This window comes from Oncorhynchus gorbuscha, linkage group LG08 (genome assembly GCF_021184085.1).
Source record: "Oncorhynchus gorbuscha isolate QuinsamMale2020 ecotype Even-year linkage group LG08, OgorEven_v1.0, whole genome shotgun sequence".
Lineage (NCBI taxonomy): Eukaryota > Metazoa > Chordata > Actinopteri > Salmoniformes > Salmonidae > Oncorhynchus > Oncorhynchus gorbuscha.
The window spans coordinates 48,423,451-48,546,697 of record NC_060180.1 but is presented as its reverse complement, the minus strand read 5'-3'; the positions used below and the strand labels follow the sequence as shown (position 1 = coordinate 48,546,697).

The following is a 123,247-nucleotide window of genomic DNA, read 5'->3' as shown; positions in this document are numbered from 1 at the left end:
CCTCCGCTCAGGCTTTTGTCCAACGTTGTGAGCGCACCTGGAGGAGGGTCAGGTCTGCACTTTGCCGTTATAGGGCGCAGACTGTGAGAGCCGCCAATAAACGTAGGATTAAGAGTCCTAGGTATTGTCGCGGTCAGAGAGTGTGGCTTTCCACTCGTAACCTTCCCCTTACGACAGCTTCTCGCAAGTTGACTCCGCGGTTCATTGGTCCGTTCCGTATTTCTCAGGTCGTTAATCCTGTCGCAGTGCGACTTCTTCTTCCGCGACATCTTCGTCGCGTCCACCCAGTCTTCCATGTCTCCTGTGTCAAGCCTTTTCTTCGCGCCCCCGTTCGTCTCCCCCCCCCGTCCTTTTCGAGGGCGCACCTATTTACAGGGTACGGAAGATCATGGACATGCGTTCTCGGGGACGTGGTCACCAGTACTTAGTGGATTGGGAGGGGTACGGTCCTGAGGAGAGGAGTTGGGTTCCATCTCGGGACGTGCTGGACCGTTCGTTGATCGATGATTTCCTCCGTTGCCGCCAGGGTTCCTCCTCGAGTGCGCCAGGAGGCGCTCGGTGAGTGGGGGGGGTACTGTCATGTTTTGTCATAGATTGTCATGTCTTGTCTCTGTGCTTTCTTTTCTATTCGTTTCCCCCTGCTGGTCTTATTAGGTTCTTTCCCTCTCTCTATCTCTCTCCCTCTCTCTCTCTCTCTCTCTATCGTTCCGTTCCTGCTCCCAGCTGTTCCTCATTCTCCTAACTACCTCGTTTACTCTTTCACACCTGTCCCCTATTTTGCCCTCTGATTAGAGTCCCTATTTCTCCCTCTGTTTCCACTTCTGTCCTTGTCGGATCCTTGTTTGCTGTACTGTGTCCTTGTTCCGTCCTGTCGTGTTTTTGCCTTCTTCAGATGCTGCGTGTGAGCAGGTGTCTCTATCAGCTACGGCCTGCGCCAACCCGAAGCGACCTGCAGTCTGTGGTCGCATCTCCTGTTGTTCCCCTCTACTGACTAGAGGAGTTCAGTTATTCCTGTTTGGACATTACCAGTGAAAGAATTCAGGATTAATCGTTTTTTGTTAAGACTGGAATAAACTCTGTTTCTGTTAAGTCGCTTTTGGGTCCTCATTCACCTGCATAACAATTATATCACGAAGCTGCCAGTTGAGGACTTGTGAGGCGTCTGTTTCTCAAACTAGACACTCAAATGTACTTGTCGTCTTGCTCAGTTGTGCACCGGGGCCTCCCACAGTTTGCGCTGTTCTGTGAAGTGAGTAATACACAGCGTTGTACGAGATTTTCAGTTTCTTGGCAATTTCTCGTATGGAATAATCTTAATTTCTCAGAACAAGAATAAACTGACGAGTTTCAGAAGAAAGGTTTTTGATTCTGGCCATTTTGAGCCTGTAATCGAACCTACTGCTGATGCTCCAGATTCTCAACTAGTCTAAAGGCGGCTAGTCTAAAGCATAACAGTTTTCAGCTGTGCTAACATAATTGCAAAAGGGTTTTCTAATGATCAATTAGCCTTTTAAAATTATAAACTTGGATTAGCTAATACAACATGCCATTGGAACACAGGAGTGATGGTTGCTGATAATTGGCCTCCGTACACCTATGTAGATATTCCATTAAAATATCGTCCAGTTCCAGCTTCAATAGTCATTTACAACATTAACCATGTCTACACTGTATTTCTGATCAATTTGATGTTATTTTAATGGACAAAAAATGTGCTTTAATTTAAAAAACAAGGACATTTCTAAGTGACCCCAAACTTTTGAACGGTAGTGTATATTTACTGAACAAAATTATTAACACATGTGTTGGTCCCAGAAGTTCCCAGAATTTTTCCATAAGCACAAAAAGCTTATTTCTCTCAAATGTTTTCATTCATTAAAGTCATGAGTAACCAACACGCTGCATTTCGGTCCGACTCTTTCTTCAACAGACAAACGCCGTTACAGAATCACCCACCACTCACGGACCGAGCAGTGTGTAAACTGGCAGGAGCGAAAGGAGGACGTTATGGACGGCAGAGGCATGGAGTATACGACGTGGGAAGAAATCGACAGGTGGGCGGCCGACCCAGAGAGAGTGCAGGCGCCCCGCCTGGGATTCGCTTCAGCAGTGCGAAGAGGGCTACAGGCGAATGGAGTCAAAAAGGAAAACACGGCAACGCAGAGCGAAAACCGAAAGTAACCCCAAATTATTTATTGGGGGAGGGCGCAGAGAGAGAGTGGCTGAGTCAGGGTTCAGACCTGAGCCAACTCTCCCTGTTAATCGTGAAGAGCAGTTGCAGTGGGAGAGGCTGCACCACTTGGAGAATTGGACATGGGAGGAGGAATTAGACGGTAAAGGACCCTGGGCTCAGCCTGGAGAATATCGCCGTCCCAAGGAAGAAATAGAAGCGGCTAAAGCGGAGAGGCGCTGGTATGATGAGGCAGCAAGGTGACGCGGTTGAAAGCCTGAAAAGCACCCCAAAAAATTATTGGGGGGTGGCTAGAAGGGAGTATGGTTATGCCAGGTAGGAGACCTGCGCAAACTCCCTGTGCTCACCTTTGGGCTAGAGAGACCTGGCAGGCACCGTGTTATGCTATGGAGCGCACTGTGTTTCCAGTGCGGGTGCATAGCCAAGTGCGGCACATATCAGCCCTTCCTATTGGCCAGGCTAGAGTGGGCATCGAGCCAGGTAAGCTTGGGCAGGCTCGGTGCTCAAGTGCTCCAGTGCGCCTGCACGGTCCGGTCTATCCAGAGCCACCTCCACACACCAGTCCTCCGGTAGCAGCTCCCCGCACCAGACTTCCTGTGCGTGTCCTCGATCCAGTACCACCAGTTCCAGCACCAGGCCTCCAGTGCGCCTTGCCTGTTCAGCTCAGCCAGCGTTTTTCTCCTCTCCTGCGCTGTCGGAGTCTCCCGCCTGTTTAGCGCAGCCAGAGCCTTTCTCCTCTCCTGCGCTGCCGCAGTCTCCCGTCTGCCCAGCGCCGCCAGTGCTCCCAGTCTGCCCAGCACCGCCAGTGCTCCCAGTCTGCCCAGCGCCGCCAGTGCTCCCAGTCTGCCCAGCGCCGCCAGTCTGCCCAGCGCCGCCAGTGCTCCCAGTCTGCCCAGCGCCGCCAGTGCTCCCAAGTCTGCCCAGCGCCGCCAGTGCCGCCAGTCAGCCCAGCGCCGCCAAACAACCAGTCTCTTCCAGATCTGCCAGACAACCAGTCTCTTCCAGATCTGCCAGACAACCAGTCTCTTACAGATCTGCCAGACAACCAGTCTCTTCCAGATCTGCCAGACAACCAGTCTATTCCAGATCTGCCCGACAACCAGTCTCTTCCAGATCTGCCCGACAACCAGTCTCTTCCAGATCTGCCCGACAACCAGTCTCTTTCAGATCTGCCAGACAACCAGTCTCTTCCAGATCTGCCAGACAACCAGAATCTTCCAGATCTGCTTGTCAACCTGAATCTTCCAGTTCCGCCAGCCAGCCAGGATTTACCGGAGCCTACTACCTGCCTGAGCTTCCTCTCAGTACTGGGCTTCCTCTCAGTACTGGGCTTCCTCTCAGTACTGGGCTCCCCCTCAGTCCTGGGCAGCCCCTCAGTTCCGGGCTGCCCCTCTGTCCCGAGCTGCCCCTCTGTCTCGAGATGCCCCTCTCTCCCGAGCTGCTCCTCAGTTATGTGGGGATCTGGGTGAGGACTATTAGGCCATGGTCGGCGGAGAGGGTGGATTATCCCAGGACGCGAAGGGGAGGAACAAGGACATTAATGGAGTGGGGTCCACGTCCCGAGCCGGAACCGCCACAATTGACAGACGCCCACCCGGACCCTCCCTATGCTTTTGAGGTGCGTCCGGGAATCCGCACCTTAGGGGGGGGGGGTTCTGTCACGCCTTGGTCATTGTATTTTGTGTTTTTGTTATATGTTTGGGTAGGCCAGGGTGTGACATGGGTTTATATGTTGTTTTCGTATTGGGGTTTGTATTATTTGGGATCGCGGCTGGTGTTGTTAGGCTTGGCTGCCTGAGGCGATTCTCAATCAGAGTCAGGTGCTTATCGTTGTCTCTGATTGGGAACCGTATTTAGGGAGCCATAGTTTCGCTTTGTATTTCGTGGGTGATTGTTCCTGTCTCTGTGTTGTAGTCACCAGATAGGTTGCAATTAGTTTCATGTTCCGTTCTGTTGTTTTTTGTATTTAGTATCAGTTATTTCATGTACTGCGTTTTCTTTCATTAAAGTCATGAGTAACCAACACGCTGCATTTCGGTCCGACTCTCTTTCTTCAACAGACGAACGCCGTTACAATTTCACTACCATAAGCCACCTCCAACATTGTTTTAGAGAATCTCGTGGTGCCCCAGATCCTAATGAGTTAACTGTTACATTATTAATTTAATCAGGTATCAATTTAACATAGTTAGTTAATTAGATAAATAACAGTCTTCAGATTAATGTTAAAGTCAAGATAGCAGAGCAGCACTTCATCAAGGACATACAGTACCTCTCCCCATCTTAGCAACCAATGCATCAATATGTTTGACCACTTCAGTTTCAATCTATGTTACACTAAGCAGTTTAGTCTCCTCAACTTTGACGTTGAGTCATCAGTGTACATAGACACACAGGCTTTACTCAAGGCTAAAGGTAGGTCATTAGTAAAAATAGAAAACAATAAAGGACCAAGAAAGCTGCCTTGATGTATACCACACTGGTTTACGTTAGAGAGGCTCCCATTAAAGAAAAACCATATGTGTTATGTTAGATAGGTATCTCTGAATCCACCATATGGCAGATGATGTCAAGCCTCTGACCATTGGTCTAGTCTACCTCAGATATGGAGACAAGCAGCCACATATTGTATGTGCAATTGAGGACACTTCTATTGCAATTGAGGACACTTTTATTAATATATACAGCTATTATACACACATAAACCAAACAACTATTTTGCATTCCAGGACAATTCTCCATGTTTTTTGGTTAACTGAGTTTCACAGAATCATTACCCTTTTTCAGGCAAATAAAACAAATACAAATACCTTAAATTAACATTCCAGAGATACCCTATTCCATCCTTCAAGCATGTTGTGAGCAGAAAGGGATATTGTCTCTTACAATCCTACAGAAAATATGATAGAAATGTACTGTACATTATTAGTAAACCATTCTAAATAATGGGTGAAAACAGGTGCGGAAAACATCCTTCTACATCTGTCGTCTGTAATGGTTCATACGGTATTGACATAAAGAATGAAGAAGATATACAGTTGCAGTGAGTTCTTTGACACATACCGATGATGTTGTAAGCTAATGTAGAAAGAAGAGAATGTGGACGGCTACATTGATGAACAACAGAACACTCCAAGTGCATGATTGCTTCTGTGCCAGTTATTGATTCTGGAAGATGACAAGGAATGAATCCGTCAAATGGTAGAATATTGTAACAACTGAAGAGAAACAGGTACAGTACGTTGACAAGATGAAAGTTGGTCCAAGACAGGCAAATGGTCTGCTGGTTTTCCTAGTGACTTAATAAAGGTTCATTGATGAATTGAAGCCATGTTCTGGGTGTAATTCGAGTCATTTGGTTCTCTAGAGTCCAGTTCATAGCAAAGCACTGTCTTTTTAAATCACACTGGATATTTAGGCATTCCTTTCTGAAAAACAGTTGATCACATTTCATAACACTGTTGGCGGCTTTCAATTGTCCTGCAAGTCGGTAAAAAAATGTAAATAAATCATACAGATTCCCAACAGAAGAGTGTGCCATTCACTTTCTGTTTGTATACAGTGGATAACTGTCCTATTGATCATTGTTTTATTCCTTTGACATTTTACAACAGGAATTACATAGTTTACGTATGAATAGATAATTACTAAAGAGGTGTGTTCCCTTTGTAGACAGTAAATGGATAAGAAATCTAATGGTGGAGGGCGCAGGAGGTAAAAACCTCTCTACTACATTTCAAAACACATTGCTTTGATCAATTATTGTTTGTGTGTATTTTTTGTTAACAGACATGACATTTTATTTACTTAATGATAAGTCAACAGTTAACGTTCTCTATGGCCATTTAACCTACTCAGACAATCAAGTGGTATTGGTGGCAATACAATTTTATGACAAAAATCACAAAGATATTGTTTCTCCTTATATATTTGCACATATTCACACACCCCACATACACTGTTAAGAGAAACACAAAATCAATGTCAGAGAAACACCTTCAGAAATGACAATACCTATTGACAGACAACGTAATTATATCCTTTCAATTTATTTAATCTCTTTTCTGTACATCCAAGGCTAATTGAGGTTTATTATTAGTCACTTTCTTTTGTTAAGTCAGAATATAAATAAACCACAGTCAAATATTTGCGGGTAGATATTTATTGTACATTGTCTTGTGTGACTTTAAAAGGGATTCTACTTGCAGGAAGTGAAAAAATGGATGTTCTTAATTTTTTTCCTCCCCTCACATTTGATCAAACATACTGCAATCACACAGGTATGCAGTATTAATGCAAGAGAGCGACAAATGTCCCTCTTTCTTTTATATTGTAGTACATCTTATACACTAGCACCTTCCTCACCTCTCATCCACCACCACTTCCTCCTCCTCCTAGCAGCGGCCGTCCTCCTCTGTGTCGCTGAGTGGCTCACAGCCTGCAACAGAGACGGTCTGAGCCAGGCGTTTCCGGAAGTGTCCATTGGGGATCTGCCAGCCGCTCCTGGAGCCCCGTCGGGCCGAGCTGAAGCTAGAGCTGGAGCTGGAGCTGACCGTGTTAGCGCGTCCCAGGCTAGTGGCCACCGCCGCCTCGAAGGTCAGTGTCTCCATGAACCTGGAGGGGTCCGGACTGTGCTCGTCCTCCTGCAGGGTGAGATAGGGCTCCGACGGGTAGCGACGCAGAGGGGAGCCCTGCTGGTGGTGGTGGCGACGACCCCTTGGCCCGGTCTGTCCCTCTCCACCTGCCTTTCTGGAGGCCTCCCCCCACCTCTGGGTCTCTGGGCTGCCCCTGTCGTCATCATCGTCCCCGGAGGGAGGGTGCGTGCGACACACCAGAGGGGAGTAGGAGATGTGGGGATGGGAGCGAGTTGGGGTTTGGGACAGGGGGCGGCGACTAGGGGTACTAGATTCAGAGGTGGGGATGGGGCTGTCGGAGCTGTTACCCTGGACACAGGAGTCAAAACACATTTAATACAGACATCTGATTGCCTTTTTTAAAAGTGTCTATTGTGTATCCAATGTGGGTATGTGTTTGGGGTCTACTTCGTGTCAACCAGAGTTTACACCAGTGGTGTATGGCCCTTTAATGTTTGCCCTTGGTAAGGCATCCAGTGTGTGTGTGTGTGTGTGTGTGTGTGTGTGTGTGTGTGTGTGTGTGTGTGTGTGTGTGTGTGTGTGTGTGTGTGTGTGTGTGTGTGTGTGTGTGTGTGTGTGTGTGTGTGTGTGTGTGTGTGTGTGTGTGTCCTACCTGTTTGTCCAGGGGGTGTGTGTGCTCTCGGCTAGGGGAGCATGAGGGCTGTAGACTCCTCTCCTCAGAGTTACAGCGGGATGTGTCTGGGGAGAGGAGGTGGCGGCGCTCTTTAGACCTCCCGCGCTCCTTCTCTGTGTCCAACTGCCTCTTTCTTTCTGACCGGGAGACTGGAGGAGGAAGACCATGGAAAGGAGCACAGAGAGGTAAAGCAAGATAAGAAAATATATATATATATATTTTGTAACACTGTAGATCATTAAAAAGTATGTTGACAGGTAGATCATTGACGCACTTAGGATAAAAGAAAAGGAAAAGCGGCACTTGAAAATAGGATAAAGACATAAGAAAAGAAAGGGAAAATACGGGGAAGAGAACTTGACATGTAAACACATATAAACACATGTAAACAATAACCACACAGTAACATCCCTCATCATGCCAGTGGGAGAGATAACAGGAGAGGTCACACGAGTGGACATTGGAGAGCGGAGACTGACCGGCAGCCTTGTAGCTCTTGTGGCGTGGTCTGTACAGTCTATCAGGACTCTTCTTCTCCTCCTGCCACAGGCCATTCACCCTCTGGTCAGCCACAGTGGACGAGGACCGCTTAATGGAGCCACTGGCCATCTCCGTCTGCACGCACACAGAGGGAGACACAACTAAATACCCGCATGTACCATAAAATAGGTTTTTGTTCTTTTCAAAGAAATCCATCCATCTGTCAATCCATGCAGCATTCTCTGTTTTTATCCATCTCCATGCTCAATATTCCAGGAAATTAACAGGTCAACTAGGATGCTTGAACCTCTTCATTTTACTCTTCAGCTCATTGTTTAGCAGAAGACAGAGACAAAACATACCAGTAACCCAGGATCAATCAAACACCATTCTGAAATGCTAGCATTCCTTTGAAACATCCATGTTGATTATCCCTCTCCAGAAACCCAGCAGCAAACAGAAGATACATAAACCCATTTTTCTCTCCAAACGGAACAACCAGTGTAGTCTGGTCCTCGTCCTCTGTCAAACAAACATGCATGTCACACTCTGGGGCCCCCTTGCTGCCCGAGGCCCTTCTGGCCCCTGGAGGAGTCAGTGTGGTCAGAGGGCTGTACCTGTGGCTCTACAGCCAGACGGGGCATAGAGGAGGCCCGTACACACAGCCCCTTGCCAAACGGGAGCTGCAGTGAGTCAGGAATCAACCCACTGAACTCCCCAAGACTCACCTATATGAGACCAGAGACAGAGAGAGGGGCGAGGGGAGAGATAGAGTACAGTACAGATCAGGCTGGTCAATTTAATACCGGTACTAACTGCCTTTTGGGGTTCCAGCCAAGGAGGGTTTCGGCCAATGTTACATCGTAATAATTTGCGAGTGCCTTTCTGCAATTGGGAGAGAACTTAAGCCATTCCATCATCACCAACTAATCAGAAGCCATTCCAGCCAAAGAGCCACAGATTAACAACCAATGACAACAAGGAGACTGACCCCAGAAGGATTGGGCAAAACATGAGTAGGAGAAAGAGTAAGAGGGCGTAAGGAGACGGCGACATAAGCACATCGCTACGACAATAAATGAGAAGAGAGAGGACAGAACAAGTATCGGGCTGTTCTTACACATACACTCATGCAAATTCAGATCTGGATGCACCAAACATACTGAGCCAGACAAGTTCACCTGCTTTAAAGCCAGTCATGTTACTCCCCAGTGAAAATATACATAGAAGAAGGCAAACACTAACAGATTCCTATAGGGCAAAAAGTACACTGCAGACCAGTTCAACCAAACAGCATAGAAACAGTACAGTGAGCACTGAGAATGACAACGTCTCTTTTCAAACCTCCACATTTACATTTAAGTCATTTAGCAGACGCTCTTATCCAGAGCGACTTACAAATTGGTGCATTCACCTTATGACATCCAGTAGAACAGTCACTTTACAGTAGTGCATCTAAATCTTAAAGGGGGGGGGGTGAGAAGGATTACTTATCCTATCCTAGGTATTCCTTAAAGAGGTGGGGTTTCAGGTGTCTCCGGAAGGTGGTGATTGACTCCGCTGTCCTGGCGTCGTGAGGGAGTTTGTTCCACCATTGGGGGGCCAGAGCAGCGAACAGTTTAGACTGGGCTGAGCGGGGACTGTACTTCCTCAGTGGTAGGGAGGCGAGCAGGCCAGAGGTGGATGAACGCAGTGCCCTTGTTTGGGTGTAGGGCCTGATCAGAGCCTGGAGGTACTGAGGTGCCGTTCCCCTCACAGCTCCGTAGGCAAGCACCATGGTCTTGTAGCGGATGCGAGCTTCAACTGGAAGCCAGTGGAGAGAGCGGAGGAGCGGGGTGACGTGAGAGAACTTGGGAAGGTTGAACACCAGACGGGCTGCGGCGTTCTGGATGAGTTGTAGGGGTTTAATGGCACAGGCAGGGAGCCCAGCCAACAGCGAGTTGCAGTAATCCAGACGGGAGATGACAAGTGCCTGGATTAGGACCTGCGCCGCTTCCTGTGTGAGGCAGGGTCGTACTCTGCGGATGTTGTAGAGCATGAACCTACAGGAACGGGCCACCGCCTTGATGTTAGTTGAGAACGACAGGGTGTTGTCCAGGATCACGCCAAGGTTCTTAGCGCTCTGGGAGGAGGACACAATGGAGTTGTCAACCGTGATGGCGAGATCATGGAACGGGCAGTCCTTCCCCGGGAGGAAGAGCAGCTCCGTCTTGCCGAGGTTCAGCTTGAGGTGGTGATCCGTCATCCACACTGATATGTCTGCCAGACATGCAGAGATGCGATTCGCCACCTGGTCATCAGAAGGGGGAAAGGAGAAGATTAATTGTGTGTCGTCTGCATAGCAATGATAGGAGAGACCATGTGAGGTTATGACAGAGCCAAGTGACTTGGTGTATAGCGAGAATAGGAGAGGGCCTAGAACAGAGCCCTGGGGGACACCAGTGGTGAGAGCGCGTGGTGAGGAGACAGATTCTCGCCACGCCACCTGGTAGGAGCGACCTGTCAGGTAGGACGCAATTCAAGCGTGGGCCGCGCCGGAGATGCCCAACTCGTAGAGGGTGGAGAGGAGGATCTGATGGTTCACAGTATCGAAGGCAGCCGATAGGTCTAGAAGGATGAGAGCAGAGGAGAGAGAGTTAGCTTTAGCAGTGCGGAGCGCCTCCGTGATACAGAGAAGAGCAGTCTCATTTGAATGACTAGTCTTGAAACCTGACTGATTTGGATCAAGAAGGTTATTCAGAGAGAGATAGCGGGAGAGCTGGCCAAGGACGGCACGTTCAAGAGTTTTGGAGAGAAAAGAAAGAAGGGATACTGGTCTGTAGTTGTTGACATCGGAGGGATCGAGTGTAGGTTTTTTCAGAAGGGGTGCAACTCTCGCTCTCTTGAAGACGGAAGGGACGTAGCCAGCGGTCAGGGATGAGTTGATGAGCGAGGTGAGGTAAGGGAGAAGGTCTCCGGAAATGGTCTGGAGAAGAGAGGAGGGGATAGGGTCAAGCGGGCAGGTTGTTGGGCGGCCGGCTGTCACAAGACGCGAGATTTCATCTGGAGAGAGAGGGGAGAAAGAGGTCAGAGCACAGGGTAGGGCAGTGTGAGCAGAACCAGCGGTGCCGTTTGACTTAGCAAACGAGGATCGGATGTCGTCGACCTTCTTTTCAAAATGGTTGACGAAGTCATCTGCAGAGAGGGAGGAGGGGGGGGAGGAGGATTCAGGAGGGAGGAGAAGGTGGCAAAGAGCTTCCTAGGGTTAGAGGCAGATGCTTGGAATTTAGAGTGGTAGAAAGTGGCTTTAGCAGCAGAGACAGAGGAGGAAAATGTAGAGAGGAGGGATTGAAAGGATGCCAGGTCCGCAGGGAGGCGAGTTTTCCTCCATTTCCGCTCGGCTGCCCGGAGCCCTGTTCTGTGAGCTCGCAATGAGTCATCGAGCCACGGGGCGGGAGGGGAGGACCGAGCCGGCCTGGAGGATAGGGGACATAGAGAGTCAAACTTGGCAAGGACAGAAACACCTTGAAACATCAATGCCGTGCTCTGCAATGCACTACTAGTATCTTCATTCAACCATTACTAGGGATAGTTGTTTTTTTCTAAATGTTTTTCTTTAACCGGTATTTCCAGCATTATCCACTAGGTTTGCTGCAGGTAGAAAATCCTAAGAAATATTTTTCATTGACACAAGTTGTCTCCAATCAATCAATCAATATCTGGTTGCTGTGAGTGTTTGGTGTGGGGGATCGCCTAAGCCAGGGGAGGCGTAGTTCTTCGAATCTTAATTAAAAGCATGTTATTTGGCATGAAATACTATTTGAAGATCAGATATTCTACACCTCAATTTGCTCAAGCTGATCCTCTCCAACAGACTCAGAAGTGTAGCTAAAAATTGGTAAATTAGGTGCTGTTTAAGGGGCGAGTCAACTAAACCAACCATGGAAGTGTGTTGTAGCAAATTCGTGGGGTAGCCCCGACTAGGACTCGAACCCAGGTCCAGCAACTGTCAAGCCAACACCTTACCCAGAATTATGAATTTCTTGACGTTTTTACAAGGAAAAGTACTTTTATTCATGGTTATTTCTATTGTGTTTAACATGTACTTTTGAACAAATTAAAATTAAAATTTAATATGGCCAGTGTCGGAAATTACATTTGAAGTCGGAAGTTTATATACACTTAGATTGGAGTCATTAAAACTTGTTTTTCAACCACTCCACAAATTTCTTGTGAACAAATGATAGTTTTAGCAAGTCGGTTAGGACATCTACTTTGTGCATGCCACAAGTAATTTTTCCAACAATTGTTTACAGACAGATTATTTCACTTATAATTGTAACTGTATCACAATTCCAGTGGGTCAGAAGTTTACATATATTAAGTTGGCTGTGCCTTTAAACAGCTCGGAAAATTCCAGAAAATTCTGTCATGGCTTTAGAAGCCTCTGATAGGCTAATTGACATCATTTGAGTCAATCGGAGGTGTACCTGTGGATGTATTTCAAGGCCTATCTTCAAACTCAGTGCCTCTTTGCTTGACATCATGAAAAAATCAAAAGAAATCAGCCAAGACCGCAGAAAAAAATTGTAGACCTCCGCAAGTCTGGTTCATCCTTCAGAGACATTTCCAAATGCCTGAAGGTACCACACCATGGGACCATGCAGCCGTCATACCACTCAGGAAGGAGATGCGTTCTGTCTCCTAGAGATGAACGCACTTTGGTGCGAAAAGTGCAAATCAATCCCAGAACAACAGCAAATGACCTTGTGAAGATGCTGGAGGAAACAGGTACAAAAGTATCTATATCCACAGTAAAAACGAGTCCTATATCGACAAAAAGGGGAAGGCTTGCAAACCGAAGAGCACCATCCCAATCATGAAGCACAGGGGCTGGCACCATCATGTTGTGGGGGAGCTTTGCTGCAGGAGGGCCTGGTGCACGTCACAAAATAGATGCCATCACGAGGTAGGAAAATTATGTGGATATATTGAAGCAACATCTCAAGACATCAGTCAGGAAGTTAAAGCTTGGTCGCAAATGAGTCTTCCAAATGGACCATGTGTAACGCCGGGAGAGTGATGGGTGTGGAGTCAGACGCAGAGAGCAGAAGGTAGACGGGAGAGTGATGGGTGTGGAGTCAGACGCAGAGAGCAGAAGGTAGACGGGAGAGTGATGGGTGTGGAGTCAGACGCAGAGAGCAGAAGGTAGACGGGAGAGTGATGGGTGTGGAGTCAGACGCAGAGAGCAGAAGGTAGACGGGAGAGTGATGGGTGTGGAGTCAGACGCAGAGAGCAGAAGGTAGACGGGAGAGTGATGGGTGTGGAGTCAGACGCAGAGAGCAGAAGGTAGACGGGAGAGTGATGGGTGTGGAGTCAGACGCAGAGAGCAGAAGGAAGACGGGAGAGTGATGGGTGTGGAGTCAGACGCAGAGAGCAGAAGGTAGACGGGAGAGTGATGGGTGTGGAGTCAGACGCAGAGAGCAGAAGGAAGACGGGAGAGTGATGGGGGTGGAGTCAGACGCAGAGAGCAGAAGGTAGACGGGAGAGTGATGGGTGTGGAGTCAGACGCAGAGAGCAGAAGGTAGACGGGAGAGTGATGGGTGTGGAGTCAGACGCAGAGAGCAGAAGGTAGACGGGAAAAAACGCTTCAATGTCCTCAAGCACAGTAACAGGTACAAACATGGGTGAAGCCCAAAACACAGGCGCAACAAACCCAAAACCACTGTTACCAAAATACCAGACTGAAAACCCAAAAGTACACAAACACCACTCACGTAAAATAACCACAAGCCCGCACAAACACCAGCGGGCTAAACTAACTTAAATAACACCCATGCCAAAACCCCTTCAAGGAACAGGTGAAAACAATCAGACAAAAACAAACAAAAGGAAAAAGGGATCGTGGCAGCTAGTAGACCGGCGACGACGACCTCCGAGCGCCACCCGGACAGGAAGGGCAGCCACCTTCGGTGGTATTCGTGACACAATGACCACAAGCATACTTCCAAAGTTGTGGCAAATTGGCTAAAGGACAACAAAGTCAAGGTATTGGAGTGGCCATCACAAAGCCCTGACTTCAATCCAATAGAAAATTAGTGGGCAGAACTGAAAAAGCGGGTGCGAGCAAGGAGGCCTACAAACCTGACTCAGTTACAACAGCTCTGTCAGGAGGAATGGGCCAAAATTCACCCAACTTATTGTGGGAAGCATGTGGAAGGCTACCTGAAACGTTTCACCTAAGTAAACCAAATTAAAGGCAATGCTGCCAAATATGAATTGAGTGTATGTAAACTTCTGACCCACTGGGAATGTGATGAAAGAAATAAAAGCTGAAATAAATCATTCTCTCTCCTATTATTCTGACATTTCACATTCTTCAAATAAAGTGGTGATCCTAACTGACCTAAGACAGGGAATTTTTACTAGGATTCAATGTCAGGAATTGTGAAAAACTGAGTTTTAATGTTTTTGGCTAAGATGTATGTAAACTTTTGACTTCAACTGTATAGCAGAAACTTGTCTAAATTACAGGTGAACATAGCAGTGAAAGTAGCAAGTAGTAAATGAATTATAAACTCAATTATTATTGAATTTTTCCAGTTATTGGATAGGATGTTTATATGAGTCAACTCAAAAACAGAATACTTGAGTATCCTGAATAATAATGAGGTATTGGTGTGCGTGTAAATGTGGTCATTGACTCTCCCCTTAAATTGCCTCTGGGGCTGCGTTTAAGCAGCCCACTATTTTTAGAGCAGTGACTCCATACCTCACTCAAGTTGATCCTCTCCAATGGACTCGGAAGTTGTAGCTAAAGATGGCTCAATTAGGCTACATTTACACAGGCAGCCCAATTATGATATTTTTTCACTAATTGGTCTTTGGACCAATCAGATCAGCTCTGAAAAAGATCTGATGTTGTTGGTTAAAAAAAAGATCAGAATTGTGCTGCCTGTATAAACATAGCCTAATTGACCAACTTTTTGCTACAACTGCCAAGTCCATTGAGGAGGATCGGCTTGAGCAAAGTGAGGTGTAGAATCACTGATCAACAAATAGCATTCTCTGCAAGATAATAGGGGGAAAAACACAGGAACCAACTAAAACAACTGGCCCTAACCCTTTCTACTAGATGTGTCATTGATTCATTGTTGTATATGTTTGGGTTGATAATGAGCTTTACCACAGGAGGTTAGGTTTTCATTGTGCAGTATTTCATATTCTGGCCATAGCTACTATATCATTGTGATTTTCCTTTTTCCTTTTGGCTCCTAGCTAAGGTCCTTATAGAGCTATCATTGTACGCTTACTAAATTATATAAAGGCTTCTTTGTTGGTGTACTATGTGTTGGTGTCTGTGCTAGTTTAGTGTGATATACAGTACTCCTGTGATAAGTTTCTACAGTACGTAGTCCTTGGTACTTCTCCTTACCCTGGAGTGTTGACTGCTGGTGTCCTGGTCAGAGGTCATGGGCTGCATGGCGAACAGGTCCTGGGAGAGAGGACTCAACGCCACCAGGCCTCCTCTGGTCCTACAGATGGAGGCAAGCCCCACAGGAAATACTGTCAAATACTTACTAAAGGCACAACGCACGCACGCACGCACGCACGCACGCACGCACGCACGCACGCACGCACACACACACACACACACACACACACACACACACACACACACACACACACACACACACACACACACACACACGCACACACACACGCACACACACGCACACACACAGCGTGGATTGACTCACAGGGCAGAGCCGGCACTGAGGGACATGCAGGGCAGGGGATGGGCATTGTACAGAATGTCTTCAGAGAGAGTCGAGGCATCCAGCCTCTTGAACGGCATCAGGCTGGCCTTCTGTAGAGGAGACCACACCAAGCAATGTATCACTGCAAGCACTGGGTTGTGTCAACAGATCAGATGTCATGATAATCTTATACAAAAAAGAAGTGAGTTTTATACAGTGTATAGGATGTTAATATAGTGTGTACATCTGACCTGTGCTTCCAGCTGTGCTCTCAGCTTCTTGGCTTTGTTCTGTTTGAAGTAGTCCATGATCATCATGGAGGCATATATCTTACCTACTGTCATGTCGGAATCTGTAAGACACAATCATAGTTAGATTGCTAGTCATTGAGTGACTGACTGCCTCCCAGCTCTACCTCTCCAAATCTCTCTAACGTGGGTCTGACCTTTGTTGATGGGCACCAGTACATCCAGGGTCTTCTGGGGAAGGTACGGCCATATCACACTGATCTCCTTCTGTAGCTCAGTGTCCAGAGCTACTCGGTCCTCCCCACCTGGAGCACAATAAAATAGATATTTATTCATCCATTATACACAGGCAGTGGAAATGGTTGATTTTGCTACATTTCCTGATTCAACTACTCAACCAATCATCAAGCCATTTCTAAGTTGAATCAGGTGTGTTACCAGTAATGGGCTGGACCAAAAGCCTGCATCCCTAGGATGTGTGGATCTCCAGGCTTAAGATGGAAGACCACGTCTAAACTGGATAAATGCATGCAGATGCAGTGATGCATGGTGGTTTCAAACTCAACTCATTCCCTGACCTCGTGCGATCTTGATCTCCAGAGCGGTGCGGATGAGAGACATCAAGGTGGACGTGAAGTGGACTGACATGTCCTCATCCACTGGCATGTTCATCAACACCAGCCTCTGTGGAGAGAGAGAGAGGGAGGGAGAGGGAGAGTAAACAACAGTAAAACAACAAATTAAAAAGAAGAAAATAAGTGTTTCTCCCATACCTTGTAGGCCATACCTCTGGGGCATTTCTTCCCCAGACCAAGGGGTGGAGACATATGGGTCAACATCTCATACATGGCAGTGTAGTGTATACGCCCACTACGGAAGAAACAGAGAAGATGAGGAAGGAGAGAGAGTGAGTTGTGGAAAAAAGGAATTGGTAGAGTCATTCATTACGAGTTTCTGTAAATTTGAAACAGAACAAGTTGGCAAATCTTGCACAGGAATAAATGCAGTTTAGGCCTATTTAGTCTGTAGTGAATCAATACACTGCCCTCTGCTGGGCAAAGTTGAGACATGGTGGGTTTCTTATCTCTCACCATGCTGCGCGGTCGTACTCTCCCCAGACACGGACAAACTCATCCAGGTGATGAGGCCCCAGGATGGAAGAGTCTCTGGTCAGGTACTCAAAGTTATCCATGATCACAGCCACAAACAGATTCAGCATCTACACAGTCATACAAGAGGAGAGGACGTGTGAAGGGCGGCATGTGTGTATGTACAAATACATCAGTATGTGCTATACTGATGTGCACGTGTGCATGCATACATACAATAAAAATAACTGCTTTTAAGTATGAGAATGAAAAAGATGGACAGAGAGTGGTGACAGAGTGGAGAGAAAGTGTATTTGTGTAGCACAATCAAAATGTACTTTGTGTATCAGTAAGATGGACAGAAAGAGAGAGAGAGAGAGAGAGAGAGAGAGAGAGAGAGAGAGAGAGAGAACTGACAAATAGTGGAGGTAAGGAGAAAAAGTGTATTTCTGGAGTGTCCTCACCAGGAAGGAGCTGAAGAAGATGAAGGAGACAAAGTAGCAGTAGGCAAAGTCAGTACCACAGCCTCCCTCATGATCAGGGGACATGGTCATGGGTGCCATGGAGGAGTCTGGCTCACACTCCTGCCCACCCAGACACGATAGCATGATCTCCTGCCATGACTCCCCGGTCGCACTCCTGTCAATCAATGAGTTAATCAATGAGTCAATGAATTAAGCAAGCAAGCAAGCAAGCAATTATTTGATTAACCAGTTAGTCTATTAATATATATTAATTCGTCATCAGGCAGCATAATCATCTACTTATAGTTTAGAATATCTCAGTTCAGCTTCCGAGTCCTTGTCAATGCGCCCACCTGAAGAGAAGCATGAGCGCACCGGAGAAGGTCTTGAAGTTATTGTGCTGGTTTATGTGGTTTTCGTCGTTCAGTTTGATGTTTCCAAACACCTTGTGTGAATCAGGTGAGAAAAAAACATGATACTACTTCCCTTTGAGCATGGTTCCCCAACTGGCAGCCCCCCATGTTTTCTGAGCAAGAAATAAATACATGCATTTTTTTTTGGGGGGGGGGGGGGGGGGACATAAAAGACTGTAAAAACACTAACAAATCAGCACCAAACTGATTTTAATTTTGTAATTCTGTTCCAAAGTATTCCCACGTATAATAGAGAGATATAAGGGATGGTATACAAATGTAAACATGGTTTGAAAAGATCAAGGGCGCCACTTTGTTTTTAGAAGTGAGGGGTACTGCTCAGAGGCGTTTGTATTGTCCTAAAGCACACCGTTGCCTCGTTTTGAATCACATTCCAATGATAAAACTTGGGGGGGGACAAAAATGCCATTTCAGAACGTGTGGGGGATATGTCACCAGTGAAAGTTGCGCCCCTGGAAGCAATTATGTTTTAGTCAAATATTATATCTGTTTTGGCTTCTTGGTAACTATTGGTGTATGTTCCAGCTCCCTGATCATCCACTGCTGAATCTAGTTGATGATCCATGCCTTTGAGGCTGACGTTACCATTGTAAAGCATATAAGCGTTTGGATGCTTTACCTGCATCCCAATGATGGCATAGATGAAGAACAGCATTGCGATGAGCAGACACACATAAGGAAGGGCCTAGAGAGAAGAAGAGATACAAAGAGATAAATTATTATTTGGTTTTCCCAATAGCATACACTCTGGCAGCCTACTGCAGGTCAGTGGTCACCAACCAGACTGGTCGATCTTCAAGGCATTCCTAGTCTGGCCAACCGGATAGCTCAAATCACCATGCCTACCTACAGCTTCCACGACCCTGCACACAGCAAAGTTTGATACTAGCCTATGTGAGGTTTCATAACTTTTAAAACCATGACCGGAGAGAGACTGTCAAATACAGCAAAGAGCTGCTGTTTTTATGAGCGAGTTCATGTATACGTTTTATCCAGCACTGTCAACACTTTTTTATTCAACACTATTACAAAACATAAAACCGGCTTCTCTCTACTTCCACTCGGGCTGCAGCTGCAATGAATGAGTAGCCAAGTGTATCGCTAACGTTGCACTTTTATTATTAGCAGCAGCTCATCGTGTCTATTTTAAAATCGAGGAGTATTTCACTTTCTCTGGTCATAGGAACAACATCTGTCATAGGAACTCACTTCTGTCGTCATGAAATGCTTTAAGAGACTAGCCAAGGATCATATCACCTCAGTTCAATTTGCTTACCGCCCTAATAGATCCACAGACGATGAAATCGCCATCACTGCACACTGGCGTATCCCATCTGGACAAGAGGAATACCAATGTAAGAATGCTGTTCATTGACTATAGCTCAGCAATCAAAGCCATAGTACCTTCCAAGCTCATCATTAAGCTCGAGTCCCTGGGTCTGAACCCCCCCCCAGGTGGTGAAGGTAGGAAACAACACCTCCACTCCTCTGATCGTCAACACGGGCCCCACAAGGGTGCGTGCTCAGCCCCCTCCTGTTCAACCATGACTGCGTGGTCAAGCACGCCTCCAACTCAATCATCAAGTTTGCAAACGACACAACAGTAGTAGTCTTAATTACCAACAACGACGAGACAGCCTACAGGGAGGAGGTGAGGGCTCTGGGAGTGTGGTGCCAGGAAAATAACATCTCACTCAATGTCAACAAAACAAAAGAGATGATTGTGGACTTCTGGAAACAGCAGAGGGAGCACCCCCATATCCACATTGAAGGGACCGCAAAAGAGAAGATGCAAAGCTTCCAGTTCCTCTGCATACAGATCACTAACAAACTGAAATGGTCCACCCGCACAGACAGTGTGGTGAAGAAGGTGCAACAGCGCCTCTTCAACCTCAGGAGGCTGAAGAAATCTGGCAACTAAAACCCTCACAAACTTTTACAGATGCACAATTGAGAGCATCCTGTCGGGCTGTATCACCGCCTGGTACGGCAACTGCACCACCCGCAACCGCAGGGTTCTCCAGAGGGTGGTGCGGTCTGCCCAACACATCACCGGGGGCAAACTACCTTCCCTCCAGTACACCTACGGCACCTGATGTCACAGGAAGGCCAAAAAGTTCATCAAGGACAACAACAACCCGAGCCAATACCTGTTCACCCTGCTATTATCCAGAAGGTATGGTCAGTACAGGTGCATCAAAGCTAGGACCGAGAGACTGAAATACAATTCTACCTCAAGGCCATCAAACTGTTAAATAGCCATCACTAGCACATTAGAGGCTGCTACCTATATAAATAGACTTGAAATAAATCACTGGCCACTTTAATAAATGGAACACTTGTTGTAGAAAAGGCCCATGGAGTTGGTGGAATAATCCTTTAATTCATGGCCACTTGCTCAGCTGGGCCAGGGGACTTAATTAGGTCAGGTGGAATGTACGACAGATCTCAACTCATTAAAAGGAGGAAATCGCCATCGCCCGACCTCGCTGCTTTCTCTTCCTTAACTCTAAGTCTAATTCAGACATTCTGTGCGTCCGTGAATCCACGTAAGTCCACCGACTCTCGACCTTTCATCTGAACTATCTGTTGCGATCGGGAGAGCGGGCCATCAGTTATTATTTATAGTTATTACCGCGGAACGCGGCTTGGAGCGCACGCTTCAAACCTATTGCGTAATGTAAATAGACAATAATCACAGCCCTACAGATCATCACAGGCCAATTATGCCATCGATATCTGGTTAATATGTAATGAAATTACATGTACATATAAAATGTTGTGGAAATTCAGTACTGAGAGAGACTTGGTCTTGGTAATTTCTTCAAACAATCATCTTTATTTAATATCGATTAATTATTGCAATAATCAGACCGTCAGCCCACCAGTCTTGACTGACTGTTAGGCTGAGAGTCTAGCCTTTACAGACGATGCACAGTTTTTATATAGCTGATACCAAGATTGCTTAGTCAGTCACTTCTAACCTTCCCATAAGACACCTTGGTTATCTACACAGGATGGTCTTTTACTTAGTTTCCCAGATGCATGAAGATGAGACTGAGGCATTGTGCTTAACTCTTCCAGGCTCTATCCATCTCGAGTCACACACACCACATCTTGTCTATAGAATGCTAGCTTTTAGGTTTTTATCACCAACACAAATCAATTGTGAGCTTTAAGCTATCTCTAGTAGAACCTCATGTCCTCACCACCCAGACTGGCTGCAGGGTGCTAGAGTGGAGACCATAAAACACAGCATTAGCAGGACAGAAATACCTCACTGTTCGTTAAGTAAGTAATTGTTACATAGCCAACAAATAAGGTGAATACATCATTTTTCCCTCACAGAAGTCAAACTTGAAATGTGAAATATGAAACGTCATTATTGTTTGCTGAACTGATCAATTCTGATATCAAACTGATGGAGATTATAGATTGAATAACCAATTTAATTATTTGTATTATTATTCTCCTGATTATGATGAATAGTTATGAGCCTAAATGACTCAATGATGATTCCTATTGACTTCTTATTGAACTGAATTGCTGAATTACATAAATACGTTAATAATGAAAAGGATTGTTAGGATTTGACCTTTGTGATTATGAATTTCATACATGTTATTTTGTTTCCTTTGTTATGCAGCACAGACAGACTACCCAGTAAATATAACACTTTATGGTTAAAGGAATTCTTGCCTCAGTCTCATCCATTCCGTGACCACCTGTTCACCTTCATTGTCAGTCATCCTACGTGTCCAGCTTCCCACACAGATTCCAATAATCTTTCACTAGTCATTTTAATATTGTTTACATATCTTACATTACTCATCTCATATGTATATACTGTATTATATACTATTCTACTGTATCTTAGTCTACGCCACTCTGACATTGCTCGTTAATATATTTATATATTCTTAATTCCATTCCTTTACTTAGATTTGTGTGTATTGGTATATGTTGTGAAATTGTTAGATATTACTTGTTAGATAATACTGCACTGTCGGAGCTAGAAACACAAGCATTTCCCTACACCCACAATAACATCTGCTAGATATGTGTATGTGACCAATAAAATTCGATTTGAACTGGAGTTTCACCATCAGGTGGAAGACTGGCCCTCTCTCTGGTCAGTCTCACCGGAGGACAGGAAGAAGAGAGCAGAGATGGTGAGAGGCAGACCCTCTGCTGCTGTCTCCCTCCCACTGAGACTAATGCCATGTTAAAATAAACTGGGGACTTGGAAATCTCCGACTTCCGATTTCAGTGCGTTCAAGACAACTGTGAACTCGGTGAAAAAGATCCGACTGGGGAAAATCGCTTTGAATGGTCCTCCAACTCGGAAACTGTGGCATCTTTTTAGAGCGCAGACTTTCTGACCGGAAGTTCACTGACGTCATGATTTGACCTTGTTTTTTCCGAGTTCCCAGTTGTCTTGAAAGCACCATGACCATCAGATGCAGGTACCAGTCCAGTAAAAAAAAAGTCAATTATTAGCAAATTATTTCAATTGATGCTCAGCTGTGCCTCGCAAGTGCTACACTAACAGATCTATCTTGTTATCCAAGCTTGAGTTTTCAAATATAATACGGTCTGAGAATAACAATATTGGCAGGCCAGGAATATCGCCAATATGCTGTGATAATGTATTAAACCTACTGCACAAACCTCATTTATACAGAACTGTTTTTATTAGTTTAATGTTACATTTATTAAATCAAGTAGAAAAAAAATTGTGAGCGGTAATTCTCGGCTTGCTATTTGACTGCGGAAGTTATCTTATCTCAGAAAAGGTTGGTGGTTCATCATAGTGTACTGGGACCAGGGACATACAAAGAAAAGACTGAACACCATGTATATGAACAAAGTTGGATATTTATTAAGTGGACATGTGAGATGGTAAATGTAGGGGAGAACATGGCTGACCTTAAAGGATTGTACGAAGGTCCAGAGCAGGATCCGTATGGTGTAGCCCTGCCTCAACAGCTTGATCAGCCTGGCAGCCCGGAACAGCTTCAGGAAACTCATATTGAACGTGTTTATTGACTGAGATAGACAGACCATAGGAAATATAGAGAGGTGGAGACGACAAGGAATATACAGAAAGGACAAGGGTCCGGGGAGAGAGAAGGTGTTAGAGAAATGACAAAGACATAGCCAGATAGATTTGATTGAAAGTCACTCAAGTGAACGAAGTGAGTATACAACTTTAATAGCCTAGTTTTTACTGAGAGAAAAAGCTTTACAGTACTACCACCTTGGGAATCAGAATTGTTATAAAGTAAAGGTTAGCCTCTTGAAACTAGGGGGCACTATTTTTATTTTTGGAAAAATAACGTTCCCAAAGTAAACCGCCTATTTCTCAGGAATTGACAGCTTAGGATAGAAAACACTCTAAAGTTTCTAAAACTGTTAAAATATTGTCTGTGAGTATAACAGAAAAATAAGCTCTGTTATTGCAGGGGAAATCCTGAGAAAAATCGATTCAGGAAGTGACTCTTATTTTGAAACCCCTGTCTTTCTATGCATCCCTATTGCCCATTGAAAGGGATATCAACCAGATTCATTTTTCTGTGGCTTCCCTAAGGTGTCTACAGCCTTTAGTTTCAGGGCTTTATTTTGAAGAATGAGCGTAAACGACTACATTGCGTTAGTGGCCAGCTGAGGGCTCAGAGTGATTCACTCTCAGAGTGATTCTTGCGTAAAAGACAGAGGTAGTCATTTTTCCTTTCACTCCTACTGAAAATCCAATTGTCCCGGTTGATATATTATCAAATAGATATTTGAAAAACACCTTGAGGATTGATTATAAAAAACGTTTGCCATGTTTCTGTCGATATTATGGACATAATTTTTTTCACCGTTGTCGTGACCACTATTTCCGGTGGACCGCTATTTCCGGTGGCTTTTCTGATTTTCGTGACCAAGCTTCCTGCTGCTAGCTGGACATAATGCTATGCTAAGCTATCGATAAACTTACACAAACGCTTGTCTTGCTTTGGCTGTAAAGCATAATTTCAAAATCTGAGATGACAGGGTGGTTAACAAAAGGCTAAGCTGTGTTTCACTATATTTCACTTGTGATTTCATGAATATGAATATTTTCTAGTAATATTTTTTGTCCGTTGCGCTATGCTAATTAGTGTAGTTGATGACAATTCTCCCGGATCCGGGATGGGTAGTTCCAAGAGGTTTAAGGAGCTAGAGTGAAATATTACCTGTAAGTCCACAATGATCTCAGTGATGCTGCCGAGCACGGTGATGAAATCAAAAATGTTCCAAGTGTCTCGAAAATAGTTCTGTCAGGGGACAAATGAACACCATTGTAAAATGGCAAGGCTTCTTTCTTGAATGGAAAGGATTATGTCTGTACATGCCACCATATCATTGGATCAGTTAATTACATTTTGCCAACAGTTGACTAAAGTCCTACTGTCTTGCTCACCACAAAACCAAAGGCCATGATCTTGAGGATACACTCCAGGGAGAAGAGAACGGTGAAGGCTGTGTTCAGGTGCTTCAATACTGTATCATACGCTGCTGGAGCGGAGTTGTACTGCAGATAAACAGGACACAGTCAGGGTAATAGCGGGATGTATCAAACAGTGAGCAAGTTGACATTTATTGAGATGTTTCATGTACTGGAGGCAGCTCTGCAGAATAGTTACTAGCCAAGTCATAAAATCTGAGTTTAAACATAACCCTAACATTAACCACACTGCTAACCCTAATACCCAACTTTAACCTTAAATTCAATTTTAACCTATTTGTATAGGTTTTTAGTGGAAACCTCTCAGTTCTGCCTACAGGGTACAACTCGTGACAATAAATGTCAACCTCTGCAGAGCGATGGCAAAGAAGAGGGTAACATATTTAATACAAAGAGTCTGAGATGTGTAATATTAAACTGTTATCAGACAAACAGGGGCATACTGGGCTTTCTCCTATGGATTTGAGTCTTTGAGAGTGAAACTAGTTTCAATCAAAGGCCTGCACATATGTCATGTTTATAAGCTCTGTTAAAAAGATATAGGTTCCATACCTTCATCATGAGCACCACAGTGTTGAGGGCAATCATGACCAGCACTGTGTACTCAAATGACGGTGACACCACAAAGTGCCACAGCCGGTACTGGAACGTCTGTCTGTTCTGAGGCATGTAGCAGGTCAGGGGCTTGGCACTGATGGTAAAGTCAATGCATGCCCTCTGATGGAGAGATAACAAAAAAAGAAGAGGGAAAAAAATCAGGAATGAATCTGTTACGAGTATTGTGATCAATATAAAGTGTATATCTGATCAAGATGCCAAGATGGTCATTGTAGGTGAATCAATTTCATGAACTCCTGTAATTGTACAGCGCATTCGGAAAGTATTCAGACAGACCCCTTGACTTATTCCACATTTTGTTATTTTACAGCGTTATTCTAAAATGTATTACACTGCCCCCCTCGTCAATCTATACACACAATACCCCATAATGACAAAGCAAAGACAGGTTTTTAGAAATGTTTGCAAATTTACAAGAGAAAAGAAAAAACCTGAAATATCACATTTACATAAGTATTCAGACCCTTTACTCAGTAAGCATCTTTGGCAGTGATTACAGGCGAGTCTTCTTGGGTATGATGCTACAAGCTTGGAACGCCTGTATTTGGGGAGTTTATCCCGTTCTTCTCTGCAGATCCTCTCAAGCTCTGTTAGGTTGGATGGGGAGCGTCGCTGCACAGCTATTTTCAGGTCTCACCAGAGATGTATGATCAGGTTTGGGCTCTGGCTGGGCCACTCAAGGACATTCAGACACTTGTCCCAAAGCCACTCCTGCGTTGTCTTGGCTGTGTGCTTAGGGTCAATGTCCTGTTGAAAGGTGAACCTTCACCGAGTCTAAGGTTCTGAGTGCTATGGAGTAGGTTTTCATCAAGGATCTCTCTGTATTTTGCTCTGTTTTTCTTTCCCTTGATCCTGACTAGTCTCCCAGTCTCTGCCGCTGAAAAACATCCCCGCAGCATGATGCTGCCACCACCATGCTTCACCGTAGGGATGGTACCAGGTTTCCTCCAGATGTGACGCTTGGCATTCAGGCCAAAGAGTTCAATCTTAGTTTCATCAGACCAGGGAGACCTGTTTCTCATGGTCTGAGAGGATCTTTGGGTGCCTTTTGGCAACTCTAAGCGGGCTGTCATCTGTCTTATACTGGGAAGTGTCTTCCGGCTGGCCACTCTACCATAAAGGCCTGATTGGTGGAGTGCTGTAGAGATAGTTGTCCTTCTGGAAGTTTCTCCCATCTCCACAGAGGAACTCTGGAGCTCTGTCAGAGTGACCATTGGGTTCTTGGCCACCTCCTTGACTAAGGCCCTTCTCCCCCGATTTCCCAGTTTGGCCGGGCGGCCAGCCCTAGGAAGAGTCATTTAAAAATTATGGAGGACATTATGTTCTTGGGGACCTTCAATGCTGCAGAAATGTTTTGGTGCCTGTCCCCAGATCTGTGCTTCGACAAAATCCTGTTTCGTAGCTCTATGGACAACTCCTTGGTTTTTGCTTTGACATACACTGTCAACTGTGGGAACTTATATAGACAGGTGTGTGCCTTTCCAAATCATGTCCAAAGAACTGAATGTACCACAGGTTGACTCCAATCAAGTTGTTGAAACATCTTAAAGATGTTAATGTAAACATTAGGATCAAATAGCTCAATTTCGAGTCTCGTAGCAAAGAGTCTGAATACTTACTGTAGGTAAATAAGGTATGTGTTTTTATTTTTAATACATTCGCAAAAAAACGATTAACCTGATTTCGCTTTGTCATTATGGGGTATTGTGTGTAGACTGATGAGGATTTGTTTTATTGAATCCATTTTAGAATAAGTAACATAATACTGTAACATAATAAAAATGTGGAAAAAGTCAAGGTGTCTGAGTACTTTCCGAATGCAAAATTATTTGTGTTGTAAGAATTTGTGTATGAGTGATGTATGTTTAAGCTACAGTAGACTGGGAGTGTGTTTGTATGGCGCTTTTCTGTCCTGTACCTCATTTTTCTCCAAGCTGCACTCCTCCATCATCTTATCCCCCTGCTCCTGGAAGGTGATGATGATGAGAGCAACAAAAATGTTGACAAAGAAGAAAGGGAAGACCACAAAGTAGACGACGTAGAAGATGGACATCTCCATCCTGTTGCCCCGACTTGGACCCCTGTCCTCCTCTGTCACATCCACAGAATGCTGCAGGACCCTGGAGGGAAGGAAAGAGAAAGATAGAGAAAGGGAGAATAGTAACAGTCTAATGTCTAAACAGTCTCTCTGAATCACCTATCAAATAGCATTCATTTAGTGTTAGAGCGTACACTCTTAGAAAAAAAAGTTGCTATCTAGAACCAAAAAGGGTTCTTCAGCTGTCCCCCATAGGAGAACCGTTTGATGAGCCCTTTCCACAGAGGGTTTTACATGGAACCAAAAAGGGCTCTACCTGGAATCAAAAAGGGTTCTCCTATGGGAGACAGCCGAAGAACCCCTTTGGAACCCTTTTTTCTAAGAGTGTAGGGCTGGGAACATCAGGGACTCACTGCGGCCAGCCCTCTCCAGTGGAAACAGTGAAGAGGGTGAGCAGAGCCCAGCAGACATTGTCATAGTGGAACTCATGTCTCTTCCACTCCCTCTTCTTCACTTCCTTCTTGTCTCGAGCGTAGTCTATGTAGTAACCTCTGTAGGAAACAGAATGGTGGTTAGGGGAGGGAGCCAGAGGAGGTTGGGATTCCTCCGATCCCTCACAAAATGGGTGGTGTGTGGATGATCACGACTTAATGGTATTTATTTATTCATTTGACTGTGAAGAGATAAATTAGTAAGGTCAACGTGTATATCTTTGTTTGTTCCCGTGTGCGTATTGTAAGAGTGGACAGCAGGCAGTGTGTATGTTTGACTCACTGGCACTCCTTCTCTGTGTCCATGGAGCTGTCTGTGCAATAGAAGAACTTTCCCTTGAAGAGCTGCACGGCGATGACAGCGAAGATGAACATGAAGAGCTTGTAGACGATGAGGATGTTGAAGACGTTCTTCAGGGATGTCACCACACAGTCAAACACTGCCTGTATAGGAGAAGGAGAGATGATAACATAATGACAAGGTAGCACAAATCAAAAGTAAAACCCCACAATCCCTGGAAATTCCTTGAAAGGTTTCATTCATTTGAATGTAGAAGCCAAGGTCAACAAAACATTGCCATGTTGGCAAATGAACATAAATTAACATATACACATTACATTACCTTGAGTTTGGGGAGTCTCTTGATGGTCTTCAGAGGTCGTAGGACTCTCAGGACCCTGAGGGACTTGATGGTCTTGATGTCTCTGCCTTTGTTGTTCCTGTTGATGTAGACATGTGTTTTAGTGTACTGTGGGGACAGGGAAGACACACGCATACACGCATACATGCACGAGCAAGTGCAAGTACACACACACACACACACACACACACATTAACAAAAAAGATCTCAATCTATCTTTTGATGACAAACAATACTATAAAGAACATTTTCAGAGTAATATGAATTCACTTGTATTCAGTACTTTAAAGTTGTGTAGCTGAGTGGGAAGTATCAGACAAAAGACAAGGCGAATCATGTACAAGAAGTATGGGAAGTACATGAGAATTCTATGAGAAGTGTATGACAAATTGTACATGACAAGTATGAGAGTGAGAAGTGTTTGCTTTACCCAATCACATTCCTGGAAGCCCCAACAGTGATAAATTCCCCAGGAACAACAGAGAAATAGAAGAACAAATAGAGATACACAATGAGGATCACAGTTACAGCCATATCCACAACAGAGGAATCAACACACAGTCATATCTATATATAAGGCAGGGGAGAAGCACAAGTTCATTAATCTCGCAACCCAGAACGAATATTTTGTGTGTTAGCTAGCTAGCTAGCTACTTGATTACGTTACTAGTCTGTTAGCCTACAAGAGACTGAAAGTTATTTAACATGTTCACCTGTCAGAGGGGAAAGAGTTATCACCGCACGAGGCATCAACCAGAAGATGCATATCAGACACTTAGTTTTATACATTTGGAGATATGCTACAGTGCACTGTATAATATATGTGAGCCAGTGAGTCAGTGTGATTACTAATCCAGCACCAGAAGTATTGTGACTCACGTCAGAGCGAAGGCGAACAGAGCTCCCACCACCACGATGAAGTCCAGAATGTTCCACAGGTCACGGAAGTAGGAGCCGTCGTGCAGAAGCAGGCCCAGGTCAATCATCTGGAGGACACACGCACACACCCACATACACAGGGCAACATAGATACACACAAAGACACACACACACACACACATAAGACAACATAAGTTACGACAGTGAAAACAATGTTACAAGTGTATTTCCGTGCATAGTTTTAGGAGGTTCATAATTGATCATTTCTCTTTGAGTATCTCACCTTTATGATCATTTCTCTTTGAGTATCTCACCTTTATGATCATTTTTCTTTGAGTATCTCACCTGTATGATCATTTCTCTTTGAGTATCTCACCTTTTTGATCATTTCTCTTTGAGTATCTCACCTTTATGATCATTTCAAAAGTGAAGACTCCAGTAAAGACGTAATCAAAGTAACGGAGAACCTAGAAAAGCAAAGACGCATCCGACAATTACGTGAGAGGAAATACACATCTTCACGTCACTGACACAAACATTCCAGATTCGTATGGAACTTACCCTGTTTCTGTCAGAGTTGGTGCACACAGGGTCTTCAGCAGCCAGAGCGATGCTGCTAGCCACGATCACCAGCAAGATGGTCATCTCAAAGTAGCGCATGGTCACCACATAGTGACAGATCCTCCTGATCCTACAGATCAATAAAGAGGAGCGGAGTTGACAGTATCGCAAACACTTATGGTCGCTCAGAAAAGAGGGTACAGAATTGTACGTAAAGGGGTACACACGCTTGCCACTGTAGTGGTACTCTCTAAGGTAATTGTACCCTTGTAGTTTGTACCTTAAAAGAGGCAATTGTGTACCTTAGGGGACAAGATAGAAAAAGGTACAAATGTGCCTTTTTAGGGTACCGCCACAGTGACAAAGCCGTTTGTTCCTTTTAAGTGGGAAAAATGTACATCTTCCCTCTACCAAGACCCTCACATGTACACACCTCTCTACAATCCTACTTCTGACACCGATGTAGTGAATTCAGCCCTGACCAGGACTTGAACCAGCCAACACCTTAACCATGATACCAAGAGATCCGTACCTCTTGACATTGTCTCTCAGTTTTGGGTCAAGGCCAGGCACCACACCCAAATAGGATATTTTTATATCGTGAATCATATCACAATCAACTTTAACCAGTTGAATGTGGACACAAATGAGGTTATATCTAATTAAGTACACACATATTAGAATAAAGTTTTCTGGCCACTGACGAAGTCAGCCTACATATTTTGGCTTCATTTTGTTAAGACACTTCATGACTGGACTTTGAGATAGCAGATTGGTTAAGGGCTTGTAAGGCTACACCTGTTGTATTAGGCACATGTGACAAATATGATTGGATTTGGATTGAGATTGTGGATCAATACTTTTTACATACTAAGGAAAGGTACATATAATGAATGTGTCAAATTTTGGGGAAGAAAATGTCATCTAAAATAAACATTTGACAACATATCAACAATTCCCTATGTATAATTCTGGAGAATACGTGTAAAGATAACCACACAACATTTGGTGAATGCAGATGCTTCTGAGGCTGAGAAAAATTTGGTGGCGTATGGGAAGAGTCTGACTTCCGAGTAATGGTAGTTACAGACAAGTACACTGAATTTAGAGTAACACACGCCAAATTCCTATTTAGACCCAATCACCATCTTCTCAAAGTAAGTTACTACATTTGGACTAGTTTGTAACATTCTCTATGAAATGGGCTTTTAAATTATGTGTGATTCAACGTTGTAAGCTTTGAAATGATGGATGTACAGTTGAAGTCAGAAGTTTACATACACCTTAGCCAAATCCATTTAAATCCAAAAAACATTACCCTGTCTTAAGTCAGTTAGGATCCCCACTTTATTTTAAGAATGTGAAATGTCAGAATAATAGAATAATAGTAGAGAGAATGATTTATTTCAGCTTTTATTTCTTCCATCACATTCCCAGTGGGTCAGAAGTTTACATAGACTCAATTAGTATTTGGTAGCATTGCCTTTAAATTGTGGGTCAAACATTTCAGGTAGCCTTCTACAAGCTTCCCACAATAAGCTGGAATTCATATAATGGCCATACACAATATAGTCCAAATTGGTGAAGTGAAATGAAAAAAATTTAAAACAGAAAAGTTGTGTTTGCATATTTAAGTATTCACTCCTGTGCTATGAAGCCCCTAAATAAGATCTGGTGCAACAAATTACCTACAGAAGTCACATAATTAGTTAAATGAAGTCCACCTGTGTGCAATCTAAGTGTCACATGATCTGTCACATGATCCCAATATATATACACATGTTCTGAAAGGCCCCAGAGTCTGCAACACCACTAAGCAAGGGGCACCATGAAGACCAAGGAGCTCTCCAAACAGGTCAGGGACAAAGTTACGGAGAACGACAGATCAGGGTTGGGTTATTAAAAAATATCCGAAACTTTAAACATCCCACGGAGCGCCATTACACCCTTATTAAAAAATTGAAAGAATATGGCACCACAACAAACCTGCCAAGAGAGGGTCGCCCACCAAAACGGATGGACCAGGCAAGGAGGGCATTAATCATAGAGGCAAGAAAGAGACCAAAGATAACCCTGAAGGAGCAGCAAAGCTCCACAGTGGAGATTGGAGTATATGTACACAGGACCACTTTAAGCCGTACACTCCATAGAGCTGGGCTTTATGGAAGAGTGGCCAAAATAAAGCCATTGCTTAAAGAAAAAAATAAGCAAACACGTTTGGTGTTCGCCAAAAGGCATGTGGGAGACTCCCCAAATATATGGAAGAAGGTACTCTGGTCAGGTGAGACTAAAATTGAGCTTTTTGGCAATCAAGGAAAATGGTATGTCTGGATCAAACCCAATATCTCCCATCACCCCGAGAACACCATCCCTACAGTGAAGCATGGTAGTGGCAGTATCATGCTGTGGGGATGTTTTCATCAGCAGGGACTGTGAATCTGGTCAGAATTGAAGGAATGATGGATGGCGCTAAATACAGGGAAATTATTGAGGGAAACCTGTTTCAGTCTTCCAGAGATTTGAGACTGGGATGGAGGTTTACCTTCCAGCAGGACAATGACCCTAAGCATACTGCAAAAGCAACACTCGAGTGGTTTAAAGGGAAACATTTAAATGTCTTGTAATGGCCTTTTTAAAGCACAGACCTCAATCCAATTGAGAATCTGTGGTATGAAGTAAAGATTGCTGTTCACCAGCGGAACCCATCCATCTTCAAGGAGCTGGAACAGTTTTGCCTTAAAGAATGGGCAAATATTCCAGTGGCTAGATCTGCCAAGCTAATAGAGACATACCCCAAGATACTTGCAGCTGTAATTGCTGCAAAAGATAATTATGCACGTTCACGTTTTCTGTTTTTTCTTTTCTTATTTCTTGAAATAAAAATATTTTGCATCTTCGAAGTGGTAGGCATGTTGTGTAACCCCCCCCCCCCAAGGGGGTGAATACTTTCTCAAGCCACTATACGTGACAGGCGGTCCTCATGCGAGCCAGTTTCATCATAGCGCTTGATCGTTTTTGCGACTACACTTGAAGAAACTTTCAAAGTTCTTGAATTGTTCCATATTGACTGACCTTCATGACTTAAAGTCATGATGGATTGTTGTTTCTCTTTGCTTATTTGAGCTGTTTTGGCCATAATATGGACTTGGTCTTTTACCCAATAGGGATATCTTCTGTATTACCCCCCTACCTTGTCACAACACAACTGATTGGATCAAATGCATAAAGAAGGAAAGAAATGACACAAACTAACTTTTAAGGAGGCACACGTAAATTTAAATGCATTCCAGGTGTCTAACTCATGAAGCTGGTTGAGAGAATGCCAAGAGTGTGAAAAGCTGTCATCAAGGCAAAGGGTGGCTATTTGAAAAATCTCAAAAATAAAATACATTTTCATTTGTTTAACACTTTTTTGGTTACTACATGATTCAACATGTGTTATTTCATAGTGTTGATGTCTTCACTATTATTCTACAATGTAGAAAGTAGTACAAATGAAGAAAAACCCTTGAATGAGTAGGCGTTCTAAAACTTTTGACCAGTAGTGTACCTCTGAAGATACATTTTGATATTTTTGTACTGCAGGGAACAATATGGTACCCTAACCAAACCTTTTTCTCTGAGAGTGAGAGTGCTGTACAACTACAGTGCATGAGAGAGTGTGTGCAGAGAGAGAAACACAATAGCCTACGTATACTAAAAGGGATCAAAGAAACATGTTTCCGAGTCCTTTTATAAAACTGAACTGAATTGATGCCAAGACATGGCCAGGAAGGAGAGTCTTACGGATTGGAGGCCTTGAAGAGGAACATGCTGTCAGGAGGTACAGGTTTGGGCGGGCTGGCCTCCTCCTGCGCCTCCTTCTCCTCCTTTTCCTTCTCCTTCTCCATCCTTTCAGGCTGGTACACCTCCATCTCTTTGTTGTTGTGTAAAGCTACATGTAAATTGAAGATAAAACCTGTTATTTGACCTGGCTCCTGCCGGGCATGGCAAAACAAGTCCATCGTTATCGTTTACCCTCCTTGTTCCAACAGGAAACGGTACAGAACAGTCAATGGCAATTACATTGCTTTCAACGAACTAGAATGTATCAAGCTACGAATGTCGGTCAAGAGCGACTATATGGAAGCATACCTCTCAAAGGGATGATCTCCAGCAGTGGCTGTTCTCCAGACATCTCTATGATCACACTAGTCTGGCTGTCTAGGACTTGGCCTGGCCCCTCACCCTCCTCACAGTTCAGGGAGGCTGGGTTGTTCTCCGAATCATTGACCCCAGATGCTGCCTGGAGCTCTGGGGGGTCTGTGAACTGTTCTGGGGCTGGCTCCAATAGAGGGTCCTGAGACAGGGGCTCACACTGCCCAGTTTCCCCCACTTCGCCCTCCTCCATCTGGGGTGGAGGGTCCAACAGGGGTGGGGGTAGGGACTCTGGGAAGTCATCACATAGGGGAGGCTCGGGGATGTCTGCAATACACACTCTGAAGAGGAGGTGTATGGAAGAGAATGTGTGGATGTGTTTAGACACTTAGCCAATCCTAATGTGGGCCTGAAGTCTCATCTCACGAATCACAATGCCTTAACCCTTAGTTTAAAATAATGGAACATTGCACCACTGTCTTACCTCAGATGCTCTTCTTCACTCTCTAAGTTGACAATGCTGGCTCCTTCTTCCTGGCCCGACACTCCTCCCTCCACCACAGCGACCTCTCCTTTGTCCGTCTTCTCCTCTTTTTCTTCTTTCTCCTCCCTCTCTTCTAGTATCTTCCTCTCTCTGCTGCCTGATTCTCTGACCTCCTCATGTGGGGACTCTCTGCTCTTGGCCTCAGCCCGGGCCTCGCGATGACGGTGCCTCCTATGCCGAGCCACCCCTCCCTCCTCCGCCCCCCCAAGGCCAGGCCTGAACTTCCGGGCCACCCTGTGCCTCCTGTCCCCACCGGCGGGTCGATGGTGCAGTGCTCTCTCCTCAACCAATGTAAACAGAGGCCTAGGCTCAGAGTCTGGAGGCTCCGGCAGCCGGATGGCGATGGACATCGGGGGTTCAGGCATGGGCATGATTCCGGACATGGGCGACTCGGGCAGGTGTCCAGGACTGGTGTCTGGGGAACGGGTGGGTGCACGGTAGGCGGTGGTAGGGTTGTCAGTGGTGTCCTCGGTGGGGCTGCCTCCGAACAGCACCTCCTGGCTCTCCATCTGGCGCCGCTTGCGTAACTGGTTGGCCCTCTGCTCCCACACAGATCTTCCGCCTCTTCCTCCTCCTCCTCCACCTCCTCCTCCTCCTCCTCCTCCCCCCCTCCTCCGTCTGTCACGGCGGTTGGAGAAGGCGTTGGCCCCATTGGGGGGCTGGTCAGCTCCGCCCGGGGCGCCGCTCTCCTCCTCCTCCTCTTCGGGGACGGCCATACGGCCCCTGTGAATGGCCTTCTTCCTGCGGAGATAGGGCTTCCTCCTCCTCCTACAGAGCACAACACAAAGCCTGTCACTAGAGGGCAGCATCATGCCTATGTCATATGTACACTTACATATCAATGAAAGGATACATCTCAACACTAAATACAGTATAAGCATATTACATATTATATAACATTGTATGTATTCATGTATGTATGTATGTAAGTCAATAATGAAGTACAAAAATTGCATGATATATATTAACATTTTGACTCAGATATATTGCATATTGTATGGCTAAAGATTCATTGAATTCACACATTGAATTATCATCTAAATAAAACAAACATCCATAAATTCAATTTCAAATTCAAATGATGAAAGTACCTGGGAAGAAAGAGCACAAACTCAAAAAGCCACAAAAACAAAAAGGAATAGTGCAGGATTAAAATAGGAAAATACTGTTATATCTAGCAATTAGCTTCTTCTTCTGAGATAAAGGAAATGGAATCAGGTGTCACAGGGGTACAGACAAACAACTTTACTTACGGGTATTCAAACTCTTTTGTAGTCCATGTAATCAATGAGTGATTGGTTGAAAACAAGACATTAGTGATTTTGGAACAAAGACAGAACAGAACCATGTGACACAGTCCAAAACCAGGTCAAGGGTCAAGGCCAACGGTCAACAGACGTCACCGTAATGCCAGTCTAGTATATTTGGTTATATCTTATTTTTCTTATAATGATATTTTCATATTTGGCATGGGGATTTGGCTTTGAAGGCTTGATCAATGGATCCAAATCCTGTTCACTTAGAAAAATCATTATTTCCTAAGTAGTGACAGTGGATGTTTTATAAATCTTATCAGATAACAGTGGTTATCCAAGTTACAAATTGTTTCACCTTGACCGTACAGGGGCAGTGTTCGAATTTAGACTTCTATATTTTGTCCTATCTCTTTCGGTCAGTGTCACATAACAGGCATAGAGTAACAAGACAACATGATGGAAGCAGCATTACATAACATTACACCATAGTACAGTATATGTATCAAAAGCAGCACCATCTTGATAGCTCTGAAGCACAGAGGACAGACACTCAAATATGTAGTAACAGACAAAAGACAGAGTCAGCGTAACGTGCCTGTAGAAGATCAGAGGACAGTACAATCCATGCATCCTTTTCCCCCCTACCTGTACCTGTTACAGAGGGAGCAGAATGGTTGGTGGTGCTTATACACTAAGCACATACACCGCTTATACTCTATAATTGCCCTGTCATTTGGTTTAATTTACCCGTCGACTGACATGCACAATTAAACTAATTCTAAATAAATAAAAACATGCGTGTATGACTGGCCTGTTATCTTTCTTAATTTACCTGTTGAATGACATGCTCAACTAAACAAAACAAAAAGTAGAATTAAAATCATGCATTATCCTTTAGCAAGTCCCCAAAACAACATCAGATTCATGAGCGAAGATACTTGTAATCACTAGGATGTGCGCCTCATCCCTAATTTCACTAATGCAATTACCGTTACACATGCTTTGTAACAGGCAGCTACACATACATTATCCACACTCAGAAGATGCCTCTCTAACCCAGAAGACTGGTCGCGCAACTGTACACAAGGAAAATAAACATTCTTCCTGGTAACGCCTACATCGCATTCTCAAAGAGAATAGTGGATCCTTGTTTTTCGGTGGGTTGTACGGCTGTGTAATCGACAGATATGGAGAAAGCGTCATGATCACCCCTCAGATTCAATCTCCTCCTAATCATCATCAAGACTAGGCCAAAGTAGGTGACTGACCAACTGCCATTGTGATAAAAGTATAAACAGAACACTTACTCAGACATCGGGCCATCTCTGCCTCTGGCGTATCTTGCATTGAAAAACTCCTCTTCCTCCTCTTCGTCCTAACAAAGGTCAAATAAAAACACAAAGTCGTTTACATCCCACAATTAGTTTATGATATCGGGCAGATATGGCCTTAGGTCATGACGCTTACACATTTCTTTGAAAGCCCTTATTTTAATTGAAAGATACCCCATTCCGTAAAAACTCTTAAAACAGTACTACACACCTTGGTGAGTTCCTGTGCGTTGGCAAGGTTATCCACAGCGATGGCCAAGAAGACATTGAGTAGAGTATCTGTTCACAGTATGGTCAAGAGTCCTAACAGGGGTGGATGAAACTGAAATACCGGAATTAGGTTACAGTCAGACAGTTCCACAAAACATCTGAAATACGTTTAAAACAAGTGGAATCGCTATAAGGGGTTATCCCCTGGGTTCCCCCAATAAATCAACCCATGACCCTACTACCACTTTAGGTCTATGCTACAACTTTCAAAGAAAAAGAAAGATACATGTAAACATATCGACAATGTGAGCAGAATCTGTCAATTGTGGTTAGCAGGATGTTGAGCAAGGATACAGTTCCCAAACAGGGTGAGCACTATGAAGTATATGGAGGACCACATGCCGTACTGCACTCCTCCTTGGGAGCGGATGCCATTGTACATCACCTCATTCCAGTCCTCACCAGTCAGAATCTAGATTGAAAAATTCAAGATCTGTAATGATCAGCCTCTTGAAGTCTGAATGAAAGTAATACGCAAACAGAACGCATAAAGTGCATTAGGAAAGTATTCAGACCTCTTGACTTGTTCCACATTTTGTTACGTTACAGACTTATTCTAAAATGGATTAATTGTTTTTCTTTCTCATCAATCTACACACAATACCCTGTAATGACAAAGCTAAAACCTGCTGCACAGCATATTTTCAGGTCTCTCCAGAGATGTTCGATCGGGTTCAGGTCTGGGCTCTGGCTGGGCCACTCAAGGATATTTAGAGACTTGTCCCGAAGTCACCCATGCGTTGTCTTGGCTGTGTGCTTAAGGTCGCTGTCCTGTTGGAAGGTGAACCTTCGCCCCAGTCTGAGGTCCTGAGAGCTCTGGAGCAGGTTTTCATCAACAATCTCTCTGTACTTTGTGCGGTTCATCACTCCTTCGATCCTGACTAGCCTGCCAGTCCCAGCCGATGAAAAACATCCCCAGAGCATGATGCTGCCACCACCATGCTTCACCGTCTGGATGGTGCCAGGTTTCCTCCGGACGTGACGCTTGGCATTCAGGCCAAAGAGTTCAATCTTGGTTTCATCAGACCAGAGGATCTTGTTTCTCATGGTCTGAGAGTCCTTTAGCAAACTCTAAACGGGCTGTCATGTGCCTTTTACTGAGAAGTGGTTTCCGTCTGGTCACTCTACCATAAAGGCTTGATTGGTGGAGTGCTGCAGAGATGGTTTTCCTTCTGGAAAGTTCTCCCATCTCCACAGAGGAACTATGGAGCTCTGTCAGAGTGGCCATCGAGTTCTTGGCCACCTCCCTTACCATGGCCCTTCTCCCCCGATTGCTTAGTTTGGCCGGGCAACCAGCTCTAGGAAGAGTCTCGGTGGTTACGACCTCTTCCTTTTAAGAATTACGGAGGCCATTGTGTTCTTGGGGACCTTCAATGCTGCAAATGTTTTGATACCCGTCCCCAGATCTGTGCCTCGACACAATCCGGTCTCGGCGCTCTATGGACAATATCTTCAACCTCGTGGCTTGGTTTTTGCTCTGACATGCACTGTCAACTGTGGGAACTTATATAGACAGCTGTGTGCCTTTCCAAATCATGTCCAATTCATTGAGTTTACCACAGGTGGACTCCAATCAAGTTGTAGAAAGGGAAGAAGTCTGTATACTTTCCGAATGCACTGTGTCTTATAAAATGCTAACACACAAATACATTATGGGCCATAATTGAATCACATCGTTAACAGGGTTCTATCTCCCTGCAGAGTTAATAATGTCAGAACTAGTATTATTTTATTTGTCTCGGAATCCCAGTTTATGGTTTTGATCAAACATTCTTCCATATTTCACAGCTCTGACATGTATGTGCATATGTGTATGTATGGGATGCTAGTAGATGGAGAGGGAGGTGAGCAGTGTTGTTCCATTTTGGCCCTGGGAGGGGGGTTGTGGGAGATATACCCGGGTAGGTTATGTGTGTCACCATGGAGAAGCCAGTGAGAGGGACGGTCTGGAGTGTATGAGCCATGTAAGTCGCTTTGGATAAAAGCGTCGGCTAAATGGCATATATTACTATTATATTATATTATTATACCTGGAACACTGTCATGATAGCAGCTGGAAACGTGTCAAAGTTGGCAGGAGTGTAATCTTCAAAGATGAACCTGAAGGGAGAGAAAGAATGGATGGGCAGATATGACCGGGGAAGAGGAGGAGGAAGGAGTGGGCAGAGGAGGAGGTGGAAATGGCTATTTTCAACTAGACGTGTAATTTCAGGTCTATCATTCCATTTCCGACACAGCAAAACAAAACATGGCAAGCTTCCAGCAGCTTCGGAAGTTATATTTGTAAATATATACGGTGACGTGATGATGAGCAATACACATCATTAGTCAATGAACAGATCAACTGAAAATAAATTCATGGGACCTGGGACTTGTGCATACCAAAACATACTGATGTCCTAATATTGGTGAAGCACTGAATCACTATCCTGAGATCAGTGACCACCGTATCTAATAAGTGAACCCAACCCTCTGGTTGTGCTCACCTGCCCCCAAAGAGCTGCATGCCCAGCAGGGCGAAGACGACGATGAAGAGGAAGATGAGGAAGAGCAGACTGATGATGGACTTCATGGAACTCATAAGAGACACAACCAGGTTCCTAAGAGATGCCCAGTACCTGGTCAAGAAAAAGGAAAAAAAGGTTCACATACAAAATAGACAGACCTCAACATCTTCTGTTTGCCATTTGAATGTATTTTGGAGAGTAATACATTGTACTTCCGGCAGTATAACCAATGCTGACGCTACATTTACATTTACATTTGAGCAATTTAGCAGAAGCTCTTATCCAGAGCGAATTCATCTTAAGATAGCTAGGTGAGACAACCACACATCACAGTCGCAGCAAGTACATTTTCCCTCAACAAAGTAGTTCAGTGCTAGTAGGAAAAGACAGCAGTAACACTAAAGCTGACCCAACCCTAACCTTTAACCTAGAATGGTACTACATTATACTTACAGCAGTAACACTAATGCTGACCCTACCCTAACCTTTAACCTAGAATGGTAATACATTATACTTACAGCAGTAACACTAATGCTGACCCCACCCTAACCTTTAACCTAGAATGGTAATACATTATACTTACAGCAGTAACACTAATGTTGACCCTACCCTAACCTTTAACCTAGAATGGTAATACATTATACTTACAGCAGTAACACTAATGCTGACCCTACCCTAACCTTTAACCTAGAATGTTAATACATTATACTTACAGCAGTAACACTAAAGCTGACCCAACCCTAACCTTTAACCTAGAATGGTAATACATTATACTTACAGCAGTAACACTAAAGCTGACCCTACCCTAACCTTTAACCTAGAATGGTAATACATTATACTTACAGCAGCAACACTAATGCTGACGCAACCCTAACCTTTAACCTAGAATGGTAATACATTATACTTACAGCAGCAACACTAAAGCTGACCCTACCCCAACCTTTAACCTAGAATGGTAATACATTATACTTACAGCAGCAACACTAACGTTGACCCTACCCGACCCTAACCTTTAACCTAGAATGGTAATACATTATACTTACAGCAGTAACACTAAAGCTGATCCTACCCTAACCTTTAACCTAGAATGGTAATACATTATACTTACAGCAGCAACACTAACGTTGACCCTACCCGACCCTAACCTTTAACCTAGAATGGTAATACATTATACTTACAGCAGTAACACTAAAGCTGATCCTACCCTAACCTTTAACCTAGAATGGTAATACATTATACTTACAGCAGTAACACTAAAGCTGATCCTACCCTAACCTTTAACCTAGAATGGTAATACATTATACTTACAGCAGCAACACTAACGTTGACCCTACCCGACCCTAACCTTTAACCTAGAATGTTAATACATTATACTTACAGCAGCAACACTAACGTTGACCCTAACTCTCATTCTGGTTGATGTCCCACTCACTTGGTGATCTTAAAGATCCTCAGGAGTCTCAGTGCCCTCAGGACGCTGATGCCAAAGGACATGCCAGGCCGGAAGAAGCCCCACACCACCTCAAAGATGCTGCCAACTATCACCTGCACGGGAGAGACACCGCGCAACATTTAAACACCACAAGGGAAGTTTAGACAAACCTTTATCATTAAGAACACACATTAGTCAGCAATATAGGACAGTATCACATAACAATAGCACTTAAGTGTCCATATTGTTAGAAATGAAATGTCTTGTTGTTTTTCCTAACTCCCTAACATAACACACCTCAGTTCACCCGTACAACCATAAGAAAATCTTATGTTGCCACACGTCTAAGTCCTGGTTCACCATCAGCTAACATGGAGTAGAATGAATGAACTCACTCCACAGTCGAAGCAGTTGAAGGAGGAGTGGAAATAGAGGCGGAATCCCAGGCCGTACATCTTTAAGAACATCTCTGCCAAAAAGAGCCCCAGGAAAACGAACTCCGCATAGTCTGAAGAAAGAATAAATCATTATGAATCAAAGACTGGGCAAATGTTCACAGTCTTTCCTCTGTTCAAACCAAGCTATTTAGCTTTTTTTCATGTTATAAACTCTGCACGACAGAAGAACCACATCTCCATCGCCTAGAAGTATATTTGAAAGCCGGCCAGATTGAATTGATAGTTTGCTACTGTTACTGTAAATACACTACATATCCTATACTTAGGACCTGGAGTTTCTTCTGAATGTGCAATCGTTGTTGTAAAAAGGGCTATGAAGACACATTTTCATTCATTGATTGGTTGATTGACAGTCCAGCCCAGACGTACACAAGAAGGTGGAGAGCCATTCGGGCTGGTTGTGATGTACGATGGCCACACAGATGGTGTTGAGAGCCACCAGGCTGAGGACGGTCCAGTAGAAGGTGTCGGTCTTCACCATGCGCCGCAGGGAGATACGCAGCATACGCTCCTTACGACGTATATACGCCACCGGGCCACGCCGCACTGTACGGATCCGCATACGGGGTGCTCCTGGGGCAGGAAGAATGAGAAGAGAGGAAGAGAGGATGAGTAGATAGAAAAAGAGAGAGAGAGAGAAAGGACACGGAGAAAGAAAAAGGGCTGGAGAGGAGAGCGAAAGGGTGTTGAAAATAATAGATATGTCAAATCGAGGTCAAATACAGTAGATATAAGGGGAAAGAGACCAGAAATGGAGGTGGAGAGAAAAACAGGAAGATGCCTAAATATGAGGATCTGGGCTGTGTGTTCCTCTCTCACCTATAGTGGAGCTCTCTGCATCCCCAGGACCTCCTCTATGTTTAGCATTTTTACTGGTGGCCCGCTTCAGCACTGAACACACAAACAACAGAAAATTAGGACAAACAGAGAATATCCCCAATAGCATGGATAGAACAACAGATGCTTATAAGCACAACGGCACATATACAACACATACAAACTAGTTACAGAGATAATGATATATTAATGGATGGAAACGCTAATGTTGACGTGCTAACTTTCAGGCAAACTGAATGAAATACTTTGAACATGAGAGGAAGGAGGAAGAGCCAATTAAATGTGGCTTTAATGATGGCACCTTTTTGTTAGGTTGATAAGGTATGGTGTAAATGAAAGTGTCATTATGAACCATTCTCGTTTTCCAAAAAGGAGTAAGACTTACAAAAACATGATAGAAAAACAAGACTGTTGACAGACGATATATCACCACAGACGTGCGCCAAGCCATTTTCACCTTGCTGTTCCCAAGATACCCGCGATGTTCACACAGTAACCAAAGCAAATTAACTTCTTGAGGTTTTTACGGTATATTTTTCTCTGAAAGAGGTTTAGCCTTTTCACTGCAATTTTCAATTGTCTGCAGCAGCTCTAAGCTAATGGAGGTCAAAGAGGAACAAAATGTCTGCCTTGGTTTACAACTGGAGTTAAAGTGTAGTGGATGGAGAGAGGCAGGGCAGAGGATCACTGGTTCAAGCCCAGTAAGGGGCATTTGGACAGTAGAGGAAGCAAAGGTCTTAGCAGCACACTGACCCCTGTTACATAAGGATTTACTGATGTGAACGTGGGAGGAAAGGTCTTCCGCACAATTGAATTCACCATTATGGTGGAAACTGTCATGTTTTGTCTTATATTGTCTTGTCATTTTGCTTTCCCTTCTGTTCGTTTCCCCCTGCTGGTCTTATTAGGTTCGTTCCCTTTTTCTCTCTCCCTCCCTCTCTCTCCTCTCTCTATCGTTCCGTTCCTGCTCCCAGCTGTTCCTATTCTCCTACTCAATCATCTAGTCTTTTCACACCTGTTCCCTATCTTGTCCTCTGATTAGAGTCCCTATTTCTCCCCTTGTTTTCCGTTTCTGTCCTGTCGGATCCTTGTATGATGTTCGCCGTGCTGTGTCTTTGTCTCGCCCTGTCGTGTCTTGTTTCCCTCAGATGCTGCGTGTGAGCAGGTGTCTGAGTCTGCTACGGTCGGTGCCTTCCCGAGGCAACCTACAGTTAATGGTCGAGTCTCCAGTCTGTCCTCGTCACTACGAGTGGAATTAAGTTTTTTATGTTTTGTTTTCTGCTCTGATTGTCCAGGAGTATTGCTTATATCCTTTACTGGAATAAAGACTCTGTTTTCGCCAAGTCGCTTTTGGGTCCTCATTCACCTGCATAACAGAAACTCCTCTCAATGAATTGTGTTTTCTGGTGGTTCTTACCATCTAAAGCAGATCTCCCTGAATTCTTGTTCTCCTCAGCCAGCATCACCTCCTCTGAAACAATGGGGTGAACATGTCATTGTCATCCACACAAAGTGAATTCCAGGTCAGTCATAAAGTGCTCCTGAAACATAAACAGGGCTCTCTCTCTCTCTTTCTCTCTTTTCTCAGATGATTGTGAGCAAATCATGGGGCCAACCTGTTGAAATGTAATATTGAAATGATTTTATTAGCACTACAAAAGGTGAGTATTTGAGCTGAATGCATAGTGTTGATGCTCTGAGAGAGGGAAGAACTCATCATCAGGTAAGAGCTCATCCAGGGCTCGCCTGGTAGCTAACTTTTCACTTTCAGGGCCCTGATGCCACCCTGCAGAGAGGGAACACTTATTGATTTCTATGACGAATGCATATGTTCAAACACACCACACGGATGGACTGGATGGAATGTGCATACACACACACGGACGTACACATACCCACAGACATTCACACGCACACGCACACACACACACACAGTCACCCTCCATCAACATATTCACCAGGTAGCTCCATCCACATATTCACCAGGCAGATCCACTTGGATCTTATAACACATACATTTTTGCATTTTATGTAGTTATCTCGGGTGGTAGCGGTTGTAAGGTAACAGTACAGTACCTGCTCGGTCTATCCAGGCTCTGTATCCATTGAGTTCTCTCTCCACCTGCTGTTGACGTCTCAGCTTCATGAAGGCTCTCCTGTTCTCCACCCGCTCCCTCTCTTTGGCAAACTCCCTACACACGTAGGACATGAGGCAATCCATTGTTTCCTCACTCATAAAATCACACACGAAATTACACATGTGCACGCACACACACACACACACACACACACACACACACACACACACACACACACACACACACACACACACACACACACACACACACACACACACACACACACACACACACACACACACACACACACACACACACACACACACACACACACACACACACACAAACATACACACACAGCTTTTATTTTCTCACCCAGAGAGGACTCCCAACACCAGGTTGAGTACGAAGAATGAGCCAATAATGATGAGAGGAATAAAGTACATCCAATTCCACATAGAGCCCAAGGCATCGTTGGTCTAAAGGAGGTACAATAGACATGTATAAGGTACATAAATACAGGTACAGACTTAACGCTTCACTGCTGAAGAGTTACTATGTAAGAACAAGGGGCTACGCATTCTCTGGAAGTCAAGCACAACGCGGAAGCTGTGCCACAATGCTGTGCGCCGGGGACGCATCACACAAGCACATTGTGGGTTATTTCCACCGGACTTCATAGCCCCTCTTTGAATATCCCTTACTTCAATGTCTCTACCTTATAAATAGATCCTAAAAAAAACTTTGAGTGATCTGTTCTCACATTGTAGAGTACAGCTGTCCACCCCTCCATGGTGATGCACTGGAAGACAGTGAGCACAGCGAACAGGATGTTGTCAAACTGGGTGATGCCGTTGTTGGGGCCAATCCATGACCCGATGCAGTCATACTTCTCTGGACACTTCCTCACTCCACAGGCAAACTCCACCTCGGTCGTATCCATCGTCTCATTTTCTAACACAGGACAAGGCAGGGGTTGTGGTGGTTAACGTGTAGCTAGCTTACTTTCTACACAAAGCTAACAGTGTCGCAGATTTCTCATTGTTTGATTACTTTAGCGCTGCATCTGACCTTTTCAATGTGACAAAGTTGCCTTAAATCTGCAGTTGGTACATCCAATTTTGACCTTTTAAATGACTGATATGTACCCATTGATTTTTTAAGAATATAACTTAGAAATACCCCATTAGCTTAGATTAACTGTCATTGCCCATCTGAACCCAAAATATAAGCTTGTTTTATAGGTCCCGTGTAGCTCAGTTGGTAGAGCATGGTGCTTGCAACGCCAGGGTAGTGGGTTTGATTCCCATGGGAGACCAGTTGGAAAATGTATGCACTCACTACTGTAAGGGTGTCTGCTAAATGTAAAAAAATATATATACTCCATTGCTTGGAAACAAAGTAATTGAGAACAAACACTGTACAGCCTCAAAACATGTCGATACCATGGATGGTCAGTCCTGGCATCCATAGCTCTGTCTATGAGTTTGAGAGTGGTTACATTTCTCCAGCCCCATCCCTCAGCTGTTTACCTAAACAGTGGTACGGTAAACACTTTGTTGTTCTTTGAAATGCAGATTGCTCTTCAAGAGGGCAATACGGTTTAGGAGTAGCGGATGTCTAGAGCGTCAACCTTAATTACAACAGGAGAGCTGTGAAAAACGGACAATCTGTTTCAGCTAACCACCTCAGGGACCGAACATCACAGGGGTCAATGCTGCTTCGTGGATTGAGGGTTGAGAAGTACACATTCTGGAGAGAGCATATCTGACTGTGTTAAACCATATTTATTAAAAATACTATATTTGGCTTGTGTGATTACAGAGTAATCATGGTTGGCTAATTAAAAAGGTAGCTAGGGAGCCCAGTTGGGCGTGTTAAGGGACGGATTCCAATTTACAGAATGGATACCTCGAGGAAAATGGGGGAGTGTCATGTTCAATTTTAGTCAAGGGGAGGGTTTGGGGTCATGTAATTTGTATTTGATGAAATGTTTTTATTTCTCTGTGTTATAGAATTAGTTGCTTATTAGGCTTTATATCGATGTGTGCCCTGATGCCGTCCCTCATCTCTGATTATCTGCTGGGCGTGCAATATCAAGTGCGCCCATATGTATTTAGTGTGGTCTCAATCAAGTGATCCGTAGCCTATAGGCTACGAAGTGCACGCTTGGAGAAGCACAGAGAAAAGTTATATGTCTAAGATAACTGATGGGTTGGTGTAAATTAAACTAGGCTTTATTACACACGGAAATGGATATTCCAACCCTGAGCCCCAGCCTGCTCTGCTCTTTTTTAGTGTGCTTCCTAACCAATGGCTGTGCTGCATAGGCCTACAGTGGTAGTTCAGGAGGAGAGTGATAGGTTTCTACCAAAAATAGGTTTTGATTGGGCCTACTCCAAAAAATCAAATCAATATGTTTCTTGCCCCTTATGTTTTTATTAAACTTATTGACCTCACAATAAGCCAGATTCAAGTAACTTAATGTACATTGTGGTGCCGCGGCACAATCAATCGAAAATGGACAGCTCATGGAGCTGAAAGTAGTCAAATTCTAGTAGGCATAATTTATTTCAACCGTCTTAATTTTAATGAGAATTTAATAACAACAAGAGGGTTTTGTGTTGGAGCCTATTTCTTCCTATTTAAGAAAAAAGAGGCAGGCCTACCTGTTTGAGAGACAAAATTAGGCTATAGGCTGCTATATCCTTAGATTTGTTGGTTATTCTTCCACCCACAATGCACTCTTCAATTATTTAGAGTCTAAGACGTTGGAGGAGGAGGGAGGGTGGCTAAGCTGACATATGGAATTGTTTTAAGATGGTTATACTATGGATCATTTAGCTATTTGATTTTGAATTGTTGGACCCCTTAAGTTATCAAAAAAAACATACTTTTTCTTTGGGCCTTTACTACCAAAGTCGATAGAAACACATAGAATAACACATTAAATGCAAAAACAACCAAAATCTAAATCATAAGAAATAAGGTTTTGAAGTGTCTGTCCTAAATCTAGGAAATATTTAAAAAAAAAACGTTTTTTTTTTTTAAACCGGTACCTTCAGATGAGTCCTGTTACACTTTTGGGGGATGTAGATGAAAACGGAGAACACCATCATGTTCCCATTAGTTTGTAGCCCAAACAGTTCGGACGTTACCAAACAGAAGTTGGAACATCAACCGTACACACTTCAGACAAGTCAAAACGGACAACACCATAGTGTTCGTGACAGTCTCCCCTTTAGAGAGTGGTCATAATAATGTATAGGTCAAACCGTTCCGACGCTACAGACGTTTACGTGAGTTGCCAAAGCAAAAAAAAAGAGATATCTATAGATTTAAAAAAGAGATATCTCTAGATTAAAAAAACAGATATCTCTAGATTTAAAAAACAGATATCTCTAGCTTAAAAAAAACAGATATCTCTAGCTTAAAAAAACAGATATCTCTAGCTTAAAAAACAGATATCTTTAGCTTTAAAAAACAGATATCTCTAGCTTAAAAAAACAGATATCTCTAGCCAAAAAAAACAGATTTTGATAGGTATTTTTTGGTTATTTAATTTAGATTGACGCACTGGTGCGGCAATTGACTCTAGGGAGTTAAATAGCCGTGTCAGTGAAGGGTGTTAAGTTAAAACCAAAACTCGAATTGTGGGGGTATGAGAGGGTATGCAATTGGCCTACCTTTTATTCAAGAAAATGGCAACAAACAAAAAAGCACAGGCCTACGGCTTGTTAGTTTAAGATTTTGAGGAAAATAAAACGGATCTGATTATATAGTGATTATATAGTGATCTATAAGAGCGCTTTGATCCGCAATGCTTTATGCTAGAAACAAGCTCTAAAATACCCGGAAAAGATGCATATGGGGATATCACTGTTTCGTTTTTTTTTGACATTCACAGGCTTACTTTGCATGGGAAATAATCTAATTATGTCACTATCAATGTCACGCCCTGACCTTAGAGAGCCTTTAAATTCTCTATTTGGTTGGTCAGAGTGTGACTAGGGTGGAAATCTATGCTAATATTTCTTTGTTGGCCGAGTATGGTTCCCAATCAGAGGCAGCTGTCTATCATTGTCTCTGATTGGGGATCATACTGGGATCTTGGGGATCTGTTGTGGGATCTTGTATTTTTGTGTTGCATGTGTTGCACTCCTAGCTTTACGTTTGTTGAGTTGTTTATTGTTTTTTTGGTGGAGCATTTAAAATTAAAGAAAATGTATGCCTACCACGCTGCACCTTGGTCTTCATTTAACGACGGACGTTACGGAAGATCCCACCACCAACGGACCAAGCAGCGTGGTCAGGAGGACTGGACCTGGAAGGAAATCCTGGAGGGAGCAGGACCCTGGACAAGGGCCAGGGAGTATCGCCGTCCGAAGGAGGAGATAGAGGCAGCGAAAGCGGAACGGCGACGATACGAGAAGATAGCTCAACGAAGCAAGCACGAGAGGCAGCCCCCCAAAAAATGTTGGGGGGGCCACACGGGGAGATTGGTGGAGTCAGGGTTCAGACCTGAGCCAACACCCCGTGCTTACCGTGGGGAACGAGTAGCCGGTCAAGCATCGTGTTATCCGGTTCTGCGCACCATGCCTTCAGAGCGCATCCACAGCCCAGTGCGCTCTGTGCAAGCTCCCCGCAGTTGCCGTCCTAGAGTGGGCATTCAGCCAGGACGGATTGTGACGGCTCAGTGCTCCTGGCCTCCGGTGCGTCTCTTCGGTCCAGAATATCCTGCGCCAGCTCTACGCACGGTATTCCCAGTTCGCCAGCACAACCCAGTGCAGCCTGTTCCAGTTCCCTGCACTTGCCGTGCTACAGGGGGGATTCAGCAAGGACACGTTGTGCCAGCTCTACGCTCCAGACCTCCAGTGCGCCTCCACGGCCCAGCATATCCTGTGCCGGCTCTATGCACTATGCCTCCAGTGCGCCTTCATAGCCCAGTGCTTCCCGTGCCAGCTCTCCACACTCACCGAACTAAAGTGGGTATCTAGCCGGGACATGTTGTGACAGCTCCCCGCAACAGGCTTCACGTATGAAGCCTCCAGTGATGATCCATGGCACGAAGCCTCCAGTGATGATCCATGGCACTAAGCCTCCAGTGATGATCCATGGCACGAAGCCTCCAGTGATGATCCATGGCACGGAGCCTGTAGTGAAGATCCATGGCAAGGAGCCTGCAGCGGCAGTCCGCAGTCCGGAGCCTCCAGCGAAGGTCCCCAGTCCGGAGCATCCAGCGACGGTCCCTAGTCCGGAGCCTCCATGGACGGTCCGCAGTCCGGAGCCTCCATGGACGGTCCGCAGTCCGTAGCCTCCAGCGACGGTCCGCAGTCCGGAGCCTCCAGCGCCGGTCCGCAGTCCGTAGCCTCCAGCGACGATCCGCAGTCCAGTGTCTTCAGCGACGAGCTGCAGTCCAGAGCCTCCAGCAGGGGTTCCCAGTCCGTAGCCTCCAGCGACGATCCTCAGTCCAGATTCTTCAGCGACGAGCTGCAGTCTAGAGCCTCCAGCGGGGGTTCCCAGTCCGGAGTCTCCGGCGAAGATCTGCAGTCTGGAGCCTCCGGCAACGATCTGCAGTCCGGAGCCTTCAGCAGTGGTTCCCAGTTCAGAACCTCCAGTGATGATCCATGGTCCAGTTCCTCCAGCAACGATTCACGGTCCTGAGTCTCCTGCGACAATCCACGGTCCGGTTCCACAGAAGCGGAGGAATCAGCGTAGGGAGCGGGGGTTACGTCCCGAACCGGAGCCGCCACCGAGGGTAGATGCCCACCTGGACCCTTCACTATAGGTTCAGGTTGGAGGGGGTGTGACTAGTGTGAGAAATCTATGTTTATATTTCTTTGTTGGCCGAGTATGGTTCCCAATCAGAAGCAGCTGTCTATCGTTGTCTCTGATTGGGGATCATACTTAGGCAGCCCTTTTTCCCACCTTCTGTTGTGGGACCTTGTCTTTTTGTGTTGCATGTGTTGCACTCCTAGCTTTACGTTCGTTGAGTTGTTTATTGTTTTTTTGGTGGAACATTTAAAATTAAAGAAAATGTATGCCTACCACGCTGCACCTTGGTCTTCATTTAACGACAGACGTTACAATCAATTGATAAAGCTGTTCACTTTCTGTACAATAGAAGATGTTAAACTCAGACAGCTTTTTAAGGAAACACTTGTGACCTTCTCTCGTTGGTTAAGCCATGGAAGAAAAGTAGCCAGTAGTTAAAGCTGTCATTTTTCTGCATCGGTAGGCTTAATTCTGTCTGGGGTGGAAAGGTAGGCCCAACTTTGGAAAGCACCATGCATAGATTCCTAATGATGTCTCAGATTGAATTATTTGAAAACAAGGACAGTTTGGTTGCAAACAAGACACACTGATTTTACATGATGAACACATAGGTTTTATCTCTCTGTCCACTCTTAGCCTGTCATTTCAATGACTTGTATGGTATTAAAAAACTATTCCGCTAATATGTCAAATTAAGTACAATTGCGTGACATTTTTTATAAAAGGCAATTTTTTCTCGGACCTGCAAATACAACGATAGATTCATGTAATGTTTTTACTATAAAGGAGATCTTTCCACTCCTATTATTGTCCATGGTGGTCTGCGAACCCACAACCTTCTGGCCCGCAGCCCTGTAAGCTATCAAAATTCCTGCATTGCCATATCATCATATCATCATTTCTAAAACTGCATATCTAAGGCTCTGGTCTGTCTAAGAAGTCAGGGTAAATGGTAGACATGTTCTCTGCTATCCACTTTTTCATTATTATTTGCGGTATAAGGTGACCTGTTTATTTTGTAAGCATTCAGGGAGGGTTGAAGTGAAATATACTTTGCTGAAGGGAGGGCCATCCATTTTCATTTCAGCGGTCAAATTTTCTCCATGTAACCCTTATTACAAATAACGTTCACTCACAGACATGAATAATGTTTGCCCCATGCCATCAGCTTACAAATGTGTGCACATTAAAAGCCTGTAAGTACAGTACACTAGTTAGAACAAGCAGTTTGAAACATGACTGTGTAAATAAAAACAAAATATATATTATTTTTTTGTCGAGTAGGGCCAGATGCATTGGTGTATCAGTACTTTACTTTACTATTTATAGTTTTGACTATTTATAGTTTTTCCTAAAGAAAATAATTAACTTTTTACTCCATACATTTTCTCTGACACCACAAAGTACTTGTTCTATTTTGAATGCTTAACAGGACAGGAAAATTATCCAATTCATGCACTTATCACGAGAACATCCCTGGTCATCCTTTTTGAAAAGACGGCGTCGAAGAACATGCCTGACGCTTTACATTCTCACAAAAAAAATTATGTTCTGGGTTTCATCCAATGGCATTGAGGAATACATCACCTCAGTCATCGGCTTCATCAATAAGTGCATCAATGACGTCATCCCCAAAGTGACTTTAACCCAACCAGAAACCATGGATTACAGGCAAAATCTGCATCGAGTTAAAGGCTAGAGCTGCCGCTTTCAAGGCGCGGGAGAGTAATCCGGATGCTTATAGTAAATCCTGCTCTGCCCTCAGACGAATCATCAAATAAGCAAAGCGTACAGGATTAAGATTGAATCCTACTACACTGGCTCTGACGCTCGTCGGATATGGCAGGGCTTGGAAACTATTACGGACTACAAAGGGAAACCCAGACACGAGCTTCGCTGTGACGCGAGCCTACCAGACGAGCTAAATGCCTTTTATGCTCGCTTCGAGGCAAGCAACACTGAAGCATGCACGACAGCACCAGCTGTTCTGGATGACTGTGTGATAACGCTCTCGGTAGCCGATGTGAACAAAACCTTTAAACAGGTCAACATTCACAAAGCCGCTGGGCCAGACGGATTACCAGGACATGTATTCATAGCATGCTGTCAAGTGTCTTCACTGACATTTTCAACCTCTCCCTGACCGAGTCTGTAATACCTACATGTTTCAAGCAGACCACCATAGTCCCTGTGCCCAAGGAAGCGAAGGTAACCTGCCTAAATGATTACTGCCCCCTGGCACTCACATCGGTTGTCATGAAGTGCTTTGAAAGGCTGGTCCTGGATCACATCAACAGCATTCCCCCGGACACCTTAGACCCATTCCAATTCGCATACAGCACCAACAGATCCATAGATCACGCAATCTCAATCGCACTCCACACCGCCCTTTCTCACCTGGACAAAAGGAACATCTATGTGAGAATGCTGTTCATCAACTACAGCTCAGCGTTCAACACCATAGTGCCCATGAAGCTCATCACTAAGCTAAGGACCCTAGGACTAAACACCTCCATCTGCAACTGAATCCTGGACTTCCTGACGGGCTGCCCCCAGGTGGTAAGAGTAGGCAACAACACATCTGCCACACTAATCCTTAACACTCGGGCCCCTCAGGGTTGTGTACAGGAAAAAGAGGGCTGAACAGACCCTATTAACATTGATGGGGCTGTAGTGGAGCGGGTCGAGAGTTTCAAGTTCCTTGGTGTCCACATCACCAACGAACTATCATGGTCCAAACATACCAAGACAGTTGTGAAGAGGGCACGACAAAACCTTTTCCCCCTCAGGAGACTGAAAAGATTTGGCATGGGCCCCCAGATCCTCAAAAGGTTCTACAGCTGCACCATCGAGAGCATCCTGACCGGTTGCATCACCACCTGGTAGGGTAACTGCACGGCATCTGAGCGTAAGGCTCTACAGAGGGTAGTGCAAATGGCCCAGTACATCACTGGGGCCAAGCTTCCTGCCCTCCAGGTCCTATATAATAGGCGGTGTCAGAGGAAAGCCCATAAAATTGTCAGAGACTCCAGTCACCGAAGTTATAGACTGTTTTCTCTGCAACCGCACGGAAAGTGGTACCGGAGCGCCACGTCTAGGACCAAAAGACTCCTCAACAGCTTCTACCCCCAAGCCATTAGATTGCTGAAAAATTCATAAAAATCACCACCGGACAATTTACATTGACACCCCCCCTCTTGTACACTGCTGCAACTACTACTACTCGCTGTTTGTTACCTTTGCATAGTCACCGAGCCCCCACCTACATGTACAGATTACCTCAACTAGCCTGTACCCCTACACACTGACTCGGTAACTGTGCCCCCTTTATATAGCCTTGTTATTGTTATTCTTATTGTGTTACTTTTTATTTTAGCCTACTTTGTAAATATTTTATTCTTCTTGAACTGCACTGTTGGTTAAGGGCTTGTAAGTAAGCATTTCACGGTAAAGTCTACACTTGTTGTATTCGGCACATGTGGCAAATCAAGTTTGATTTGACTTGATTAACTGCCTCTGAAATGGCAGACTCAATAAACACTTTGTTTGAAAATTATTGTCGACGTGTTGGAGTATGCCCCTGGCTATCCCTAAGTATATATATACAGTATATATTTTTTGTTATTTTGTAGTCTGGTTTGCTTAATATAAGGATTGTGAAATTATTTAAATCATTACTTTTGATACTTAAGTATGTTTAAAACCAAATAATTTTACACTTTTACTCAAGTAGTATTTTACTGGGTGACTTTCATTTTTACTTGTGTCATTTTCTAATAAGGTATATTTACTTTAACTCAACTATGACAATTGGGTATTTTTTCCACCACTGTTTAGATGGGACAGTCGGGTCCTCATGAAGCTGTCAGGTAAAAGAGTAGCAGTATGAAGATGTTCTTAATAACACTGCAGGGGGGTGAGCGCGAGAGACAGAAAGAGCGAGAGATTGTCAAATACAAGATAATAGAGATGAGGACCCTGTGAAAATGCAACACAGAGGGGGAAGGGAACCTCTTTAATGGATAGAGGTACAGTAGAAAAGAGGTTTTGGATAGAGAGAGAGTATGAGGGAGTGTATAAAATACAGAGTGTGTGAGGGAGACTGGAGTATGTATCTACCCAGGATGTCAGCAGTAGGTAGACAGGTGTGGTGGAGCTTCCCGCTATAGAACTCCAGGCCGATGATGGCGAACATAAGAATGGCAAAGAACAAGAGCAGACCGATCTGGAGCAGGGGCACCATGGCTTTCATGATGGACTTCAGCACGATCTGCAAGCCTGATGATGAAATCAATTTAAAAAACACACACACACACATGTGAAGAGTTCATGTCTGATTGTCTCTGAGAATTAGACATTATAGTAAGGTACATATTGAGGCATTATGACACTGTAAATTATATTGATATGCTGGTAGATATTGACTGTACTCACTGGGGATCCCAGAGACCAATTTAAGAGGCCTCAGGACTCTCACCGCCCTCAGGGTCCGCAGATCCACTGGTATGTTCATGTGGGCCCCTGCTGTTGCCAGTATTCTGCAGATAGAAATAAATGATCAGAATCAGAGTAAAAGATTGAATACATGTTTTCCAGTGGGATCAACGGTTAATAAGCAGTGTGGTTTATAAGGGGTTTTGGGGCGGAAGTGGTGTACATTGAATTATAATTTACACGGAATATACCAAACATTATCAACACCTTCCTAATATTGAGTTGTACCCCCTTTTGCCCTCAGAACAGCCTCACTTCGTTGGGGAATGGACTCTACAAGGTTTCGAAAGCGTTCCACAGGGATGCTGGCCCATGTCGACTCCAATGCTTCCCACAGTCGTGGCAGTTGGCTGGATGTCCTTTGGGTGGTGGACCATTCTTGATACAAACAAGAATGTTGTGCGTGAAAACCCCAGCAATGTTGCAGTTCTTGACTCAAACCGGCTTTGCACACCTGGATTGTACAATATTTGCACATTATTCTTATAAAAATTCAATTCAAGCTCTGTCAAGTTGCTAGACAGCCATTTTCAAGTCTTGCCATAAAATGTCAAGCTGATTTCAGTCAAAACTGTAACTAGGCTCCTCAGGAACATTCAATGTCATCTTGGTAAGCAACTCCAGTGTATATTTAGCCTTATGTTTTAGGTTATTGTCCTGCTGAAAGATGAATTTGTCTCCCAGTGTCTGTTGGAAAGCAGATTGAACCAGGTTTTTCTCTAAGATGTTGCCTGTGCTTGGCTCTATTCTCTTTCTTTTCATCCTAAAAAAACTCCTCAATATTTGCTGATGACAAGCATACCTATAACATGATGCAGCCACCACCATGCTTGAAAATATGAAGAGTGGTACTCAGTGATGTGTTGTGTTGGATTTGGCCCAAGCATAACGCTTTCTATTCAGGACACACATTTTTTGCAGTTTTACTTTAGTGCCTTATTGCAAACAGGATGCACGTTTTGGAAAATGTTTATTCTGTACAAGCTTCCTTCTTTTCACTCTGTCATTTAGGTTTGTATTGTGGAGTACCTACAGTGTTGTTGATCCATCCTCAGTTTTGTCCTATCATAGCCATTAAACTTTGTAACTGTTTTAATGTCACCATTGGCCTCATGGTGAAATCCCTGAGCGGTTTCCTTCCTCTCTGGCAACAGTTAGGAAGTCAGTTAGGAGTTAGGAAGGACACCTGTATCTTTGTAGTAACTGGGTGTATTGATACACCATCCGAAGTGTAATTAATAACTTCACCAGGCTCAAAAGGATATTCAATGCCTACTATTCTTATTTTTACCGATCTACCAATAGGTGCCCTTCTTTGCGAGGCATTGGAAAACCTCCCTGGTCTTTGTGGTTGAATATTGGTTTGAATTTCACTGCTCAAGCAAGGGGTCCTAACAGATAAGTCCATGCAACTAATGTGACTTGTTAAGCAAATGTTAATAACTGCTGAAGTTATTTAGGGATTGTATACTTATTGACTCAAGACATTTCAGCTTTTCATTTTCAGCTTTTCATCTTTTAGTAATTCGTCTTGACATGTTTGCCGCCGTAGCATTTGATTGATTGATGCCTGCAAGCATTTGGCCACCCTTGAATAAAAACATTGTAAAATAATTAGCCAATCAACATTGAGCTGAGCTCAACTGTGGGTTGTCCTGGTGCAGCAAAGCACCTTCCAAGGGAGGCCAGTTTGGATTAGGCTTCAGACCAATCAAATCACTTCCTTTGCAAAACATCATTGTCAGAAAAGCGTGTCTGTTTCTGGTCTGCTGGTGTTGATGTTCTGCAGTAGCTAGCTTGCTAAATTGTCCCTTTCCTAAGCCATGGATGGAGATGGGGATTTGAACTTCTGTTTTTTACTTAATTCTCTGTACAGGCCAATGATTATGATGGAGATTCTGATCTAACCATAAATTAATATGTTGTGCCACTGGCCTGAGACGATTGAAGTTGAATATGTAGCCCAGATGTTGCCTAGTAGGCTCACATTAACTAGCTAGTTAACTTAGATGGTTCATTGTTGCCCATGTGAGGAATTGAGGCTAGCAAGTATTTTAGCTAAGTAGCCTATCACAACAAAAACTAAAAGCATGTATGACAGAGCCATAGACCGTTTTGCCAACATGAAAGAGAGGAGGATGGCATTGGCGTTCAACTAGTCTACAAGTAGGGTCAGTCAACAGTTTTTGTATTACTTATTTACTTACTTACTTACACACACACACACACACACACACACACACACACACACACACACACACACACACACACACACACACACACACACACACACACACACACACACACACACACACACACACACACACACACACACACACACACACACACACACACACACAAACAAACCAACACAAACAAACCAACACAGACGAATCAGCACCATGGACAGCCACATGATATTTAGCAACATTGATTGGACTAAATCATTTTTGGTGTCTTTAAGTTTGTTTTGAGTGTATTAAACTAAGCATATATAATCTTGTTGATCTGATGATGTTTCAATGTTTAAGTTGAAATGGTGCCAGAATAGCAGAGGCAGTGCTCCTGTTGTCTTAGCGCTGACTTGTGGTAACTCTGTGGTTCTAAATCAGTAGTTGTTTAGTAAACTGTAAATATTAACTTGCTTGACCATGCTGCAGGTGATATAACTGTTGGTATGCACTATTTGCTTTGTGGACACAGGACATATGTTAATGTATGGTTTTGGGATGAAACAAATGTATGTGTCAAGCCCTGATCTGTTTCCCCTGTCTTTGTGCTTGTCGCCACCCCCCTCCAGGTGTCACCCATCTTCCCTATTATCCCCTGTGTATTTATACCTGTCTTCTCTGTCTGTTTGTTGCCAGTTTGTCTTGTTCATTTAAGCTTACCAGCATTTTTCCTGTCAGGTCCACTTGTTTCCCAGCCTCTCTTTGCTAGTCCTCCGGGTTTTGACCTTTGCCTGTCCTGACCCTGTACCCGCCTGCCTGACCTCTCTCCCTGTGTCAGGGAACCACAGTGAGGCTATCCAATTCCTGCTGGTTGAGTCTCCGCAGGCCCCTGTGGTAATGGGATTCTCTTGGCTCCAGCGACACAATCCCTCCATCCATTGACTGGGCTACTGGTGCCATCGCGGGCTGGAGCCCGTCTTACCACACTCATTGCCTGAAATCAGCTCTGCCTGCCCCGGGACGTCTTCCTGGGGGCTTGAAAATTGCACTGGACCACTCTGTCAGCTCCGCAGGTTACCAGGACCTCCGGGAGGGGTTCAGTATGGCCTGGGCCACTTCCCTTCTGTAGCAGCACCGACCAGTATCCGAGAAGGTCAAGTCTGAGGCACTGGCACATCGCTATAGGGCCGCGGCTACACCCCCGGAAGCCGAGACCTGCCACTTCCCTTCTGTAGCACCGACCAGTATCCGAGAAGGTCAAGTCTGAGGCACTGGCACATCGTTATAGGGCCACGGCTACACCCCCGGAATACAGATCATTTGCCCTTCTGCTGTTCATCCTCTGTTGCCCTGTACCCTCCGTATTCTTCCTACCTTTTCTGTTTCTAGAGTCAAAACCATGTCTGACTGCCCCTTGTCTTCTGTTTCTAGGCCCATCCCTCCCCCCGTGTCATCAAGGGCCAGCCAGCGTTCATGGTGAGACGCCTCCAGAGGTTTGTACCTGGTTGACTGGGAAGGTTATGGTTATGGCCTGGAGGAGAGGTGCAGGGTTCTCGCTAAAAATTCTTGGACCCAGCCCTCATCACCGACTTTCGCAGCCGGCACCCCAGTCAACCAGGTATCCACCCAGGTGGAACGCCAGGTGGAGTCCCTAGAGGGGGGGATCCTGTCATGCTCTGATCTGTTTCCCATGACCTTGTGCTTGTCTCCACACCCCTACAGGTGTCGCCCATCTTCCCTAATATCCCTTGTGTATTTGTACCTGTGTTCTCTGTCTGTTTGTTGACAGTTTGTCTTGTTCATTCAAACTTGCCAGCGTTTTTCCTGTCAGCTCCTTTCGTTTCCCAGCCTCGCTTTGCTAGTCCTCCCGGTTTTGACCTTTGCCTGTCCTGACCCTGTATCCACCCGCCTAACCTCTCTGCCTGAGCCTGCCTGCCGTCCTGTACCTTGGATTACTGAACTCTGCCTGACCCTGAATCCGCCTGCCGTCATGTACCTCAGTCTTACCCTGGAAATTCGACCCCTGCCTGCCTTGACCTGTCTTTGTCTGCCCCTGTTTGCTGTAATAAACAGTGTTACTTCGACAGTCTGCATCTGGTTCTTACCTTGATTCCTGATAGTATGTGTAGTTGAATTTATTCAGACACTGTGTGACTGTCGTCTTTTTGTTGTCACGGCCTTATTGTATATCATGGTGGTGTATGAACAAATGGGTTATAGAGCAAACAATGCAATTATCACAACATAGGTTGTAATATGGCTTTTTTACTGATTTGGCTTGGCTTCCCAGTGATGTTATCCACGCACCGCTACTGGTCAGGAATTTTTTATTTTTTATTTCACCTTTATTTAACCAGGTAGGCAAGTTGAGAACAAGTTCTCATTTACAATTGTGACCTGGCTAAGATGAAGCAAAGCAGTTTGACACAAACAACAACACAGAGTTACACATGGAGTAAAACAAACATATAGTCAATAATACAGTAGAACAATAAGTCTATATACGATGTGAGCAAATGAGGTGAGATAAGGGAGGTAAAGGCAAAAAAATGGTCATGGTGGCAAAGTAAATACAATATAGCAAGTAAAACACTGGAATGGTAGATTTGTAGTGGAAGAATGTGCAAAGTAGAAATAAAAATAATGGGGTGCAAAGGAGAAAAATAAATAAATACAGTAGGGGAAGAGGTAGTTGTTTGGGCTAAATTATAGATGGGCTATGTACAGGTGCAGTAATCTGTGAGCTGTGTTTCCAGTTTCAGAGATTATTGTAGTTATTTCCAGTCTTTGGCAGCAGAGAACTGGAAGGAAGGGTGACCAAAGGAAGAATTGGTTTTGGGGGGGTGACCAGAGAGATATACCTGCTGGAGCGCGTGCTTCAGGTGGGTGCTGCTATGGTGACCAGCGAGCTGAGATAAGAGGGGACTTTACCTAGCAGGGTCTTGTAGAGGACCTGGAGCCAGTGGTTTTAGCGACTAGTATGAAGCAAGGGCCAGCCAACGAGAACGTACAGGTCGCAGTGGTGGGTAGTATATGGGGCTTTGGTGACAAAACAGATGGCACTGTGATAGACTGCATCCAATTTATTGAGTAGGGTATTGGAGGCTATTTTGTAAATGACAAGTACCTAGAAGTACCTAGGTGTGTGGTTTACAGTCTAACCACACACCTAGGTACTTGTAGTTGTCCACATATTCTAAGTCAGAACCGTCCAGAATAGTGATGGTGGACGGCGGGCAGGTGCGGGCAACGTTCGGTTGAAAAGCATGCATTTAGTTTTTACTTGTATTTAAGAGCAGTTGGAGGCCATGGAAGGAGAGTTGTATGGCATTGAAGCTCGTCTGGAGGGTTGTTAACACAGTGTCCAAAGAAGGGACAGAAGTATACAGAATGGTGTCGTCTGCGTAGAGGTGGATCAGAGACTCACCAGCAGCAAGAGCAACATCATTGATGTATACAGAGAATAGAGTCGGCACAAGAATTGAACCCTGTGGCACCCCCATAGAGACTGCCAGACGCCCCAAAAACAGGCCCTCCAATTTGAAACACTGAACTCTATCTGAAAAGTAGTTGGTGAACCAGGCGAGGCAATCATTTGAGAAACCAAGGCTATCGAGTCTGCCGATGAGGTTTTGGTGATTGACAGAGTCGAAAGCCTTGGCCAGGTCAATGAATACGGCTGTACAGTATTGTTTCTTATCGATGGCAGTTAAGATATCGTTTAGGACCTTGAGCGTGTGTCACGCCCTGACCTTAGAGAGCCTTTTTATGTCTCTATTTGGTTTGGTCAGGGTGTGATTTGGGGTGGGCATTCTATGTTTTGTTTTCTATGATTTTGTGTTTCTAAGTTTTGGCCGGGTATGGTTCTCAATCAGGGACAGCTGTCTCTTGTTGTCTTTGATTGGGAACCATATTTAGGTAGCCCTTTTTCCCTCCTTTCTTTGTGGGTAGTTAACTTTGTTTGTGGCACTAATGCCCTGTAAGCTTCACGGTTGTTTTTTCATTTGTTGTTTTGTTGGCGTTATTCCAAAATAAAGAAGAAAATGTACGCTCACCACGCTGCACCTTGGTCTTCTTCCAGCAACGGCCGTGACAGCGCGGCTGAGGTGCACCCATGACCAGCTCTGAAACCAGATTGCATAGCGGAGAAGGTGTGGTGGGATTCGAAATGGTCGGTAATCTGTTTGTTGACTTGGCTTTCGAAGACCTTAGAAAGGCAGGGTAGGATAGATATAGGTCTGTAGTAGTTTGGGTCAAGATTGTACCCCCCTTTGAAGAGGGAGATGACCGCAGCTGCTTTCTAATCTTTGGGAATCTTAGACGACATGAAAGAGAGGTTGAACAGGCTAGTCATAGGGGTTGCAACAATTTCTGCAGATGATTTTAGAAAGAAAGGGTCCAGATTGTCTAGCCCGGCTGATTTGTAGGGGTCCAGATTTTGCAGCTCTTTCAGAACATCAGCTGACTGGATTTGGGAGAAGGAGAAATGGGGAAGGCTTGGGCGATTTGCTGTGGGGGGTACAGTGCAGTTGACCAGGGTAGGGGTAGCCAGGTGGAAAGCATGGCCAGCCATAGAAAAATGCTTATTGAAATTCTCAATTATAGTGGTTTTATTGGTGGTGACAGAGTTTCCTATCCTCAGTGCAGTGGGCAGCTGGGAGGAGGTGTTCTTATTCTCCATGGACTTTAGAGTGAACCAGAACTTTTGAATGCAGCGTACAGTACAAGATATACAGTGAATACAGTACATAGAGACTGTGAATTTGCCTTTCTTTGCCTCCTGTTGGTTGCTGTAAATGGTGTTTCAGTGTTTGTGTGTGTGGGTGGAAGGCTGTCAATACGTGCGTCGGTTGTTGAGGGATGTGAGATTTGGTTTGTACTCTCTCCCTCCAGAGAGAGCCACACTGAATGATGTCTGTGTTCTTACCTACTGATAATGTCTCCCTGAATATAATGTGGTCAGATGTTAATAAATAATAATCAGTGGTGTAATCAATGATTTATACACTGAGTATACCAAACATTAGGAACACCTTAATAATATTGAGTTGCACCCCCTTTTACCCTCAAAACAGCCTCAATTCATCAGGGCAATGGATTCTACAAGGTGCTGAAAGCATTCCACAGGGATGCTAGGCCATGTTTACTCCAATGTTTCCCACAGTTGTGTTAAATTGGCTGGATGTCCTTTGGGTGGTGGACCATTCATGATACACACTGGAAACTGTTGAGCATGAAAAACCCAGCAGCTTTGCAGTTCTTGACACAAACAGGTGCACCAGGCACCTACTACCATATCCCTTAACAAATGTGGTCTTGCCCATTCACCCTCTGAATGGCACACATAGACAATCCATGTCTCAAGGCTTAAAAATCCTTCTTTAACCTGGCTCCTCCAATTCATCAACACTGATTGAAATGGAAATAACAGTTGACATCAATAAGGGATCATAGCTTTCACCCGCTCTTTCTATGTCATGGAAAGAGTGTGTGTTTTGTATACTCAGTGCATATTAGTGTTTTGTTGTACATACTTTTTTATTTTTTTCCAAATGTTAGAATTTCTTTCCACTTTTACAGTACAAAGTATTTTGTGTAGATCATTGACAAAAAAATTACTATTAAATTCCTTTTAATCACACTTTGAACGCAACAAAATGTGAAAAAAGTCAAAGGGTGGGAATACTTTCTGAAGGCACTGTAGATTAATAGATCCACTCACTCACACACGTCAGTGCTGTGGATTGTGGGCGAGGGTGTGTGTGTGTGTGTGTGCGTGTGTGTGTGTGTGTGTGCGTGTGTGTGTGTGTGTGTGTGTGTGTGTGTGTGTGTGTGTGTGTGTGTGTGTGTGTGTGTGTGTGTGTGTGTGTGTGTGTGTGTGTGTGTGTGTGTGTGTGTGTGTGTGTGTGTGTGTGTGTGTGTGTGTGTGTGTGTGTGTGTGTGTGTGTGTGTGTGTGTGTGTGTGTGTGTGTGTGTGTGTGTGTGTGTGTGTGTGTGTGTGAAGGGGTGCAGAAAGCACATGGCAGAAAATCAAGTGTGGGCCCACGCAATATTCACTGAAAGCGGAGAGAGAGAGGGACAGAGAGCGAGAGATAAAGAGGGAGAGAGATTGAAGAAAAGAAAGAGTGAGAGATTGAAGGAGAGAAAGAGGGTAAGAGAGAGAGCGTGGAAAGAATGAAAGAGAGGGGGGTTGTCCTGAGACTGGGGAGAGAGCGTGAGAGAGCGAGAGAGAGAGCGCACGCGAGAGAGAGAGACAGCGAGAGAGAGAGAGCACGAAACCATATGTTTTCTGTATTTGATACCAGTCCACCTATTCCGCTTCACCCAATACCACGAGCCCATCCTCCCCAATTAAGGTGCCACCAACCTCCTGTGGTGGAGAGGTGTAGGAGTCTACAGCCAGCAAACACGTTTAACAAAAGCTGCAGCACTATTGCTTTTTCAAGGCTGATCTGGTGGGGGGGAGACTGGTTTTGAGAATGGTTTGGTTTGCTCTCAGAACCACACGACCAATAGCCTCGTCCCAGATCTGTTTGGGCTTTTGCCAACAGCACTGCTGTCACTGTTAAGCCAAACATGACATTGAGTGACAGTTGATATGATAGCACAAACAGACTGGCACTCAGGCTACACAGTCTAAATCAACCAGTTCCTGCATTGGAGAAATACACTAGCTAATAGAAATTAGTATTTTCAGTAGTTGTTAATGTAAGGGATTGATAGGAGTAGCATCGGCAGATTTCTGGAATTCATTTACGTTGTTTACGTGTTTGTTTGTCATCGTTCATTCACGCTACACTGAGTGGTTGCTCCACTTTCACGGTCACCTCATAGTGTATCACTGTATTGTACTAAAACAGACTTTTAAGTGATTGAATTCATTACATGAACAGAATGCGGCCTGCCGGCCTCTCCCACACACCTACACCTACACTGTGAACCAGCACTGAACACTGGGAGGGAAAAATAGAGAAAAAGAAAGAGAGAATAACTCTATTCTGAACATCACATTGCTGCCATTATAAGACAACTCTGCTTACAGCTAACAACAAAATAAACAGAGGAGTCCTGTTTGTAGGGGAGATGTGGGGTAAGTTACACCAAAGGGGTAAGTTGAACCAGCCTTGTTTCTAGGAAACCATACACAAAATGAATAATTTCACCTGTGAAGGAGTCTGTGAAGGAAGAAACCACATGGAAAAAGTGGTAAGCAAGTTAGGATCCAAAAAACAGATTTTCACCAAGTCAAATCAATTTATTGTGTTAGAGGTTTCATGACGCTTCTATCTAAACCAACGTAGATCATTTTACAATTGTTCTGTACATTAGTTGGGGACTATAAGCTTCAATATGAGGTCCTAAACCTAAACCGGTAGTATGAAAGTGCATCCTTATACCTGTATTTCACCTTTATGTGGGCTAATACAGTCAAAATGTTTGCCTAGGGGTATGTTGAGCCAATGGCCATGGGGTATGTTGAGCCAATGGCCATGGGGTATGTTGAGCCAATGGCCATGGGGTATGTTGAGCCAATGGCCATGGGGTATGTTGAGCCAATGGCCATGGGGTATGTTGAGCCAATGGCCATGGGGTATGTTGAGCCAATGGCCATGGGGTATGTTGAGCCAATGGCCATGGGGTATGTTGAGCCAATGGCCATGGGGTATGTTGAGCCAAAGGCCATGGGGTATGTTGAGCCAAAGGCCATGGGGTATGTTGAGCCAATGGCCATGGGGAATGTTGAGCCAATGGCCATGGGGTATGTTGAGCCAATGGCCGTGGGGTATGTTGAGCCAATGATGGAGCCAATGGCCATGGGGTATGTTGAGCCAATGATGGAGCCAATGGCAATGGGGTATGTTGAGCCAATGATGGAGCCAATGGCCATGGGATATGTTGAGCCAATGATGGAGCCAATGGCCATGGGGTATGTTGAGCCAATGATGGAGCCAATGGCAATTAGAGCAAATTGAAATGTTTCCTTCCCAGGCATAATGCAAGGCATTATCGCTGGGATATGAGGTAACAACAGGGTCTGGCCTATGTTAAAAGTACAAAGTATTTTTTTAGATGTTAAGCCTCTGTTAAAAGATCCTTAAAATTATTAAAATATTGTGTTGAATGTGTTTGTGTTTGTTTGATTGTGTTGTCTTGTGTTTAGAGGAAAAAGATAGTTATGGTAGTGGTAATATTTAATTCAGTACAGAAATTTGTAGGCGGCTTAACTTACCCCATATCCGGGCAAAGTTGTGTCAACAGACCACATTTTTTAGACAAGCTAGCTTTTCAAAACTGTAATGTTTACATGATTGTGATCATTTCCAGGGATACACAACATCGTGAAATACATGTAGATATATTTTCCTTGATGGAGTGCTGCTGAATCTAAAAAATGTCTCCCCTTACCCCACGCCCATAGACGACTGTGCTAGACTTAAGTGCATTATCTTCCATTTAACTTCACAAACGTAATGTTTTATAAAACGTTTAGCGTGCTTCCATTTGGGATTAGGAAAGCATGTGGCATTAAACCATTATTAGTCACAGAATAAATAGCTGGGCCTGTGTTTTTCCAACCACTACCCACATGGGACTAGAAACGATTGTTTATACAGTTCAATTAGCACAGCAAGATTGGAAATGAGCACCCCCCCCCTATTTTATAAGTGCTGTATAATAAGTGCTGTATAATATTGCCAATTCTGTGTACAGACTGAAAATGTAGCGAAAAGGAGTCAAGAGGTAGACTGAATATATGTTGAGGAGCTGGGAGTGTCCACTGTAGCTGTGTGTGAGGTATGAGGCGATGTCGAGTACAGGTAATCCACACATACACACACACAGCATGGAGGAGCTGTCTCTGTGCCAGATGGCCAATACATCATTCAGAACACCCTACCCAGATCTATTATGAATCAGAGCTAAGTGTCACACACACACACACACACACGCACTCTATCAGGAACAGCAGAGGGACAGCATGAGGAGAGGCAAGTGATGGTTGGGGGGTGAGGGGAGTATGGAGGATGAGCTGGTCTGGCTGAGGGGGCGAGAGGTGAGAGGGGTGAGGGGGCGAGAGGTGAGAGGCGAGGAGTGGGGAGGGTGAGTTGGTCTGTGGTCTGAATGTGTCATTTAGGTTGACACATACATTTTAGAGGGGTCAGTAGTACAGTACAATGAAACGCAGTTTGGCATCGAGGGTATTCAGCAAACCAGGATCATTCCCAGAACATTAGCTAAGATTCCCATTAAGTTCTAGTCAGGGTTGTATCTAACATTAGGATGATATAACCAAAACATTCAAAAACCAAATGTTTTTTTTTCATGTGGAAAATGAAATATCCTTGGTGTGTTCACCTAGCATTCACTAAAATGTTCCTAGAAAGTCCAAATGGGTTCTGTAAACATTAGTTATGTTGTTGGCAAATGTTCTCATAACACAAGAACTGTCCAGTCGTGCTGACCCCACAATGTTCTGTCGTGATGTCCCCATGGGAACATTGTGGGAACAGTCGGGTGGGAACATTGTGAGGACATCACAAAAGATGAACAGTTGTGCGGATGATTACACAATGTTAATTTCAGGGTGCAAAAAAACATTCACCTGATGTTACAAGAACATTCCTAGAACACATTTTTTCATGTTATTTCAAAGCTCCCAGAACATTTAATTAGGTTGTGAGAACAGTGTGGGTACATTAAAAGAGATAGGTTCCCAATGCACCAAATATGCTCAGTTGTGATGACATTCATAAAATGTTGAAGTTACGTTACACAGCACATTCCTTTAATGTTCTTTAAAGGTTCCCAGATTATGTCATTAAGTTATGTGAGTTGTCTGTGATGTTGCAAGAATATTCTTGTGACATTTATATATTATACTTAAGACATAGCACACAACACTCCCGCAATGTTCCACAATGTTGCACAATGTTGTACAATGTTGCACAATGTTCCACAATTTCCAAATAAGTAATTTGTTCATAGGATATTTGTTTTAGCTTTAACATCATATTCAATTGATGTTCACACAATATGCATTTTAAATTCTCTTGGAGGTCCTCAGAATATTTCAATAACATTTAGAAAATGTTATATTATAACATTACAACAATTATAAAACTGATCTTATTTTAATTCTAGCTTCTTAAACTAACTTGGACATTTTGATAATAATTACTGTTTAAAAAAAAGTCTGTGCCAGACTCCAATGTGTCTAAATGGATGGAATGTTTGTAGATCTGACAGGAGGTGGGGGTGTCACCATATTCATAGAGAACAACTTGAATGTTACTGTGTGTATTATCACCTCTGTCCCTAAGCAAATTGAATGTCTTGTCCCAAATGTGGGCCTTGGTAATAATGCCCAACTAACGTTAGTGGACGTTTATTGCCCTCCCGCGACTGAGCTAAATTTAACTCAACTGACAACAAAATCAACCCACCCCAACTTAAAACAGCCTGAAAAATCTATGTTTTTCATTCTGACAAACACCCCTCATAAGTTTACTGCCAATGGAATCTTTGCTAAAGAGCTCAGAGACCATTGTCCCATTGCCTGCGTTACAGATTCTAAGCTATCCTAAATCATGTCCACGCATTATTACAAAGATACATTTTAGAACGTTCAATGAACAACATTTCCAGTGTGACCTGGGATTGTATGCTTGGGAGGATGTGTCCTCTATCGCTGATTTGTGTCAGGCCCTTAAATGTTTAACCTCTCTGTTTAACTCTGTTGTAGATAAACATGTCTCATATAAGAGATTAAGGGTAAAGAACAAATCTAAAGATTTCATGAAAGAAACTTGCTTGGTGTCACACCCTGACCATAGTTTGCTTTGTATGTTTCTATGTTTTGTTTGGTCAGGGTGTGATCTGAGTGGGCATTCTATGTTGTGTGTCTAGTTTGTCTGTTTCTGTGTTTGGCCTGATATGGTTCTCAATTAGAGGCAGGTGTTAGTCATTGTCTCTGATTGGGAACCATATTTAGGTAGCCTGTTTGGTGTTGGGTTTTGTGGGTGATTGTCTCCTGTGTCAGTGTTTGTGCCACACGGGACTGTTTCGGGTTTACGCATTTGTTGTTTTGTAGTTTATTCATGTATAGTTTTCTTATTTAAAAAAAAACATGCATTTCAACCACGCTGCATCTTGGTCCTCCACTCCTTCAACGGAAGAATTCCGTTACACTTGGAGTAAGGCTAGATTGACTGATTCTTCCCGTGACTGGCACGGGAAATGCATGTCTTAATCTGTTTTGAAAAGCCAAGTCAGCATTACTTGTGTATCAGAGAGTGGTGGAAATCCAGCTAAATTCTGGAAAGTGGTCAAATCTTTGAGAATAAACTCCACCCCCCCCATTGCCCCAGCAGGCTGTGACAGCCTCTGGTCCCATAACAGACACAGATTGTGTGGTGCTTTTACTAACCATTTAGCCTAAGCCTGCCATCTATTTGTAAAAATTGCTTCTGAAAATACCTTAAGCTCCACTACATGACCAAAAGTATCTGGACACCTGCTCGTCGAACATCTCATTCCAAAATCATGGCCTTTAATATGGAGTTGGTCCCCCCCTTTGCTGCTATAACATCCTCCACTCTTCCAGCACTAGATGTTGGAACATGTCTGTGGGGACTTGCTTCCATTCAGCCACAACAGCATTAGTGAGGTCGGACAGTGTTGTTGGGCGATTCGGCCTGGCTCGGAGTCTGCATTTCAATTCATCCCAAAGGTGTTCGATAAGGTTGAGGTTAGGGCTCTGTGCACAGGACGTTGTCCCGCTGAAACAGTAAAGGGCCTTCCACAAACTGTTGCCACAAAGTTGGAAGCACAGAATCATCTGGAATGTAATTCTATGCTGTAGCATTAAGATTTCCCTTCACTGGAACTAAGCAGCCTAGCCCAAACCATGAAAAACTTCCACAGAGCATTATTCCTCCTCCCCCAAATGTAACAGTTGGCACTATTAACGGTCGCACCAGCGTGAGTTTCTTTATGGCAGTGATGTCACAATGCACTCACACACCAAAATGTGATTGTTACACAACAGGACAGTTAACACGAGCTACCTGCTAATACTCTATAGGCTATGTTTCAACTTGTCAATTTCCAATTATTTTCTATAGCAGTTTGAATTGAGGCGTGTTCGACCTCATTCATTCACATGGAAGTAGCCCATTACAGTGTCGACTACAATTTATGTTTGAGGCTTTACTGAGCCGGACAAACTTTCCACTTCGAGGAGAGCTCTTCACAATTTGTTTCGCACTTCAAGTATGCAGACCGTTGCACAGTCTTGCACAAACCGGCTGGCCCTCGCATTGTTGCATTGTTGTTTTCCTTACAAATAATAACTTTGGACGTGTGAGCTCCTATCTAATTAAGTGCCTTTTTTCTGTTTGTTGTCATTTCTACTGAAGCATAGTGTGCATGTATGTATGGCGCATAATGTATTTAGCTTTATTTTTAAAAATTCAAGTACGGGTTACAAATAATGCATTCCGATTATTGCATAGATTGTAATGGACACCTATGATGTGTAAAATACTTTTTTGTATTTTGTTGTACTGATTAAGCTATTTGCCAGCTGTGTGTGTGTGGCGTCATGTTTGTTGACATTACACAATGCATTCTGGGTGTCACATAAACGTCTGTCAGACCAAAGATGTTATAATGAAGTGAAGGAATTGCTCACTTATCCTTCAAGTAAACTTACGGAAGTGAATAAACGGAAGTGAAAGATCGTAGACGACACACCCCTTCAACATTCATACTGCAAACAGACCAAACTCATCTTGTCTCCTCTTATCTTTGGTTGACGCCAAAACAAACAAAAAACATAGCGGTGCACACAAACTACCCATTGTCTGATTACTTTTGATTTCTAGAAAGTGTTTTGCTCAATTATTTCGATCAATGTTGAGCTCACCCGTGATGTGATGAATTATAAATATAAATTGCTATTAGCTAATTAATTTTGTGGTTTCTGTCAGCCGAGAGTTCTCTAAATATGACTGCTTGTGTTATGTCAATCTTTCCTCAGTTAGCGCTAGGACTAATGTAGCCTACATTTTCCAGTTTGGATAATTGTGTTATGCTGTCACTATTTCTGTTAATGTCTGAACATTGCATCCAAAAATAAATTGGTCACATTCTGCTGGACATAACTTTGTAAGGACTGTGTTTGTGCAACATGTTTCCGTGAAAAAAACAGTGTGGCTAGCTCAAGTGCTGACTGTTGCATCAATCGAAACTGGATGTTCTAAGCGTATGCTACAGGGACTGTAGAATGACCACACCAATTTATTGGTACGTGTGAAAAGGTTAATACACTTGCAAAAATGTTTAAAAAAAACCTGTATATGCTTTGTCAAAATGAGGTATTGAGTGTAGATTGATGATACATTTAAAAAAAATCAATATTAGAATAAGGCTGTAACAACAAAATGTGGAAAAGGTCAAGGAGTCTGAATACTTACTGAATGCAGGCTGTTTTATATACATGCAGTTACACTGCAGTTTTTTACAACGGTAGTGTATGTTAAAACCTGTTATGGCTAGACATGCTGCTAGCGGGACACCTCGACAACATCCTGTGAAATTGCTGAGCGCGAAATTCAAATTACAGAAATATAAATATTTCACATTCATGAAAATACAAGTGTAACACATCAAAATAAAGCTTAACTTCTTGTTAATCCAGCCGCTGTGTCAGATTTCAAAAAGGCTTTACGGTGAAAGCACAACATGCAATTATCTGAGGACAGCGCCCCGCATACAAATGCATGAAAAACATTTTTCAACCAGGCAGGTGCGACACGAAAGTCAGAAATAGCGATATAATAAGTGCCTTACCTTTGAAGATCTTCTTCTTTTGGCACTCCAAAAGGTCCCAGATACATCACAAATGGGCCTTTTGTTCGATAGCTGGCGCGCTTCATTCAATAATCCACCGGTTTCCCTCCTTCAAAATGCATACAAAATTAATTCCAAACATTACCAAAAAACTTCTCCAAACAAGTCAAACAACGTTTATAACCAAACCTCAGGTACCCTAATACGTAAATAAACGATCAAATTTAAGACGGAGAATAGTATGTCCATTACCGGAGATAAATAACAAAGAACGCGTTTTCATCCACGAGCATGGAAACACTACAGCCAAAATAGGTACCACTTAGAAAAACTACAACTTCTAGCTCATTTTTCCAAAATCCAGCATGAAATTCTTTCTAAAGACTGACATCTAGTGGAAGCCCTAGGAACTGCAATCGGGGAGGACTTTGCCTCATAATAAACATGAAAGCATTTGGAAACAGTGGTAGGCTGAAATTATAATTTATTGGGGTGGTTTGTCCTCTGGGTTTCGACTGCCATATCAGTTCGATTATACTCGCAGACATTATTTTAACAGTTTTAGAGTATTTTCTATCCAAATCTACCAATTATATGCATATCCTAGCTTCTGGCCTGAATAACAGGCAGTTTACTTTGGGCACGCTTTTCATCCGGACGTGAAAATACTGCCCCCTAGCCCAAAGAGGATATATACCATTTGCATACAAAAAAGGATGTGATGGAATATTGGAATATTGAACACTGTAAATGTGAACTGGAGAGACAATGCACAACATCCCAAGAAAGCTGAGCGGACAAAACGGAAACGATAGGGGACATTTTACTAACTTACTGTAATTATCCTGTTTTATAAAGTGTCCTATGTGATTTTAAGTATGCTCACTCTAATTCTCTCTCTCCCCTCCCAGAGGACCTGAGCCCTGGGTCCATGCCTCAGGACTACCTGGCATGATGACTCCTTGATGTCCCCAGTCCACCTGGTCGTGCTGCTGCTCCAGTTTCAACTGTTCTGCCTGTGGCTATGGAACCCTGGCCTGTTCACCGGACGTGCTACCTTGTCCCGGACCTGCTGTTTTTGACTCTCTCTCTCCACCGAACCTGCTGTCTCAAACTCTGAATGCTCGGCTATGAAAAGCCAACTGACATGTATTCCTGAGGTTCTGACGTGTTGCACCCTCTACAACCACTGTGATTATTATTATTTGACCCTGCTGGTCATCTATGAACGTTTGAACATCTTGGCGAAGTACTGTTATAATCTCCACCCCGGACAGCCAGAAGAGGACTGGCCACCCCTCAGAGCCTGGTTCCTCTCTAGGTTTCTTCCTAGGTTGCTGCCTTTCTAGGGGGGTTTTCCTAGCCACCTTGCTTCTACATATGCATTGCAGCACTGCATTGTAGCACTTTGTGACATCGGCTGATTTAAAAAGGGCTTTATGTATAAGTTTGATTGAATGATTGAATAGAGACACATCCATTGAGCTATATGTGTCTTGGGGGGTGGTTTGATTTTATTTGATATATAGTGTGTTTACTAGAGACAATGTGAAGAACAATATGTTAGGATATTTAAAATATATATATTTAACCAGGCAAGTCAGTTAAGAACACATTCTTATTTTCAATGACTGCCTGGGAACAGTGGGTTAACTGCCTGTTCAGGGGCAGAACGACAGATTTGTACCTTGTCAGCTCGGGGGTTTGAACTCGCAACCTTCCAGTTACTAGTCCAACGCTCTAACCACTAGGCCAAGGGATATAGGCCAAGGGCTAGATAGAGTATTTTTTACCTGGAGAGTTTCCTTATTGTTGGCTACTACTTGAAAATCTTTCAAGGGGATTTTCTGGTGCTTGTTTACAAGGTGGAATCATTTATCACATTTCAAATAAGCTTAACTTTCCCATGTTTCCCCCACCTGCAGTTGTATGATATACCATTATGAAGCTCTGAGTCTGTACTTTTATCAAATGTACAAATAGCCAATCTTGGAAAGGGTACATAAGATTCAATTGGGAAATGTAACCACATGTAAAATTAACATGATTATTTATCAGTGTTGGAAAAAGTACCCAATTATTATACTTGAGTAAAGTAAAGATACCTTAATAGAAAATGACTCAAGTAAAAGTGAAAGTCGCCCAGTACAATCCTACTTGAGTAAAAGTCTAAAAGTATTTGGTTTTAAATATACTTACATTTACATTTACATTTAAGTCATTTAGCAGACGCTCTTATCCAGAGCGACTTACAAATTGGTGCATTCACCTTATGACATCCAGTGGAACAGTCACTTTACAATAGTGCATCTAAATCTTGAGTACTTAAGTATCAAAAGTAAATGTAATTGATCAAATATACTTAGCCCTTGTGTAGCCTTAACATTCTGTATACTCCCCTTGTCCTAAGGGTCAAAAATAACCCGCCTTCACTAAACCCCTAAAATAAAGCAGCTTCATTGAATTTTAAACCTCAAATCTATTTTGCATGAAGAAACACATGTAGGACAGTATGCAAATGTAGAACAGTATGCAAGTGTGTGTGCATGGACTTTGAAAATGTATTTCTCATATGTGCAGCACATAATATTTGTTTTTCAGTCCTTCTTTGGGGGCAGAATTGGCATCTCCTCTTGCCTTCCCCAGCTGCAGCCTGAGGTGGATCAGGACAAGATTCAGCCCCCTGAAAAAAAATTCACAAACACTGCAGAGGCTGCTGTGCGGGGGAGGCGCTCCCTTCTTTGAATGTGTGGGGTTATAAGTGCCTTTCCCAGCTGCTCCAGGAGCACCCTCCTCTTGTTCAGCTTATCAGGCATCCAGGTATGGTTGATCTTGTTCCATATCACGAAGGCATTGTATGAGGACACATCAATGATGTTTTGGAAGATGACCAAGATGACCAAGCGCCTCCTTTGTTGTGGTTGTAGTCCAGGATGATGGCTGGCTTCCTGTCCTCACAGTCACTGATCTCAGCCGTTTTGTGCAGTGTGCTCAGGAAGACCACATTCTTGTTCCTCTTTGGGAGGTAACAAACTTGAGAGCCTCTCTCCCCCTTGTTGGTGGGGGTGAAGGCAAACTAGAGCGTTGATGAGAAGTCCGTTGATGAGAAGTCCTCTCTCCCCCTTGTTGCAAGGAGTGCAGGGGGGAGCTCAGGCTTGTTCTTTCTAACTGTGACAACTATGGTGATCTTCCTCTTCAGTAGCTGCTGGCTGAGTTCAATCAGTAGCACACATAATCACAATTTCTCTTTGTGTGTGGTTTTTGTGTCTAAAATGATTTTGTAACGTCCGGGTAAAAAATGACCCTGGTGGTGAACAGCTTTCATGTAAATATGAACAAAGTCGATGTTTCACTTTTCTGATGTTGGGGTCACTCTAGGACAAGTCATCAAATTTCAGGTTGAAAAATACAATTTAGGGAGTTTTCTCTGCTGTTAAACATAGTGGCGGGTAATTTTTGACCTTAAGACAACACAAGGGTTAAGTATCAAAAGTAAAAGTATAAATCGTTTCACATTCCTTGTATTACGCAAACCAGACGGCAGCATTTTCTTGTTTTTTACACTTACGGATAGCCAGGGGCACGCTCCAACACTCAGATATCATTTACAAATGAAGCACGTGTTAGTGAGTCCGCCAGATCAGAGGCAGTAGGGATGACCAGGGATGTTCTCTTGATAAGCGTGTGAATTAGACCATTTTTCTGTCCTGCTAACCATTCAAAATATACTTTTGGGTGTCAGAGAAAATGTATGGATTGAAAAGTACATACTTTTCTTTCGGAATCTAGTCAAGTAAAAGTAAGCCACTTGCTTGTCATTCCCACTCGCCAACACTAAGCGCTGTCATCAAATGGACTCCTGCTAGCCACAAGTTCTGACTGAGCTCAATTGTCATGAAACGCAAATACAGCGATACGTTTCTCTCTCTTTCATACATACTTATAACGAGGAGCGCCCACAATGTGTTTTGTGCGGGGAAGTGCTTAGTAGTGCTACGACAGTGGAAAAGGAAGTCAGCTAGCAAGGCATTGTTGTCATTTAATAACAGGTGATGACAAGCAGAAATAAGGGAGTACTAACTAACTCTCATAGTAGTAGATGTGAATTTTGTCTTTCAAACAATCCCCTTTTCTTGTACACAGCTAATAGCTAACGTTAGCCAAAGCAAGCTAGCTACTGTAACAGTACAGATGAAGATGAAAAAATGATCAGGCTTTACTGTACATTTTACTGTTGAAATGACTGTTGATAACTAGTCTAGGTTGAAACTGTTGCTGTTAAAATACAAGTAATAATTGTTATTGTTAACTGGAATAAACTGATTGAAGCAAGATGCTTTTTGAGGCAGTTCTGAATTGCTCATCTACAGTACAGCAGGAAGCAGTCTCCTGCCTGACTGAGAAAGCAGTAGATGTTCTGATCCAGTTTGGCACAAGGTTCTCAACTCTGACATACTTAGAAAACAAGTACAAAAACTCAGTTTCAAGGCTGAGGATGACCTCAGAGTTGCACTGTCAAAAACAGAGCCCAGAATAGACATGCTTGTTGAAAACTTCAACCAGCCACACCCCTCTCATTAGGAAAAAAAAAAAAAAAAAAAATATGCCATTTAGCACCCCAAAGCGACTTACAGTCATTAGGCACTTCTACGTGTGGTCCCGGGAATCGAACCCACTATGTTACAAGTGCTCTACCAACTGAGCTACAGAAGGACTTTTCTGGTCTACATCTGTGTGATTTGATCAGTCTGTTTATTCCAGTTCAGAATAAAAAAAATATGTATTTTAACAGTTTAACAGTTTCAACCTAGACTTTCAACAATAATTTATACAGTAAGATGTACAGTAGGCCTGATAAATGTTTTTCTGTACTGTTACTTAGGTTTGCACAATCAAAAAAGCCTGTGTGTGTGTGTTCTGTTATTCATCTGTGTGTTGTGATCAATCAGTTTATTCCAGTTCAGAATGAAAAGTATTTATTGTATTTTAACAGCAACAGTTCCAACCAAGACAGGAATGTAAGTGTTTTTAATGGGGGTAAATAAAAATGAATAGATATTTATATGGATATTGAATTTCATTGTTATTTGTTTTTGTCTATATTGCATTTATTTTAGGCATAAGGGCAATAAAATGTACCAATATTTATGTATAGTTGCATATTTTCCTAAACTTGGGTCCCAGGAAAACACAGAATTTCTCATTTGGGTCCCAGGCTGATAAAGTTGAAGAACCCCTGCTTTAAAGTATTTTTACTTAAGTGCTTTACACCACTGTTACTTATATATTGTAACAAGTGACAACTATCCCAACACTGGGATATGAATAGGCTCTTGAAGAACTCATACACTTGTGTAAGCCACATTAACACATTCAACTTTAACATGTGATAACAATACAACAGATTAACCTGAATGACATTTACTCTTACGGGTGACCAAAAACATCTACCTGAAAGCCACACCCTACTAAGCCACAGCCGCCAGTCTTCTGATCTGACCCGCTGGGTCACATCTCAACAATCTAGCATCAACAACCCAACCTTGCTCTTTTTAATGAAAACAATCCGTCTAAGTGACCCAATGCCTGCAACCCAGCATTGTTTTGAGTATAGAGAAATTGAGTAGTGATAAGAGGGTTGTTATTTCAAATCCTTGGAGCTGGAAACCCCACCTCTGTATAGGTGCATATATTGTAGCTATCCAGTTGTCCAACTAATTCAGAATGCAGCAGCATGTCTCCTAACGAAGACCAGAAGGAGAGCACACGTAACATCTATTTTAAAGTCCCTGTATTGGTTTCCTGTTAGTTTTAGAATTGATCTTAAAAATGGCTTTATTGCTTTTTAAAGCACTTCGTGGCCTTGCACTCAAATACATGTCTGATATGCTTTTAAGATATGTGCCTGGTCGGTCCCTCAGATCCTCTGGCAAAGGCCAGAATAAAAGTGTTTGGTGAGGTTGCCTTAAGCCAGTATAGTCCTGGCCCCTGGAACAGCCTGATGGAGCACCTTAAGGCCTCAGAAACTGTAGAAATGTTGAAGAGAGGTCTTAAGACCCACCTTTTTAGTCAAGCTTTTACTTAGGGTGCTTTCATTTCATGTCCACTGCTATTTTATTGTTGTTTTACTATTTAAACGTCTCACCTTTTATTATTATCTTTTGTTAAGCACTTTGAAATGCAAACCCATGTAAGAAATGTGCTCTATAAATAACGTTTGATGTGATACGGTAGTAATGCATAATTGGAATACCAACATATGCAATCAAATTCACCTGGGATATGCTAATCAAAAATGACCTACCAAACTTGTTGCCAGGGGAGCTACTGTAATTGACCACATTCAACACCCCAGCAAATCAAATCGTTTTTTGGGGGTACGATGGACTAGTGCTGGATTTTTCTACACACTCTCCCCATCAAAATTAGGAATTCTTAATTGAGATCTGAGTCCCTGTAGATTAGGTTCCAGCGATTTCATTATTTTCAGACGAAATGAAAGCTGCCAGCTACTGGCCCACTGGCCTTGTTTCAATTCCCATCCGGTCGCCGCCGTGACACGTGTGCTGTTTCTTTTAAGTCTGACTTACTTCCTAGCTGGCGGAGGGGAGGGAAAGGGTGGAGAGGAGGGGAGAGGAGGGGAGGGAAAGGGTGGAGAGGAGAGGAGAGGAGAGGAGAGGAGGGAGAGGAGGAGAGAGAGGAGAGGGAGGGAAAGGGTGGAGAGGAGAGGAGGGAGAGGAGGGGAGGGAAAGGGTGGAGAGGGAGGGGGAGGGGAGAGGAGGGGGGAGGGGAGAGGAGAGGGAGAGGAGAGGAGAGGAGAGGAGAGGAGAGGAGAGGAGAGGAGAGGAGAGGAGAGGAGAGGAGAGGAGAGGAGAGGAGAGGAGAGGAGGGAGAGGAGAGGAGAGGAGAGGAGAGGAGAGGAGAGGAGAGGAGAGGAGGGATGGAGAGGAGGGGAGAGGAGAGGAGGGGAGGAGGAGAGGAGAGGAGAGGAGAGGAGAGGGAGGAGAGGAGAGGAGGGGAGAGGGAGGGGAGGGAGAGGAGAGGAGGGAGGGGAGAGGAGGGGAGGGGAGAGGGGAGGGGAGAGGAGAGGAGAGGAGGGGAGAGGAGGGGAGGGAGGGGAGAGGAGGGGAGGGGAGGGGAGAGGAGGGGAGAGGAGGGGAGAGGCAGAATACGCTTCCAAACAGAAAGTGTGTCAGATAAGTGCAGTAGAAAGCAGGTCATCAGTAATACAGGTTCCAGATGTGTCTGTGTGTGAATCCATGCTGGACAAAAGGATGTGGAAAACATTATAAGTGACAGATTTTGTACATTTTGTTCAAATTGATTGAATTGTAATAGGAGAAGTACAGTTTGATTTTCAAACCACCCAGCTGCAGTGACCTTTTAGAATATTTTCTGGGTCACGAGATCAGTCCTACTTCCTCAACTGATTAATTCTTCAATATTGCTAACACACCTGATTTAATATTTTTCTAGTGAAATATTCTGTTAAATAATTATTTGAATGATTGACTAATCAGTTGATTACTACTACTCAAGAATATACAGTACGTAGCATCCAATATACTGACCATGAGTAGCAGGAAATGGCATGACACATCTTCCATTTGAAATAGTGACCCTTGTCAGGGGATGAAACATTGAAATTAAACAGCTCTGATTCACCCAGGTCCTGACCTGACATCCACAGGCATATTGCATTTACAACTCTCTCTGTCACACATGCACACACACACACACACACACACACACACACACACACACACACACACACACACACACACACACACACACACACACACACACACACACACACACACACACACACACACACACACACACACACACACACACACACACACACACACACACACACATATACACAGCACACACACATACACACAGTACACACAGTACACACAAACACACACATGCACACAGTACATACACACACACACACACACACATACAGTACACACACACTTTTTTGACCAGCCAGCAGGTGAGCTACTGTACAATAAAGGGCCTGCTCTGTGGTACAGATCGATCATCAACATTTTTCTTTCCAACAAGAACAGCATGGATGTTCTGTCTTCTAATCATTATCGCCTCAGAAAAAAAAGGATTTACTCTGGAAATGCCACGCCTCGACGGTCTCAATAACCGCGCCAGACAGTGACCATACTGTGTCTGTCCATGTAACACTTGAATCCATAGACTGTACGGACATGTGGTCTGTCTGTCCTGCCGTGACCCCCCCCCCCCCCCACTGATGACTCTGATAAAATGGGTTGGGGGGACTTCAACCTGAGTTAAGCATGACTAAATGGAACATAAAATTCCCTTTTTATGCACTTTTCTCTCTAAGCATATTTTGACCTTGAACTTAAGCATGAGAATAGCATGCTAGTCACCCACTATTCCTTTGGGGTAGAGATCATAGAAATAAAGGTGTGGCGGAGGTGTGTCTACATACATGCCGTATTCTGACCTCTGACCTCTACTTTCTTTTCAACGATAGAAATAACACCATTCTCCATGCACTGTAATTTAGAAATTAATAAGCGCTATTAATAAGCACTATTGATAAAAGCTAGGTAAATGAGTAAGCTGTTTGGATAAATGGATTGTAAATATAAATAACAATTGTTTTCGATCAATTTTAACTTATGATCGCCGCAGACAAATGTGAAACCAGTCATATGGCAGAAAACTGAAGCATATCAACATATCACCTTTTCCACAGTGAAGTTAATGAAATGCCGGCCTTATAGCCATAAGTAAGTGACAGTATAGCGCCAAACCTACCGAGTTGATTTTTGATTTCTAGCGTGTTTTAATTATATGCCCTTTTCACAGTATTTTTTATCATTTGCATCGTGTTAAATATTAGACACAGTCGGTAGCCACCCTCACTTATACCCACATTCATTCGGTTCACGCGACTGGACCATTGTTATTACAGTTCCATGATTAGTGAGGATTACTTGGGTAGATTTATAGGACTACTGTTCAACCCCTACACTTTTCTCACCTTCCAATATTTCATGGATTGAACAATTGAATATGGCATTGGTTTTATTATTTAGAAATACTTACCTAACCCTAAATAATATGCAAAATCAGAGTATTTTTAAAACTTTGTCAGGATCAGTGGTCCCCTGCGGGACAGTTGAGCTAACATAGGCTAATATAATTAGCATGAGGTTGTAAGTAACAAGAAAGCTTAAATTCTTGTTAATCTAACTGCACTGTTCAATTTATAGTAGCTATTACAATGAAAGAATACCATGCTATTGTTTGAGGAGAGTTTTGAACATGAAAAGCTATTAATAAACAAATTAGGCACATTTGGGCAGTCTTGATACAACATTTTGAACAGAAATGCAAGGGTTCATTGTATCAGTCTAAAACATTGCACATACACTGCTATGGCTATGTCATTTTAGATCGAAAATAGAAAAAAAGGGTCTGATCCTTAAGAGGTTTTTAAATCTAGCATTTGGTGCTGAAAAGGAGGTGAATATGTGTGTATACATGTCTTCTTCCATTGATCCCTGATATTCTGAACAGTTCTCTCATATATTCTAGTCCAGTGGTCAGCATCCGGTCAATCGCATTTCTGTAAAAAAAATATAAAAAATAAAACCTTGCGTTCCAATTTTTTTCATTAGCTTCGCACTTTTGGTGGTACTGTAGAGGCACTTGATTCAGCAGCCCTCGCACCGGGAAGGCAAAATCTTCCCATTTTGAACCATTTCATGTGTATGTAGGTAGAACTCTGCCTACCCGGCAGGCCTGGACAGCAAATGAAGTGCACTTATAGGCCCGACCGCTGCCCAAATAGATAACTCAGATCACCCTGTCTGCACAGTTTCCTCGAGCCATACACTAAAAAGAAGCCTCGAACGCACAGAAAAGTTTATACTGTGAGATTTCTAAACTTTTAAAACCATGACTAGAAATGGACACAACGAATACAGCAGAGAGCTGCTGGTTTTATGGGTAAGTTATTCAATTTGTTATTCAGCACTGTCAACACTATGTTCAACATTTTTATAAGCCATAAAATGTGTGTTCTCCCTACGTCCATTCATGCTACCACCAGCATTGCAGCTGCAATGAATGAGTACTGCAAAGTGTTTCAATAAGCTTGTGTTGTTATTATTAGCAGCTTGTGTATTTTTTATATTGAGGAATATTTCACTTTCTCTGGTAATAAGAGTAACAACATGAATTGGTGCATGAGGCAGAAATGATGCAGTGCAACTTGAGTTTTGCTGTCAGCTGGAGGACTGTCCCCTTTTCTCAGTGAAGGGAGGGAGAGCAGAGGGACGGTGAACGGCAGCCTCACAGCTGCTCCCTCCCTCCCCTCAGAATGACCATGAGATGCAGGCCATCAGTCCACTAAAAAATAGTATGCTCACTCAGCTGTGCCTCACAAGTAATATAACAAATGATCTATTACTAGTGTGATTAGTGTGATCATATACTGTATCCAAAAAATGTCAATAGAATTTCAAAATTGTCTGAGAAGAACAACATTGGTAGGGCAATTCAAGCGTAGCCAATATGCAGTGATAATATTTTGGGCCTATAGCCTACGGCACAAACTTATTGGTAACTGCTATAGAACTGTTAATTGGTTAATGTTGCATTGGCTTTCATTTTTTTTAATAATGTTTTTTTTTTTAATTGAGTGGTAGATCTCAGCATGCATTTGACTCAGAATGTAATCTGGACTCAGAAAAGTTTGGTGACCACTGTTCTTGTGAGTCTGTCGAGAAAATTTGGATTAAAGTTGCACCAATCTTAAAGCTAGGGCTTTAGATAAATCTACTGAAATTCCAATGAATGAAAACTCCATGAGAAATTCTGTTGGCCAGGAAGTGGGAGGGTTATCAGCAGTTGTATTACCTTTATTCAGCGCGCACAAGGGACCCACGCCCATTATGCAACTGCATAAGGTAAGTCCGAACATCAACTACTGAGAAGTGTGTAGGAAAGGCGTACATTTTCTAAGCCTGAATCGGGCCCAAAATGAAAAAGATATATTTTGAATCTAAGTAGAGCCTCTGTTTTAGATTCTTCCAGTGATGGGCATCTATTCTTCCAACACTAAATGGTGAAAGAACAGATGTTGAGATTGACCTGTTGGTTGCCATGTTCTCGCAATGTTAGATATTAATGTTCTAAACACATTTCATGAGAACATTGCAAGAACATTCCTGTGTCCAGTTTTCTGAGGGTTATGTGAATATTCCATCAAAGTCACATCAATCATACACAGGACATGGTTGCCATCTTCTCAGAATGTGTAACGGATGTCTTCGGGAGAAAGAGAGGAGGACCAAAGCTCAGCGTGGTAAGTGTTCATGATGAAGTTTAATTAAAACTCAGAACACTAAACAATAAATGACAACGTGAATTTACAAAACCGAAACAGTACCGTGTGGCCCAAACACTCACACGGAAACAAACACCCACAAACCAAAAGTGAAACCCAGGCTACCTAAGTATGATTCCCAATCAGAGACAACTAACGACACCTGGTCTCTGATTGAGAACCATACTAGGTCGAACACAAAAACCAATATAGAAAAACAAACATAGACTGCCCACCCCAAATCACGCCCTGACCATACTAAAACAAAGAATAAAATAACAGAACTATGGTCAGAACGTGACAGAATGTAAAAAGATATTCATGTTCTAGACAAATTTCATGGAGACGTTGCAAGAATGTTTCCAAAGAAACGTTCTCACAACAACAACAAAAATTAATTACACATTACGCCTTGTTACTGTTGCCAAGCCCATTAGGGCCCTGATTGGTGAACCACTGATTCAGTCAAGCTCTTTTTGTCTGTTGGCACGGTCAGTGATACACACACATACAGTAGGGCTGTTATGGTAACCGTATTACCGCCTCACAGGCGGTCACGAGTCCTGATTGGCAGTCATATTCCACATGACTGTTTAGTTACAGTAATTAGGCTTCTCCAAGCTCTGATGCTGCTGGTGGTCATTAGTAGCCTACCAAACTTGCTAACTGCCTGGTACTCAGCACTCTATTGTCCCTCTAATCATTCTGACATCAATTTATTTTTTTATTTTTTTTATTTCACCTTTATTTAACCAGGTAGGCTAGTTGAGAACAAGTTCTCATTTGCAACTGCGACCTGGCCAAGATAAAAGCATAGCAGTGTGAACAGACAACACAGAGTTACACATGGAATAAACAATTAACAAGTCAATAACACAGTAGAAAAAAAATGGGCAGTCTATATACAATGTGTGCAAAAGGCATGAGGAGGTAGGCGAATAATACAGTTTTGCAGATTAACACTGGAGTGATAAATGATCAGGTCATGTACAGGTAGAGATATTGGTGTGCAAAAGAGCAGAAAAATAAATAAATAAAAACAGTATAAAAAAAAGTATGGGAATGAGGTAGGTGAAAATGGGTGGGCTATTTTCCTATAGACTATGTACAGCTGCAGCGATCGGTTAGCTGCTCGGATAGCTGATGTTTGAAGTTGGTGAGGGAGATAAAAGTCTCCAACTTCAGCGATTTTTGCAATTCGTTCCAGTCACAGGCAGCAGAGTACTGGAACGAAAGGCGGCCAAATGATGTGTTGGCTTTAGGGATGATCAGTGAGATACACCTGCTGGAGCGCGTGCTACGGATGGGTGTTGCCATCGTGACCAGTGAACTGAGATAAGGCGGAGCTTTACCTAGCATGGACTTGTAGATGACCTGGAGCCAGTGGGTCTGGCGACGAATATGTAGTGAGGGCCAGCCGACTAGAGCATACAAGTCGCAGTGGTGGGTGGTATAAGGTGCTTTAGTGACAAAACGGATGGCACTGTGATAGACTGCATCCAGTTTGCTGAGTAGAGTGTTGGAAGCCATTTTGTAGATGACATCGCCGAAGTCGAGGATCGGTAGGATAGTCAGTTTAACTAGGGTAAGCTTGGCAGCGTGAGTGAAGGAGGCTTTGTTGCGGAATAGAAAGCCGACTCTTGATTTGATTTTCGATTGGAGATGTTTGATGTGGGTCTGGAAGGAGAGTTTGCAGTCTAGCCAGACACCTAGGTACTTATAGATGTCCACATATTCAAGGTCGGAACCATCCAGGGTGGTGATGCTAGTCGGGCATGCGGGTGCAGGCAGCGATCGGTTGAAAAGCATGCATTTGGTTTTACTCGCATTTAAGAGCAGTTGGAGGCCACGGAAGGAGTGCTGTATGGCATTGAAGCTCGTTTGGAGGTTAGATAGCACAGTGTCCAATGACGGGCCGAAAGTATATAGAATGGTGTCGTCTGCGTAGAGGTGGATCAGGGAATCGCCCGCAGCAAGAGCAACATCATTGATATACACAGAGAAAAGAGTCGGCCCGAGAATTGAACCCTGTGGCACCCCCATAGAGACTGCCAGAGGACCGGACAGCATGCCCTCCGATTTGACACACTGAACTCTGTCTGCAAAGTAATTGGTGAACCAGGCAAGGCAGTCATCCGAAAAACCGAGGCTGTAGAGTCTGCCGATAAGAATATGGTGATTGACAGAGTCGAAAGCCTTGGCGAGGTCGATGAAGACGGCTGCACAGTACTGTCTTTTATCGATGGCGGTTATGATATCGTTTAGTACCTTGAGTGTGGCTGAGGTGCACCCGTGACCGGCTCGGAAACCAGATTGCACAGCGGAGAAGGTACGGTGGGATTCGAGATGGTCAGTGACCTGTTTGTTGACTTGGCTTTCGAAGACCTTAGATAGGCAGGGCAGGATGGATATAGGTCTGTAACAGTTTGGGTCCAGGGTGTCTCCCCCTTTGAAGAGGGGGATGACTGCGGCAGCTTTCCAATCCTTGGGGATCTCAGACGATATGAAAGAGAGGTTGAACAGGCTGGTAATAGGGGTTGCGACAATGGCGGCAGATAGTTTCAGAAATAGCGGGTCCAGATTGTCAAGCCCAGCTGATTTGTACGGGTCCAGGTTTTGCAGCTCTTTCAGAACATCTGCTATCTGGATTTGGGTAAAGGAGAACCTGGAGAGGCTTGGGTGAGGAGCTACGGGGGGGCGGAGCTGTTGGCCGAGGTTGGAGTAGCCAGACGGAAGGCATGGCCAGCCGTTGAGAAGTGTTTATTGAAGTTTTCGATAATCATGGATTTATCGGTGGAGACCGTGTTTCCTAGCCTCAGAGCAGTGGGCAGCTGGGAGGAGGTGCTCTTGTTCTCCATGGACTTCACAGTGTCCCAGAACTTTTTGGAGTTGGAGCTACAGGATGCAAACTTCTGCCTGAAGAAGCTGGCCTTAGCTTTCCTGACTGACTGCGTGTATTGGTTCCTGACTTCCCTGAACAGTTGCATATCACGGGGGCTATTCGATGCTATTGCAGTCCGCCACAGGATGTTTTTGTGCTGGTCGAGGGCAGTCAGGTCTGGAGTGAACCAAGGGCTGTATCTGTTCTTGGTTCTGCATTTTTGAACGGAGCATGCTTATCTAAAATGGTGAGGAAGTTACTTTTAAAGAATGACCATGCATCCTCAACTGACGGGATGAGGTCAATGTCCTTCCAGGATACCCGGGCCATGTCGATTAGAAAGGCCTGCTCACAGAAGTGTTTTAGGGAGCGTTTGACAGTGATGAGGGGTGGTCGTTTGACTGCGGCTCCGTGGCGGATACAGGCGATGAGGCAGTGATCGCTGAGATCCTGGTTGAAGACAGCAGAGGTATATTTGGAGGGCCAGTTGGTCAGGATGACGTCTATGAGGGTGCCCTTGTTTACAGAGTTAGGGTTGTACCTGGTGGGTTCCTTGATGATTTGAGTGAGATTGAGGGCATCTAGCTTAGATTGTAGGACTGCCGGGGTGTTAAGCATATCCCAGTTTAGGTCACCTAACAGAACGAACTCTGAAGCTAGATGGGGGGCGATCAATTCACAAATGGTGTCCAGGGCACAGCTGGGAGCTGAGGGGGGTCGGTAGCAGGCGGCAACAGTGAGAGACTTGTTTCTGAAGAGAGTAATTTTCAAAATTAGTAGTTCAAACTGTTTGGGTATGGACCTGGAAAGTATGACATTACTTTGCAGGCTATCTCTGCAGTAGACTGCAACTCCTCCCCCTTTAGCAGTTCTATCTTGACGGAAGATGTTATAGTTGGGTATGGAAATCTCTGAATTTTTGGTGGCCTTCCTGAGCCAGGATTCAGACACGGCAAGGACATCAGGGTTAGCAGAGTGTGCTAAAGCAGTGAGTAAAACAAACTTAGGGAGGAGGCTTCTGATGTTGACATGCATAAAACCAAGACTTTTTCGATCACGGAAGTCAGCAAATGAGGGTACCTGGGGACATGCGGGGCCTGGGTTTACCTCCACATCACCCGCGGAACAGAGAAGGAGTAGTATGAGGGTACGGCTAAAGGCTATCAAAACTGGTCGCCTAGAGCTTTGGGGGCAGAGGATAAGAGGAGCAGGTTTCTGGGCATGGTAGAATATATTCAGGGCATAATGCGCAGACAGGGGTATGGTGGGGTGCGGGTACAGCGGAGGTAAGCCCAGGCACTGGGTGATGATGAGAGAGGTTGTATCTCTGGAAATGCTGGTTGTAATGGGTGAGGTCACCGCATGTGTGGGGGGTGGGACGAGGGAGGTAACAGGGGTATGCAGAGTGGATCTAGGGGCTCCATTGTGAACTAAAACAATGATAACTAACCTGAACAACAGTATACAGGGCATATTGACATTTGGGAGAGACATACAGCGAGGCATACAGTAGTCACAGGTGTTGAATTGAGAAAGCTAGCTAAAAACAGTGGGCGAGGCTAATCAGCTAGCACAACAAACAGCAGGTACCGTGATTAATGGGCAGTCCAGTGTGCGTCAGCTATGTAGCCAAGAGATCAGTGTCCAGGGGGCAGCGGTGGATGGGGCAGGGGGGCTGGGCTGGCGAGTGTTATCCAGGTTTTTTTTTTTTTTTTTTTAACTAACAATGACTAAATAGCTTGTAGCTAGTTAGCTGGTTAGCGTCTGGAGGTTCTTGAGTGTGTCATAAAAATAAAATTAAAATTAAAAGTAACAGCGATTCCGTACCACAGTGGGTGAGGCAAGTTTCCGGAAGGTATAAACAAAGTAAAAATCAAAAAGAGATAGAAAGTAAATGGGTTCAGAGAGTTTGGGATGCAGTGAATCAGATGGTTAGCAGGCCTGTGCTAACAAGCTAACAGTTCGTAGGCCCGGGCTAGACAAGCTAGCCGTTAGCAGGCCGAATTAGCAAGCAGGGAGATAGCGAGGGCTAGAGAGTTAACCTTTGGGGGTCGTCGCGATGGGGTGAGTCTGTTTATTCCTCTTCAAGCGGTGACATCGACAGACCGGTCGTGGGCCCGGGTAATTGTAGCCCAGGAGTATGCTACAGGTGCTCTAGTACGCTAGGTGAGCTGGAGACACAGCGTTTCAGAAAGCTCGCGGGCCTTGGCCGGCAGATGGATCTTTGGCGATGTCGCAAAGGAAAAGCCTGTTGAAACCACCTCGGACGATTATGTCGGCGGACCAGTCGTGATGGATCGGCGGGGCTCCGTGTCGGCAGTAAAGGGTCCAGGCCAATTGGCAAAAGAGGTATTGTTGGGCCTCTTCGGCTAGTCGGGAGATGGGCTTAGCTCGAAGCTAGCTCAAGGCTAATTGGTGCTTGTTTTGGGACAGAGACGTTAGCCAGGAGTAGCCACTCGGATTGCAGCTAGCTAGTTGCGATGATCCGGTGTAAAGGTTCAGAGCTTGCGGTAGGAATCCGGAGAAAAGCAGTCTGATGTGCTCTGGGTTGATGTCGCGCTGGTGTCCTAGTTAGCTTTGAAGACCGCTAGCAATGGCTAACTGAGTACTAGCTAGTAGCTAGTTAGCTGGCTAGCTTCTGATGGGGGTTCCGGTTCTAAAGTAAAGTATAGAAAAAGCAGATCCATACCACATTGGGTGATGCGGGTTGCAGGAGAGTAAATTCAGCTCTAGTTGGAAAGTGAGATTAAAATATGTACGAAATATATACAGAACGAAAAACGAATAAAACTATATTTACACTAGACAGGACGGGACAAGACTAAACACACGTCCGACTGCTACGCCATCTTGGAACGATGGTATCATAAAATCTAATCAAACACTTCATGAGAGCCCATGAGCTCATGTTGCTCAACATTTCTATAGAATATGCAATTGCGTTATAAAACAGAGTGATGGCCTCTATTAAAAAGAGGAGAATTCCATCAGCTTTGTATAGGCTAGGCCTAATTCTCTTTAAAACAGGAGTATAGCCTACCTGGCTGGCATGAAAATGAACCATCAGGAAAAGCGTCCTCCATTTGCTACTTAAGTGCATAGATGACATTTTTTTCCCTTGCTCTGAGGTGAATGAAAATGTTCCATTCTAAATCAAAACTAATTTCACACATATATTATTTAGCATATGTAAAGACAAGATTAAATCAAGAATAGTCTGATGGGTGGCAACATTAGCCTCTCACTTGTGAATGATATATTCTCACTTGTGAGGCTATATTAAATACATTTATTAGATGTTTTAAAATGTAGATGTTCCAAAGGTCTGCATCAGTGGATGGTAACCTAGGCGTGGAAGCCAGGAGATTCTAAATGTGTTTATGTTATTTAAAAGTCAATTACCGTGAGACCCGGCAGTTATTTGCTTGACAATCACTGGCTGACTAAAATTAATGAACACTACAGCCCTACTCACACACACTGCTTTTAATATACAGTGTTTTTAACTTACATATTTTACACACACTATTGCATTGTGCATGTTCATTTATACAGTAATTATTATTCAGCATTTCTTCACCTGGGATTTCAACTCACAACCTCCTGGTTCATGGCATTTGTATTATATTTATTATGGATGCCAAGGCAGCAGCTACTCTTCCTGGGGTCAGGCAAAATTAAGGCAGTTATACATTTAAGAAAATATTTCAAAACATTTACAACAGATTTCACTACATATTAAGTGTGTCCCCTCAGGCCCCTACTCTACTACCACATGTCTACAACACAAAATCCATGTGTATGTGTGTGTATAGTGCGAATGTTATCATGTGCCTGTGCCTATGTTTGTGTTGCTTCATAAGGTGTATTTGTATCTCTTTGTTTAAATCTAATTTTACTGCTTGCGTGAGTTACTTGATGTGGAGTAGAGTTCCATGTAGTCATGGCTATATGTGGTACTGTGCGACTCCCATTGTCTGTTCTGGATTTGGGGACTGTGAAGAGACCTCTTGTGGCATGTCTTGTGGGGTATGCATGGGTGTCCGAGCTGTGTGCCAGTAGTTTAGTTAGACAACTGGGTGCATTCAACATTCCAATACCTCTCATTAATAAAAGTAGTGATGAGGTCAATCTTGGGGCTTGGAGAGATTGACATGTATATTATTAACATTAGCTCTCTGTGTACATCCAAGGGCCAGCCGTGCTGCCCTGTTCTGAGCCAATTGCAATTTTCCTAAGTCCCTTTTGGTGGCACCAGACCACAGGACAGAACAGTAGTCCAGGTGCGACAAAACTAGGGCCTGTAGGACCTGCCTTAAATAAAGGTGAAATAAAAATAAATAAAAAACAGTGGTTAGGGTGTTCATCATTGGTGCTGACGGCCTGGGTTCCAGACCTGCTGGGGGAATCACTCTACCCTCACATTCTTAGCAATATTTGATCATGTCATTATTGCCGTTCTAGATTGTATTCATCAGACTTGTTTATATGGACATAATGTGTATACAGTTCTTCTCTTTCACACATTTGTGGAACTTTGGCTGCCTCTTTCACACATTTCTTGAATTTTGGCCAAAGTTCCAAAAATGTGTGAAATCCAAAAGATTTTTAAGCCTTGAGACAATTGAGACATGGATTGTGTATGTGTGCCATTCGGAGGGTGAATGAGCAAACAAAAATATTTAAGTGCTTTTGAATGGGGTATAGTAGTAGGTGCAAGGCGCACTGGTTTCAGTGTGTCAAGAACTGCAATGCTGTTGGGTTTTTCATGCTCAACAGTTTCCTGTATGTGTCAAGAATGGTCCACTAACCAAAGGACATCCAGCCAACTTGACACAACTGTGGGAAGCATTGGAGTCAACATGGACCAGCATCCCTGTTGAACGCTTTCGACACCTTGTAGAGTTCATATCCCAACAAATTGAGGCTGTTTTGAGGGTAAAAGAGGGTGCAACTCAATATTAGGAGGTGTTCCTAATGTTTTGCACACTCAATGTATGTTAAAAACAATGTTTGTGTTAAAAACACTGTCTGTTTTCTAACCATTTTCTGTGTATGTTTGAAGGAATATTCTCCTAACCCACAGAAAATTGGACTCATTAAACCTCTTAAGGATCCTCCCCTTTTTTTCCATTTTCGCCTAAAATGACATACCCAAATCTAACTGCCTGTAGCTCAGGATCTGAAGCAAGGATATGCATATTATTGATACCATTTGAATGGAAACACTTTGAAGTTTGTGGAAATGTGAATGTATAATCTTATTTATTCCAGCCCAGGTGCGATTTAGATTTTGGCCACTAGATGGCAGCAGTGTATGTGCAACGTTTTAGACTGATCCGATGAACCATTGCATTTCTGTTCAATATTTTGTATCAAGACTGCCCAATGTGCCTAATTCGTTTATTAATAACTTTCAAAGTTCATAATTGTAAACTCTCCTCAAACAATAGCATGGTATTAGTTCAATGTAATAGCTACTGTAAATTGGACAGTGCAGTTCGATTAACAAGAATGTAAGCTTTCTGACAATATCAGATATGTCTATGTCCTGGGAAATGTTCTTGTTACTTACAACCTCATGCCAATCGCATTAGCCTACGTTAGCTCAATCATCCCGCGGGGGGACCCACCGATCCTGTAGAGGTTAATGTTATTGCAAGGCTCTCATTTAACTTTTCTAGAACAGTCATATCTTAAGTTCTGAGAACACGGTAACCACGTTCTTGATCAATTCTATTTGATATTAAGGGAACACTCTCTTGGAAACATTCCTTGCAAATCACGGGAACATTCCTATGACACCGTTAGTTAAGCACTTAATGAAACTCTTAAGGGAACGTTCTGTTAAGTTGTGGGAACGTTTGTTGTTAGCTGGGCTTTTATGTAAGTACATTCAGTAAGAGAAAGTGGAGAGAGAAAGAGATAGATGTGGGCGATGGGGTGAGCTTTGATGTCAATATGCCAACAGCTATATTCCCTGAATACTGTATGCTGTATACTGCTTCTCCCTCCATACAACAGAACTGAAAGAATACGGATGTCAATAATATTGACTTAAACCATTATGAATAAGTAAACATAAAGCATAAATTAACCCATTCCTGGGGGAAACAAAAGAACGGTCTCTGTCTCTCTCTCGCTCTGTCTGCCTCGCTTTCTCTCTCTATCCCACCTCTCTACTTTTCTAGCATAAAATCTTCTTCAGGAATACATTTACAGGTCCTGGGGGCGAAACAGGTTTTCGACACGACCGCCAATCCACTTATCCACCCACCTATCTGCTGGCCGCACTGTGCAAGGGGAGCACACACTTCCCCTAGTTATGCATAAACACACATGTTAGTCGTTGCACATTTTCATTTCCTAATGATGAACAGCTATCTATCTAACCAACACAAGTCATGACATGAGCAGGTATCCATAGCTACACTGTATCAAGGCAATTGAATAAGGTTTCTTCACCAATTTGTGACTTACGGTATGTTTGTCAGACTATGTCTCATATGTCCAAGGTTTGGATAATGGATCCATCCTCATATACAGTGCGTCTAAGTACAAACACCGACTGAAGCCCAAACGCACACAATGTATAGTCATTACTGTAATAGTCACGGCCAAACTGCCATAGACTAGATCCATATGGATATGTTGGCAATACAGTCCACAACAACAAACCACTGTGGACACCCACACAGCCATAGCTTTGGAGGTCACGGAAAAGAGAGAAAAGCGGCCCATGCAGCCACCTACCCATTGAACTCAAAGTAAATTTAGGCCTTAAACCCAAAACCTTGGCACAAGATAAACAAGTCATATTCGTGCAGGAGCTTCTTTTCTTTAATCCTCCAGCAACAAGACATTTAAATCGTCCAAATTTCACACACATACGCAAAGCAATCCATATTTCACTAGTTGTAAACTCACCCGCTGACCACCACGATGAAGTCCATGATATTCCATCCATTCCTCAGGTAGGAGCCTTTATGGAACACAAAGCCCAGGGCCACCAGCTTGATGCCAAACTCAAAGCAGAAGATCCCGATGAAGTAAGGCTCAGTACACTCCTGTAGAGGAAGAGGCAACATGGATACGTTAGGATATCAGAGGGACGGGAGCCAAGATGGAACCCTATTTACCTTACAAGTGTAGGATCTTAATTTGAGCCGTCGGGAAAATAATCCTCCAGCAACAGGATATTTAAATCATTTTTGGGGTTGATGCATTTTTCGTTAGGGCAAATCATGTCTGAAATTTCAAAATGGAAATTAAAAACATTAGAAGCCTTTTTATAAACACACTACCACTTTCATTTCCTCTGGAAAATTCTCAGCGACTAAATCTGTATATAGTGCCATATGGACCATGATCAAAAGTAGTGCACTATTATACACTGAGTGCACAAAACATTATGAACACCTGCTCTTTCCATGACATAGCTGACCAGGTGAAAGCTATGATCTCTTATTGATGTCACTTGTTAAATCCACTTCAACCAGTGTAGACGAAGGGGAGGTGACAGGTTAAAGAAGGCTTTTCAAGCCTTGAGACAATTGAGACATGGATGGTGTATGTGTCCCATTCAAAGGGTGAATGTGCAAAACTAAATATTCAAGTGCCTTTGAACTGGGTATGGTAGCAGGTGTCAGGTGCACCGGTTTGTCTTTCATGCTCAACAGTTTCCCCTGTGTATCAAGTATGGTCCATCACCCAAAGGACATCCAGCCAACTTGACACAAATATGGAAAGGATTGGGCCAGCATCCCTGTAGAACACTTTGGACACCTTGTAGAGCCCACTAATTGAGGCTGTTCTGAGGGCGAGAGGGGCTGCTGGCCACTTTAGACTGTACAAAACAGTAAAAGAAAGGTAGGTAAACTTACAGTTTTTTAACCAATAGGCCTACAAAATAAAAGAATTGTAGTAGTTCTCAGTCACATGAATTGCAATGTAATACAATGACTCTCTTGTAAATAAGATCTGTAGATAATTCTTAATGAAATGAACTGTGGTCCCATTTAACTCTGTAACCAATTTACTGTAAGTTAAAACACTACAGTGAATAGTGGGCCATTTGAGATGCAGACTAAAAGTCTAATAGAAAGCAATCAGGGCCTGTGGTCTCACCAGTCTTTTGGCCATGGGAGTCTTGTCCTCCCCAGGAAGATGTTGCTCCAGGGCCAGAACGATGCAGTTGGCCGTGATGGTTGCCAGGATCACCCACTCAAACGGTGTAAGGGCCATAAGGTTAAGGAAAGGGCTTTTTTACACTATCATATACAGTACACAACAATCCATTTACAAACAGATGATAGTGATAGTGATTATTATATTGGTGTTGTGGGGAGGGGAGGGGGCTTATCATTGCAATGGAATCTGTTACACTTCTATGGCTGTGGGTGTTGGTAGTTCCAGTAAAATGAAAACTGGACGGATGGACGATGGAATGGTTGATATAGAGAATGGCATCGAAACAAAGCAGTCAGAGATAATACGGTAGCCATGGCAACATTATAGTAACAGTTATCTGAGTGTGCTCAAAAGTAACTTTGGCCCTGACAGCCTCTTCCCACAGGACAACTCTTTGAGGGACCTGTTGGATGTGAAATGTGATACCCACAGACTTGCTGTTGCATCGCTGTGTGTATGTGCCCCTGTGTGTGTGTGTGTGTGTGTGTGTGTGTGTGTGTGTGTGTGCCCGTGTGTGTGTGTGTGTGTGTGTGTGTGTGTGTGTGTGTGTGTGTGTGTGTGTGTGTGTGTGTGTGTGTGTGTGTGTGTGTGTGTGTGTGCCCGTGTGTGTGTGTGTGTGTGTGCCCGTGTGTGTGTGTGTGTGTGTGTGTGTGTGTGTGCGTGTGTGCCCGTGTGTGTGTGTGTGTGTGTGTGTGTGTGTGTGTGTGTGTGTGTGTGTGTGTGTGTGTGTGTGTGTGTGTGTGTGTGTGTGTGTGTGTGTGTGTGTGTGTGTGTGCCCGTGTGTGTGTGTGTGTGCCCGTGTGTGTGCCCGTGTGTGTGCCCGTGTGTGTGTGTGTGTGTGTGTGTGTGTGTGTGTGTGTGTGTGTGTGTGTGTGTGTGTGTGTGTGTGTGTGTGTGTGTGTGTGTGTGTGTGTGTGTGTGTGTGTGTGTGTGTGTGTGTGTGTGTGTGTGTGTGTGTGTGTGTGTCTTGGCTGTGGTAAGAGGTGCCACATGGAACACTCGCTCCGTCATTATTCATTTCTAGCCCTGAGTGAAAATGGTGTCACTAACTCACTGAGGTAGGATGTGGCAGGAGCCTCTGGGAGCTACTGTGAATGAGTCCACATCATGTCAGCACGACTCAAACTATTTAAAAATAGCCAATCCAGAGAACAAAATAATACTCCTCAACAAAAGAATACTCTGCAGATTCATGACTCCCATTAGTCATTCTCACAGTCACTTGAATGAATACTCACCACCAACTACCAGACCTGGGCTCACAAAGTATTGTTTTCTTTCAAATATTCTAAGAGTTTGATTGAACCTGCCTGGAAGTGCCATGTGTAGAACATGTGCACTTTGGCGATGATTCTATTAGGTCCATTGCCTCACAAAAGCTCAATCAAGTGCAGAAAATAAAATACTATCTGGTCCGGAACACTCACAGTCTCGCCCTTACACCTCCAACCCTTTGCATTCAACTTGCCTTGACCACTCAGGTCCCACACCCACACAACAACTAGGATGGCGGTTTGATCACAGCAAGCAGGAGAGTGACACAATGTGTGAGTGTGATGACTCTCAAAAGAGCAGTGTATTGCATTAGGGAATCAAAGCAATATCTGTATGGCTAGAATGTAAAGCACAAGAACGTGTTAGTACAGACGTAGGATCTTAATTTGAGCCAGTTTCATACAGCAAAAGTATCTGCAATGACCGACAGGGACAGATGTTTGTGTCGCAAAACACAAAAGTGAAAAGAATAACGCATTTGTCCCGACTCTTACTCTTGTTTATGTTCCATCATGCACCAAGGCAGCAGAGATATGCTTACAACCTAGGCCTGTTAACTTCAGTGAGCACAACCAGCTCACATTCACACAGCATTTTATTGCACAATAGGTACAACTATGGGTTTGAGGGAGATGGATAAAGGTACAGATGGTAGACCAGCTATTTAGTCATGAAAAATGGAAAATGATAGATTGACAGACAGACAGTAACATTGGACTTATAGACAAATGTGCCGTGCCTCATCAAATAAAATATTGCAGGTAACAGTCCAATCAAATCTAAAGAACTATAGTGATGACTGAGGACAGCCATTACATAACATAACCTACAACTAAATTCACTAAATTCCAATAGTGAAACATCTGTATAATAGCGCACTTGATAAGAATGGCGCTTTCCATGGTGCTGAACTGCACTAAAGTCAATGTAGCGCCAACTTTTAGACAACGGAAAACTACTCTAAAGTGCTGTGCTATACACGAGGTAAGATTTATAGTGAGTCTTTAAAGTATAAGGAAGGATATGGCCATTCTATGATCCTCTTGGCAGTTTTCCGAATGAAATTGTCCTCGGCGAATATAAAGAGTGACCTGTTAACGGTGAGGCAGTTCTGCCGGTGGGGTATAGGGTTGTAAAGAGCCATGGTGCGCGCCCTCGCTGCTTTGGTTTGTTTCAGCGTCCCTGACCCTGTCCCTGACCCTGTACCTGAAGCCGTGTCCCCGCCGTCCTCCCCGTGCTCCGGGTCCCCGGAGTCTCGAGAATCCATCGCCATCTGAACCTCTTCTCCAAACCGAGCCATTCTATGGAAGAAAAAACGATGATAAGCCTTGTAGAAATGTTGTTTTCTTGTATATCAAAACATGAAAAATCGAATGGATTGAAATAGTAAAAGATCCACTTTCAATCCATTGACAGCCTGAGACGACCTTTTGGAGCACCAAAAGTATCCCTGAAAAAGTTACATGTAATGTCATTCCATGCTGAAGTAAACTATAAAAGGTCAAATTCGTGAGGCGTCTTAATACAAATACCACAATGTATAACGATTCGGTTACACGGATTGTAAAATAACTCAATCTATTGCATATCAATCATCCCATCTGTCCAGGCGAGTGAAAAGTGATAGTTAGCCACGCTCCAGGCAAGTTTCGACATAAGCAAATCATTGGATACACCGACTTTCTAAAAACTATTAACGTGAGTTACGTACACTATAGAATGCATGTTTAGCCTAAACCCAGTTGATCTTCGTTAGTTAATGGAATACTCGTCTCCAACAACTTTAAGCATCTCCTCTCGTCCAGCCAAATTCGATATTGGTAACTTTCCGGAACGATTGGTGTACTAACACATTTTTGCATTCCTTTATCCGCTTATCAATCAGAAATGTAATTGTTTCTGGAGATAGAAACATTGGATGCGATAATACTGTTTTGATATGCGCACGCTTATCTTTCAAAATGATCACCTGCCTCTAAATGCGCTGCGAGCGCAAGCTCCCGCACGCTTGCGCAACGCAACCCCCTCCCACGTCTTTCAGTATGGCAATTGTCAACATCCATCCCAATGAGAATTATCATAAGATAGAAAAATCATATTTCCGTTTCCATGGCAATACATCTTTCAGCGTTCAATGATATACGCTGACATGTTCTCAAAATTGTCACTTTCCAAAAAATACGCATGAACTATGCATTACATAAATCCATTATCCAGACCATTTGCAGATCCTTGTAAGTTCTAAATGTATAGCAAGAAGCATAATTCATAAAGGGGTGGGTAGAAGGGTGGGCTGAAATCGCCTTTGAAATTGAAGGAACACATTAGGAATCCTATCTGTGAGCATTATCTTATAGTAAAATACAGGTAGACACACATACTCTAGGCCTCTTTCTCTGAAATGCATTTCAAAAGGTTTTCTGCATAATATGAGGTTTGTCATTGGTACCACTAGGTGACAGTCATTGCATCAGAGAACACACCATCAACATGAACTGTAAGGGTTTCTATAGAACCACTAACACGACACTAGCCTCCCACTGGGCACCAACTGGTTTAATCAACGTTGTTAATGTATTGTGATGTGGAATCTACATGGACAATACATTGGATTTGAAAAAGTAGTCAACTGTTGTTTCGAGTGTAACATTTCCTCCATAGGATTATGTCATCATGGAAACCAATTTTCAACATAGACAAACCTTAAAACGACGTAATATCTTCTAAGTAATATCCACAATAAGAAGAAAAAAACTATAGGCCTGGAAGGACCTTCTACTTAACATAGCAAATTAGAGGTAACCATCAATCCTACTGTATATCATCAATTAAGATTTTTAAGCCTATATAGCATTTGGAAAGTCATCAACAGCTATTGTTCAAATTCAGCCCAGGTTTCAACTAAAAACGTTGGTTGATTTCAAATGGAATCTACAAGTTCATAATAAATATGATGGATTCATCTCTCCATCTCAACCAAAAATTTAATTTAAAGAATAGAACAGTGGCGACCAGTCATTCATTTTATTATACCTTTATTTAACCAGGTAGGTCAGTTGAGAACAAGTTGGTGACCAGTGAACTGAGATAAGGCGGGGCTTTACCTAGCAAAGACTTATAAATGACCTGTAGCCAGTGGGTTTGGCAACGAATATGAAGCGAGGGCCAGCCAACGAGAGCATACAGGTCGCAATGGTGGGTAGAATATGGGGCTTTGGTGACAAAACGTATGGCACTGTGATAGACTGCATCCAGTTTGCTGAGTAGAGTGTTGGAGGCTATTTTGTAAATGACATTGCCGAAGTCAAGAATCGGTACGACAGTTTTACGAGGGTATGTTTGGCAGCATGAGTGAAGGATGCTTTGTTGCGAAATAGGAAGGAGATTCTAGATTTATTTTGGATTGGAGATGCTTAAGATGCTTGAGTCTGGAAGGAGAGTTTACAGTCTAGCCAGACACGTAGGTATGTGTAGTTGCCCACATATTCTAAGTCAGAACCGTCCAGTGTAGGGATGCTGGACGGGTGGGCATGTGAGGACAGCGATAGGTTGAAGAGCATGCGTTTAGTTTTACTTGGATTTAAGAGAAGTTGGAGGTCATGGAAGGAGAGTTGTATGGCATTGAAACTCGTCTGGAGGTTAGTTAACACAGTGTCAAAAGAAGGGCCAGATGTATACAGAATGGTGTCGTCTGTGTAGAGGTGGATCAGAGAATCACCAGCAGCAAGAGCGACATCATTGATATATACAGAGAAAAGAGTCGACCCGAAAATTGAACCCTGTGGCACCCCCATAGAGACTGCCAGAGGTCCGGACAACAAGCCCTCCGATTTGACACACTGAACTCTGTCTGAGAAGTAGTTGGTGAACCAGGCAAGGCAGTCATTTGAGAAACCAAGGCTATTGAGTCTGCCAATAAGAACACTGTGATTGACAGAGTCGAAAGCCTTGGCCAGGTCGATGAATACAGCTGCACATTATTGTCTTTTATCAATAGTGGTTACGATATTGTTTAGGACCTTGAACGTGGCTGAGGTGCACTCATGTCCAGCTCGGAAACGAGATTGCATATCAGAGAAGGTATGGTGGGATTCGAAATAGTCAGTGATCTCTTTGTTAATTACCTTGGCTTTCGAAGACCTTAGAAAGGCAGGGTAGGATGGATATAGGTCTAGAGTGTCACCCCTTTGAAGAGGGGATCTCAGACGATACGATAGAGACGTTGAACAGGCTAGTAATAGGGGTTGCAACAATTGTGGTGGATCATTTTAGAAACAAAGGGTGCAGATTGTCTTAGCCCAGCTGACTTGTAGGGGTCCAGATTTTTCAGCTATTTCAGAACATCAGCTATCTGGATTTGGGTGAAGGAGAATTGGGGGAGGCTAGGGCAAGTTGCTGTGGGGGGTGTAGAGCTGCTGACATGGGTAGGGGTAGACAGGTTGAAAGCATGTCCAGCCATAGAAAAATGCTTGTTGAAATTCTCATTTTGAGTCCCAGGGATTAGCTAAAAAAAAAACATACATATACACATATATATATATATACATATATAAAAACATACATAAAAACATATATATACATATATATGTGTGTGTATATAATATATATAAATATGCCCCATATTCTACCCACCATTATATATATGTATGTTTTTTTCCCATGTATATATATATATATGTGCTGGCCTATATATATACATGTATATATATACATATATATATACATATATATACATATATATACATATATATATATATATATACATATATATATACACATATATATACACATTTTTATACACATATATATACATATATATATATACATATGTATATATATATACATGTATATATATATACATATATATATACATATATATACATATATATACACATATATATATATACATATATATACATATATATATACACATATATATACATATATATATATATACACATATATATATATATATATACATATATATACACATATATATATATACACATATATACACATATATATATATATATATATATATATATACATATATATATACATATATATATATATATATACTACCATTCAAAAGTTCAGGGTCACTAGAAGGCCAGCATCCCGGAGTCGCCTCTTCATTGACGTTGAGACTGGTGTTTTACAGGTACTATTTAATGAAGCTGCCAGGTGAGGACTTGTCAGGCATCTGTTTCTCAAACTAGACACTCAAATGTACTTGTCCTCTTGCTCAGTTGTGCACCAGGGCCTCCCACTCCTCTTTCTATTCTGGTTAGAAACAGTTTGCGCTGTTCTGTGAAGGGAGTAGTACACAGTGTTGTACGAAATCTTCAGTTTTTGGCAATTTCTCACATGGAATAGCCTTCACTTCTCAGAACAAGAATAGACTGACGAGTTTCAGAAAAAAAGTATTTGTTTCTGTTCATTTTGAGCCTGTTAACGAACCCACTAATGCTGATGCTCCAGATACTTAACTTATCTCAAGAAGGCCAGTTTCACTGCCTCTTTAATCTGCATAGCAGTTTTCAGCTGTGCTAACATAATTGCAAAAGGTTTTTCTAATGATCAATTAGCCTTTTAAAATTATAAACATGGATTAGTTAACACAACGTGCCATTGGAACACAGGAGTGATGGTTGCTGATAATGGGCCTATGTAAACCTATGTGGATATTCCATTAAAAATCAGCTGTTTCCAGCTACAATAGTCATTCACAACATTAACAATGTCTACACTGTATTGCTGATCAATTTGATGTTATTTTAATGGACAAAAAATGTGCTTTTCTTTCAAAAACAAGGCCATTTCTATGTGGCCATTTAAAAAAAATGTTATATAGTTATATTGACTACATCCGTCCTAGGTTGCTCATTAATGTCTTAATCGAAATTACGGATTGCCTTTTATACGCTCGTCGTCCCCTTATGCCATAGTTTGTACACCTCGATTGTTAGAAGAAACCACATTTGTCTAAGCAAGTCAGACATATCAGATTTTTAAAAGGCAGGAAATTAGGCTGAATGAACTGTTTCGCTGCCAGAAAAGGCTCCGATAGCCAGGAGTAACAGTAATAAGGTGTTGAGACTGCTGTTGGGACACCTTTATGTATGCCCAGTTTTTGGGCACCGCTTGTCACCGTTATATGGAAATTCATGTATTGTTTAGTGTAGTACTGTGTATTGGCTTTGCAAAAAAAAAAGTTTGCCCCACCAAGATTTACATGATAAAATTGCCACTGGAATAGGATTAAATCAAATCAAACTGTATTTAAAGTGCATTAAAAGTTTGATTTGACCCTATTCTTTAACTTAGATTTTTGGTTGAAATGGAGACATGAATCTAACGTGTAAATTATTAATTTGTAGACAAACTGGAATTAAAGTCAGACTCAGTGGCATGGGTGGAGCTATCCAAGCAGAAGAAACATCTCAAATCAAATCAAACTTTATTTGTCACATGCGCAGAATACAACAAATAAACTAAAGTAAAAAATAATAAAAAGTAACACAATAAAATAACAATAACTGGGCTATATACAGGGGGTACCGGTACCGAGTTAGTGTGCAGGGGTACAGGTTAGTTGAGGTCATTTGTACATGTAGGTAGGGGTGAAGTGACTATGCATAGATAATAAACAGCCAGCAGCAGCAGTGTACAAAACAAATGGGGGGGTGTCAAAGTAAATTGACCAGTGGCCATTTGATGAATTGTTCAGCAGTCTAATGGCTTGGGGGTAGAAGCTGATAAGGAGCCTTTTGGTCCTAGACCTGGTCCTAGACTACCGGTGCTCCGGTATCGCTTGCCCGTACGGTAGCAGAGAAAACAATCTATGCCTTGGGTGACTGGAGTCTCTGACAATTTTATGGGCTTTCCTCTGACACTGCCTATTATATAGGTACTGGATGGCAGGAAGCTTGGCACCAGTGATGTATTGGGCCATACGCACTACCCTCTGTAGCGCCTTACGGTCAGATGCCGAACAATTTCCATACCAGGTGATGATGCAACCGGTCAGGGTGCTCTCGATGGTGCAGCTGTAGAACTTCTTGAGGATCTGGGGACCCAAGCCAAATCCTTTCAGTCTCCTGATGGGGAAAGGTTATGTCATGCATGCCCTTTTCACGACTGTCTTGGTGTGTTTGGACCATGATAGTTTGTTGGTGATGCGGACAGCAAGGAAACTCTCTTGAAACTCTCGACCCGCTCCACTACAACCCCGTCGATGTTAATGGGGGCCTGTTCAGCCCGTCTTTTCCTGTAGTCCACGATCAGCTCATTTGTCTTGCTCACATTGAGGGAGAGGTTGTTGTGCTGGCACCACACTGCCAGTTCTCTGACCTCCTCCCTATAGGCTGTCTCATCGTTGTCGGTGTTGTGTCGTCAGAAAACTTAATGATGGTGTTGGAGTTATGTTTGGCCACGCAGTCATGGGTGAACAGCAAGTACAGGAGGGGACTAGGTACACACCCCGGAGGGGCCCCAGTATTGAGGATCAGTGTTGCCTACCCATACCACCTGGGGGCTGCCCATCAGGAAGTCCAGGATCCAGTTGCAGAGAGAGGTGTTTAGTCCCAGGGTCCTTAGCTTAGTGATGAGTTCATCTCCTTTAAATGTTGATATTTGTTTGCATTGACAGCCAAACACAATTCAGTAACACTTTTGCAATATGGTAAATAGCCTATTAACTTATGATATGATGGATTCAAATCTGCATCTCAACCAAAAAATACAAGTTAAAGAAATCAAATAATAGGATTAAGCCAGTGGCTCAGATCTAACTATCCAAGCAGTAGATAGTTGATATATGGTTGCGTTGTCAACCAAGCATAATTCAATATATTAGGTAGGAGTTTGTCTTGGGGTCATTGTCTTGCTGGAGTTGCTGACAGTCTGCACTTTAACCTCATATTCATTGTATCATTTCTAATCGAAAGTGCTGGAGTACAGAGCCAAAAACAACCAAAAATGTGTTGCTGTATGAAATCATCCGTTATCAAGAGCGCCAACACTTTTGGAGGTGACTGTATTCGCTTTAGGCTACACACCCAGAGCATTGAGATATTTGTATTCGTGAAGACGAACTTGTAGCCTACTGTTAAAAACATTTAACCAATCCAGGTCATTGTGCTAATATCGGAATATCATGACTGAAATAAAAATAGATCATGAAATAGATATTGAAGGGCCGCCCCCCTTTATGAGGGAGAGAGAGGAGAAAGCAGGGGCTTTAACACTAGTTGAGTGTGATGGAGACCTCATTTGGCAACCAGGCTCTCTCATTCCATCTGCGGCTGTCCTTCCCTTCCCAATGGGGGCCGAGGGAGATGTGGAGATGGGTCTTACAAATGACTACCACGTCGCCCAAACACTCCCTCCCCCCATCCCTATGGGTATACTGTATGCGATGTATACTGTATGTGCAGATAAGGAGAGAGATAAAGAGAGAAAGAAAGAGAGGGGGAGCGAAAAGAAGGAGGGAGAAAAAAAAAGAAAAAAAAACATATTTATATCCAGCTATCTGTTTTACATAAACCTAAATTACATAAAGTACAAAAAAAGACCCTCAGAGGTAGGCCTAAAATATTTGTAAATTTCTGTAAACATTCTTTTTCTCTATCTTAACAGTTGTTTCCATAGCGACACAGCTCTCTTGAATTTCTGCTCTGTTCTTTTCATTTTGCTAACAAAAGCCACATTGCACAATAGAGCAACCTCTTCCTACAGAAATCGTTTTCCCCCCCAGGGCAACTCCGCTTCAAGCACATCATGTCAAGGTTTCAGTCCCTCTAGATAAACGGAGAGGCCAATACCACGTTCAAACATTATTTCTATCCGGTAAAATAAGTGAACTGAACGTGTATGAACACCGCTCAGCTTACTATGTTGGATGTAACAACCGATCATGATCCAATGTCTAATCATCAAAGTTGCACAGAGAAACACGTTTGAGTTTGTTTCCAGATTGAATCCACGTCATGCATAACAATCATGCCTTCAGATGTCACTTCATAATTCATGGCATCAGAAGGTTCAGCATGGTTGTTCCTAAGACAGCACCAGGAACAATCGAGTAACCTTCTGCCTGTTCTGGTGGGGGTAACCGGATGTAGTAGGTGGAGGCCACATCTGCACTACACCTCCACTAAGATGACCCCAGTAAGGGGGTCATGGCAGAAAAGGTGTGCTGTTATTATGTGTTTCAGTAGAAAGTTTTGTATTGGATATACAAAGAGGAGAAGAGCAGTTCCGGTGCCATCTCTTGTTTCTCCAGAAAAAGAAGGAAAACAAATGATGTATTTATCTCTTCACAACTTTTAGGAGGAGGAAATTATAATAAGCACAGCCCTTTTTAAAGATATTCCCAGATGCACCACGTTAAAACGTTAATGGGTGTACTTATCGCCAGAACTCGGAAGAGCATTTATGTAACTGTCGACAGAGACTTTCACCAAAAAATAGTGACTGAAGTGGCTTTATCCTTTTTATTTTTCTCTGTTACCTAGCAACAGACACACTATATTCCTCAGTTATGTTGGTTTGGACATACCAATAACTGAAGCTTATATAAATAGACATAGTCTTCGTAACAAACTGTACACCACACCCCAAATCAAAGTTGCATTTTGATCATGGTAAAATGTTGTTCATGTCTCCTACGGCAATCACTATCCTGTACAATATTGTTCAAAGATGACAACTGTCAGTCAAAAGTGGTTGGTCCATCCCATCCTGTGACACTTGTCAAAAAGGTTTCCATCTTCAGACACGCAGTCATATGTCAATTAAAAGTTATTTGTTACCTTTCGTAAGATCCTTAGAAATACTTTATTGAAACCAGTCGTCCACTACTTGTGTAGCCTCACCATCTCTACTGCTCTAGTTTAGCAAATACCCAAACTATTTTGTGTACCGCTAGGAAGAACAAGACGTTCTCTTTCAATTGTCATCTCCACTATCTATCTGATTTTCCACGGTCTGCTTTGTTTTATTCTGTGGCATCCTCTAATGGTCAGGTATACACACTACACTCAGATAAACCATGATGCCTGGCCTTTCTGCTGGACATGCTATTAGGCCTCCAAAAACACTTGAGGTGGGATTCGGGGGGAACGCGTGGGAATAAATGTGTGAGTTCCCAAATTGAATCTCATTTTGACATGCTGAAACTGTTGATAAGGGTAAATTCCCAGTGATTCCCAGACCTGATAGACACCATAGTGCAAGACTGAGAGAGTAACCGTTGCATTCAATGTTGCACATTGGAACACTGGGTTGCAACCCAAAATAAACAGCTCTCCCAATTATGTTTGGCTGTATATGATGAATGAGTGAGGGGGCGGTGGGGGGGTGAAGCAAGAGAGTGTGTGCTTGTGTAATAGGGATACAAAAGAGTAATTACGTACGTGTGTATGACAGAGTGAGAGAGAGCACAGAGAAGACAGAATGAGAGTGAATTCATCAGAGAGAAATAGAGAGAGAGAGGACGCATGAGAGAAAGAAAGCATGAGAGAGACAGAGACGAAGAGAGTGACACAAGGACCAAGTATATACCAGTATGTGCTGTATGTACGGTATGATGAAGAGCGTGTGTTGGGGGGCGAGAGGGGGATAGAGAAATGAGGGGGGTCGACAGTGATAGAGTGGCACAGTCAAGTGAGTTCCTAAGGAGTTCCTTCCTGATGCTAAGGAGTTAATCAGAGCTCCAGGCTTCAGAGCTCAATGTTCCACAAGCAAGCTACGCATACTGTAGCTTGGGTTCAACATAATTTTTCTCTGCCCCATGGCAAAAATATAATAATAAATAGTAAGAATAATTATAATAATATATTTTGGGGGGGTTGGGGAGGCATGCTCGAACCTTGCGTGGGCCCTGCAAAACTGCGCTACGCCACTGACCTTAATGTTGGCTGATTATACTGTGCATTCCTATAAATGACAGTATACATTTTATTCCTGTATACATTCTGTACTTTTCTTTCCCCGTGCTTCTTTTCATCTTGACACATGCCAGAGATGTGAAGAGAGAACCCCTCCCCCTCTATCTTGTGTACTTACTCCCACTCTTTCCTGCGGGCTTGTGGTGTGCTCTGCATCTTGTGTGACTCGTGGGCTCTGATCACATCCTTCTGATCCACGATGCCCCCGCGTCTCCTCTGCATACTACAGGGGCTCACAGACCCCGAGCCTGTGTCCGACCTGGCCTTTTCCACCCTGTAAGGGACGTCGAAGCTGGCTGCCCGCGGGGGTAGAGCGAGGGTCTCCAGGCCGGAGCGGGGAACCTGCAGGGAGCAGGAACGGGACCCCTGGGCTAGGCCCCCCTGACGGGTGGTGCCCGGGCTGGGCATCGGGGTCCGACGCCATGCCTCGGGCTCAGGGAGAGAGAGGGAGGAGCGGGTGCCGTGCATCCCCCTACTGGTGGTGCAGACTTTGGGACCGGAAGCCAAACCCACTGGGGCACAGTGGTCTGGCATCAGAGAGAGAGATTTATCTGAGCTGGTGAGCATCTCTGGATAGAAGAGCTGCTGGGATCAACATAATGCTAGGGAGAGGGAGAGAGAGAAAGGGGGAGAGAGAGAGAGAGAGAGAGAGAGAGAGAGAGAGAGAGAGAGAGAGAGAGAGAGAGAGAGAGAGAGAGAGAGAGAGAGAGAGAGAGAGAGAGAGAGAGAGAGAGAGAAAGAGAATATATGAACAATATTCTGGTAATAGTTTTCTGTACGGAGATTTATTATTATTATTATATTTTTTTTCTGTAACTCAATCTGATAACCAGAAGCTAATAACAAGCTAAAAAATCTCATGCAGACCAAACAGATTTGTTTTCTCCTATCTCCCAGACAGTGAGACCACCTGCCTCGAGGGTCGCTATTTTAATCCTTTAACATCTTGTCCAATGTAAGAGCACCCAATGGTCACCTTTATTTGACAGTTGGTCCGTTCCTTTTAGTGATGATGACGATGTTGTCAAATAAAAGGGGTTGAAAGTCTGTTCCTTGCGGAGGCGTAAGTCTGTATTGATATTTGACTGTGCGAAATGGCTGAAGAATAATTGGGTGTATCTTGCCATTTCACACAGCTGGATGAAAAGAAAAGTACAGTGATCTCCCTGGATGCAGTCCTATGTTCTTTCGGCGTTAATAGCTGTTTATGTGAAGCTAACTACTAATCCATAACCAATATTTACTAACGAACCAAGCACGTAGAGAGGATAATAGTGTAAGGAGGATTATAGATGGAAAACCGAGCTTTCACTCTAGACTTTTGTTTCTAGGGAACACAATACAATCTCCTAAACGAGAATGCTGACAACAGAATACGGCAATTACAATTCACCGATAGGAGAACATTCATTTCAATGGAGTAAAAGAATGACCTGATCCTCTCTAACCTCACCTTTCCTGAATGCAATCAGATTACACAAACAAAATCTACCCAATCATACACTATATTAAAATGACCTGAATAAGAAAACATCATTGGATGATAATGTAAATGCCAGGGGTTCATCACGCCGTTATCAACATCCTTGCTCCAACGGATCTCACAGGATTACCCTGTTGCAGTATAACTTTCCTGCAATAAACGTGTAGTGTATTTGAGGTTTAAAAAGACTTCTGAAGTTTGTCATTTCCACTTTGAAATGTCAGACTTGATTTTACCTTATGAAAAATGCATAAAACGCTACAAAATTGTCCATTAATTATAATCCATATAAAAAATGTATATTTCCTGTTACTGCAGGATTAATTTCCTGCTGTAGTAAACTGGCTCAAATTAAGATCCTACACCTGTATCAGGCACCTCAATCGGCTATTTAAGTATGTTGGCATTGGCAAGAGAACAGAACAGCGGATAGCTGTGACTGTCTGAGACAGAGGAGAGACAAGGCCGTTTCCATTGAGCAGGATCTGAAAGGAGCTTTATGGAGTGTGGGAGAGCTGAGGCACAGGGAGAGGAGGGAGAGTGAGTCACTTATCAGCAGCTAGGCTCATTAGACCTGTACAGCCACAGGAGACATGACTGCAGAGCTGCCTCTGCCCTCACCTAGGCTACAGTAGAGGGACAGCCTGTGACAGCCAGCATACCGTGAAAGGGAGAGAGTATTCTATTGTGCTTTGTGTCCTGGACCTTGGCCTCATATTATCATTAAAGCAACATTGAAGCTGTGGGAAAAAGGTTAGACACACCTAAACCAACACGATGTGAATCATATCAGTCTGGACTTCAGTTAATGCATAAGGTATATTTGAGCGGATCATTAACAGTACTATTTATTCTGCCATATGACAGGTGTCATAGTAGCTGAATAAATGAATGACAGAAAAAGGTCTTCAGACCGCGTCAAGCCATAAGCGTCTTCCCTCACAAACATAAAGCCATGGGGTAGCTAGAATATAATAGACTAGATAATCAGGATGTCCACATGCCTTTTTCAATCTTCATCATAAAGTTAACCACTCCATTGAGATTCTCTGTCATTTTTCATTTGGAAACATTTCCTTGGCTGTTATCTTGCACAACACTTAATTAGTGCGCCCACGTACCCGGAATTGTTTGAAACAAGAGTTGGCAAGTTATACCTGCCTTTCTCCTAACTGGTGTGTGTCAAACATGGGTCGGCTGTGAAATTAAGATCCTAGATCCTAATGCGATAATAAAAACCGGGCTTCCAACAGGTATATTTGGAATTATAGGATGTTTTTATGGACATTTCAAATGAACGAAAACCACCCATTAAGAACATTACAATATAATCAGAGAACATAATAAACGACTAGAAACAACTTACAATGGTTCCGCAGGGAATACAGTAATGGAAGGTCGGAAAAAACACCAATTAACTGATCTGTAAAAAGATAATTTACCTTGAAGTGACGTCCCTTTCTCCATTCTACATGTTATGCGACTCGCGGCAGGGCACCTGCTATCAAAATGACACGAAATTTGTCTTATTCTCTTCTTATTCCTCAAGTTGTCATTGACTATGGTTTGAAACGATTTTGTGCGGAATCCTTGAGGGATGATGATTAGTGCTGTGCGGCTAAATCCAGGAGAGTGGGAGCCAAGGAGTCTAGCTGAGATCAACGTAGGCTACACAGGCTGAATAGGGAAAGAAGGGAAAGGGGCTATGCATGGAATTCATCCCAACAATCATATACTCTCTACAGGGATATGAGTCAGTGTTAGATCAAGTACAGCATGTTATATTATATAGTCACGAGTATATTGCTAACATCTGTTAATTGATCATCTTAATGTTTACTGTGAATAACGTAACCCACTCAAGCCTATTTGAAAAGCCTATTAACAACAATTTATTCAACTTCTGTAGCGCTTCTCATTACAAAAAAATAACCTTAAAGCACTTGAAAAAGGCAGAAAAAGACTATCAAGAGTCAAATAAAACAGCTACAGTGTATGATAAGAGTCGGTCTGTACCACGATTTGAGTGTTTCCAGCCTCCAACAGATGGAGCAGATAGTCAATAGGGAATCACATGGCTTGAGCAGAGGGAGGTCAACAGTCCCACCTAATGTCACACCTGGTTTTATTCATTTGGGAAAACATTTTTGGAATTCCTTTTTCTTTCAGTTGAAGCACCGTGCAATGGCTTGGACGTCCGTCTGATTAATCGATCAAGAAAGAACAATGGTCAAAACTACTGTATGCCTGAGGAAGTGAATAAGAACATTATTTACACAATACACATCAATGCAATATTGTTGAAATGGTCATAGGCTATTTGATGCTATGGTGCTAAAGTAAAACTACAGTATACCACACATTTTCCACTAGATGGTGGCCTAGTATTATAAGTATTACATTTACATTTGAGTCATTTAGCAAACGCTCTTATCCATTACAACAGTAGAACCAATCACTCAATGACAGTCAGCGATAGACTCCTCAACTGGTAAAATATTCAGCTTTGTCAACTTCTATTTTGAAATAAAATTGTCAAGCATCGCAAGGAATGGAACTCTGAATATTAGATTTTTGAGTGATAGTCATATGGAAAGTGAAATGTGACAAATACGTTTAATTAAAGCCAGACTCAGTAAGACCTAAATAAAATGTCACTACTTCACCAAAAGTATATGGACACCTACTCGTCGAACATCTCATTCCAAAATCATGGACATTAATAAGGAATTGGTCCCACCTTTGTGCTATAATAGCCTCCACTCTTTTGGGAAGGCTTTCCACTAGATGTTGGAACATTGGTGTAGGAAACTTGCTTCTATTCAGCCACAAGAGCATTATTGAAGTTGAGTAGTTATGTTGGGCGGTTAGGCCTGGCTCTTAGTCGGCCTTCCAATTCATCCCAAAGGTGTTTCAATGGGGTTGAGGTCAGGGCTCTGTGCAGGCCAGTCAAGTTCTTCCACACCAATCTCGACAAACCATTTTTGTATGGACCTCACTTTGTGCACGGGGGAAGGGGGGGGGGGTTCATTCTGAAACAGGAAAGGGACTTACCCAAACTGTTGCCACAAAGTTAGAAGGACAGAATCGTCTAAAATGTCATTTTATGCTGTGGCGTTATGATGTCCCTTCACTGGAACTAAGGGGCCTAGCCCGAACCATGAAAAACAGCCCCAGACCATTATTCCTCCCTTACCAAACTTTACAGTTGGCACTTTGCAATCGAGCAGGTAGCATTTTCCTGGCCTCCGCCAAACCAAGATTCGTCCAGCGGACTGCCAGATGGCGAAGAGTGATTCGTCACTCGGTTGTCCCGTTCTGTGAGCTTGTGTAGCCTACCACTTCGTGGCTGAGCATTTGTTGCTCCTAGACATTTCTGATTCACAATAACAGCACTTACAGTTGATCTGGACAAACTGACATTTTGGAAAGGTGGCATCCTATGAAGGTGCCACATTGGAAGTCACTAAGCTCTTCTGTAAGGCCATTCTACTGCCAATGTTTGTCTATGGAGATTGCATGGCTGTGTGCTCGATTTTATACACCAATCAGCAACGGGTGTGGCTGAAATAGACAAATCAACTAATTTGAAGGGGTGTCCACATACTTTTGGAAATATAGTGTCTCGAAATGTATAGATTAAATATTAATTTGCCATTTGGATCACTTCAAAGCGATACAAATACAGGTTTTACGAATTATAAGTGCATTAGCTTTGTTTACAAATTGCAGGTCAGATTTCTCCAGGTAATTATGACATGTTGCATGCATAGCCTTATTGACAATTTCTCTCGAACACGTTCTATCTGTCCTTCTGATCCATCCACGACTACATCAACAATACATATCTAGCTATATCGCTTTAAATACAAACGAGACTCTTAAATGAGAGTTGAGTGATACATAATAAATGTGTAATTTAGCTGACAAATTTATGACGTAAAGGTTAATAATATTGACTCCTGGCTGTCAGTCCGTCTATGCGTCTGACTGTCTGTGCGACAGCTGACGATATATGCAGGAGCACAGATTTGAAAACACTGGTGGTGGTTCTGCAGTTACAAAATTGCTTTGATGTTGAGCGTCTGAATGAAAATTGGAATTGTGGGCGATTTTCATTCAGCAAGGGATTGGGAATATTTTCAGAGTGCAACACTTGCTAGTTGGACCATATTTTAGACTTCTCAGCACGACCAGTGTTGCCAGTAGTATGCTGGACATTATGGCCAATAATTACTAAAGGGAGCTCTATCTATCTATTGAAGAAACGGCTAGCAAACAAATAGATCCACACACACACATTGCTCGCAAATGTGAATAGCCTACCATTGGGTGATTAGCCGACACAGTGACGACGCATCATGTTTTGAGGTCGACCTGTCATTTTTGTCCTGTTTTGCATGTTATTTTGACATTAATATGTGTCACATATCAATTTGCAAACAATGTCAAAACAAATTTATGGAGTACAAAACACGGGGTCTCTTTCTTGCTTCCTTGAGTAAGGCAGCTCCAAAATGCAGGTGTTTCAGCCTAGCTCAGTGCTTTCTGTGGCGGTGGGGCAGCCAGGGAAAATACAGAGCGCAGGGGCAGGTAATGTTCTCTAGTTGCGTCATGATTGGCTCACAGCATATTCTACAGGGAGAGCGAGGCAGTTACAGCCGCCTTTGGGTGCTGCCAAAGAAGTGCCCCATCCAAGAAGGCTTAAGGTCATTGGCCACAGATAAAATTATATCAAATCACGTTATATCTACCATAGCTTTGATTGGACTGATTATGTCAACATCGTACTTTCGAAATCTTAGCTAGCAAGCTAAACAAACAGTCATCACCATGAATCACATTGACATTCTACTGGCAAATCCTTGTCATATGAAGAGAAATTATAGATAAAACGTGTCGGTGCTCATCGGCCATTGGATATAAACATTACACAACAAGTTGGAAATCGCAAATTCAACAATGAGTGGTTTGAAAGGAATCTGTAGCTAACTGCAAGCGTTGCAAAGCAATCACTATTTTGCTTCCTCTGCCTGCTATTTATGGACAGGGTGTTTGGTCCAAGTCTGTGTTTAAGGATTTGAAACATCTGTCTGAAAGGGTCTCTTTTCCAAACTTAAAAAGATAAACATTCTTAACCGACATTCCAAAACTATAGACATTTGTTGAGTGGTTGTGACTCCAACCTAAGTGTATGTTAACTTCTAACTTCAACTGTATCCTAAGCTGGAGTCTTATATCTCCCTCTCTAACTTTAAGGATCAGATGTCAGAGAAGCTTATCGATCACTGTATCTGTACACAGCCAATCTGTAAATAGCACACCCAACTACCCCATCCCCATAATATTACTTGCCCTCTTGCTCTTTTGCACCCAAGTATCTCTACTTGCACAACATCATCTGCACATCTATCACTCCAGTGTTAATGCTAAATTGTAATTATTTCACCTCTATGGCCTATCAGACTGGGGGGAAGGTTCACCTTCCAACAGGACAACGACCTGTTGGAGGGTGAAGACAACACAAGAGTGGCTTTGGGACAAGTCTCTAAATGTCCTTGAGTGGCCCAGCCAGAGCCCGGACTTGAACCAGATTGTACATCTCTAGAGAGACCTGATATTAGATGTGTAGCGACACTATCCATTCAAATTGATAGAGCTTGAAAGGATCTGTAGAGAAGAATGGGAGAAACTTGAGGGTGTAATCGCTGCCAGAGGTAAAAGGCAAAAGGTCTGAATACTTATGTACATGTGATATTTCTGTTTTTTATTTTTAATAAATTTGCAATGTCAAATTCAGGTAGTCTAGTTGAATAATTATTCAGGTAGCCTAGTCGAATAATTAACATCCAATCACATTAACCGTTACGCTCTCGCAGGAATACCACTAAAAGTCCGTATTTAGCCAAACGTAGCTGCTGCTCATTTCGTTTGCTCGAAAATGTATAAATGGTTAAATACCAGCTCTACTGGTATACTGCTACGACCAGCAGTGCTACACCTGCACCTGTCGATGACACAAGTTGTTCTGCTTACATGAGCACATGCAATGCTAACATCAGTAATTCTACATTTGTTGTTAGCCCAGCTAGAATGTACAATGACAGTTGTGAATCTGATGCAGCTGAAGAGCTACTGCCCCCTTTCCAAGGATAGCACCGAACAACAGACAGGGATGTTGGACCATCGAAAATGCGCAAATATGATGAGAACTACATTGAATTGGGGTTCACTCATATTGGGAGTAGTGCCTTTCCTCAGCCACAGTGTGTTATATGTGCAAAACTACTATCTCACAACTCTATTAAACATTCACTCTTGCACAGACATTTAGAAACAAAACATGCCCATTTGAAAAATAAGCCACGTGAGTTTTTTAAATTAAGACGACTTTCGAGTAGTAAGACATGTATAGAAGCAACCGATACCATTAATGAAGCGTCTTATATGGTGAGCTAAAAAGTAACTAGGGCAGGCAAGCCCAATACTATTGTGGAGGAGGAAGACATCCTCTTCTGCAAACCACTGGAAACCAGGACAACAGGAGAGGACATTTTTACAAACTGGACAGCTTTGTGACATCAAATGGACTTTGGTGGTCAAGATGTGTTGGTATCTGTACTGATGGCGCAAAACTCATGACAGGGAGACATAGTCAAGTGGTAACGTGCATGCAAGCAGTTGCTCCTGATGCCACTTAGGTACACTGCAGCATCCACCAAGAGGCCTTTGCTGCCAAGGGAATGTCTGACAGCTTGAAATATGTTTTGGACACTACAATGAAAATGGTAAACTTTGTTAAAGCAAGGCCCCTGAACACCTGTATATTTTCCGCACTATGCAATGTTATAGGCAGCGACCATGTAACGCTTTTACAACATATCAAGGGGCAAAGTATTGACACAAGCTTCTAGTTTTCTTATACTGACCATAATTTTAACTTGTCTGACCGCTTGCATGAAGATGAGTTTCCCACACAACTGGCCTATCTGGGTGATGTTTTGTTCTCGCCTGAATGATCTGAATCTAGGATTACAGGGACTCCGCAACTATATTCAATTTGTGGGACAAAATTGAGGCTATGATTAAGAAGTTGGAGCTCTTCTCTGTCTGCATTAACAAGGACAACACACATCATTGTGATTTTTTTGTGTGCTAATGAACTCAAGCTACGGACAATGTCAAATGTGATATTGCGAAGCACCTGAGTGAGTTAGGTGAACAATTACGCAGGTACATTCCCGAAACGGATGACACAAACAACTGGATTCGTTATCCCTTTCATGCCCTGCCTCCAGCCCACTTACCGATATCTGAACACGAGAGCCTCATCGAAATTGCAACAAGCGGTTCTGTGAGAATGGAATTTAATCAGAAGCCACTGCCTTTTTTCTGGATTGGGCTGCACTTAGAGTATCCTGCCTTGGCAAATCGCATTGTTAAGACACTGATGCCCTTTGCAACCACGTACCTATGTGAGAGTGGATTCTTGGCCCTCACTAGCATGAAAACTAAATACAGGCACAGACTGTGTGTGGAAAATTCATCAATGAGCTTGATGCCTTGATAAGCTCCTTTCCTGAGGACGGCTCACCTCTCACAGTTCTGGGCGACTTTAACCTCCCCACGTCTACCTTTGACTCATTCCTCTCTGCCTCCTTCTTTCCACTCCTCTCCTCTTTTGACCTCACCCTCTCACCTTCCCCCCCTACTCACAAGGCAGGCAATACGCTCGACCTCATCTTTACTAGATGCTGTTTTTCCACTAACCTCATTGCAACTCCCCTCCAAGTCTCCGACCACTACCTTGTATCCTTTTCCCTCTCGCTCTCATCCAACACTTCCCACACTGCCCCTACTCGGATGGTATCGCGCCGTCCCAACCTTCGCTCTCTCTCCCCCGCTACTCTCTCCTCTTCCATCCTATCATCTCTTCCCTCTGCTCAAACCTTCTCCAACCTATCTCCTGATTCTGCCTCCTCAACCCTCCTCTCCTCCCTTTCTGCATCCTTTGACTCTCTATGTCCCCTATCTTCCAGGCCGGCTCGGTCCTCCCCTCCCGCTCCGTGGCTTGACGACTCATTGCGAGCTCACAGAACAGGGCTCCGGGCAGCCGAGCGGAAATGGAGGAAAACTCGCCTCCCTGCGGACCTGGCATCCTTTCACTCCCTCCTCTCTACATTTTCCTCCTCTGTCTCTGCTGCTAAAGCCACTTTCTACCACTCTAAATTCCAAGCATCTGCCTCTAACCCTAGGAAGCTCTTTGCCACCTTCTCCTCCTCCTGAATCCTCCCCCCCCCCTCCCTCTCTGCAGATGACTTCGTCAACCATTTTGAAAAGAAGGTCGACGACATCCGATCCTCGTTTGCTAAGTCAAACGACACCGCTGGTTCTGCTCACACTGCCCTACCCTGTGCTCTGACCTCTTTCTCCCTCTCTCTCCAGATGAAATCTCGCGTCTTGTGACGGCCGGCCGCCCAACAACCTGCCCGCTTGACCCTATCCCCTCCTCTCTTCTCCAGACCATTTCCGGAGACCTTCTCCCTTACCTCACCTCGCTCATCAACTTATCCCTGACCGCTGGCTACGTCCCTTCCGTCTTCAAGAGAGCGAGAGTTGCACCCCTTCTGAAAAAACCTACACTCGATCCCTCCGATGTCAACAACTACAGACCAGTATCCCTTCTTTCTTTTCTCTCCAAAACTCTTGAACGTGCCGTCCTTGGTCAGCTCTCCCGCTATCTCTCTCAGAATGACCTTCTTGATCCAAATCAGTCAGGTTTCAAGACTAGTCATTCAACTGAGACTGCTCTTCTCTGTATCACGGAGGCGCTCCGCACCGCTAAAGCTAACTCTCTCTCCTCTGCTCTCATCCTTCTAGACCTATCGGCTGCCTTCGATACTGTGAACCATCAGATCCTCCTCTCCACCCTCTCCGAGTTGGGCATCTCCGGCGTGGCCCACGCTTGGATTGCGTCCTACCTGACAGGTCGCTCCTACCAGGTGGCGTGGCGAGAATCTGTCTCCTCACCATGCGCTCTCACCACTGGTGTCCCCCAGGGCTCTGTTCTAGGCCCTCTCCTATTCTCGCTATACACCAAGTCACTTGGCTCTGTCATAACCTCACATGGTCTCTCCTATCATTGCTATGCAGACGACACACAATTAATCTTCTCCTTTCCCCTTCTGATGACCAGGTGGCGAATCGCATCTCTGCATGTCTGGTAGACATATCAGTGTGGATGACGGATCACCACCTCAAGCTGAACTTCGGCAAGACGGAGCTGCTCTTCCTCCCGGGGAAGGACTGCCCGTTCCATGATCTCGCCATCACGGTTGACAACTCCATTGTGTCCTCCTCCCAGAGCGCTAAGAACCTTGGCGTGATCCTGGACAACACCCTGTCGTTCTCAACTAACATCAAGGCGGTGGCCCGTTCCTGTAGGTTCATGCTCTACAACATCCGCAGAGTACGACCCTGCCTCACACAGGAAGCGGCGCAGGTCCTAATCCAGGCACTTGTCATCTCCCGTCTGGATTACTGCAACTCGCTGTTGGCTGGGCTCCCTGCCTGTGCCATTAAACCCCTACAACTCATCCAGAACGCCGCAGCCCGTCTAGTGTTCAACCTTCCCAAGTTCTCTCACGTCACCCCGCTCCTCCGCTCTCTCCACTGGCTTCCAGTTGAAGCTCGCATCCGCTACAAGACCATGGTGCTTGCCTACGGAGCTGTGAGGGGAACGGCACCTCAGTACCTCCAGGCGAAAATGATTTAAGACTGAGACTCTCCACTACAACTCAACATTGCAGAGTTATGTGCATCCTTTCAAGTATAACCTTCTCATTAACCTGTGGTGAGTAATTGACCATTTTAAATGAACAAATAAGGTTTTATATGTAAAATGGTTAAATAAAAATCCAAATTATTGATTATTATTATATTATATTATTATTTGTGCCCTGGTCCTATAAGAGCTCTTTGTTACTGCCCACGAGCAGGGTTGTGACAACAACTCATACTCATTCTTATGTTTAAATGCATCGTATAAGTGTGTGTGGCAGGCTTACAATGATGGCAACAAAACAACATTTGAGAGTCTGCTGACCCTGGTGCTAGAGGGGGTACGCAGGTGAAGGTTGAATCTTTGAAGGGGTACGGGACATAACAAGTTTGGGAACCACTGCTCTAGTCGGTTGAAGTTCTCTGTAGGGTTCCTTCCTACTTTATTCTGAGTGTTTGCTTGAAGACTGTTTCTTCCTGTGTTGGAGTGTCCTTGGTTGACGACAAGGAGCAGGACACACACTCCACCACTGAGGCCATGGTAGTCAGCTGTGAGGAGCAGCTGCAGGTAAACTGAGTTGGACCACACTGCAAACACATCTCAGCTATCTCTTGTTCTGTGTAAACATGTAGTTAGCTTAGAAGTTCTCTCATGGGTTTCACATTCACTCTCAGGCGAGTACAGATGCTGTTAGTGAGGTGGAGAGAAGAAGGAGGAGAAGGTGTCGTCGGATGAGGTAACAGAGTAACTTTTATTATCTACTTGGAATATACATTTAGTACCTAGTTATTGGCCATAGGTAATGTCCTGTTACTGTGGGTAACTGAATGTGTCTGTCACCATGCTGAGGCTGACTATGAGGAGGACTTTCAGTCCTCTGGGGAGAGCGTGAGTATGGAGAGCAACTCCAGGTTTAGCCACAGCTCCAGCAGTGGCTAAAGCAGCAGCACCAACAGCACTGGCAATCACTTACCATCTCCTCCTGAGCAGAGCAAAAGCCAGGTGAGTTATCCCTTCATATTGGTTGATGTTTTTGGATGCTTTTGTATTGTCCGTGTTTTGAAAAGTTCCTTTTTGAAGTGTCCAGTACTGTCTCCTACTAGAACTATTCCCTGTTCCAGACTCTGTCCAGACACAGGCCAGCCACACCACTGTCGCCGAAGTCAGTCCAGCCAAAGAGGTGAAAAAGACTAAACCTCAAGATGAGCTCGATGAGCTTCTGGACTAACTCGGGGATGATGGGTTCGATGATGATTTTGGCCTCAGTGGGGGAAAGATGAAGCAGCCCAGTAAGCTGCAGCAGCCACTGGCAATGGCAGGTGGAAACCAGCAGCTCCAGGCTGAAGCAGGTGGCAAAACAGCCTGCCAAAGAACCAAACAAGCCAAAGCCTAAGCCAAAGAAGGCTAAGATCCCTATGGCGGTGGCCCACACAGTGCCTGGGGTGACCAGGCTGGTGTATCTGGCCACTGGGCACATTTGGACCCACTGCAAGCTGGCACGGGCCACGCATCCTGGCTGACAAGGACAAACCAGACATCCCTCTGGGGATATATGCAGAGGGAGGTGATCTGGATACCCACAGCAAGCATAGCTACAGGATGGTAAACCTTGGCATAAATACATAGATTACCACTTTTCACACATCGATTCACGCAATCAGCTATTTCACCCAACAAGTGTGAATTAGCTAGCATGATATGGAACACTAGGGAATGGGAATTTCCTGACCTGACACGTTTGTTTTACAGGTGGTTGCTCATTGTTTGTGTGGTGTGGAGTGACCCTCGTATGTCTCTGTTTTTGACCTCAGCTGGGAGATCCTAAAGGACATCTCCCCAGAAGGAAAAGTTAATAGGCTTCCATGGGAGAAGCCTGAGGACAGACACCACACCTACAAGTGCACCCTCAGCTTCGAGAATATGGCAGAGGTTCAGGTGAAACAGAAGCAGGATTTGTGGAGTCAAGTCTTCCCGTGTTTGGGTGTGTTTCTGTGTGGATGTGCATCTGTGCATGTTTATTAACACTGCTTGTGAGGTTTTAAAGGCCTATGGCTGCAAGAAGGTAGAGGTGGACCTAACCAATAAGTTTGGCCAGACCTTCGCAACAAGCCTCAAGCCAGAGGAAACTGGACAGCGTGGACCACATTCTGGTAAGCTTTTTACAAGTGTGTTATCATTGTCCAAAATTGACACACACTTCTGGACGTAACGTAGCCTTTTGGCCTCTTTCTGCATCAGGAGATGCAAGAGGAGTTGGCCATAAAAATTAGGATGGGCAACAGCTTCTTTGAATACCTGCTGGAGAACACTATTTATTTATTATTTTAACAGGTAAGTTGACTGAGAACACGTTCTCATTTGCAGCAACGACCTGAGGAATAGTTACAGGGGAGAGGAGGGGGATGAATGAGCCAATTGTAAACTGGGGATTATTAGGTGAACGTGATGGTTTGAGGGCCAGATTGGGAATTTAGCCAGAACACCGGGGTTAACACCCCTAGTCTTACGATAAGTGCCATGGGATCTTTAATGATCTCAGAGAGTCAGGATACCCGTTTAACATCCCATTAGAAAAGACGGCACCCTACACAGGGCAGTGTCAATCACTGCCCTGGGGCAATGGGATATATTTTTTAGACCAGAGGAAAGAGTGCCTCCTATTGGCCCTCCAACACCATTTCCAGCAGCATCTGGTCTCCCATTCAGGAACTGATCCAGTTTAAGTGTTCTGTTGTGTGATGCAAAATATTGTACACTGCCAATAATTAAGTCTTAAATAAGACCAGATCAACGAGAGGAAAGTTAACCAGCAGAACAACCCAACAACTTCTTACATATACTGAACAAAAATATAAATGCAACACGCAGCAATTTAAAAGATTTTACTGAGTTATAGTTCATATAAGGATGTCAGTCAATTTAAATTCATTAATTAGGCCCAAATCTATGGATTTCACATGACAGGAAATACAGATATGCATCTGTTGGTCACAGACACCTCAAAAACATGTAGGGGCGTGGATCAGAAAACCAATCAGTATCTGTTATGACCACCAGTTGATCAGGCTGTTGATTGTGGCCTGTGGAATGTTGCCCCACTCCTCTTCAATGGCTGTGCAAAGTTGTTGGATATTGGCTGGAACTGGAACATGCTGTCATACACGTCGATCCAGAGCATCCCAAACATACTCAATGGGTGACATGTCTGGTGAGTATGCAGGCCATGGAAGAACTGGAACATGTTAAGTTTCCAGGAATTGTGTACAAATCCTTGTGACATGAGGTGTGCATTATCATGCTGAAACATGAGGCAATGGCGGCGGATGAATGGCACGACAATCGCCCAGCCTCAGGATCGCGTCACGGTATCTCTGTGCATTCCAATTACCATCAATAAAATACAATTGTGTTCGTTGCCCGTAGCTTATGTCTGCCCATACCATAACACCACAGCCACCACAGCCACCATGGAGCATGTTCTCTCTGTTACCGCACGGCAAGCGGTACTGGAGCGCCAAGTCTAGGTCCAAGAGGCCTCTAAATAGCTTCTACCCCCAAGCCATAAGACTCCTGAACTCCTAATCAAATGGCTATCCAGACTATTTGCATTGACCCCCCCCCCCTGCTATTGTTGTTTTACTGCTGCTCATTGTTGCTTAGTGTAGGGGAAATTAAGGTTGTCAGTAGTTTTTCAGAACGCTTGTCTGCAGTTTTTTACAGTGGTTATTTAAATCCACAGGCTTTCACTCTTCATCATCCAAACTCAATTCACTCCTGTAATGCAGATGTATCTATATCATCTCTCAAGAAGATGCAGTACTACTTAATTGCAGGGTTGGGGAGTAACGGATTACATGTAATAAAGGTAAAATAAAATAAAAAAATCGAACTGTAATCTGTTACGTTATCAGTAAAAAATATTGTAATCAGATTACAGGTACTTTTGGAAAAACTAGATGATTACTTCACGGATTACTTTTAAATTGAATGATATTTGCGGGAAAAAATCTTGGACACTTCTCTGTATTCTCAATGACATTCAAATCAGCATTGAAAAAAAAGGTGCAAGTTTAAGTTTGTTCCACCTGAGCGTATCTGACAACAAGTCAGAGACCACATTGATGACCACCAATCAGAGACCGCTATGATGACACACCAAATGTGTTTGGATCGCGGGAAAAGAGCAAGAATAGGCTTTTGAAGGCTACAGTCCAAGCTATGTCTTCCAATGGTGCGACTGCTGTCGGCATCCAAAGATTATCCAACTTGAATAAATGCTTGGCGGTAAGGATGAAAGCAGTGGTGTAGTCTGCGGCGATACGTGAATCACACCTCTGCTCTCTCATTTAGCGCCTCACGGATCATGGTTGTTGTGGATGGCTGTTCACAAATCTAAATGTGTTTTTGAACACAATGGTTGAATTCAATAAGTCTAAGCTCATTGTTTTTGAAACCAGTGGACAGCCAGTGAAAATTGCGCTCTTGCAACAGCTGCATAGCGCGGATCCAAGCCTATGGAACAACAGCTGCATAGTGCGGAACAAAGCCTATGAAACAACAGCTGCATAGTGCGGAACCAAGCCTATGGAACAACAGCTGCATAGTGCGGAACCAAGCCTATGGAACAACAGCTGCATAGTGCGGATCCAAGCCTATGGAACAACAGCTGCATAGTGCGGAACCAAGCCTATGGAACAACAGCTGCATAGTGCGGAACAAAGCCTATGGAACAACAGCTGCATAGTGCGGATCCAAGCCTATGGAACAACAGCTGCATAGTGCGGAACCAAGCCTATGGAACAACAGCTGCATAGTGCGGAACAAAGCCTATGGAACAACAGCTGCATAGTGCGGAACAAAGCCTATGGAACAACAGCTGCATAGTGCGGAACCAAGCCTATGGAACAACAGCTGCATAGTGCGGAACCAAGCCTATGGAACAACAGCTGCATAGTGCGGAACCAAGCCTATGGAACAACAGCTGCATAGTGCGGATCCAAGCCTATGGAACAACAGCTGCATAGTGCGGAACCAAGCCTATGGAACAACAGCTGCATGGTGCGGAACCAAGCCTATGGAACAACAGCTGCATGGTGCGGAACCAAGCCTATGGAACAACAGCTGCATAGTGTGGAACCAAGCCTATGGAACAACAGCTGCATAGTGCGGATCCAAGCCTATGGAACAACAGCTGCATAGTGCGGAACCAAGCCTATGGAACAACAGCTGCATAGTGTGGAACCAAGCCTATGGAACAACAGCTGCATAGTGCGGATCCAAGCCTATGGAACAACAGCTGCATAGTGCGGAACCAAGCCTATGGAACAACAGCTGCATAGTGTGGAACCAAGCCTATGGAACAACAGCTGCATAGTGCGGATCCAAGCCTATGGAACAACAGCTGCATAGTGCGGAACCAAGCCTATGGAACAACAGCTGCATAGTGTGGAACCAAGCCTATGGAACAACAGCTGCATAGTGCGGATCCAAGCCTATGGAACAACAGCTGCATAGTGCGGAACCAAGCCTATGGAACAACAGCTGCATAGTGCGGAACCAAGCCTATGGAACAACAGCTGCATAGTGCGGAACCAAGCCTATGGAACAACAGCTGCATAGTGCGGAACCAAGCCTATGGAACAACAGCTGCATAGTGTGGAACCAAGCCTATGGAACAACAGCTGCATAGTGCGGAACCAAGCCTATGGAACAACAGCTGCATAGTGCGGAACCAAGCCTATGGAATAAAAGCGGGGCTTTTATTGCTCAATCTAATTCATGCTGATAAAATATATATTTATATCTGACTAATGGAGACGTGCTCAAACATGCACACTTTTGAGAGACTTAAATGGGCAATCTATAGTTGCTACATCCATTTTTGGACTTATAAATGATATATATACAGTTGAAGTCGGAAGTTTACATACACTTAGGTTGGAGTCATTAAAACTTGTTTTTCAACCAACCAAATTTCTTGTTAACAAACTATAGTTTTGGCAAGTCGGTTAGGACATCTACTTTGTGCATGACACAAGTAATTTTTCCAATAATTGTTGACAGATTATTACACTTTCACTGTATCACAATTCCAGTGGGTCAGAAGTTTACATACACTAAGTTGACTGTGCCTTTAAACAGCTTGGAAAATTCCAGAAAATGATGTCATGGCTTTAGAAGCTTCTGATGGGCTAACTGACATCATTTGAGTCAAGAAGGCCAGCATCCGGAGTTGCCTCTTCACTGTTGACGTTGAGACTGGTGTTTTGCGGGTACTATTTAATGAAGCTGCCAGTTGAGGACTTGTGAGGTGTCTGTTTCTCAAACTAGACAGTCTAATGTACTTGTCCTCTTGCTCAGTTGTGCACCGGGGCCTCCCACTCCTCTTTCTATTCTTGTTAGAGCCGGTTTGTGCTGTTCTGTGAAGGGAACAGTACACAGCGTTTACAGCCCTTTAACAGCTGCATATTATGAAGATATCGAAGTGTCACCAACAAAGAATGTAAACAATAGGCCTATAGC

The 123,247-nt window shown here is 43.6% G+C and overlaps 1 protein-coding gene across 1 annotated transcript; it reads right to left on the bottom strand.

Annotated features, from left to right (window-relative positions):
- Window positions 1–4,850: 4,850 nt before the first annotated feature.
- On the bottom strand, window positions 4,851–108,591 carry LOC124040660 (voltage-dependent R-type calcium channel subunit alpha-1E-like). Its single transcript, XM_046357740.1, has 49 exons — window positions 108,387–108,591; window positions 105,580–106,063; window positions 95,535–95,810; window positions 93,172–93,277; window positions 91,972–92,111; window positions 54,693–54,796; window positions 54,378–54,536; window positions 45,247–45,437; window positions 44,859–44,962; window positions 44,482–44,597; window positions 43,823–43,876; window positions 42,388–42,459; window positions 41,938–42,141; window positions 41,506–41,618; window positions 41,111–41,223; window positions 39,658–39,789; window positions 39,202–39,271; window positions 37,466–37,583; window positions 37,113–37,180; window positions 36,878–36,945; window positions 34,940–35,082; window positions 34,255–34,870; window positions 33,768–34,111; window positions 33,420–33,567; window positions 29,634–29,763; window positions 29,480–29,539; window positions 29,073–29,179; window positions 28,624–28,635; window positions 28,176–28,272; window positions 27,836–27,996; window positions 27,475–27,612; window positions 26,942–27,143; window positions 24,958–25,122; window positions 24,361–24,471; window positions 24,134–24,214; window positions 22,842–22,961; window positions 18,532–18,597; window positions 17,832–17,923; window positions 17,479–17,653; window positions 17,018–17,145; window positions 16,700–16,796; window positions 16,505–16,610; window positions 16,124–16,231; window positions 15,930–16,030; window positions 15,679–15,788; window positions 15,354–15,453; window positions 7,939–8,074; window positions 7,439–7,608; window positions 4,851–7,134 (listed from the first exon to the last, which is right to left on the bottom strand). Exons 2-49 carry the CDS (start codon window positions 106,026–106,028, stop codon window positions 6,586–6,588), a joined length of 7,230 nt encoding a protein of 2,409 aa, XP_046213696.1. The 5' UTR covers window positions 106,029–106,063; window positions 108,387–108,591; the 3' UTR covers window positions 4,851–6,585.
- Between the last annotated feature and the right edge of the window lie 14,656 nt (window positions 108,592–123,247).

Excerpts from the sequence above, each read along its gene's own strand:
- LOC124040660 (XM_046357740.1), bottom strand. The coding sequence starts at position 106,028 with ATGCTCACCAGCTCAGATAAATCTCTCTCTCTGATGCCAGACCACTGT. Across the intron at positions 92,112-93,171 it reads CTCCCATGGCCAAAAGACTG|GAGTGTACTGAGCCTTACTT; the intron begins GTGAGACCACAG and ends CTTCCTCTACAG. Across the intron at positions 24,472-24,957 it reads CTGTGGTGCTCATGATGAAG|TACAACTCCGCTCCAGCAGC; the intron begins GTATGGAACCTA and ends GTTTATCTGCAG.